General features: G+C 37.5%; 6 protein-coding genes and 1 pseudogene across 14 annotated transcripts; 4 read left to right on the plus strand and 3 right to left on the minus strand.

Moving 5' to 3' along the window:
• Positions 1-1,128: 1,128 nt before the first annotated feature.
• On the plus strand, positions 1,129-6,074 carry LOC135649657 (probable protein phosphatase 2C 33). The gene is made up of 5 exons (XM_065168260.1): positions 1,129-2,056; positions 2,656-3,042; positions 3,181-3,298; positions 4,879-5,102; positions 5,265-6,074. Exons 1-5 carry the CDS (start codon positions 1,817-1,819, stop codon positions 5,589-5,591), a joined length of 1,296 nt encoding a protein of 431 aa, XP_065024332.1. The 5' UTR covers positions 1,129-1,816; the 3' UTR covers positions 5,592-6,074.
• A 721-nt stretch (positions 6,075-6,795) lies between these two features.
• On the minus strand, positions 6,796-12,835 carry LOC135649930 (serine carboxypeptidase 1-like). Its single transcript, XM_065168906.1, has 14 exons — positions 12,631-12,835; positions 12,397-12,542; positions 12,103-12,179; positions 11,894-12,016; positions 11,581-11,683; positions 11,448-11,485; positions 11,267-11,368; positions 10,955-11,035; positions 10,641-10,877; positions 9,791-9,856; positions 9,566-9,687; positions 7,677-7,790; positions 7,313-7,358; positions 6,796-7,083 (listed from the first exon to the last, which is right to left on the minus strand). The coding sequence occupies exons 1-14, from the start codon at positions 12,780-12,782 to the stop codon at positions 7,000-7,002; spliced, it is 1,491 nt and encodes a 496-aa protein (XP_065024978.1). The 5' UTR covers positions 12,783-12,835; the 3' UTR covers positions 6,796-6,999.
• Positions 12,836-16,011: 3,176 nt separating this feature from the next.
• Positions 16,012-94,210, plus strand: LOC135649688 (uncharacterized). Of its 2 annotated transcripts, XM_065168329.1 has the most exons (65): positions 16,012-16,384; positions 18,665-18,746; positions 20,537-20,640; positions 23,089-23,184; positions 23,298-23,345; positions 27,050-27,100; positions 28,184-28,287; positions 28,405-28,522; positions 30,203-30,304; positions 30,398-30,592; positions 30,680-30,837; positions 31,045-31,203; positions 31,282-31,374; positions 31,542-31,893; positions 31,992-32,105; positions 35,294-35,389; positions 35,510-35,577; positions 36,368-36,488; positions 36,564-36,776; positions 38,046-38,273; positions 38,370-38,479; positions 38,580-38,676; positions 39,809-39,907; positions 40,014-40,157; positions 40,278-40,340; positions 43,212-43,700; positions 43,801-44,124; positions 44,319-44,450; positions 45,221-45,334; positions 45,592-45,776; positions 46,820-46,928; positions 47,014-47,157; positions 49,902-50,177; positions 50,392-51,072; positions 53,304-53,522; positions 55,902-56,002; positions 56,117-56,412; positions 56,542-56,626; positions 60,910-61,218; positions 61,298-61,669; positions 61,763-62,081; positions 62,218-62,376; positions 62,482-62,645; positions 62,780-62,954; positions 63,048-63,323; positions 63,402-63,605; positions 66,715-66,769; positions 68,310-68,440; positions 68,579-69,085; positions 69,183-70,004; positions 70,085-70,161; positions 71,254-71,707; positions 71,823-71,909; positions 87,175-87,330; positions 87,427-87,611; positions 87,692-88,222; positions 88,395-88,572; positions 88,692-88,831; positions 88,974-89,100; positions 89,203-89,424; positions 89,531-89,887; positions 90,408-90,566; positions 90,649-90,933; positions 91,034-91,346; positions 94,011-94,210. In XM_065168329.1, the coding sequence occupies exons 1-64, from the start codon at positions 16,370-16,372 to the stop codon at positions 91,217-91,219; spliced, it is 12,822 nt and encodes a 4,273-aa protein (XP_065024401.1). In that variant the 5' UTR covers positions 16,012-16,369; the 3' UTR covers positions 91,220-91,346; positions 94,011-94,210. The 2 variants fall into 2 exon arrangements, with proteins under 2 accessions (XP_065024401.1, XP_065024402.1); XM_065168330.1 differs by lacking the exons at positions 87,175-87,330; positions 87,427-87,611; positions 87,692-88,222; ... (7 more) ...; positions 91,034-91,346; positions 94,011-94,210 and adding an exon at positions 86,381-86,640.
• Positions 94,211-97,121: 2,911 nt separating this feature from the next.
• On the minus strand, positions 97,122-102,478 carry LOC103997177 (F-box protein At1g70590). Its single transcript, XM_009418339.3, has 4 exons — positions 101,912-102,478; positions 100,830-100,963; positions 98,196-98,378; positions 97,122-97,761 (listed from the first exon to the last, which is right to left on the minus strand). Exons 1-4 carry the CDS (start codon positions 102,396-102,398, stop codon positions 97,606-97,608), a joined length of 960 nt encoding a protein of 319 aa, XP_009416614.2. The 5' UTR covers positions 102,399-102,478; the 3' UTR covers positions 97,122-97,605.
• A 19,581-nt stretch (positions 102,479-122,059) lies between these two features.
• LOC103997178 (uncharacterized) lies at positions 122,060-124,255 on the plus strand. The gene is made up of 2 exons (XM_009418341.3): positions 122,060-122,567; positions 122,730-124,255. Exons 1-2 carry the CDS (start codon positions 122,499-122,501, stop codon positions 123,828-123,830), a joined length of 1,170 nt encoding a protein of 389 aa, XP_009416616.1. The 5' UTR covers positions 122,060-122,498; the 3' UTR covers positions 123,831-124,255.
• Positions 124,256-124,686: 431 nt separating this feature from the next.
• On the minus strand, positions 124,687-130,561 carry LOC103997302 (uncharacterized). Of its 8 annotated transcripts, none has more exons than XM_065168683.1 (15): positions 130,352-130,560; positions 129,031-129,090; positions 128,758-128,869; positions 128,508-128,675; positions 127,302-127,406; positions 127,031-127,114; positions 126,449-126,564; positions 126,273-126,374; positions 126,083-126,196; positions 125,941-125,997; positions 125,786-125,852; positions 125,651-125,704; positions 125,496-125,570; positions 125,094-125,129; positions 124,687-124,999 (listed from the first exon to the last, which is right to left on the minus strand). In XM_065168683.1, exons 3-15 carry the CDS (start codon positions 128,839-128,841, stop codon positions 124,880-124,882), a joined length of 1,182 nt encoding a protein of 393 aa, XP_065024755.1. In that variant the 5' UTR covers positions 128,842-128,869; positions 129,031-129,090; positions 130,352-130,560; the 3' UTR covers positions 124,687-124,879. The 8 variants fall into 8 exon arrangements, with proteins under 8 accessions (XP_065024755.1, XP_065024751.1, XP_065024753.1 ...); XM_065168679.1 differs by having other exon boundaries at positions 129,005-129,090; XM_065168681.1 differs by having other exon boundaries at positions 129,031-129,154.
• Positions 130,562-131,229: 668 nt separating this feature from the next.
• On the plus strand, positions 131,230-134,978 carry LOC103975107 (isocitrate dehydrogenase [NAD] regulatory subunit 1, mitochondrial-like; annotated as a pseudogene).
• Positions 134,979-135,852: the final 874 nt, after the last annotated feature.

Here is a 135,852-nt window from a genome sequence, read left to right on the forward strand (position 1 = left end):
TTAACTCCCATCAAACTTGCTTTTACCTCTACGCCTCTTCATTTTTTGTGTGAGGATCATAATATAGTATGAATGATAGATTCGAAAAGGAGGAGGTAGTTGTCTAAGGTGAAGACAATAGAGTCGCAATTAATATGATCTTTTTATACGAGATGTATTTTATATAAAATTTTCAAGGTGGAAGCGATTAATTTTTTTAAAATTCGCATATAACTTGACTTTGAGTTGAAATCACACCTCCCAAAACATTGAATTATCTCTAAGAGAGAAGGCTTGACGTCTTGATAAGTCGATCATTGTTCTAAACTGCTTAAACTTAAATTAATAGTAGGTTATCTATTTAACCATGTAAATCAAATCTCCTTCCGCATTTAGCCAAATCACCAATGACTCGTCTCTTACCTCCGTCGTGCAGTGGATCGTGGCGCGCACCACTTTCCCATCTTTTGTGGCCGAGGAAGCAAGTGGATCTCGTGATGAGTCGTTTCCTTTATCGTCTTCACATCAACAGGCCGCCATCATCACATTTCACGAGTCCAGTGATTAAGGGAGTGCGTAACACTGTCGATGCTTTATCGTTCACGGAGGTTTAATTTGCATGGTTGGTTTCCACACCAACCTGTTTATAATAGGCAAAATCTTATATATTCGTATTCATCATTATCCACGACAATGCAAATTAGTCAGGTGATAAATGAGATCGAGTCGTCGAGGATAATCCACGATTAGTGGATAGGATCACCGTCGGATCTCCACATACCCATTAACCACTCAGGCCTCCGGCACGTGCCCTTGGCAACCACGGTAATACATGGGCTACCAGGCGAGACCGAATCACCCCTGGAAAGTATCGGGAGTGTATCAATCCCTCCGTTGTGGACCCCACACGTCAGAGGTGGCGTCATCCCTGAAACTTTTCGGGGTGATTCGGTCATATTGGAAAGGAACAGGAGCGGCCATAACTTCATATGCCCGAATTAGGATAACCCGTAGAAAACAAGGAAACAACTTTTTGCCTCGCCCGGGGACAAAGAAGATAAACCAGGGTGGATAATAACAAGAAGTATCAACCAAGAGAGAGAGAGAGAGAGAGGGGAAGAGAAGAACGGGAATAAGGGGAAGCATTAGAGCCACGGAATTGGACGAAGTTGGAAGACGAAGACGAAGACGATGAAGAGGAAAAGGTTAGGAGGGAAGGAGTAAACAGGAAGGAACGGGATGGAATCTGCCTTTGCCTTCTACCCTCAACCCCTTTAAAAGCCGATACTTTGAGAATAGATCCTTCTTCCCACCTCCACCTCCTCCTCGTTCTGTTCCTGCTTTGCATATCATAACTTTCTTCACTTCCTTCTTTTCAGGAAAATTCTTCTTCTTTTTTTCCCCAAGAACGAATCCTGCGCACGAATTTATTGCTTGTTTCTGTGTTGTTGTTGTTGTGATGTTCCGTTCAAGATTTAGATTTTGATTGTTGTTGTGTGTCTTGCAATCCGCCCCTATCCTTCTCGAATAAAAATCCTTCCTTTTACGTGATCATATAGGCGCATTCGTCTTTTTCATATGTTGTTGTTGTTGACGATGATGTTCTCGTTTGCTGTCTGTCAATCTCAAGCCTTCACGTATTCGATCGATTTTTCCAAGAAAAAAATTCCAGAAAAGGGACAAAGTTGAGCGGGGGAAGAAATTGGATCGATCGGATCGAGGAGCGTCAGCGGGGCGTAACTTTCGTGGGGTCTCCACGGATTCGCCAATCCGAAACGCTTTGTTTCGCTGCCTGGCTGCTCTGGAGTGCATACTGGATGTGATCAGGGCCCTTCCGATGGGTTCCTGTCTGTCGTCGGATGGCCGGAGCAGCGACTCTCGACCGTCGTCCCCGGCGACAGGGGCCAGGCGGCATCGGAGGGGCCCAAGGAAGCGGCCGCGTGGCTTGTCGGAGGAGGAGCAGCAACTCCATGGGATTCCCGGGAGGATGTTCCTCAATGGCGCATCCAGTGCCGCGTCTCTGTTCACCCAGCAGGGCAAGAAGGGGACCAATCAGGACGCCATGATCGTGTGGGAGGTTAGTTCAGATTCCTTCCGCTGTTATTTGGATTTATACATTTGAGTCGCTGTTATTGCATGTTAGGTGATGCTTTGTCTCTACGTTTGCCATGTAATGCTCCTATTGGCTTTTGTAGGTATCCCTTTTTGCTTAATTTGCTCTTCAGATGCATTCTGGAAATAAATCTCATAAAATACTGATTCAGCCTATTAAATAGCTTCTTTGTTATGATCGAATGCTTGTGTTCTTTGCTTCTGTTCAATCGATATTGGTTGTGTAAACTTTCCCTTTTGATAACTGAATGATTGTGGTATGCATTCAGTTGATGTAAATGGATTTAAGAGCTCTTTTGGATGTCAATGACTGCAATTTATTGTACAGAATATGTAATCAAGTTTTGAACACAAGTACTTTGGTTCTAAACCGTTTATAACATAAATCCATGGGCTGCATCATTTTTTTTCCTACTTTATCATTTGTTAGGTATTGCATTTTAGCATATGGTACATGTCGAATACCATTTGCTTCCTGCTCTTCAATGGTTTGGAATTATCTTTTTTTTTTTGTACAATGGCATTATCTTATATTCTCTGGACAATTTGATCTTTTGCATGCAGAATTTTGGCAATAGAAGTGACACTGTTTTTTGTGGAGTTTTTGATGGTCATGGTCCAAACGGCCACATGGTGGCAAGGAAAGTGAGAGATATTCTCCCTCTAAAGCTGTGTGCCAGTTGGGAAGCAAATACAGGAAATGATGAGGTCATAGAGAACAATATCGGCAATCCTGGTAGCGTGATTTCAGAGGAAACATCATCTGTGTTCCTCGATGAAGAATCCAGAGCTCTCACTGGTTTTGAAGAAACGGACAAGGATTCAGAAACCTTGACAACATTGGAAGACTCGTTCTTAAAAGCTTTTAGGGTAGTGGATAAAGAATTGAGATTGCATCCTGATATTGAGTGCATTTATAGTGGGACAACAGCAGTCACTTTGGTCAAGCAGGTTAACTATAAGCTATTAGCTATTAGCTTCCATCTTAGTTTTTAATGAATGATGAAGTATCAATGTATTATGTTTAGTTCTGAACAAATGCTAGATTTTTTTTTTGTGTGTGATAATATTTGTTTCATCCATCTTTAGGGCCAAGATCTTGTCATTGGAAATGTTGGAGACTCAAGAGCAGTACTGGGCACTAGAGATCATAATAACTCCTTGATTCCAGTTCAGTTGACTGTGGACCTCAAACCAAATCTTCCCAGTGTGTTCCTCTCCTCCTTTGTTTTTTGACTCTTCATAATTCAAATAATGCTTATGCATGTTTTATATAAACGCACTCCCTCATATTGGCATGTGTATTTATGTAGTCCATTTTGGACAGCTATCAACAGAGATGGCTGTTATACTTTCTGTGATGTTTGAATCTATAAGATGACTATATTTAATAATTTGTGACTACGAGGATGCCTGTCATTTGAACTATTTATTTTAATAATAGGATGACTATATGAATACTTATTACAAATGTAGGTAAATGCTGTTGATCATCTCTCTTGTTCTACCTGTCGTGAGATTCCCTTGGAGCGACTGTTAGACAATGATTGCTTCGGTGATTGATGATTTCTTGAATTCTATCATATTTTAGGTGCATTTTCAACCCATTTATGGATAATTAGAAAGGAGCCTCATCCAATTTTTTATTTACATTGTTTTAATAAGATACTTTGCAAAGTGAACAGACAGTGATGGATTAATGGTTATATCTTCATAAGTAGTGTTATACGGTATACCTACATCCTGAATGGGGTGTGTGTGTGTGTGTGTGTGTATCCTCCTGCAAATTTGACAAATTACATAATTGCTCCTCCAAAAATATCTTGCATAGATACCTTAATAACACAATTTATGTGCACCAATACCTTATTCGCATTCCGTCCATATGTACCAAACTAAGTCTAATTAAATGTCAGTTACTGCAAACCTAAGCTGCAAAATGTCTTGAATTTCCACTTAGTACTCTTCATGTTTACCCTTACAGAAGTAAATTTTAGCATAGGTGCCTTCTAGAAGTTTCTATACATCTTCAGAAGTTCTAGTCTCGACATTATGACAGTTGAGAGTCATCTGGTGTGATTGATGGCTCTTTCTGTTGCTATAATGTCTATCGATCACAAGGATATTTGTATTAATAATTTCAATTTATAAGGGTATTTATGCAAGTAGGTACATAGAGGGGCAAATGCATAATTTGACAAATCTACATGGGTATATTTTTAAAGAAATTTCTTCTGTTTCGGTGAGGGTTCAACGGATGACTTCATTCCTCATCTTTTCCTTATAAAATTTTATGACATTTATAAATGGCGGAAAGTGACAAGTCATTCGTTCTGTGGCACAATTTTTATGGTGGGTTGTTTTTTCAAATGGGACAATCTTGTAAAACTATTTGATCAAATATCATCCATGTGATTGTCATTGGCAGATGGAAAAGAAATCATATTTTTAGAAATACGATTACATTGAGCACCAGATTTGATATAAGATACTTTGTTTGAGAGTACTTCGTTGTTGTTCTCTAAATATTACATAATTTTGTTTAAAACCTCAAAAAAGCTAATTTTGATGCATAAGATAACTGCTAACTATATGTATTTGGATGGACCTAGCCGTTGGTCTTGCTCTTTTTCCTCTTCTATTTTGGTATTTCCTCTCATTTGAGCAACTTCTTAGATGGATGAGGATTGCCATTTGTTTTTTTATCACCAGTTTGCTACTTGTTTAATTTGTTCATTTGTTCTCCTATGGATATTTCAATGCAAACATTGTGCTTTTCTTTTACAGGGGAAGCGGAAAGAATTAGGCGTTGTAGGGGCCGTGTCTTTGCTCTCCGGGATGAGCCGGAGGTGGCTCGGGTTTGGCTCCCTAATATCGATTCCCCAGGCTTAGCCATGGCACGAGCTCTCGGTGATTTTTGTTTGAAAAAATTTGGCCTGATTTCTGTGCCTGAGATTACATATAGACGTGTCACTGAAAAAGATGAGTTTATCGTCTTGGCCACCGATGGGGTGAGATGTATTATGATTTCCCATGACCCTATTTCCATGTATCCAGCAAAATTCCTGAACTTAGTGTTAAATGCTTTCTCTATGATTATCAAATTAACATGACTAAGATGCCATCATGTTTTTGAAGAATTAACCTTACATGTTTATAGCTGATTTCGTCAGGTCTGGGATGTATTATCCAATCAAGAGGTGGTAGAGATTGTTGATACTGCTCCTACAAGGTCCTCTGCAGCTCGATATCTTGTTGAAACAGCAGTCAGAGCCTGGAGGATCAAGTATCCTACGTCAAAGATAGATGACTGTGCTGTGGTCTGCCTCTTCCTTGATGTAGAATCATCTAATGGTTCCTCCATTGAACGGACAAATGAAGGCGATGGGCCACTGGATGGCATGGAACTTGCAGGGTCAACTTCTTTGGACCAATCTAGCACACTCGGAGCTTGCACCGAGATTCAGCAGTATAAGGAAGATCAAGAAAAAGACAACTAGATCTCAATCATATCAACAACGCTCCTGTGATGATGGCACCCAAACGCAGGTTGGCGACTGTTTGTGCTGTACAGAGGTGTCCCAAATGCATACCTTATTTATACTGCCAAAATTACTGCTGCTTAGAAGCTGACAACCACCACCAAAAGTTAGCAACTAGCTTGGCAGTGGCTTAAGTGGTCTCGTGGACTAATTAAAGAAATCTACAGCTGGAATTCCTTTTTTTCACGAGAAGAGCAGCCTGACTGTATTCAAACGTCTAGGTGATCTCTCCGTGAGCTCCAAATGTCAAATGTCAAATGTCAGTGTGTAGGATTGCATTTGTTTTTGTACAATTCCAACTTGTTTATGTGGTTTGTTATAATTGTCATGTCCTTAATTAATTTGAGGAATCAATGCTTTACTTGATCATTGTTTTACTCTGATCATTGTTCTGTATTCTGTAAACTGTACTATGTTATTTATTTATTTATTTATTTATTATATCTCTTGCTCTTTATATGAATTGTGAAAGCTATTGTTTTGCCTTCCCACAAGCACATCATTATGTATCATTTCGACTTTAGTGAGTTGGGATCATTCCACTTCATGTCTATGCAGGTTCAGAAAGGATATGACAAGAGGACAGCAAGGAAGAATCTTTTAGTAAGTATTGAGGATGAGATCCAGCAAGATGGTCCTGACAGATCTTGTACGAAGAAGACTACAGCTTTGGATGAGGTTGCCAGCATGGATAAATGTGATTTGATCAGCTGGCAAGTGGATCGAGTGACGTGTAAATATACCCTTTTGTTCTCCCTTTTTTGTCTGGATCACAAATTGCGTCAAGTTGTTCGTATATGGCAGATGTTGATCCAGAAAGTTGCAGAAGAGATATAGCCTGATGTGGGACAACTCATCCTTGTAGCTGAAGCGAGTGACTGCTGAGAGTGAGCAGAGTGGCAGGGAGAGAGTGAATAGACAGTATTGATGTCTTAAAAACATATCAAAGTATTGAAAAAGGGAAGTTCTTCATCAAAGGAATACACTTCTCCTTTGAAACTTAGTATCATGAATTTAGATGTTGCATAACCCTACTAAATTAAGTTCCATTTCCCATAGCTTTGGCATGGAAACTCATGTTATACCACTGTTATGAATAAGCTCCATGAAGATTATATAGCATCAGCATCATTCTGCAAAGAAATTATGGCTGGAAGGAATGTAGTACAAAAGTTAGTGCATTCTGACATAATATAATTGTCTCCTTGGAGTTTGACATTGCAGGATTGTAAGAGATTAACTATAATTCAAACATATCGAAATTAGCTGCAACAATTTCCTCATGGTGCACCGAATTTTGTGGGTCACATTTAACCAAACACATGATTCCATGAAGGAATGCAATGGAATTTGAACATTTTCTGTTTCAAATACTTCCGCCTGCCAACCAACGTGCGTAGAAGGCCAATGCCTCTCTCGGCTTGTATTCAGGAACAGTATGACCAGAACCCTGCAACAAGATCACAAAAAATGTATTAGCGAAAGATACTGCAAGAAAATTATGCTGATCAAAAGACAATGAATATCTATACTGTAAGGAGCAATTCCTGATCATCACATTTAGAGGAACTTATGATTGCCAGCATATTACAAATGACTGAAGAAACAGATCTTAGTTGACAGCAGTATCATTCTAATGACGGTTTACTTGAGGATATAAAACAAGTTGACATGCCTACCTTTATGGTAAGAAAGGTAAGATTATGCTCGTAGCCTTGGGTGTATCTGTAGGAAAAATCGACCAAAGGAATGAGTGTAACAATTTACAATCAATTAAATATGCAATGGATATTTCTTTCCCTAGGTTCATTTTTGGTGGTATATATTTGGGAGTCGCAAGATGGATCTTGTTATAGAAGACAAAGAGAATGTTGTACCCTCAAACATGCTATGGAAAATATTTCCATGTCATTTACAATATAAATCATGATACAAGAATTGAAAGCTAATCAACTCTGATGCACCAAGAATTTTTCCATAAGCATATACTTTAATGTGTCTAAGCATGTAAGAGAGTGACTGACAAGAGGTTAAAACACATACCCAGCAACTTGTTTATCGAAATACCAAGGTCTCCACTCATCTAGGACTTGATATCCCAGTGACCGAGTCCATGCTTGGCTACCAGTGTAAGGTACACACATATCATGGTCGCCACTGCCACAGAGGAACAAAATTGCATCATCTCACCAAAGGCCAATCCAAACAGTTGGAAATTTTAACCTAGAAAATGGCCATCATTTTTAAATTTGAAGGTGAAACAATTTATTTGAAATGTTGAACCGACAACTGAAGTAAAAGAAACAGTAAATATTCATCAAAAGAAGCAATGATCTAGCAAACATTTTTGGGAAGGTATAGGAGGACCATAACATTATGGCTTTCTGCAGATAATTTGAATCAGATAGGAAGTTTTAATGATAGCATTAAAAGATAGTAAAGGCCCTTTGGTTCAGGGATATTAGCAAGTGATAATTTCCAGGTCTTATCAGACTCAGGTTTAGCAGATCTGAGATGATCAATCTTTAGCCTAGTTGGTTGGGGTTAGGTAGCCAGGGCTAGACAAGATGATCATACTTAAGTTGGCTATCCTAGATGTTCCCTGATCAATATAGAATTGATTTACTATAAGCCCAAGTTTAATTGGATTGGGTAAGAGGAATCCTGAACTAAACATGTGAGTGCTAAGAACATGTATAATAGGTCTGTAAGCATTGCCAAGAAATCCCAAGCCAATACCATCTATTATTTTGGTACATGCATTGCTCACAGATGCACTGGGCATGATATCTCTAAAGATTGACAATCATCAAGACTGAAAAGCACATGTAATGAAATATGGGTGAATCCTTGTAAAAAGTTGCAATTTTGGTGGGAAATTGTAAAATTTGACAAAGGGGTCTATGAGAAAGAAGCTTGAAAAACCAAATAAAAGTTAGGAAAAAATTATCTGCCGGTATCATCAACAACATGCAATAAGTCAGCCATCAAAGGCCGGCATCACACAATTAACCAAACTGATTGTTCTTTTGGTTAACACGACTTTTAGACCAAAATAATGAAAATTTTTAACAGAAGCTGGTTTTAAAGTAAATCAAAGTTTGAGCCAGGATCTATAGTTCAAGCTTTCACTGATATGATTGAGGCAGGATCCAGAGTTAACACCTATTTTACTGAGAAATCAAATGATAATAATTAAAAAAAAAACTAATTATATAAAGAAATAACAAAGTTTGAGAAAGAAAATAAGAAATTAAGAAGCTCAACCTAAGCAAATAATTCAGCAATGATACAAAGAAATGACACATAGTACATGATTTCTACCAAAAGGCCACGACTTTGGAGTCATGCACAAGATATGACTTTGGAGCCATGGACAAGACATCTCACATGCAGGTTATTGGCTGAATATCGGTGCCCCAGACCCCAGTAGCCAGAGAGTTAGTGGGGTTTGCATGTGGCTTTCTATCGGAAAAAAAAAAAGCATAACAGCAATAGCTTTAAAATTAACTGGTAATATCAAAGGTGTCACTACTGATCATGGAAGTTGAGGCGTGGGGATTATGTTTGGACCATATTGCCAACTATAGAAAAACATTTGCAGGGAGAAGGCTTCCCTAGAAGTGGAGGGATGAAGTGCATACCAAATTTAAGTGCAAGATGCATGAACCAGGCACTTCTGAAGTTGCAAAGTAGATTGTTATTCTTACCATGATCTCACCAAGATGACATAAATAAACAAAAACAATTGAATGCAAAGCATAATCAAACTAGAAACTATTTCAACTTTGTGGAAACTTAAACATGGTCTGAATGGGAAAAATATCACTGCTTCTGCGGCTCTGCCACCACCAGAACAATATAAGTTGCCTTTGTAGTTCTAATTGAAACATATCAAAAGAATACCACAGATTTCTGCAAGGATAAGTTACCTGAATATGAGTGCACGGTAACCACCATATGTAAGGTTCTTGTGATACTTGATCATACTTCCAGCATCATGCTGGAAGGAAATATTATCTGTACACAACTCCCATGGACCCACTACACTTACCTGAATTGTTTCATATGAGAGGCAAAAGAATATAAGACAAACAATTTAGTACTTAAGTAATTAATTGCCTTATAACTTCTTATCTATACTCTGGATCATATACCGGTTGAGCATGTATTGCAGATCTCACTGCTTCATTGTTCAGCCATGAAGTTGCAACTTCATCATCCTACAAAATAGTCAAGATTAGGAATCGCAAATGATGCAAGATAACCAATATGATCTAAAGATAAGTGTAGATGTTGATCTCTCCAAAGCCAGTACTTTCAGCATCATCTTTCATCTGGGGTATCAAATTTTGCTAATTATGAGTATAATTCCTAATCAATGAATTTACAACATAGGATAATTATACAGACATGGCTATGAAACAATATTTGTATTGAATAATGACCCACAACTAAGAAGATAATGATGATTTATGCCCAGCCATCATGATGGGTTGGGTACAAAAGTTATAATACACAGTCAAGCATGTTCTAAGACATTTACACACATAAGAGTAAATCAGTGAATATAATTGGACTATTAATAGTCAGAAACCAAATGAAAGGTTGTGCCAGTACTAACCGTGCAACAACAGATAGACCAATATATAGAGCAAGAAGGTATGAGAACTCATTCAACCAAATACTTTGAAAAACATGGGACAAAGAGAAAAGGTCAAAAAACAATAACATTATGAACAAAAATAGCGTCTAAATAACTAGAAATATACAACCAATCTAATAAATTTTAAAAATAACATAGACTATATAGATTAATGGTATTTGTGTTTATATTCTGTTGAAGAATTACGAAAAGGATCGGACTTTGGAATTGGGTCAGATTTGGGGAAAAAATCCATGTCAATTATTGGACAGATCTGAATAACAGGCTCATAACCTAAACCTCAAGATTATTTAGCAGCCAAATGACAAATTCGTCAAATTCACATATGCCATAGTACTTACCATACAAGGAACTGAACTACCAAGTTCTGGCCATGTCGGGACATGTCCTTCTCTTACTGGAGCTCTCAGAGGCCAAGAACGACCAAAAATTCTTTTTCGAACAGGCAGTGGTCGATTGGTCTCCCCCAATCTTCTGAAACTTGATGGCAACTTGTTATGACGAACGGTAACTTTCCTGATTTCAGGCCTATGGTAGCATGGTTCAAGGATATCATAAATGTTGAGGTCCTCAAGTGCCTGGATATGAAGGATGAAAAGCTCTATGTATCATTAGGAAAAAATAATTGATTGAGAATAAAAAAAAAAATTATAACCTTATCAACTTTTGCTAGCTTGGTTTCACAGATTTCATTTTCTGGATTCCAGTAGCTTCCCTTACAAGCAGTATTAACCTCCTGAATAGCAGCACACAATCTTATAACTGGGTTAAAAAGCAAATGAAATTGCATGATGAACAAGCAGATAAGAATATCCACCTAAGCGATAGCTATGTTAACCTAAAAGTTAAGATTAAAATCAAGTTCAGCATTATAAGAAATTAAGAATTAAGAATTAAGAAACTCCTATTGTGAATCTTAGTAGCTTCAGAAAATGCATTCAGTGACTTGGCATGGTGAAAACAATACCTGAAACAAGTTGGTTGATATAAGACCCATTCCATATGCAAATGGTACAAGAGCATCACCATCAAATGCCTCATCAGTGACACCGTTTCCAACCATATAGCCCTGTATGGAGAATAAGGGTGTTAAAGGTATATCTTCGTGTATGGTGAGAAAGAGAACAAAGTGCTCAACATATTCCGACCTTGAAATTCAGAGTAGGCGTCATGCCAGATTTAATTCCTGTAAGAGACTTTGATTAATAAACAAAGACAGAGAAGAAGAAACTAATCATATCCTCTAAAATAGTGTACATCCTCTAAAATAGTGTACCATACCTTGAACAACTTCAGAAGCAAGAGTTGGAACGTAAACTCCAGCATACGACTCTCCAGAAATGTAAAATGGATTTTCAAGGAACTCTGGATATTCCCTAAACCACTGCATGGACAATCAAATTATGTGGGAAGGAAAAGAATTAGGCTCCTGCTAGATAAAGCATACAAAACAACTGATGTAGATAGAATCAAATTTCAGATATAGTTTTGTTATATTTCAGAAGTCTGAAAGGAAAATTATTTATGTTATCTGGACCAAAGTACTACTTTTTTTTATTTTCTAAAAGTACTACTTGAATATGTTAATTCACACCTTCAAAAGGAAGGTGTGTGAATCAGAAGCTGTCTTCAGATCCCCAGTATTGTAGTCCGACTGATCCGTCGAGTATGACATTCCTACTCCAGCCGGAGAGTCCAAATAGATGATGTTAGAGACCTGAGATCCAAAATTCATCAGAATGATCAGGAAGCAGGGAAACCATAAAAATTGCCAAGCTCCCAATCCAAATCAAAATGGCGGACCTTCGACCAACTATAAGGATTAAGATGCAGCTGTGGAAGGCTCCCACTCGCCACCCCCGATTGAAAATTGAATGGACCTGTTATGCAGACTAAAACTAAGGATCCACGATACTGAAAAAGCTGGTGTTTTTCCCGTGCTAACTACAGTTTCAGAGTAAATTGGCTTCTCATTTATTCAAAGACTTTTGATACTAGAGAGTGATACATCACGTCAAGAGTTTAAATTAGAAGAGAATATAACAGAAGATTCTGTAAGGATTAGTCTGGAGAATAGCATTCACGTAACCATTGTACCATGCTCATAAACGAAGCCGTCGAAGCTGGAGCATCCCGGTCCGCCATTAAGCCAGAGCACCACCGGATCCTTGGAGGGGCTTCTCTCGGAGACCACAAAGTAGTAGAAGAGCTTCCTCCCATGGTCCTCATCTACAGTCACAAATCTATTCCCCGCATAGAAAAGGGGAAAAAAGATCAAAGAACGAGAATATACGAATACCAAGAAGGCCTTATTCTATCAGTACTCGATACCCGGCATAGTGAGCCGATGGGAACGTTCCATTGAATCCTGGCAAGTAAGTGACGCGAGCATCCTCGGGGGCCGACGAGGACAAGTAGAAGCCACCGCTGAGGAGCAGCAGCCCCAGCTGGAGAACACATCGGCGAGAGGTAGAATTGGCCATGCGTTGCCGCAGGGAGATATCGCCGCCGTGGAATTTAAGAACAGGAAAAGCTTCGGATCCAAAACGTTTCCATTACATTGGGGACTGGTGGGGCCCGCGACGGATGATGGGTTGGTCGACCCATACGGGGCCGCTGTCAGTAATTGATTTCGCAGCACGCGTGCGAATTGATTCTTTTGTTTGGATTGGGTACAAAACAGATTTATGTATGGGTTATTTAAACCGTCCATCCCACTCTCTCTTATCTTAACCGTCCTTTTAAATAAATATGGTTCTGCTGGCCTTTTTCGTATAAGGTCAGTAGACGGTTGAGATTAAAACAAGTAAGATGGACGGTAATACATGCTCTTTTATGAATCAAATTGCAACAAGTTTGCATGCGTTTTTGTTCGTGACGCGTGCTTTATTGTCCCCCACTCGTCTCGTACCATCACATTGGCGAAGCGTCCGAGCTAACGACAAAAGACAGAAGCAATGAGAACAGACGTTTTTTTTCCCCTTATCCTAAAAAAAAAATCATTTACTGAAAAAGGATTACATTTTTTATTATAGTATTTCATTTCAAAATATTTATATTTCAAGAATTTTTATTAATTATTTATTATATTTAAAGATTTTTCTCAATATTTGGATAATGATTCTTTGCAAGTAAGTCATGAAGATAACTCTTTTATTTGCAATATATATATATATGTATACAATATATATTGCTTTTATTTATGTTAAGTTTTTTTTATCAAGTGAGATTTTTTTTATCCTTCTCTATTTAGTCGATCTTTTTCATAATACATAAACCTTTTTGTGCTATTTCTTATCTTCCACTTAATATTTTCCCTTTTATATTTCGTTTATTGTTTTATTTTAATACTTTTAAAATTTTACTCTCCTCCAGTTTTATATTATTTTATATTTTATATTTTTATATGAAGATCTATTCTATTAATTTATCATCTTGAATTCCTTTTATGAGTACATGTTCTATGCTTGCCTTTTATTTTCTTTTATCTTTAGTTCTACTATCTCCTTTCTCTTGAATCTTTATATTTAATTTTTTTATTAATTAATCGACAAGGGTTTTAATTCTGGTTGTTTTAATCAACCCTGCTTGCCATCTGGTGTTATTATCTAATCATATGTAGTTAGATATTTTGTAATTTTTGTTTAGTATATTTGTTTTATAAAACAAATATCAAATTTATTCATGCATATCAAGATGACGAGTTAACAATGATTTTACTCATAATACTTCGATGATACGCTAATAATATTTCTTGACATTTTTAATACATAATTGATATTTTTAATTATTTTTTACCGTAAATATTACATTTGATTGCAGACAATATCCTGACTCGGTCGTCATATTGATGTGCCAAAATATATTCTTTTGTGCGCATTACTTGTGTATGTTTTCGAACATCATAATTAAAATCCTCGAAGGTTTCACATCATCAAATTATTTGATGGGACATTGAGCAATTCCAACCAAAAGTTCCATGCACCAAACAAATGGTAAGTTATTGATCTCAGTTTTGGTTGTTTAAACATTTTATTTCGTTGTTATATAGCCAAATTATACCATTCATGTTAGTAATCGAACCAAACCTTCTTATACACATATTAAGCCTTTCATTGAAGCTTCATTACATCAAAATTAAATGCATGACATTTTCTAAAAATATACCTTAAGAAAATGTTACACTTATCAATTGGAATATTGGGTGAAAAAAATTTGTAATGTTTATTCCTAAATGTTGATCATAAAAATATTCGATCGATAAGATTAATTATCGTGTGATCGTTTTGAATATTTCAATTAGGGATCGAATAAATAAATATTCTTTCTTATGGGAAAGATATGCTCCTGAGTCTCGTAAATATAATGTCGATATAATTCAATCATCATTTTTTTAATATTATTACGTGAAGATAAATAATCATGTGTTTTATTTTTAAAATTTTTCTTTATTATAAAATATTTAAAGGATGATATAACTATTCATTTTGGGTTTTTTCCCCCATGGTATCATTCATCTTTGGTTCTATCTAGCGGTGCCCTTATTCCCTTGGTTCCAAAAATATACTAGATTGCACATTCCAAAACATCATATTATTTTGTGAATATATTAGAAATAAGTATATACAAAATATACTATAATTGAAATAAAGACACATAATATAGTATAAACTAACTTATGATTGTTTTCAAATAGACAAATATATTGGTTGATATTTTAGAATATGCAAAAAAATTTATATCATATGATATATTTGAATATTGTTATATCATTTTTTATCTCATCATTCATAATATTATGTAATTGGAACTTAGGAATTTGTTGTTATTGTTATTGTATTTATAACATTGTAAACTTAAACAAAAGATAATATAATTAATAAATATTAACTTAAGATACAATACAAAGTACTTTCTTACTCTCGGTGCAATTTCAAAAATATATTTTTATTTATTTATAAAAATATAAAAGACTTGACTTTTATATTAGTCACATATTTTTTTAATGTGACTATAGTATTTTCATCAATGTATCAACAATACTATAAATATAAATAAAAACATTGCAATTAAATCTGTTCACTTAATCGATCGCTCCAATGTGCAAATGACCAAAGCTATTTTATTTAGGATGTTGTGGGCATTTGGGTAAGAGAAAAAAAATAAAAAATAAGAATTTACTGATGATATATCGCTACATCTTAATTTAAGCCTTTATAATCAAAATTTCAGATATATATTTTAATAAAAAAGATAATTCGAACATGGCCAAATCCGACTGTATGATGCAGAAATATTACCCTAATTGGGCCATCAAGACGTATAGGATTGATCACGATGATCGAGACCGAGTCCCGTTTGGTGATGATCGGGCTTTAGAATTATATAAAAATAAAAATATTAAATTTAATTTCGGTTTCAATTCCCAAAAATTAAATTTTATGTGAAATAGCATGCTATTATCCTTCACATTTAAGGACTGACGCACAGGATGAGAAAAATGTGAGCAACAGAAATTTCCAGACTAACTTGCCGTTGGGTTCAAGCACCAGCGACGCTTACCTTCTTACCACGTGACGCCAATTACTCTTTTCCAACGCCACCAAACCTCGATTTACGTGGCCCATCAGATCGGACGGTCACGAATCACTCATCCGTAACGATTGCGGGATCCCTTACGGTCGGCTATAAAACGGTGCCGGCCTGCCTCCTCTCATTTCCGTTCCGTTTTCTCGACTCTCTCTCCAACGCCCCACCCCCACCCTTCCTTATACGAGACGCTCGTCGCCCTCACTTCGGTTGTTTCTCGACTTGTCTCCTCCTCCTCCTCCGCCTCATTCTCCACCCCACGAGGCCCGAGCTCCGCGTCTCGTCGATTGCCGGTCTCTTAGATTCCCATAGATCGACGCCGATCCGCGACTACGGTCGCGAGGCTAGGGCATGGAGCCTGTCTTCATCGGGGCTTAGCAAGTCGCCGTGATCCGTTTTCTCGGGCGGCAAGGCTAGGGCATGGAGCCGGTCTTCGTCGGGGCTTAGCAAATCGCGGTGATCCGTTTTCTCGGGCGGCACTATGTTGGAGGCGCACGTAAGATTCTTCTCGTTCGTTTATTGTTGATTTAGATGGCAAAATATGAGCCGATAGGAAGACCCAATGGGTCGTGCGCATATCAATGTTTGATCGATGGTGTTGCTGATAATTGGGTCGTTGGCACCTCTGATATCCTTGGTTCCACCTGTGATCTCGCTAGAGTAGCATTTCTTCTAATTATACTTGTTAGAGGCAACGGAACTTCACATGCCGTAACCCTATCCATCATTACCTAAGACGTAGGTTACCGTCAGCGAACTATTATATTGGAAGTAATCGTTCAGAATAGCTAAAGCATCATAATCAAAGATGGAGAATTCATCTTATGGGGGCCCTATGGTTTTACATAAATTAAATCAGTCACCTAATTCTAAAAATTGTATACAGTTTGTTAATCTAAACATCATTATTAAAGTTAACGGAGATACCAATTAATAAGTTGAGATTTGAGATGTAATTGATTCTGTTTCATTTAGAAAAACATGCACTACAGAATCCACCAGAAAGTATCTAGTTGGTTCTACTATCAGAATATTGGACTTGTGAAGAGCCTTATGTTCAACATCAGTCAATCCGGTCTAATGGAATCATTGTATATTTCGTGAAGAAACTAAACAACCAAAATTTATGAAAATCCGAACAAATGCATTACTCGAAGTGGATAGGAATTTAGTTGATCGAACCATTGAAGAAATTTAATGTTCTTTAATAGTCCCCTATCAAGCGTCAAAACTTATCCTACATAATCTTCTTGGACCAATATTTAGAGAAAGTTGAAAAACCATGAGCAATAAAGAAAAATGTCACATAGATATGAACATTGGCTGTGAAACTAAAATCTAGGCATTAACAAAGACTAAGAGAGGCATTAACAAAGACAGCGAGAGAAGTGAGTCCAAGCATACCCGGAGGCTTTGAAAGCCGATCAGATGAAATGCAAAACAAGGAACAATTTCACATTGGGCCTTTCATTTTGAAAATGATATTTTTTCCAATTTGCTCTTTATCATTAAAGAATGGTGTTATCACACATTGATTCATAGTGAAAAGGTTACCCAGAAAAAAAAAAGGGAAAGAGAAAGGGGTCAGTTTGGGATTTTGGAATCTTAATATTTGAAGTACAATAACATACGCCCCCTCCCCTAAAGGATCATAGTGGTTATCTACAATCATTATTCATTTTTAATCTGATTTAAATCAATTGTTGAACGAGAAAAGTGATCTTTAAATAGTCATGACTACTGCATGCAGTAGAACCAGACACGGTCAAGAGAGGGTTCCGCTACAACAGTTGTGCTTTTGTTGTGTGAGGTTGTCTTACATGTTCAGGGTGAAAGGTAGAAAAACAAGGGTGGAGGAGGTGATAGGTCAGTGATAGTTGATGCTAAGGAAGGAAGGAAGTGCAATGTAGTGGAATATGAGAGAAGAAGGTGATGTGTTGTCATGGGCATAACATTCTATTTTAGATGCTGTGATGCCTTGTGCTTGAGTCTATGTGCACTAGTGCTTCACAATTATGACAAAAAAATAAAAAATAAAGCAAGATAATAATCAAAGTAATGATAAGATAAACTATAGCAAAAGATATCTGGATTACTATATCATAAAAAATCAATGCTTAGTGGTATCTTAAATGGGCATCAGGATTATCATAAGATGCAAAACTTGTGTGAAGGTATAGTATGCTAGTCAATATAATCTATCTGAAATGATTAAAAGAACTACAAACATATCATATACATAAATCTCAAGTGTACCAAGGAATATCCATAATCTCCAACTTTTACAAAATTTTAAATAATAATACTTTATATGATGCTACTAATTAAAACCTTGATTGTCTTTCAGTGCCCTTCCTTTTGCTTGAGGGGATTTTCAATTTTTCTTGGGAAAAAGATCCAACTTAACACCCTAGCTTCAATGAGTGGTTTATTACTAGTGCGATATGCTTTAGTAATCTGAAATCGTGACATTGTAAGAACTTATATGTATTATTTATGACACTACTGATCACAAGGGAGAAGCACAAATGAATTCTTTAATGCCTAAAAAAGCATTGTACTTTTAAATGTTGAAATACTGTAAAAACAGCATGCATATCAAAGTCGTGTTAAACATTAGCCTGAAGAATAATTTTTTTGTTTATTTAATTGTTTGTTGTATTATTGATGGTTGACTTATTTTGTTCTCTTTCAATGATCCATGTACTGTCATATTAATGCAAGATGATATGGAAATGCTAGTCCTAATGAGCTTTGCTTTGTGTCACTATAATAGGTTCTCTATCTGCTTCGGAAATATTTGGGAGAATATGTTGAGGGGCTTTCTGTTGAAGCTCTTAGAATAAGTGTTTGGAAAGGTTCGTACATCTTACATGAGTTTTGCAAAGTTTGTTATGATCATTGCAAGCTTCACTTTCTTTCTTTCTTCCTATTGCTATAGAATATAGATACTCTCTGTATTTGAAAGCATGCTTAAATTATATAATATCGCCAGAGTTTTTGATATCTTTGTTTGTTTTTTTAGCTGCTAATGAAATTCGTTTGGAAATAGGATTTACTTGACCAATTTACCACTAGGTTTGCCATTCTTAGATGACACTTTGGGTTTTGAGTGAGAATTATTTACCAAGAAGGCAATCCCTCTTCTCTTGCTCTAATTATTATCGTCATCTCTTCCATCATTTACCAGTCCTTAATACTGTCTTGATTGCAATAATAGTGTCTCTTATCCCTTTCTTTGCCTTTCTTGCTCTAGTCCTCCTTAAAAGGAAAGTTTCCTTTTCTATGTCTACTATGTCTAGTGGAAGTACTCTTACTCAGATTGTCTCTACCTGATCTGGATCAAATTAGACCCCAATATAGAACTGTGTTCATATGTATAGGGTATGGGTTGAAGTTATTATTCACTGTAAGTTTGGGTCTGGGTCTATTTTCTGTATGGATGGATCTGGGCCTGTTTAAATTACCAGTGAATATGTGAAATATATTTATCATTTGCATTATGCTATGGAAGATAAAATATAAGCTGTACATAAAATAAAAAGTAAGCTTCAAATAGGATTTGGTACTAGATCATGGTTCTTAACTTCTTATGTTCATTATTTAGCAGAATTTGATTGCTAATTTGAATTTTTTATTTATTTGCCTTCTACAGTTTGTTTGTTTTAACTCTCATATCCCTTCATATGCTCTTTCCATATTATCTTTAATCCATTGGAGCTTAGGTATTAAACAATTTTGAATTTAATAGTTAATTAATTCTTTTAGGATGAAGTAAATTTGAGCCACAACTTGGTTTTTAAGTATTTTCACTTTACAATTAATGTTGTTTTTGTTTTATCAATTAGTTTCTTGTTCTTGATCGGTCTTTGGACCTGAATCCTGCATTTACCAAATCATTTCTGCCTGACCTGGACCGTGATCTGAATCTGACAATAAAGTTCAGCTGATTGGTTGGGGCTTCATTTCACTACCTGTATCCGTTCCATTTGGTGTTACATGTTGCAGATTAAATTTATTTATATCAATCGTCACAATTGTTGTGATACTGATGCTGTCTCAATGTCTTCCTTCTTTGAAAATTGAGTGGTTCTCTCCTACATTGTTACAAAAACATTATGGATACTATTGTTGCACATGGAAGTAATTGTAGAAACATATTGGAAGTAACATGTCAGGCTGTTTTTCTGTTAAAAATTATTACTGACAAGATTCTGTATGGGTATCAGAAGTTGTTTCATCATGCAATTCTAACTGTTCCCTGCCAAATTTAGTTTATTTTAAAAAAATTGTTAGTTGGCTTCTGTAATTTTTCTCGAATGGCTTCATATGCTATTTCTTTCTTTGGTTGAATGAAAACTTAACTACTTATAGACTGGATTGACTTTTGCATATTTTTCTCTAGTGCTTTTCATTAAAAATGTTATCTGTTTTTTTTTTTAAAACAACATTGTGTAACTTATTGTTGCCAGTCTGTATATCATTAGTTTGCATCCAATTCTGCTGGTTTTTGTCTCTAATTTTCAACTCCTTGCATAGTGATTCTATGATTGTCATCTTTGCTAATTACATACATAGAATCGATCTTATCTGGCTTTATTTCTCCACATTGCAATTTTCTTATCAATTGTTCTATTTTTTATTAAAGGTGATGTTGTTCTTAAGGATTTGAAACTGAAGGCCGAGGCATTGAATTCTTTGAGGCTTCCTGTAATTGTCAAAGCTGGATTTGTTGGAACAATAACATTAAGGGTAGGTTTGCAGTGTAGTTGCTTCTTTTTCATCCGTGCACCTGCATAAATTTGCCTAAGTAGGTATTAAGAATAGAGGTCAATTTCTTATCCTTATTGAAGTTTGACAAAACTTGCCTCTTTTTTCATGATATTGTGCGTTGTGATAGAATTGTAGGAGTATATTTAGAACATTTATCACCAAAAAAGATATTAGTTATATTTATAATTGTTCAATGAAATCTATGCTACTTATTTGCATAAACATCTTTGTTCATGTACCAGGTTAAGTTGTAATTTTGATAATATAAGGAATATCATGTTGCTTAAAAAGTGATTGGTGGTCGTCCTGACGTAGGTTTAATTGTTGTTTTAACTTTTAGTGATACCATATTAAGTTTTGCTATCTTTTAAGTTTTAAATATAGTTGTACTTCTTTTAAATTTTAATATATCTTAGTTACCGCTGCAAACAATTATTTATCTGTCTATTTGAGTTTCAGTAAGGGTCCAACTGATTAAGAATTGTTACTTTGTTTTTTACTTGTTTTCTTTATTGGCTTAAGGAGTCTCAATTCTTAAAGGTTCCAGGAGTTGTATAACATAGCAGTAAGATGATATGGGCACATATATAGAAAGAATCAGTTTAGGATTTTCTGCATTGTGATTAATTCATCAATGATTCTATTCTTTTGCAGCTGGCAGGCTCTCCATTTATTTTCTTCTATCATTTCTTGTTTTTCTTGATTCTACCAGTAATATCTCTCCTTTGTACCCTTTCATCTACCATTAACTTATTTTTGAGAACTTTCATTGTTGCAATATACTGACATGCTGTTATCTGCATATACAGGTGCCAAAAAAATGATTAGCCATTTTCTAAGTCTACCAAGTAACCTGCTCTTTACCAGTATGTACATGCATGGGGTTATCTTCTGTTGGCTTACTACATATTATAGGATCATAAATGATCCTTGCTCCTTGTTTTCTTAAGGGAGGATGCATGAGAGGGAGAGATGAGAGGAAGAGGGGGTGGGAGGCAGGGGTTTGTTTAACACAGCCCAAAGGAGTGCCTGATGATTCTTTTTGGCCTACCACTCACCAAGGGTGAGGTCACTGTACTGTACAGAGTGGTAATGGTCAAATACTGGGTTGTAAGCCTAGTACAATAGGATTACCAAGTGGTAAGCAGGGTTCTCAAATTTGATGTGTACCATACGGTAAGGGCGATACGTGCCGGTCCGAGAGAATATCAGTACGCGGACCGTCCTTTATTGAGCAGTACCAGTGTTTTGACCGGTACCGAGGCGTACTTCGATCGTTACCAAGGCATACCGATTGGTATGCCTTGGCGTGGTAGGTGAAGGTATTTCTAAGGTTTTATGGTTATCATCGGTATGCCGTAGTGTATCGACGGTACATACCAGTACGTACTGTATTGAGCAGAGCTCGATATGCCGATACGGACCGGTACTTAGAACCCTGGTGGTAAGCCTTGTACCTGGATTGAACCATCTGGTTTTGATTGTTGTGGCCCGATCAGCAGTAGGGCTGGTAAATATCTGCTTGACCATACTGAACTGAGTGAAATTCAATTCCTTAATATAGGAAGGGTCAGAGATCTATGGTTTTATATGTGGCAGAATTTATTGCGGCTAAAGCCAGGTATCGTTGATAAAAAAAAGTTGTGGCCACATAAGTCAAGTATTAGGGCTACAGATTATAATCTGGTCCCCTTTGAAGCAAAACTAGTGTAAATGGTAAAGCTAGAAACCATATACAAGGTGGGAACTCATGTGCTTTATTTATTGTAGAAGTTCTCTTCTGTTATTTGCTCCTTTATCCATGTGATGTTTGTACCTACCAGGCTACCTCATCTAAACCCAGGTATTATTGATCAAAAGAAAAACTTTAGGGCTGGAGATAATCATCTGGCTCCTTTTGAAGCATAACTTGTAGAAATGGGAGAGCTAGAAACGTACAAATGGCAAGAACTCATGTGCTTTTGCAGTATAAGTTATCTTCTGTTATTTGCACCTTTAGCACCTGCTACATCTTTTCTTATCATGTTTACTTGATTGTTGGTTTCTGATTTAATTAGTTTCTTCCATATTATTATTTGTCCACAGTGTTTTTTTTTTTGGTTCCAATTTTTACTGTAAGTTCCTCCTTTAAATTTATTATCATGGACATGGATGTTTTTATTATTTAATTCTTAAGTCATCCTAATTAAAATATGTTCATGTTCCCCATACTTGTGTATATTTTATTAAGTGGGATATTGTTTTGATGACAGCTAGTATATTTTTCTAAGATCATGAATTCATATATGCACATATGCCTTAGGCTTGTATCAGGTTATCAGCTGTTTGTTTCTGAATTTAGAAATATACTGGCAATGACATCATGTATGCCTAACAGTCTAAGTGCATTAAATCAATCATCTTATAGTATTTACTTTTTTCGTGTAGGTACCTTGGAAAAGCCTTGGAAAGGAACCTGTCATTGTTCTTATTGATCGTGTTTTTCTTCTTGCTCATCCTGTTCCTGATGGGCAAACTCTCAGGGTAAGATGTTTTATCTTTTTTCTTTGGTAAGAATGGTCTTGTCATATTACTTGATGTTAAAGTATTTTTGTCATAGTGTTCAAGCTTAGATTGTCTTTATTTGGATATTTCAGGATGAAGATAGAGAAAAGCTTTTCCAAGCTAAACTGCAGCAAATCGAGGTGCACATGTATATATTTTGTGGAAATGGTTGTCTACTTTTGTGTTTGATCCTTAGCGCATGCCTGTTGATCTTGGCAATGAAAGTTTTTTTTTTCATTTTTCTGCTCATTCTATTACTTTTGTTAGGTTGTCATTAGTTACTCTTACAAGAGATATGCCCACCAGTGGGAAATTTACGTTAAAGGGTTTCTCTATTATGTTTTCCTTGGTTTGCCTCTTATATTTTGTCCTACATGTCGTTGCTCCTTTCATGTGAAGTATCTCAAGATTGTTGTGGTTGATGTTATATTTTATCTCTGGGTTTAGGAGAGAAGGTGTTGCATATTGATTCTTGATGCTTTACATGTTAGTTGGCAATGGTCAGACAGAGGGATGGATACATGCTATCAAGGAATCAATTTTTTGTTGTAATTAATCGGTATGGACTAGTGTTCACTGGTTCAACTAAGGATCATACTGAACCATATAGGTTGGTATTGGTATGGACGGTATTCAATTCATTATTGTTTTTTTTTCTTGTGAAGCTGGACAGTACAGGTTGATATACTGCCGATATACTAGTGCCATTCTAGCTTGATCAGTTGCTGAAATTGGTATTGTACTGATATTATTTGTCGTGGCAGTTATCTGTATTTATTTTCTATTATTTCTTTCTATTGATACCCAGTGGTATGGACCAGTATGTAGGCTGTATATGGTATTATATAAGGTATGTAATACTGTACCATACCGATGTTTCGAGGTTGGTTCAGTACGGTACGGTACCGGCGTACCGAGCGGTACACCAGGGCATACCGAGCGATACACCAGGGCATACCGAGCGGTACCCCAAGGTGTACCGAATAGTTTTATATATTTTCTTTTTTATTGTAGCACTGTAGCACTGCTACAGTGTAATACTATAGCACTGCTGCACGTTCCGTCCGGTACCGAGCGGTCCGCGTACCGGTATGCCATCGGACCGGTACATACCGCCTGTACCGGGCGGTACCATTCGGTACTGCATACCATGACTATTATGCTTATCCAATCAGTTATTGAAACTGGTATCAGGTCTAGATTTAAATTCTTGCGTTGCATCAGCTGTGCCACATATGGTAGCTGATTTATAAATTATACTAGACTCTTGGAAACATTTTTCTATTTAAATCTGTTGACGGGTTCTGTAAATGGTTCATTTTATCTTTTATATAAAGATTTTTTGTTGAAATACCTGTTGTCTAGAATGTTCTTTCATGTGATTTTCATGATTGCCTATGGTTATTGGCCCTGCTAGAGATGTCGAGTCTTCTAATTATTTGTAGAAAAAGTTTGCTGAGGATGTTGAACCCATACTTTAGGATTCATCTCTGTATCATCCATAAAGTGATAGTCAAACCAAAGTGGTCAGTAGAAACGCATAGAATCTTCTTAGGTGTCTAGTGGGTGATCATGCATAACCTTTGGATGAATTTGCATGTTACAATTTGGTCAGTAAGGCCTCAAATTTCCATTTTCTTCTTGAGTAAAGGGTTATAGTCCATTTGTGATCGTAATACGATACATCCATAATATTTACTATTGTTGCTTAAATTTTGCTGATATCTCAGCTTTCATATTAGGTTCTTCTTACGTTGTATATATTTTTGGATTGTGCTTTCGAAATGTATCTTTTTGGATTAGTTATTAGTTTAGCTTTTACACAATGTATCTTTGGTTATTAGGTTCATCTCAGCTTTCATAATGTATCTTTATGTGTTGTGTTTCCTTTTGCTGCTCTGCTTATATTTTTATCTTACTGGTACTTCTTGATGAATGATTCCCTTGGGATTTCTATCGCTTGTTCCAGTGCAGTATCATCCACGTATATGCATTTTTCTAAGTAGTTCTGATGATAATTATCACATGTTCTCTTGTATAACATGCTACTTTTACTTTTACTTCCTCCTTTATAAGTAAATTCTTCAATGTGAAATATATATGTTTGCAATGTCTTTGACTTTATATCAATTGCATTTTTAGTCCTTGGTGCCATGGAATATGCCATAAGTTTTGCCTTGTTTTGCTGGGATTTTGAGTCTTCCTGGTTGGTCCTTAAAAGTGAATGATGCATCTATACATTTTGAAAGGAATATATTCTAATAGCTTGTGCCAATATGTTTGGTGTTTGTGATCAGCTAATTCTTTCTTTCTTGTGTAACTTTTGCTTGAGGTTACTATGCTTCTGGAAGAAAAATACTTGTGGGCCCTCCAAAGTATGAAAGAAATAATTTATTTCTTTTTTGTTCATGTTCGGTCTTGGCCGTTTGGCTTAGAACAAAACTTTCAATAGCTTGCCTTCTGCAGTTATTTTGAACTTCTTTTCTTGTTTGATACTAAGATACTATCATGTTGATGTTTTGTGTCATCATGAGATTATTTTACTGGTTTCATTATTGTTTCACTTTTTATTTCTAACTTCACCAATTTGAAAGTTAGATAACATGATAGGTTTTATGTTCATCTATTCCCTTTTTCATGAAAGGGTTCCACATTTTGTTTTTGTTTTTCTTGTATTATCTTATTATCGTTTCTCTTTTACATAAGTGTAAATTCATTTAACTAGATTAACTCAAACATCTGAGCTGACACTTCTATCTTATTGGAAGCATGTGAGTGAGCCTTGGTTTGGTAATGTTGCTCTATTGTGTAATAGGTGTCAAGTGCTTGAGTCATGAGTGTGATTCCAAACATTTAACCTACCTAAACTCCAGAAGGGATGCACAGACTGTTTGATTTTAATTGTTTATAAGAATTTTTTTCAAGCTGAAGTGAACTTGTTCAATTTTGAGAATTTGGAATCATATAGGAAAAACATACTAAATTAAAACAAAATTTGGTTGTTCTTTTTTCCTATTCATTTCGTAATAATTTTAACGATATATTGTTGTATATAATCATAAATATACATAAACCATATGATTATATTCATGAGCATAATATAACGACATGTTATATTTATTTAATATATTTGTTGTGATTGAATAAATATAGCTTATTATTTTTTTAAAAAATAATGCAGGTATACACAGTTATTATGTATAGTCAGATTGGTTCAGCTTGGGCCTCTAGGCCCCTTCCCCACAACCGGGCTAATTGGTTTAAGAGAACATAACAAAATCAATCTGAATGTCTTGGTTCAGTTTAGTTTAACCAGTTCATCTGCATACTCCTAATGGCTGGCACATTGTGCATTGAACTGTCTTTGTGTGCCCTGAAAACAAAATTGTAGAGCTCTATTAATATCAATTTTGAAGCTTACCGATCCATTTCCATTTAATGTGTTGTTGTGTCCGTGTATATATCTGTCTGCCAATTGCCCAACCACTGTTTAGTCGATGAAAATAGAACTGCCACAAGCATGTCTGTATTCTGAGTACTGTTACGGTGTTTACCACCCTGGAGACTGCTTAACTAGTAATTTGTATCAGGTCTATTTGAACTTGTTCTTGTGTATAGTGTGTGGTGGTGGGTGGCAACTTCTTCCTACCTATTTTTGGATGGATTCTCCTATTCTTTTTTCCTTTTTTTTTTTGATGAATGCTCAAAGCCTCAAACAATTGCACTGTGTTTCTTCTGGCATTTAGGAAGTTTTCTGCAGCGTTGCTGTATGCCTTTTTTATATAGACTGGATCAAGTGCTACTCTTAACTGTTTTAATGGTTATTGCTGTTTTATATGCACAGGAGATGGAATTGGCAACCATTGAAGCAACCAGGAGATCGAGAACAGGAAGTGTAAGGCTTTCATCATTGATTATCTTTCCTTTATTTATTAGTTCATTACAGTTCTATAGTTTTTAGATCCTTGGTCAACATTTAGTTGCACCTGTTTCCTTTATGCTTCTTTCTGGGTCCTGAGAATGATTTCAGAAGCAACTCAGTAGTTTTTTAGATGTTGGAATTTGTTCTTTGCAAGGATTGAAATATCGGATCGTACCGGAGTTTCGACATTCGCTCGGTACGGTATGATATTGTATATCGAGCGGTATATTTCGGTATACCGTTCTGTATATATATATATATATATATATATATATATATATATATATATATATATATATATATATATATATATATATATATATATATATATATAAGTGAAATAAATTTCAAAAATCCGTGACCTCTCTTCTCCCCACGCGGGGCGACGTCGCAGAAAAATGAGGCGACGTCGCCTTTATATATATATAAGTAAAAAAAAAACCGTCCGGTAGTGGGCGGTCCGTGTACTGGTCTGCTGGTGGACCGGTACGTACCGCCCAGTATGGGCGGTATTATTCGAAATTGAAAACCTTGGTTCTTTGCATGATTTCATAAACTGAGAAAAAACAGTAGACTATTACATCCTGTATAAAGATTGTCGTGTTTATAGTGTTAAGTAATTCTAATAAATGCTAGGTTTATAATGTTATTTTTGTAGTTTACCAAAAAAAGGGCGGTGCTTATGTGTATGACCTGGAAAATTTCAACCGTCAATCTATGAAGTTTGATGTGGGCTTTAGAATCTACAAACAGTTCAAGTATAACATTATTGGTTTCTCTGAATTACTAATGTTGATTGCAAAAATTGAAGTTTGCATATTTATGCTCGTTAATTGGTTTATAAGTCACAGAAAAGGATACAGAAAATATCTTAAAAGTAATTTGCTACGGCTGGTGTTTTCATTGTCCCTATGCTGATCTTTTATGATTTAGTTTCCTTAATAGCATATTTGAAGGTCTTTCGTTTACTGAAACAACATGTTTTACATGTGAAAATGATTGGTTATTAAGTGAGCTAGGTCATTATTGTGTAAATGCTTACTGATATCATTTCAGGCACCTGGTGGGAACTCATGGCTGGGATCTCTTATAGCAACTATAATTGGCAATCTTAAAGTTACTATCAGCAATGTTCATATCAGATATGAGGACACTATCAGGTTTGTAGGAAGTCATCATTTGATATTATTAATATTAGTATATTACATGCCTTTTGCTTTTTTTGTCTTTGTGCCCATGTTCTTAATCTGACTTGTTATTTAAAATTATTATTTCAGTAACCCAGGGCATCCATTTTGTACTGGGTTTACGTTATCAAAGCTTGCTGCTTTTACAATGGATGAACAGGGTAATGAAACATTTGATACTAGTGGTGCTCTTGATAAACTGCGGAAGGTATGTGTTATATTCATGTTCTTTGTATCTGAGTTTTGATAGATGCTGTTAACCATATTATAATTTATATAATCAACCTCTTTGTTTGTATCTTATTTGCGAAATCTTGGTTCTCAATCAAAACGTCCAAAAATACTTGGAGGTAACGGTCCAAAAATATTGGGGTGTACTGATTGGTACGCCTCAGTAATGGTCGAAATCTAGGGTGTACCGACCGGTACACCTCGGTAATGATCAAAATCCGAGGCGTTCTAACCTGTATGCCTCGGTAACGGTCGAATTTCGACCGTTACCGCCCGGTACAGTCCCCGTATCGCCCGATATGGGGTCAAAACATCGGTATCACCCGGTAGAGGGCAGTCTGCATACCGGTATTCTCTCGGACCAGTACATACCGCCCATATCGGATGGTACACATTGAAATTGAGAATCTTGGATGAACAACCCTTTTAGAACTTTATATTGTTGTTTAAGAAGATAAATTAGTAATATTAAAGAATCATATATTTACTTGCTGGAACAAGCCCCAGTGATGTTTGGTAATTGGCACTGCATGTTGTTAGTACATGGCATGCTGATGTTGTGTCAAAATCATGGTTTGCCGTACCGGTCTACTGTAGCAGTACTGCTACAGTGCTCGGCACGCCTGAATATACCGCTCGGTACACCTGGGTGTACCAAGCGGTATACCATACCGTACCGGTACCGAGCCCTGGTCGAAACTCCGGTACGGTACGGTATTGCGAACCTTGGTCAAAACAATATGCTGGATGCATGGAATAATAAAGAAAAAAAGTAAAAGAACAACGAGCAAGAGAGAAAAATTTTAGAGGAAGTTACCTAGAGTGTGTTTCATGTTGAGTACCATTTGCTGTTGGGTATTTGAATCCCTAGAGCATGTTTGGATCTGGGTTCTGTATTGACTCCAAACCTACCTTCCACGCTCCTTTGGAAGTAAATAACCAATAGAGTTAAGGCTTATTTGGAAGCAGCCACTTATCGTTGTTATATTAAGACAGAGATCGTGATATTGTTTCCGTATGATAGACCATGGACCTTGATAACATATAAAGGTTGCAGAGCCCTTTTTTCCCACTTATATGATCAACGTTCAATTTATGAGAAAAGCCTCTTTGCGTGCAGGGGTAAGGCTGCATACATTGACTCTCTAAACACTTGATTTGCTGGAGCCTTGTTTGTTGTGTTTCCCTTTTTTGCGTTGCTATGATATTTGTTGCCCGTCACATGGTAGCATGCTCGACATTTAACTAGTGTTACTTGCACTATTATGCAAGTTTTGTTGAGTTGAGCCCTGTAACTTTAGTATGGGGATCCTGCTGGGTTGGCTTAGTTTGGACTTTGACACTGCCATGTGGTCCATGGTGAGCACATATTTTTGTTGCAGGATACCAATTGCATTCAAGTGATGCTATAATTGTATATCTATCTGCAGTATAATGATCATCCATGTACTATTTTAATGAATGAATTTACTCGTGTTTCTTTGATTTCTATTTCAGTGGTTATTTGGTTTACTTTACTCTTTGTGGCTCAATTATTGACTTTAAATTCTATTCGACTGTTCCTAACTTCCTATGAAGTATGAAGCATGCACATCCTGATATTTTGAATTTTTGAGCATTCTAATTGTAAATAATGAAAACTTGCTGTATGTATCAGTCATTACAACTTGAGAGGCTGGCCATATATCATGATTCTGACAGCTTTCCATGGAACCTCAATAAGAGATGGGAGGATTTGACCCCTAAGGAATGGACCGAGGTTTGTCATTCACTCTATCATCTTATGTTCTCTTACTTAGGTGCTTTCTGCACAGAAGAAAAGAACAGTTAAGCTTTTCGTTATCATTGGCAGATATTCCAAGAAGGGATTAATGAACATTCTAGAGATGAAGTTGCCATCCGGGCATTGAATCGTAGGTACCTAGTATCACCTATTAATGGAGTCCTTAAATATCATCGTCTTGGAAAGCAAGAAAGACAAGATCCTGAGATCCCTTTTGAGAAATCTTCGCTTGTTCTGAGTGATGTTTATTTAACTGTTTCTGAGGTACTAGACATTTGATTGCTTGAGTCATCTTATTCATGCCCATATTGCAGTAACATTATTTTTTATAAATTCTTTTGCTTCTTGTAGTCTCAGTATTATGATGGCATAAAGCTCCTTGAAACATTTTCAAGATATAAGACACGCGTTGATGTATCCCATCTGAGACCTGTAGTGCCAATTTCACAGGATCCTCATGCATGGTGGCAGTTTGCTATGCTGGCTGGCTTACAGCAGAAAAAACTGTGGTGTGTGGTGTATATTCCTTCTGTCATTTGTTGAAAATTTATTAAAGTGAAACTCATTAATAAAGCTTATGTAACTTAACTATATTTTTTATTGATGAAAGTTATAGATGATATAAAATTGCCTGAATTGTAATATCCCCTTTTGGATCAGTTTTATATGTTCTTTCTAGTTTTCCTAGTCTAATCCAGATGTTTTCTTGCTTTAAGCTACTGGTTCTCGTGGGATAAAATTAGACATCTTTGCCAGCTCCGTCGACGTTATGTACAATTGTATGTAAATGTTTTGCAACAATCACCCGATGTTGATATTTCTGAAATTCGGCAGATTGAGAGAATTCTTGATTCCAAAGTGATTGTACTCTGGAGGTGGGTTCTGAACAAGTGAACTTTGCTTGATCATTAGTACATTTAATATTGTCCTTTATCTTGCTTTGTTTTATTTAGGTTGCTGGCACATGCTAAGTTTGGATATGTGAAGTCAAAAGAAGCATCAGAACAGAAAGAATCTTTCAAGAGAGGCTGGTGGTCATTCCGATGGTATGTTCAATGTATTGACAACCTTTTCCTATCCATTATGTATCTTTGTGGTATTATTGTTTATCATTAAGCTTTTCCACAGAAGATACGTACTGAAGCTTATTATTAATATATTATCATTATTACTGTCTTCTAAATGTATTTACTTATCTCTCAATAAATCATAGGCGCACTTCTGGAGAGTCTTCTGTAGCAAGTAAATCGAATGAATCACAGTTGGCCGAAGAGGAAAAGTTGACCAAGGAGGAATGGCAAGCGATAAATGAAATGTTGAGCTACCAGCCTGATGAGGACACAAGCTCCATTTTAGGAAAGGATGTCCAGAGTATGATACAGTACCTCGTGGAAGTATCCATTGGGAAGGCTGCTGCTCGAATCATCAATATCAATGAGACAGAGATTGTTTGTGGTAGATTTGAACAACTTTATGTCACCACCAAGCTGTATCCTAAAAGCATTCACTGTAATGTGTCCTTGAAGTGTTGTGGCTTATCGTCTCCTGAAGGGTCACTTGCGGAGGTTTGTTTAATTCATTGTCAGAATTTTGTGCTTTTGATATCATGTCATGCTTTTACTCTTCGTTGATTGATTATGATATGATAGAGTGTTATCTGCAGAGCATGATCAGTGAAAGGAAGGCTAATGCTCTTGATGCTAGTTTTATACATGCACCTGTTGGTGAGGATGTAGAGTGGCGGCTTACAGCAACTATTGCTCCATGCCATGTAACGGTAATTTTCATCTGCTCACATATACGTGGAATTCTTCCTTTGTACAAATGATAGAAAGCTTATTATTGGTCTTATTGGAGATATGCTGATTGCTGAAGACAAGTGGGCATAATACTATTGTAGATGCTTAAATTCTAAGATATTGATGGGTTCTAGAGGAAATATGTTAGGTCCTATTGTCCCTTGGACACATCCTTGGCTAAGGAATTCGTGTGGAAGTCTAGTTTGTCCATTACCCTTTCTTCTTCCATGCCTTTACCGGTTATCATGTTCTTAGCACCTAAATCTATCTAGTCTCGATAGATTTATGTAGATTCTACTGGAAGTGTCCTAATTGATAGTTTTGTTTGCTTGTGATTACAAACAAAATTTAATTTGTCATCATGTTGCCTTTTCTTATCATGGAATCTTGTCTTTCTTCACCTCTTTCGTTTCCTTCACTTTCCTTCCTATATCTGTGCTACCTATTGTAGCCGTCGAACTCCTTTTGCTTCTTCTCTTGTTGTTTTGGGAGTTGACAAATTAGCTGGAGTTGCATTATTTAGGACCTTGTTTGCATTTGATTCTTAGAGACATTCTCAAGGTTATAACTGACAACTTTTGGTCAAGCATCAAGCCCATTCGATTGACTGGGTTCAAATTGAAAAGGATCACCTCCAAGTATATATTTACAGATGCCTAGGTTTGGGCAATTATTTTCTCTATAGATAAGTCTGGATTTTAGGCATATTGGTAAGGGTTTGGACTTTGGACAACCTGGTCTTCGTTATCAATTAAATCAAGTCATCTTGTTTGAGCTACTTGTTATTCTTAGGTTAGTTTTGGTGAGACCTTATCATTACTACATTAGAAAATTATGATCGATTCATTTGTAGATTATGCTACCACGTTTCATTAAGTGAAAAGTCTGGATCAAACAAGGCTAGCCCTAGATTGGTGAAAAATTTCAGGTCTGCTTCCACCTGACAGCTTCTAATGCTTTAAGATCCAGGTGCCGGGTGAGGGTATTTCTAATTTTCTACACTATACCAAACTAGCTGTTCATGTGTGCTCGGAGGATGCTTTGTAGTTAATCTTAGAGTTGGTGAACAAATTTATGGAAGATCCTCATCAAATTATTTTGAAAAAATAAGTTAATAATTTCTTAGAGAATGAATACATGCTACAGTTTGAACAGCAATGAAAATTGCACTATATGAATGCCTTGTTTTGACTCCCCATGTGGAAACAAAAGGGGGAAAATAGAAAAGTTTCAAATTGAAGTTATGGATGTTGCTTTCCTAGATGAAATCATGAAACACTTGGAACTAAAAATAAACTGTCAACTAAATTTTACAAAACTGTAGCCATGTTATTTTGAAGCCTAATTACATTATACAAGACTATAAGCTTTAATATAGGTGCTTGATTTTTATTTCAAGTAACTCAACTTTTTATGTTTGTTATCTTATTGGATAGATGATTGCATTGCATGGAAACACTTATGTAGTTCTTTCATAGTTTCATTGGCTTGAATCTCACATCCAAAGCTTTTAGGATTTTGTTGTTAAAATGAAAATATCTTGTAAATTTGTCTTTGCTTACATTTTTGTATGATATCTTGGCAGGAGTTGTTTTTTGAAAATATACCAAATAAGAATATATGACAACAAAATATATGTAACAAATACAAAATTAAGAATTTGATATAGAAGAGGATTGTGATTTGAAGGATCCTACATGACTTCTCCAATCAATGCAATAGAAGGAAAAGAGAACAGAAGAGATCATGTAATAGGACTCTACCTTAGTCTCCAAATATTTCTTTCTTATTATCAAATACTCTTTATTTGTTGCACTTCCTCAGGAGATACGTGAAACAAGAACTGCATGTTGGAAATATGAGGGCTTGGAAGGTTAGAAGGTCTTTTGGTTGGATGGTTTCAGAAAAGAATAAGGAAACCAAAGAGAAATAGGGGACAAAAATTTCTATAATCCACAGTCTATCCTTTGTTACAACCTCCCATCCACATCATTGTAAATTGTTCAACTCAATCATAGTTACTGAATCAGCCCTGAGTTGAAATCGGTTATAAAAGATGAGGCTGATGAGCAGTCAATTAGAAAATTGTCCAGGACTCTGTAGTTGATGTGTAGAAAAGGCATGAGGTATCCTGAATCAAGCCTTTTTTTAAGAACTAATTTTTTTGCACAGCCTCTATTTTAAGTTCCAGTCACTTGAAGTACCATTCAGTTTGTCTTGGGTAATACAATGGATAGGTTCATCAAAGTTGCGGTAGGTAACATAGAGGTCATTGGAGTTGGTTAGTGGTAAGAGTGAGACACTTTGACTGAAGGATAAAGAGAGGTGAGTGAAGAGTTGAGAGCTATCAATAGGCATTTGATAAGGCTCAAATAGCTCATCAGACCTAGCCAGTTCTAAATGAGAGCTAAATTGACTGGGATGCTAGGTGATCAAATACAGCTGGCTATTTAGGGGAGAAATAGCTGTGTATTTAGGGAGAGCTTGATTTGATGAGGAACTATATGACTATCCTTTCAAAACCTTGTGGAAAACATCTCCCTCAGGCAAGAACGAAGAGCCTCATGCTGATTCACTTAGTGTGCCTCTCTTGACAGATGAAGAGCTTCTAATACAACCCCATGACAACCACCTATTGCTGAAGTACTTGTAGGCACTCCTTCCAATGGGGCTTGGATTCCGACTTGTTAGACACCTTTTTCCTTCAGTGGAATTCAGGATAAAGGTTTCATCAACAAATTTAATGGAGATAATTTTGTGCTTCATTTTTGTTGTCGAATGTCTATTTTAAATCTTTCAAGCAATGAGACATGTGGATGCAGACAAGATTCTTGATACAATATCTCTCTCACTATTCCGATAGATTGATTCGTTGACATCAAGTTCTCTATGTTCATGTACATGAGGTGCACATGTAGATCTTGCTAATTCAGAGAAGATCCCATATATACGGATTTCAGAATGGATTTTTTTGTGGTTGAATATCCAGTGCGGTTTGATTTTAGTTAACATATAGGGTTCTGCATATTCTCCCATGAATATATTGTTAATAAGTTGATTTTGTTTATTACATCATTATCATAAAATCTCTAGATGTTCTACATCATATTGTTGATATAGGATTCTGCATTGTCTCTCATATTTAGTGTTTTGTTTGGGCTGGTAGATCTTGATGGAGAGCTATGAGCGGTTTTTGGAATTTGTGAACAGGAGTAACGCTATTAGCCCCACAGTTGCTATGGAGACTGCTACTGCTTTACAGGTATGATGTGCTTTTGTCATTCACCTTTGCAGGCTTCATTATGTGTCAATTATTTTGGCTGATGGAATAGGATCTTGAAGAAATCTCACTTTTTCTCAAATGTATATTTTCTGTGATCAGATGAAGCTAGAACAGGTGACTCGAAGAGCCCAAGAACAATTTCACATGGTACTGGAAGAGCGAAGCAGGTTTATAGCACTATTATATTTTTCATTGTTTATAACACTCTGGTAACAAAGTTCAAATAATTATCTACATGTTTATCGTAAGAAATTGCTGATATGGAAACTGTTGGTCATGAGCAACGAAAGCCATTTTGAGGATCAATATGATACCTTGCATATTTTCAGCATCACTTCATTACAATGGATTTTGCAAGGTACTACATTTTTAAATGGTATCTAATATCGAGTTATAGTTGGCTAACAAATCAATACTATATGTTGGAATTGGATCTGAGTTCGAGTATGTTGACCCAACCAGCCATTTGGAAAGAGGAACCAGAGGAAAAGAAAAAAAAATAAAGTAGGTATCCAGATGGTAATAGCATTCCTGAATTCTTATTCCTCAGCATTAAGACCTTAAGCTCTCAAGGTTCCCAGTGAAGCCTAGTTATAAAATTCTGGGCTTAATTGGCCTCAGAGCCAGATGAAACACTTTTCTGGGAAACACTTGACGAGGATGTTTGACAGTTTAGCCACCATTTGGTACATAGCTACTGATGCTGAAATATTTGGTCCTCATACTAGTTATACTTGGTGGTCATAGCTCCCAATGTAATTGAGACTTCTAGCAATTAAAATATTTGGTTATTATACTGGTTATACTCAGTTACCAGTTTGTGAGGCATACCTTATTTATTATCATTATAGAACACAAGCTTGGTTTATGATATATATGATATTATGGTAAATTTATTTTATGGTGTAAAAATATTATATCTGCAGTGCATTTATTTGTCTTTTTATTTTTTGTCAGATTTGCACTTGATATTGATTTTGATGCTCCAAAAGTTAGGGTTCCTCTGAATCATAGTGCGTCTATAGTGAAAGGTAGCTTGTTTCTGCTGGATTTTGGGCATTTTACATTGCGTACCCGGGTAAGTTGTTGGAACTGAGTTCTTTTTGCAAGCTTTAATTTTCTGTTTGACTCATATTTTTGTATGTAACTGCAGGACGCGTTACGTGGTGAAAGGCAGGGTTTATACTCTCGCTTTTATATATCAGGAAGAGACATGGCTGCTTTTTTTATAGATGACTTTTCCAAAGAGAAGGATCTCACTACTATGAATGATATGAGTCAAACTTCGACATCACCTACTTCGGAGGACATCTATCCGTTTTATTCTATTCTTGATCGTTGTGGCATGTCAGTTGTTGTTGATCAGGTATGTCAGTGTACTGATTACATTAGTTGTCGTTTACCAGTCACATGTTTTATGAGTTAGCTTATTGGGCATTGTTTTAGATTATCTCTGTTACTGAAATTTCTTATATTTCATATGTTTATGCACTAAAAGTAGATGCCCCCATTCAAAGACATGAAACATGCACAGCACAATGAGCGGATACATAAGCTTTTGTTTGAGTTTAATTATATGCTTGACATTATTTGTGGGTTGGTTGTGGAAAGTTAAGATTCTTTATTGAAGATTTCACAATGATGATAAGTCATAATAAATAAATTTTATTTAAAATGCTTTTGGATCATGGTTTAGATGAAAGATTAAAAAAATCTTAGTACAATACCAATACCAGTTACAGCTGGATCTATAGTGGTACCTAGTGCTGGTATAGGCAGTATGCATTTGTACCAGTCAGATTACTAAAAGCACAGAGAGCTGCAAATGGAGTGGTGGCGGCAGTGGGGAGGAGGTGGTGGGGTGGTGGTCATGGAGGCGGGGTGGCGAGAGGAAGCAGAGGAGTGGTACCAGCAGAGGAAGATGTGAAAGAAATTGTTATATAAGGTACCTTGAAAACCTGCTCCAAAATTGGCAAATTTGTCATCAGTGGATCTGAAATGACGTAGTTTCAGAACCCGAGGAATTATGAAAGCTAGTATGTGGTACTGCACTGCATAAATTGCATCATATGACATATATGTTGTGACACAAAAACTTATAACATGGTGCATAGCTTTAGAGGTTATGTACCAGTTTGATTTGCTTTCCAATATGCGGTGACATCATGGTTCCTTTTTCTTTGTGCCTCTAATACTTGGAGATATGATGGCATGACATTGGATTGGTGTGTATAAACCCTTAAGTGAATTAAAGCCATAAGATTTATATTTAAATTGAAGCCTAGTACAAATACACGTATACATGTTATCAAGGATTGTTGTACCGTCTGAGTCGGTATGGTATGTGGCGGTATGTACCGGTTTGATCTGTCACTGAGACGCGGCTCGCTTGAGTCCCCGTCGGCATGCCCTGACGTATTGTTGTGTTGGTACACCTATATAGACCTGTACATACTGTATTGACAAATTTCTGAGATGGGTCTGGTATCTGAAATGACAAACCCTGCATGCTAGTGTATAAAATAGTTGAATATGCTTGTTAAGATGGTTGTCTGCTTGTGCTGACATGTTTAATTCTATGTTGGATCTTTGGCTAACATCTTTTGTATGTTTCCCCTTCAATGTGCTTTTGAAGATCAAAGTACCCCATCCAAACTATCCATCAACCAGGGTTTCTATTCAAGTTCCCAACCTTGGTATTCATTTTTCTCCAGAAAGATATTGCAGAATAACGGAACTCTTAGACATATTCTATGGCTTGAGTAAAAGCAATGAGCAGAACCTTAGTGGACAGCTGCAAACTGGTCATTCACCTTGGCATCCTGTTGATCTAGCAACTGATGCTAGAACTCTAGTTTGGCGGGTATAATCCTTGAATGGTTGATATATATATCACATTACACATATCTTAGGTTTCTATGCAACTAATTCTTTTATCTTTCTGTTCTCTGTTTTAAAGGGGCTTGGAAATTCTTTGGCTGAGTGGCATCCTTGTTATATTGTTTTATCTGGTTTGTATCTTTATGTTTTAGAATCTGAAGTTTCTCACAACTATCAAAAATGTTTCCGGTAGGTTCAAGATTCTTGTTTTTCACTTTCATTAAGATTAGATGTAGATTCATTGCAATTATTTTTCGTGTATAATCTGTTATGTTGGTGAACTTTGCAGCATGGCTGGCCGACAGGTACTTGAAGTTCCACCAGCAAGTGTTGGGGGGTCAGCTTATGCTGTTGCTGTTAGCTTCAGGGGAGTTGATACTCAGAAGGTAACAGTTCAATGAAAAGAAATGAACTCTATATGTGCAGTCTATGACTTCTTTTGTCAAGAGGTTAATAGTAATTTATCTACACTAAAAGAAATTTTAATACCAGCAAAATCTTTTGCTATCTTCTTGTATCTAGTACAAACTACAAAGTACTTGGTCTTAATCAAGGATTGCAGTTCTGGTCCGATCTGAGTTTTGATGGTTATTGATCAATATGGTTCATTGATGTGGATGGGAAGTTTGGTGTGCCAACACTGGTGGCTTTTGGTAGGGACAGTAAGACCAGTATTGTCCTTGCACCTTGTTGAGGTCTTGGTAGTGGAAAACTCAAAAGCCTTGAAGCTTCAGATAATAAAACTGACTTTAATTAAACCATTGTGCAAGTTGAAAGGCAAACATCAAACTTTCGGATGCCAAAATAAATAGGATTTTGGTGCTTAAATATTGGTGGAATCCATTCCATGTAAGTGGGTCTGGGCCAACCAATATGTACAACTCAGTGACAGTTATACTTTTTGCAGCATGGAAAAAGTTTTGTGCTAGTTGCAAATGTTGGTTATTCCAAGTCTATCTTGCATGTGATGATTACTTGGGCTTTGATTGGAAATCACCTATTGCTGTCAAGTTAATTATGCCGGGAACTTTAACGAGGAACATATTTGACAAGCTAGCAAGTTTGATGAGATACGTATCTTGTCATTACTTCTTCAACGATGCTGGTGCAAAATATAATTGGATTTTAATCAAGGGAAAAGTCACACGTTATCTGGAGTCTGGACCATGCTTCGTCTTACTGGTTTGTATCGGTTTATTGATTAGTTGTTGGTATAGTACATACTGAGCTGTATCGACATATGATACATAGGAGTATACCATTGTACCACTCGTACCAATCCCTTCTTGGACCGGTATGTAGCACCCATACCGAGCGGCTTGCCATGGTATGGCGAACCTTGATCAGGACAACAATTAAGTGCGTATCAGAGCTATCAATTAACTAGAAAGTCAAATATTCATTCCTGTTCTTTCAATGCCCAACTTTTCTTTTTCTGCATCATCAATTTATTATTTCCATAATTGCATCTCATAGTTTGGTCATTTCATAGTGCATGTCCAACATTTCATTGTGCAGGCACTGGAATCAACTAATACTCTGATTATTGAATTTCATGATGAAGAATCAAAGGCTACCTGGCTGAAAGAACTTGTTCAAGCAACCTATCGTGCTTCTGTATCACTTTTAACTTATAATTCTTTTTTTGTGTTCTACCTTCAAGTTATACGTGAAATTTTGATTTTTTTTTGTTTTCGACAATAATTATGTCATGTTTTTCTAGGCTCCTCTTGCAATGGACATATTTGGAGAATCAGTCAATAATAGTTCATCACAATCTAGTGAAGATCTTTTTAGTATTCCAGGGTCATCAGATCTTATTATCAATGGCACATTGATTGAAACTAAGTTGTCTATATATGGAAAAGTAAGATGTACTTTTAGTGTCCTTTTAATGATTTTCAATGTGCTGTTACTATTTCTTACTGTATTTGGTGATAGCCTACTTTTTGTTATTAAGCTCTCACTTGTTATGTTTTTCTTGCAGTTGGATAGAAATTCTAATACTGCAGAGGGTCCAATCATAGAATTGATTGCTAGTGGAGGAAAGGTCAGCATTTTTGTTGAGAATAGTTTTAGGTTTTCTCCCCTTTTCCTTCCATTTGGACTTGGATAGTTCTGCATTGGCTGAAATGCACTTACAATGGTACATATTTGCTATATCATAGGCTTAGTCTATTGTTATGATCTACACATGGCTTTGCATCTGATAGAAGACCATCCACCAATCCCTGCAACATTGTCACATCGAAGGAAATCCATGACAGTTACAAGGCTAATCTTCAGTGTGGAGGATTTACTTGGTAGTATTTACTTTGTAGTAATCCTGTTTTTTGAGGGTTAGTCACATGAAGAATTGAAGATCAAGATCTTGGTAAAGCAAGGCTTTTGTGAGTTGTGGAGAATAGTAGCAACTTGTGTTACAAGGCTAACCTTCAGTGTGGAGGATTTACTTTGTAGTAATCCTGTGTTTTGAGGGTTAGTCACATGAAGAATTGAAGATCAATATCTTGGTAAAGCAAGGCTTTTGTGAGTTGTGGAGAATAGTAGCAACTTGTGTTGGGAAATTTTGGGGGCAACATCACATGCGCAGCGGAAGAACATTAAAAACAAAATCTTCAATTTTTCAAAGATGTGTTCGTCGTCGTGCTAAGATTGGTGTGCAAAATCTGCGAAACTTAAAACTGCGTATATGAAAGATTGTGTTACCTAGGGAGATCGTATATCCCTGAATCCCTACCGATCTCTAAGAGAGGGTGAAGGAGGTCAGGAGTTCTCCTCTCTAGTGGTGATCCATATAGCAGGGCTGCGACGATGCTCCTTGAATCTCCAGGCTTGCTATCTGAGGAGGAGAAAAGGAGGAGAATAGGAGAGGCAACCCAAAAAGCTCTAGCCTATGAACCATTGGTTCCCTCCTATTTATAGAGGTTTCCTGTCAACATAACCATAATGGATCCTGCTCTATTGGGTATTAGATCTCCATCCAACTACCCAAGCCTCTTATATTAGTGGATCTCTATTTAATAATCTCTCATTGGCTCTTATTGGATTTCATCCATAGGATCCAATAATTCAGGGGCTTATTGGATATCCAATAAGATAGGAGCTCCGACGGATAACTCATATCCGAACCTCTACTCATCGCAACGCTTACCATATGTGTGTGACCCTATACGCCCAATATCGAGTTGGCCGTGACTCATACATATCAGAAATAGCTGACATTGGACGTACTAGACCACTACGCTGCAGTCCCCAAACGATACAAGTGAATCAAATCCATTGGATCTGTCTGTCCTTAGTTATCATATACCTATAGTCCCTCATCCATCTAATATCCCAAAGACTATATACCAGGTATGGTGCTATTAGACGTATACGATTTTTGCTCGAGTCTCGCTCTAATCGGATTCTCCCGGAGAACTCTTTCTCTCTCAATCCGAATGACCCTGGTCAGGAATTTTGTTTGAGCAAGAACATATGAGACATTCCTCTCATGACACCGAGAGTAGATGATCCTCTATCGACACTCAATAGTCCTCGTAAGGTTGACTACCACTCCCGATGACCGATTGTACTAGATTTGGAACCTCCAGACCTATAAGTCCGGTATCAAAGAGTGGAGTACTCATTCAGGACATCCTTAGTGTCTCAAGTCTAAGGATCAGATACACCACTAGGACTACGGAATCGCTATTTGACAATAAGACATCATCAACTATCTTGCATTCCGTAAACGGAACAATCAGTGAACTCATTCTCCAATAAGCACCTGTACTGTATCCTTAGTGTCTCCACACGAGCAACGATGAGACCAACTGCATCCATCATATGGACGGGTATACAGCACACCAATGTATCCGGTTATCTCGATGTCCCTCTCGAGTAACGTATGACCGGGATTATTTAGGATCCGTGTTTGAAGTCGAATCGGTCTCATTATCGTGATCTCATCACGATCCGATTCCCATTGCACAGATCCATGGACATCACAGTATATTTATGTATATATGCAACAATCAATATAAAGTGATAAAATAACAAAATATAATAAGCAAAAAGACTGCGTGTCATGTCACACATGCCATCACTCATATAATTGGTTTGCAGGGCACCTATGACTAGCAACTTGTTCCTTCTAACTATTGAGATGATAGTGTGGATGTACTACTTATGGCATATCCGATCACCCAAGGGTGAGGAGTTGATGATTGTTGATTAAAGCAACAACTTTTGAATCAATTCTCTTCATCCAGTTAAGAATTGAGGGTTTTAGCATGTTATGAAAAATGGTTATAAGTAAAACAAGGTTAACAATTCGTAGTAATTATTGAAAAATTTGTTTTCTTCTAGTTTATAGTCATGATTTAATGTGCATAAAGTTTTAGTCCTTAACATCAAAGCTTTTGAGCATTTTTACATATTGGAATGTTTGTCTACAGAGTATCATAGAAAGATACCATAAAAATATAAATTTTCCACACCGTTATGTGGAAGTTCTGTAACAGCTGGATGCATATGCTTTTGGAGTCCTTAAATGTTGATAGTTGATACAATACCCCATATTTGCAGGTAGATGCCATTATGGTTGCTATACTGCATCCTAGGATGGAGTGTGACCAATTTTATACAGAACAGTGTCAGCTGTTATTTGGAACCTTGCTGTGAGATATTATTAAAAAAACCTTGATATCCTGTCTTTCTTGAGCAACTAGATGAAGTGGCACTGAAATAATTAGGTCCATAATTGTTTGCATATATTATATCATTTGGTAATCAATGTCTTGGTGGGCAAATATTATTCAGTACTTCTGACTAAATTTCTTTTTGCTCAATATATCCATTTTCTGTGTTTACTTTGTAAGCCACAGTTGATATTGGAAAGTTCTGCCTTTAAGTTTCAAGTTTGTTTTTGAAATAGGTGAACTTTACTCGATCTGCAAGTGACCTGATCGTGAAAATGAAGCTGCATTCTTTGAAGATTAAAGATGAACTTCAAGGTTGTCTGTCAAATTTTCCAGAATATCTAGTGTGTTCTGTGATGAGCGATAAATTAAAAGCTCGGAAATCTGATACATTAGATGTCAGTGAAACAATTTTTGAACCTTTTTCCCTGGAAGAAGATGATTGCTTTACAGATGCATTGCCTGATTTCCTTTCTACTCCTGATCAGAGCTCTTGTTCAAACTACATTGACCTGGCAAGCAATTTAGGGCCTGGTGCTGATCATTTTGAGAATCATGCTGGAGTCAACCATAATGATCCTTCAGATCATGATAAAGACCACGTGAATGGGAAGGCTGCTGAGATATTTTATGAAGCACAAGACAGTAATATATCTGATTTTGTGGCCATTACATTTTTGACTAGGTATCCCGATTCACGTCTGTATGTTGGTATTGACACTCAGGTAGATAATTGTATTCTCTTGAATTATCTTATATGAGCCAATTTCGATCAGATCCACTGTGTAACATAATCTGGTGATAATTTTATTTCATGTCTTACAGATGATTATCCGAATGTCTGCTTTAGAATTTTTCTGCAACAGGCCGACACTTGTTGCTTTGATCGAATTTGGCTTTGACCTGAGCATGGTTAATTATAGAGAAAGCTCCGAAAATTGTACTGATGTTGCAACACCCAACACAAAATGCACTGAGAAGAAGGAAGAAAACTGTCGGACTCTAGTTAAAGGATTGCTTGGTCATGGAAAGAGTCGGGTAGTTTTCAATCTGATTATGGATGTTGACAGTTTCTGTGTGTTTCTTAACAAGGAGGATGGTTCTCAACTTGCAATGTTCATACAAGAAAGTTTTCTGCTGGATCTGAAGGTAACAACAATATATTGCAGGCGCAATGAACTGTGTACAGTATGTGAATGCCATTTTTTGTTATAGTTAATTTGGCTACATGGATTGATATCATAATAAGAACAATCTCATTTTTCTGATTCCTTGTTATCTTTTTATGCAGTTTAGAACTCGTCGTGACATGTTGTACAACTTTTTGCCCTCATGTAATTCAGGTACATCCAGGTTCTATCTCCATTGATGGTACACTTGGAAATACGAGGCTTCGCGATATGTCACTTGGCCCAGATAGTCAATGGAGCTGGCTTTGTGATATTCGTCACCAAGGGATTGAGTCTCTTATCAAGGTATTTTATTTTTCATTTTCACCATTGTATTTCTCTTGGTTACGTTGATCTGGATCTTGCTGTTAGGAAACTAACAGTTTAATGCTTCCGTAGATTCTCAAAGAACAATAAAGGTTCTGAGGAGCAAATTTGTGTTTGGCATTACCCTATGAGATTTGTGACTGATTTAGTTTGCATGACCTTTTCATAGCAAATACAAGTAGTTGACAGTTTTGTTCAAAGGAGATTTTGTTTATTGGCCATTATATCTATCCAGCAAGCTATTGCTTATAAAACGGAAGTGGGACAATCAGAATATGGTGGATCATCTGAAGTCACACATCACTGAATGTCTCTTGGATAAAAAAATCTTTATATAGCAATCATAAGATTGCATATGCATTGAGTTTGCATGGTTGAGACTTGAGAGTTACTAAATGACATGCAATAGTTGCTATATAAGAAGTGATAATGTTGATGGAACATGTTATAATCCATTGTCAGACAGATATGGTACTTAAGCACAACACTGTGTTCCATTGTAGAGCACTGGGAAAATAATATAAGAGATATATCATGTGTTGGTATTATGTTGGTTTTGTTGATGTTTGTGGTTGGACTGGTAAATGCTAGTTGATAGTGTTTGATATTTGAATCCTTGACGGCTATTATTGCCCTCTTTCTTGGTCAATCTGCAGAATATTTGGGTATGCTATTGTTGATTAGAAATGTATTTTGTTGTGTGTAATTCAGTGGCTAACAAATTGTTCTCTATCTTCTCTTTTGTCCAGTTCACATTCCACTCTTACAGTACTGAAGATGACGATTACCAAGGGCATGATTACAGCTTGAGTGGACGTCTTTCAGCAGTACGCATTGTTTTTCTGTACCGTTTTGTTCAGGAGGTATGTGATTGCTTAAGTGACCAGCATTACATGCTTTTACTCTGTGAATCCTCAAATTCTTGGAAGCCTCATGCCCAATCTTGCATGCTTCACTGTCATGGTCAATCGTGTGCATGAAGCAATTGTGAGGCTTACACTTAGATAGCTTCATAGCATACTTCATTTCAGGGCTTTATTGAGTTTAATTCTCTTTTGTGATTGGCTAATCTCCTTTCAGAGTCTGTGCTGATATTCAATGTCCACCCAAAAACATGCAGATAACTTCATATTTTATGGAGCTTGCTTCTCCGCACACTGAAGAAGCAATTAAGCTTGTGGACAAGGTTGGGGGTTTTGAATGGCTTATTCAGAAATATGAGATCGATGGTGCAACTGCTGTTAAACTGGACCTATCCTTGGACACTCCAATAATTATTGTGCCCATGAATTCCATGAGTAATGAGTTCGTATCTGTGATCCTATTACCAAAAACACTGTTGGATTCTGCTTAACATACCTTGCTAGCTAAATTTTCCCTTGGCATGCATCTTTGTATCATGCAATGATATGCTAGTGCATGCTGATGCATGTCACTCTGTCATGTAATGCTGTTGCATCATATTCACTGACATGCAACAAAAGACCTGCTACATGCTTTCTCTGGAGGGTATGCACCATTTGGAGAGCTGGCTAGTCTGGGCTTGGCACGTGACAATTTAACCTTTGCTCAACCAACATTGTGTTTCATTAGTGTGCTCTTTTTTAAATAATTGATAGCTGTATACAAAAGGAGTGAGCTTTTGTATTACTTAAATCATAAAACTTATCAGTGAATCCTGCCTTTTCTTTTTATACTTTTGTAAAAGTTAGGTCCCTTTTGTTTTTTATTATAGAAGAATGTTATTACGTTGCTTGAATCAATGAAAACTTTTTGGTGGATTCCCATTTTCTTTTAATTTTTTCACGAAAGTCCTCAAAACTTTGAAATTTTCTTATGGATTCTTAGTTGTTTTTGGGACCCTAATACACAAATAATTACAAATTTGGTCATGAAATGACCAGGTGGAAAAATATTGTTCTCTCTTTTTGTTTTCTGGGTTTGCTGTTGTGGCTATAGGCCCTTCAAAGTCCAAATAAATAATTGCTTTTTTTTATGTACAACCTCGTGGTGCTTTGTTTGTTCTTTCTATAAGAAATATTATGTTTCTTGGTATCTATAACGTTAGACTTCTTTAGTATAAATTTTATATCTATTCGTAGTATAGAACTATAGATGACCTATGAACGTGAGAAGACTAGTTCTGTGATACTCTGGTTTCTGCATTGGACCATGAACTGTTATGGAAGTTCAATGTGGTGGATGAATATTGCTTTTCATCCACCCAAAATTATTTAGAATATCTAGTTATTTTGTGAGCTGTTTATATTAGCTGTTTGATGATGCAGTGCTTACTATTCACTGCTTTCTAATTAGTGGAAGTCTACATACAACTCTATTTGGTGCAGTTATATGCAACTAGATCTTGGACAACTCCAAGTGAAGAACAGTTTTAGTTGGCATGGTTGCAAGGAAAACAATCCCTCAGCTATACATCTTGATATTCTTCATGCTGAGGTATTTCTGTAATGTGGAACAACTTTCACATTCTATGGTGTCTTAAAGTGAGCAGCACCAGACTGTATAATATTTAAACTTGCAGATTCATGGAATTAACATGGCAGTTGGAGTTGGTGGAGTTTTAGGGAAACCTTTGATACGAGAAGGTCATGGTATTCATATTGAGGTGCGACGAAGCTTGAGAGATGTCTTCCGTAAAGTTCCAAACCTTTCTCTGAAAGTACAGGTGATTATTCTATTTATTATAATCTTGTCTATTTATATATAATCTCTCTATTCATAAAATGATGTCTCATTTGTTCAGTTGGTAATTCTTTGTTTCATAATTTGGTTGGATTGTTAGTATATTTCATGAAATGAACGTTTTGGATAAACAATCTTCATGTTCATAGTTGTTTATTTGCTATTTGTAATTTTGCATACTGTTTAAGTTGCAGAAAGTGAGATAATTCGTTTCTCCTCGAGTACAATTGAGTGTTCGTTTGGAGATGTTTTGTATGTTAGGCTGAAATCTATTTCATAATTGTTTTGACTGGTTATTGTACACAGATTCTATGCTACAGCAAATCCTTGTTGGACTGTTTCAGTTTTAAATGTGTTTAGTAGTGGATTGTGGGCAACTGGACACTGCTATGTTTTGCTAGTTCTAAGTCAAACCATGCAGTTGGAGGAACCACTCACTATATTTGTCAGTTTTTGTTTGTTATCTTTGTCTGTGTTAATTAAGTTGTAAATACAGATTGTTATCATCCTTTGTGCGACTTTAATTTATGAGTTGTCTGTGTCCTGCATTATTTTATCTATCTTGGTGGAATCATTTTCTTAATTGTTGTGCTGGTACATATGAGTATGTTATACTTATACTGAACATGTTGAAGTGACAGACAAGGTACTCCACATTTTCAATTTAACATGATATAACATCTTTCACAGGTTTAAGCACATCAAACTAAAGTGTCAAATAGCTGAAAGATGATTAAATCTATAAATTAGTGAGAAAATGAGAAAGATAGGAGATTATGAGTTGGAAGATGAAGATTAGAAGCTGAAAGAAATATCCATCATGTCACAAGGTCACTGGGCCTTAAATAATACTCTTCTTCCATCCAAAACTTAAGGTCATGCATATTCCCATCTAAGACAAACAACGCACTGCTTTTAAAACTATGTAAGACATGGACTTCATCTCCTCATTACCGAACTTTTCTAAAATCTCTAAAAATGAGATTTCTACCTTATGTTATCATCTTTTCCAAGTAAACAAAGGTAAAAACAAATTAATCATGAGATCAAACTTATCCTACACAAATACAACTTTTAAAAATTAATGCAAAAATATCACACTAAAACTAAATACGTAACAATAATTAATTGTTCCTACACTCAACGAAGCTAAAAAATCCTTTGACTTCTTGAATCGAATGAATTAATTTGTTTTCCATGTCATGGAGCTCATCCTTGATATATCATGGTGGAGTCTTACTGGTTTTGAACAGCAAAATTTTCTTGGACTAACTCACTGTTGAATCATATGAAACCATAGTATTTTTGTAACTTGAGAATAGGAAATCCACAAGCAAAATTAAAAGGTAAACGACCAAGAATGGAATTCAAGCTGGAAAGAAATAGATACAAGATAGTGTTCTCTTTCTTGAAATTCTCCGCATTCTTGCTCTAGTATCAAAAATGATGTAAGAACTAACAGATAAGAACTGAAACAACAAATGACTTTTAAGTCTATGAAATAAGAGTGGCAAAGTGAGGGCTATGAGATTATGGATTGAAAAATATAAGAATATGGAAGAAATACTCATCCTAGAGAGGAAGCAGATAAGAATGCCACAAGGCCTATAGAAACACTGTTTCCTTCATCCAAAAAATTATCGTCATAAATATTTCAGCCACCTAAGGACTTTATTTTTATTTTAGTACAACAGTTCTGCTATTTTCGAGATTGGTTAAGATAGAAATTTTATCTTTTTCCTTTTTCCTAAATAAACAAAATAATAAGGTAAGACACCAAACCCAAAATCTAAAATTACATATTGAAAACTTAAAAGTTCTCTGAATGATATCGAAAGTTAAAAACTCAAAAGTTCTCTGAAAGGTAACAAATGTCTAATCCAGATTCAATCAAACTAAAATAACTTCTGATTGAGATACATCATAACACTTAGTGGACCTTTTTAGTTTTGAATATTGGTTAGAGAATGCTCATTCTTTTTTATTATGGTTTTAGGACCAAGTTTAGGACATTCTTTATTGAACATTGGTTCCTAACTCATGTAGATTGACATATATTGGTATTCCTTCAGGTTTATACCATATCAACATAGTTTAAGCACTCATGGGTTAAAATTGCGTGGAAGTTTTTTGATGTTGTCTCAGACTTTAATTTCTAAACTGAATCTTTTGGTATCTTTGTTGTTTTGTTGCACTAGTCTGTGTTAATACCTTCTGGTGTGGTATGATCCAGTGCCATGTTAAACAACATTTGCCTTTGTGGGACTAAAACAACTGGAAAGTTGGCCTAGTATGTATTGGCACCTTTAACATAGTTATTACATGTCAGACTTGGTTGTCATCTCCAAGTTTAAAGCCTAGTGGTGGAAAATTGGTGTGATGCACAAAATTAAAACTCTTGATTCACACTTCATACTTTCTAATGGCAGCATGTTTTAATTGCTTAGGAATTTGGGCTGTATGCAGATGTTTGGTCAAGGAAAGTACTTATGTATCTTCACCCTTTCTTTTTCTTCAGAATCTTACTCTCTTGTACTCATTATTTATTGTCCTTTATGATTTTTGGTGATAGACTCTATCTTTTTCCTCAAAAAAAAAAAAAAAATGGAAACCACATAGTTTAATATGTGATAATTCTTTTTCTTGTAAGTAGTGCAACTTCTGAAATTGCTTCCAAACATATTTGTGTTGAATAATTTTGATATAATTTTGACTTCTATTTTGCAGATTGGCTTACTGCATGGTATCATGTCTGATAAGGAATACGCTATCATAATAAACTGTATTTACATGAACATTTCAGAAGTGCCTAAACTTCCCCCAAGTTTTCGTGACAATTTAACTGGAATGAAGGAGTCTATTCGTATGATTGCTGATAAAGTCAATTTGAACAGTCAAATCTTACTCTCTCGTACTGTGATTATTCTAGCTGTTGAGGTTCATGATGCTTTGTTGGAGCTACGCAATGACCACGAAGAGGAATCTCCTTTAGCTCGGATAGCTGTAATCTTCTCTGAGCCCTCAAAAACTTCTATATTATTTTTTTTTGTATTATGCTTGTGTTTTTTTTTATGTTTGTACGTTTTAGAATAGTATTTTTTTTCTTATTGGAAAAAAATATTCTAGTTACTACAGAACTCTTTACACTTGTATGGTGACCAGTGACCTTCTGCACTTTTGTAGAGTTTGTTTCCTGAAATGCTTCTTATGTTGGCAGTTAGAAGGTCTTTGGGTTTCATATAGGTCAACATCCTTTTCTGAAGCGGACCTCTATGTGACAATTCCCAAATTATCTGTGCTGGATATACGTCCTGATACAAAACCTGAAATGCGACTGATGCTTGGCTCTCACACGAATATATATAAGCCCGGTTTGCTTAATCTTGGACCTGGTGGAACTGATTTGATAATCCCAAAAGATGGTGTGCCTGCCAAGAATCTGGAAAGTGCAACTGATACTGGTGCTTCATACTTGACAATGCTGATATTGGATTATCGATGGCGTGCATCTTTTCAATCCATTGTGATCAGAATTCAGCAACCACGTGTTCTTGTTGTTATAGATTTTCTTCTTGCAGTTGCTGAATTTTTTGTGCCTAGTTTGGGTTCCATTACAGGCAGGGAGGAGACTATGAATCCAAAGAACGACGCGCTGATCAATTCAGATGACATAATACTTTCAGGATCTCTTTACATGCAGAGAGATGAGGTTGTACACCTCTCGCCTAGAAGACAGTTAATAGTAGATGGTTGTGCTTCTAGTGAGTTCATTTATGATGGTGGTGGAGGTACACTATCTTTGAGTGAGGAATATGACATAAAAGGACAGTCATATACTGGACCTATTATAATAATTGGACGTGGAAAGAGATTGAGATTCAGGAATGTAAAGATTGAGGTATCTGTTTTCCTTTTATAATCTTGCAATATCACTGCAGTAGCTGGCTCCCATGGATAGCATGATTTCCCTCTTGCAATGCAATATACTTATAATTTTGCTAGGTTAATTTGATGGGAATTCTGAGCTGTCACTTGATACAGAGCATGGTTTGAAATACCATTGCTGGAAGCCTGGAACAATTTGGTTGCATCATATTCTCTTATAGTTTTTTAATATATGGCCTAGGAAGAGACTGCAATTTTTTGTCTCATATCTGCTGCATGTTGAATGATTTCTTTTTAGATTATCCAGCTTGCTCTATTATGTTATGGTTATTTGTCATGAAGTTAGTTACATATTACTGCTTCAATGTTTCAATATAAGAAGCTTGCATATTACTTGTTTGAAAAACCTTTTTTTTGTAAGATGTATCAGCCAAACAGATCTATTCTCTTGTTACTCATCAGCTTGCCTATTGTCTACTATCATATATGTTTACTTCCCTGTGTTGATCATTAGATCCCCTTAAATTTCAACTTAGTATGAAAATTCTGGATATGATTTGCTTGTTAAGTTGACCACATTTTTTGTCTCATTTTTGGATGGTGATGTAATGGCTAACATGAGGGCTTTTTGGGATCATCCTTCTTCAAAAGAGTATTTGAACTTCAGGAAGTGGGTTCTATCCTCTAGCTTTTAATTCTCTCTCAAGTTGCGATATGGACCGAGCATGGGCAGAAATTGACCATGATATTAGTTGCTACATTATGTTCATCCCCTCATCAGGCCTATGGTTATTAAGAGACCAAAGCAAGGAACACAATCTCGAGGGCTGGACCCATACTGGTGCAGGCCTAGATCCGTACACATCACGGCCATACCAGTGTACTATGTGTAGGTGCATTGGTACGTACTGTGTATAAAAAAAAAATATGAAAAGAAGTCTGAAAAATAAAAAAGCAAGTATCAGGCATACTGCTCGATTTACCCTGGTGTGCATGCTTGTAAGTTATCAGACCACACCAATCTGTACCATATGGTATTGCAAATCATGGACCAAACCATATAGCTTGTTCAGCTCTTTGAAAGCTGTATACTCATTTTAGAGGTGATGGGACAGGTAGCATTATGGAAGCACATTTTGGGATGTCCAGCTAACATGCTACAGGATCAGTCAAGGAGTGGTTAACCTCTATCTATAGGGGCAGTTAATATGAATCTTTTCTTATGTAGCCTAAGTATTTGTTTGTCATATTCTTTAGGGTGACAAATGTTGTTATTGTAGATCCATGATGATGATGCAAAATCCCTTTTTTGCCTAAAGTAAAATCGTATCAGTACTAAATAGAGAATCTCTAAGGGCTCCCATACTATACAAAGCCTCCTATTCTAGTTATAGATGCAAGACTCAAGAGGGTAGTCAAAAGAACCTACAGTGTTTCTCTTGTAGGCTTTTATTAATGATGAACGCAAAGGGTCCCATTAAACTTATCGTACCAGATAAAGTTGAAGTAGTTTGTGTCTTTTTAGGCTTTCTTTTGTGATGAGTGCAGAGGGACTCATCTAAATTTTTGTCCCTACTAAAGATGAGATATAGTGTCTGTTGGCTCCTATGTTGTCAATTTTTAGTGGGGAGCTGCTGATGGTTTTCCCATTTAGAGAGATGTGATATCTCATCATTGGCCAATCTACTTGCAGGAGCTATTCTATCACATTTTCCATGTTATGACTTTGGCAAAGTATGAACAGTGTAGAATTGTCTCAGATTCATTGTTAAGTGGCATATGCAGAACTTTTTGAATATCTGCTTCTACTAGTTAGCTAACCAGAAAGGATGGATGATTCATTGTGTAATTACATATACTGGATGTAAAATTATCTTTTCAATTTAGGGTTCCCTCCTGGTGGACATTCTAGATTTATATCCATCAATAGTTCTCAATGTTGGAGCTAAAATGAGTTCTAGAACTTTATTGGAGTTGCTGAATATTTTTCAGTCTGTATTATGTTGACCATTTTGGATGACATATCATATTTTTCCTTGTTTGCTGTTGTTTAATTAATGCTGATGTCTTATCATTTGCCTCCTGTGTTTTTTCTAATAGAACTTGTCTTTTTACGGTTAAATTTGGTTATCAACTTATATCTTGGTTATAGACTCTGTCCTGCTGTGGTTGTTGTTATTATCACGACATGTGGCAAGCTTTTTTCCCTCTAGGTGACTTGTTTTTATTTTGTGTATTCATCAGAATGGTGCATTGTTGAGAAAGTGTACGTACCTGAATAATGGTAGCAGCTATTCAGTGTCTGCAGATGATGGGGTTGAGATTTCTTTATTGGATAGTTTGACATCTGATATAGCCAAGCTGGGTTCTGCTGAAACTCAACAAGGCCAACAGACAAATGATCCAATTGCTGATATAAGTGCTACTTCAAGTCAAATACTTAGTTTTACGTTTGAAGCTCAGGTACACAGTATTTGTGCATGCTTGTATTAGTTTCTCAAGCCATATCATTGACTTTTGTAATTTGCCTTCTCTAGCTTTTTCATGACTACTTGCTAGCAATATGTGTAAATGAGATTATCAGGTTTAACAGCACAAGGGGATTTGACTGACCATTATACATGCAAATGCGATTGATTGATGTGCTTCTGGAATAAAGAAACAAAAAAAAAAGGAAAAGAAGAAAAAAAGAGCTCAATTTGACCCAACGGTACACATTAAGTGGTGTAGCTGGCATAGCACAACAGTTTAGAAAACCATATTGAGTGATGAACTCCTAGCTTTTTTTTTTCCTGAGTCCTCTAATTGTGCCCCTAATTTATGTATTTAGCAAGGAACGATGTTTTTATCAAGAAACATTGTCTCGTGTCTTGTTGGTAGGCCTGATTCATACCAATATGTACCAGTGTACCATATCTTAGTACACTGGTGCATAATGGTATACCATGTGTTGGTATATCAGAACATATTGGTGTACGTTGGTACATTGGTACATCAGTACCATGTGTTAGTACATACCAGTGTTTTGTAGAGGGTCAAAAAATGGTCCAAAATTGAGAAATAAATTTTTGGTTTTTTCTCCTAATTTCTTAGTATGTAAGCTATTTAGATAAGAATAAAATGTATCTAAGCCATTAATTAATATAAATTCTAGGTTAATACGATGAAAAAATAAATGAGAGTAAGTGAGCGAGCGGAGTGAGAATAAGAGTGAGCAAAATAGGGGAGAGGGAGGAGGATTTAAAGTGTCAAAACAGGTCCAATGATCAATTTAACTGTTGGGAGCTGGATTGATTTGAGAGGAGACTGGTATGATCAAAATCCGATCATTGCTATATTATACCATTACCAATCCGTATTGGTCAGTAACAGTCAAATTTGAATTGTCTCGAACGATACAAGAGGCATACCACGTGGTACATAACAGTGTACTTCTGAGCGGGCTGGTCCGTGTACCGATTAGTTGATGGACTGGTACATACCATCTGATACAGTATGGGTTCTACATAAAACCATTCGTTGCTGCACACTCCTGTATTCATTTATGGCATTGCTGTTATTGTTTAGGAAGGAAATGAGTTGACTACTGCCTAACCTTTGCCTAAAGGAAACAAGACACAATGGCATCTGAGTTTCTTTCCTGCTCCATCCATTTTTCCTCAATTTCTCTATCTTTGTGGTGACCCTGATTCTCTATCATTGTCCCTGACGCTGTATAGCTTCAGCTTAGTCCTTTATTTTATATCTTTGATTCATGCTGGATGAGTTGATTAGGTCTATTGGCCACTTTTGTCTAATTTGAGCCAGTGAGACAAGCTGAGCTGTTGGACCCACAGGACCAAGTTGACTTGCATGACACATTACTTTGCCTTGTTGAAAAGGTGTTAGCAATTGCCCTTACTATGAAATTTGCTAAATACATTGTTCAAAAAGTATTAAGAACTAATAAAATCTTTTATGAACTAACAAAAATCTTGGATATACAATGGCTAAGTAGCTGTTGGGCATAAATCATTAGGTCAAGGGGCTATAGCTATCATATAAATGTTAGAAAAGTAGACTAGACGGAAAAGATTGTGAGTTGCTACTTGATGGAGACATGCAAGGAGAGCAGTGTAAGAACTTCTTGAATGGAACATTAATATTCTAAGGAAGAAATTTGTTTGTTTTGGATCTTTCTGCTTGAAAGTTGATCCCATGTTAAACATGTAGGAGTAGAATCCTTGTTTTATCCCCCATTTGTGTATTTTCTCTATCTCTTCTCCTTCTCATCCATGTACTTCTAAAATCTTGGTGAAATAAAATGATCGGTTTTTATATCAAGAAAAGAGACTGGAAGTAGAAGTGGAAAAACAATATGCTTTGCTTTCCTTGCCTCAAAAAGCTGAGAGCAGTATACCTAAAGTGGATAAGTGCATTTATTTTGTCTTTTCTGTCCACTTTGTTCCTCTGAACTAAATGATAAATGACAGTTAGAAGAACCAAGTTGCCCTATGAGTTGCAGTTTTGTTTGTTTAAGTTACAATATATCTGAAAGTTAGCTTGTCTCAGGAGATGGTTTTGGGATTAAAATGATTAGAAGAAAATCTGAACTATGTATCTTTCATAATGTGATGGAGGAGAATTAACTTCTTATTATGGAATCTTGTTTTTCCCCTCTCATGCTTTGCTTTAGGATATCTATTGCCTAGACGAGTTCTTTGTAGTCATGTTGGATACTTGCTGTTTTAATATCTACTGGTATTTGATGATTGACTTTACTAAGTGAGATTATTGAGCTGTATTCTTATAGATACATCATGAAACCTGACAGGAGGGATTGTGTTTCCTTGTCTATTGCAGATTATCTCTTCAGAATTTACCTTCTATGATAGTTCAAAACTGTATAATGATTCCTTGCATGTTGAGAAGTTACTCCGTGCAAAGATGGACTTAAGTTTCATGTAAGTGTTCACATTCACTAAATTGATTATAGGGTAATTTTCTTTTATCATTTTCCAGAAATAGCCGATCCTATTATATTCGTTTCACATTTTGTTCAAAATTTTTCTTGACAGGTATGCTTCAAAAGAAAATGACACATGGGTTCGGTCCCTCGTGAAAGATCTCGCTGTTGAAGCCGGTTCAGGTCTTGTTGTTCTAGCACCAGTTGATATTTCAGGAGGATATACCTCTGTCAAGGAGAAGACAAATATATCCATCACATCTACAGATATATGCATCCACCTGTCTCTTAGTGTTGCTTCTCTCTTACTTAAATTGCAAAACGAGGCTCTTGCTGCATTGCAATTTGGTAATGTTAATCCTTTGGCTTCTTGTACCAACTTCAAACAAATATGGGCATCACCAAAAGGTTATGATTGTTTTATTACTTGTTTTCATGTCTTTCAGTTTAGAAAATTCAGATTTACACTTAGGTGTTATTATATTTGTATAATCTTTGGTTGTCATGCTCTTATCCTTCATTAGTCAATTATTGCAGGAGACCTTCCTGGATACAATCTCACATTTTGGAGGCCCCAAGCTCCTCCTAATTATTCTATTCTGGGTGATTGTGTAACATCAAGGTATGTAGACTTCAGTGAGATAAGAAAATTGCTAAGGGTTACCCTTCTATATTTTGGTGCTATTTAAGAATTTTTCTGAAGAGCAATTATCTCATGTTCACCATCACTTAGTGTGCAAGTATTATGCTAGTCTAATACAACTCTGGAATCTCACTAACACAAACCTGCTGCCTAGCATTGGGAGTGTGGTAGCAAATTAAGTGAATTGGATCCGATTTGATACATATTCAGGTATCCAGTTAGAACTAATACAATCTGATATTTAAATAGTTACTCAATCTGTAGTATTATAGCATGTGGATTGAGGTTGATCTGTTTTGATGACAATCCGAATAGGTTTCTTGTATTATGTATATCGTATATATTGAAATCTAACTGTTGACATCACACATGGAACCCTAACATGAAGTCTTCCTATCTGGCTTCTATCACCTTCTACTTTAATTGGGTCTATGCTGAATCCAACTTGACTTGATCAATTCTAGTGACTAAATAAGCAACCCAATCCAATGATCTGATCCAATTATATTTTCTTTGGTTTGATCTATGGGTCGTCTTACCGGTCCATACCGGTATATCAACCAGCTGTTGGTACGGTATGTACCAAACTGTATCGACTATCGAGTATACCAACACATAGTACATGGGGGCGTAATGATGTACTACTCATTCCAATCCCCTATTGGATCGATATGAACTGCCTGTACCGAGTGGTATGTCGTGGTACGATGAGCCTTTGTTTGATCTATGTCCAACAGTTTATAGACCTATGTACAAACACATATGGTTTTTAACTATACTATTATTATATTGGCATGATTAGCCTACTTGACACATCGATCCTTTGTTATTATATCGATATATCTAGAATGTAAATCCTAATTGTCAAAGGAATCATGAAATCAGTTATTACTCATTAATAACTGATGTGTCAAGTATAAATCCTAATTAACATAATTAATTACTCATTAATTATTTCTCTTTCATCACTATAAACATATTAAACACTCTAATAGACATTAAAGACATTTGATTGACCCAATATGGATCAAATTTCTATCATCATAATTAAATACACTAATCACAGTATTAAATAGTTAATTAATCCCTAATTAGTCATCTTTCACCATTATAAACATGTCAAATACCCTAATAGGTATTAAAGGCATTGAATTGAGCCAATATTGATTAAATTTCGATTGAATTATTGTTAAAATAACTAATCACAACATTAAAAAACTTAATTAACACCTAATTAAACTTATTATACCATCACAAACATATAAATCATCTTAATATGCATGAAATATAAAAATTTGAAGTGTTTAATTTTGAAAATTTTAATATTAAACATACTAATCACAACATTAAAGATTGTAATTACTTCTTAATTAATATTATTCTACCATAGAAAACATGTCAGATAATATATCAGACATTAAGTCATACAGGTCGGCACTAGGAGAGGGTTGTTTGCGTATCGTATCCTATCGAACCGGTACGTACTACCTCTATCGAGCGGTACAGGTCGGCACGGCAAACCCTGATAAAAAGATCTGGTTCATTTATAAAACTGATTGCAATGAGTTTAAGTGTGGTCTTGCCAAACTTTTTGAGTGCTCTTATTCCTAGAAAGACCATTATAAAAAGCACGGATTTTAATTTCGAATGATACCGCTTGTATCGGGTGGTACGTACTGGTTCGTCAGCAGAGCGGTACGCGGGCTGCCTGCTATCAGATGATACCATTGATCTAGCCCCGTATCGGACGATACCATTGATCTAGCCCCGTATCGAACGATACATGGCTGTATCGGGCAGTACAATCGATAGTTCGATCGTCACTGCCCGAAACAGGTCGGTAACGGTCGATTTCGACCGTCATTGCCAGTTACCGGGCGGTATTAGTCTGGCTACGACGAGGAAAGAAGAAGCATCGAGGGAGAAGAAGTGGGAGAATCAGGAGAACCTCGATGCTTCCTGATCTGACGCCACCCTCCCCCGACGATCCCGATCTAGGAGGTAACGGAGAGGCGGTGGCTCAACTTCTTCTTCGTCGCGTTCTTCGCCGAAGGCCGGAGACGTTTGCGGCCTTCGACGTCTTCACCGAACGCGTAGATGAGGAGAAGATGGTGTTCTTCTCCTCTTCTGATGCGACGAGGAGAAGAGGAGGTGATGTTGCCGAGGTAGCGTATGCCTCCTTTTTAAAAAAAATTAATACTATTTTTTATTTTGATTATATATATATATATATATATATATATATATATATATATATATATATATATATATATATATATATATATCGAGCAATACACCCTAGCGTACCACTTGGTACACCTGTACCGTACCGAGCAGAGCAGAGCTTGATACGTTGGTCTGATACAAAATTATGAACCTTGCTAAAAAGTGAAATGAAACATTTTTCCTACTTGACAAGGCATTATTTATGAATTACCTTTTATTAAAAGGAAAGAACTAGTTATACTTGGCATATATATTGGATATCTGTCCTGCCAGCGAAAAAAAATTGCTGTTGTGAACTTGTGATAGTTTGCAGGTTTTATTTGGCCAAGCATCGTTTCATGGTGCAAAATTTTGCATCTTTATCTTATGTAGCAAGTAAAAATGTAAATTGAAATGTTTGCACTTTCTTGAATTAAATTTTTGATGTTCTAATTCCTATGATAGTCGAGAAATGGTGCTCGTTTTTTATTCTGATTGAACTTCCAATCAATCATGCCCGTACAGCATGTATCAGTAAGCAAATTTCTTGCCTCAAGGATCAGAAAATGTTCTGTCAGTAGAGTTGTATGCAGTGTTCATAGGTTTTCACACGGTCTTTCCTCCACTTCTGTCTGCACATGATATATAACAACCAGAAATAGCAATCAGCAGTAAATTCAATATTATATCTTGCTGTGGGCTAGTATCTTATAATTCTTTTTTATAACCAGAGTTATTGGCCATAAATATAACAAAGTATGTTTCAGCCAAACCCGCTTACGGATACCAACGCAGAAGAAAGGAAGAAACAAGAAAGGAAGGAAGTATTTTACTTGGTGTATGTATTGGATAACGAGTCCTAGCTTACAAAAAAATGTAGTTGTGAACTTGTGATACTTTGTCAGTTTCGTTTGGCTAAACATCGTTTCATGGTGCATAATTTTGCTCTTTGTCTTTGTCTTTATGTAGACAAGATGTGAATTGAGATGTTTGTTCATTCTTGAAATATATTTCTGGTGTTCAAATTCCTGCTGGTAGTCAAGAAATTGTGCTCCTTGATTTTATTCTGCATCAATAAACATACTTCGGGCCTCACAGATCAGAAAATGTTCTGTTATTAGAATTTTATGTGGCCTTCATAGGTTTTCAGGCAATTTTACCTTCACTGCTATGTTCATGATATATGTCAACCAGAAATAGCTATTAGATGTTATGGGCCAGTGTCTCATTGTTCTTTGCCTTGTAACCAAAGTTATTGGCCATACATATCACAGAGCATGTTTCAGTAGCACGTTCCAGTCCAAACAGTGCAGAAGCATGGTCTGTTATTGAAAATTATGGATGTGATTGCCGAATTACTGTTTCACATGAGCATCAACCTAAGTTGTATGGTATATGGCAGTCATTTAGCCTTTTTTTTTTTCTTTTTAACCTTGTTTAATGGTCTGAATAACATGCTCTATTAGTTGTCATTTTCTCTTGTAACTTGCAGCGTCAATACATGCTGAAAAAGGAAATAATGGAGCAATATGAACGAGTTGCTTTGTTAGTTCATTTTCTCTCTTAAAAAGGTGGTGATGTAGCCATCTAGGCTTAGGGAATAGTAGACCCCTTTATGCCTCAATCCATTCAAATTCTCATTTCCCGTTGATATTTAACCTTCTGTAACAAGGATTTAGTTTTGTGATATTATGCAAAACTACAAAAGGCTTATTGGCATACTGTACGCATGCATGAACTTGCATACAACTGCTAGTACAGCATCTCATGACTGGAACACCCTTAACCAAGACCAGATTTGGTACTTCCAGGTCAGAAATTGTTGCTAATTACAATGTGTTAGAGGTTCTGTTTGTATTACATGTCAAAAATTCGACTCCACGGTTGAGCTATATGACTATCATTTCTTGATTTCCTTTTCTGCTTACCTATGTTATCTTTTGGCCCTATGGTGGTTGTGCAAATTTTTTGGACAGTTGCCTGTATAATTATTATGATCAGAGGAAATTTCTGCCCTTAAATCTTGTGAACAGCTATGCTTTGCAATGCATCCACAGGTCCATTCCTCCGTCGCAAGTTGTACTTGCAGTGAGCAATACCTACGGTCGGGTCCGGAAACCACTTGGCTTCAAGTTCATTGGCTTGATCTCTAATATTCTGGCATTGGGAGATGTAACCAAGCTGAATAATGATTCTGACTGCTCAATCTGGATGCCAATTCCACCTCCAGGCTATTCAGCAGTAGGATGTGTAGCACATCCTGGGAGCCAGCCTCCTCCAAACCACATTGTACACTGCCTTCGTGCTGATCTTTTGACATCTACCAACTTTTGTGGCTGCATGTGCTTTATTCCGCCAAATTCTGGGTACCATGTTCATTTCCCTATAATATGTTTTACATGTGTGGCAAGGTGATGTACTAACTTGTCTTTGGCATGTTCTTAGGGTTCCTTCTGGATTTAGCATCTGGCGTGTTGATAATGTTGTTGGTTCATTTTATGCACATAATTCAGTGGACAGTCCTCCTCAGGTAGAAAGTTTCAATTTGCACCAGATTCTTCTGCGGAATCCTGATGATATCAGCTCAAAGGAAACAACAGAAAACAAGCTACACTATGAACAAGGTGGTAGCAGTAATAGTTCTTCTGGATGGGATATTTTGAGATCTTTATCTGGAGCTGCTGCTTATTGTTTATCTACTCCACACTTTGAAAGAATTTGGTGGGATAAAGGATGTGATACAAGAAGGCCAATTTCAATATGGCGGCCAGTAAGACGTCCAGGTTTCAGTGCACTTGGTGATTGTGTGACAGAAGGGTTGGACATTGACTTTATTGTCTTTCTTTCCTAGTACATACACATGTATTTTTCTGGTATGATAATTGACAAGTTGCTTATTTCCTTTATCAGTTTAGAACCACCAGCGTTGGGGTTAGTTTTCAAGTGTGATTATCCAGCAATATCTGCAAGGCCTGTGCAATTCACTAAAGTTGCACATGTTATTGGAAAAGGACTTGATGAAGCATTTTTCTGGTATCCAACTCCTCCTCCTGGTTATGCTTCATTTGGATGCATAGTGACAACAACTGATGAATCGCCAAAGAAGGATCTTGTCTGCTGTCCCAGATTGGACCTTGTTAGCCAAGCAAATGTTGCTGTTGAACCCATTTCTAGGTCATCCACTTCGAAGGGCTCAAACTGCTGGAGTATCTGGAAAGTTGAAAATCAGGTCCTTGATGTTATTTCCTTAGGCATTTATTTTATGTAGTATTGCTGTCAATGTGATAGGTTCTTATTTTTCACTCTTGTTCCTTATTCAGATCCCTTCTAATTTTCTCCCCTTGTTTGTACCTCCTTTGTAACAGGCCTGCACTTTTCTTGCACGTTCTGATCTCAAAACACCATCAACCCGCTTGGCATACAAAATTAGTGATTATGTCAAACCTAAAGCTCGTGAAAATGTTGCTGCTGAGTTGAAGTTGGGACTTCTTTCAGTTAGTGTTTCGGACAACTTTTGTGGAACAGTGAGTAGCCTTGTTAATACAGCTCTAGTGTATTAGATGAGAAAGAAGAATGCCTCACCCTATCCATGATAGCAATGCTTATCACACCCTGTTGGTTCTCTTCAGATGACGCCACTTGTTGATGCGACAGTGACCAACATGAATCTTGCTACGCATGGGCGTCTCGAGGCAATGAATGCTGTACTGATTTGTTCAATTGCTGCATCCACATTCAATAGGCAAATAGAAGCATGGGAACCTCTAATTGAACCATTTGATGCAATATTGAAGTACTATATCCTATTGCTTTTTGGTCTTTTATTCTACATACTTTTGTTAAATTCCAAGGCTTGCCTGGTCATTGTTCAAGTCAAATAATTGAGGTGTCAAGCTTCTCATTTTGGTCCATTTACATGCTCTTTAGGTTGGAAACATATTATACAAGCAAAAACTCTCAATCAAAGGTTGGCAAGCAGATTCGATTTTCTGCAACAACTTCTCTAAATCTTAATGTTAGTGCTGCAAATCTCGAAACCCTGACAGAAACTATTGTGTCATGGGGTAGGCAAAATGATGTGGAGCACAAATCATCAAAAAAGGTCGAGGTCCTATGTGCCTTAAATTTGACTGCATATGGAAATATAATATGTTTTTGTATATTTGAATTAATACTGTTATATTTTTTGTTCTAGGAAGATGATGAAAATTTTGCTCAATATGATGAGTTAATCTCCTCTGCGTTGGATGATGATGATGTTCAGAAAGTGATTCTTGAAAACCAACTTGGATGTGATGTTTATCTGAGAGTTTTTGAGCAGAACTCAAACTCAGAGATTACCAAGTTCTTACAGCATGACAAGGAAGTGTCAATGTCCTTGCCACCTCCAAGGTTTTTAGATAAGCTAAATGTAGTAACCAAATCCAGAGAATCACGCTACTATGTTGCCATACAAATTCTTGATTCTAAGGTCATACTACTTTATTTATAATAAGAGTTGACTCAAAATCCATGGTTTTGGATATTAATCTTTTCTAATCATTTGCAGGGGCTTATTATTGTGGATGATGGCAATAGCCATGAATACTTTTGTGCTTTACGATTGTTGATTGAGGGTAAGGTTTCGGAACAGTATAAGCTTTTTCCACAGAGTGCAAGGACAAGATGTGTAAGCCCATTGATTTCGGGAAATGGCTTAGCTGAGGGATCTGCCAAGTGGAATGAACTTTTTATATTTGAAGTTCCAGAGAAGGCAAGTTTTGTTTAGCTTCCAACTTGCATTTAGCTGGCCATTTGCAAATGATATGCACTTGGGGGAATTGTCATTCAAAACTGTCTTGTCGCTTAGAACAGAAACAATTTTGACTTTTGAGCAAGGTTTGACTTCTCGTGCCGATCGGCCAATGGTATGGTACGAACTGCTCCGTACTAGCATACCAACACATGGTATGCCGGGGCGTGCCGACATGGACTCGAGCGATCATTATCTTGTTCACCTGTTGGATCGGCATGTACCGCCCATACCATACCGACTTAGGCGAGCAAAACTTGCTTTTGAGGATACCCATCTAAAATTAATCTTTTTTTTTTTTTTTTGAAAATTAATAGATTATCTTTATTTTCAGAGTGTTTGATTTTTACTTTTATGTATTCTGTTTTGCATCTTCGTCAATGTTGATGGCAGTTAAATTTGTTACTTCGGTTGTGTTGTTACAATTGTCCTCTTATATTCAAGGAGTCAAGCAAATTATTCCAAACATTCATTAGCTGTACTTCAAGCTTATTAACTATTACAAGCTGTGTAAGTTTATGATTTCTATGGTTCCTAATATGGTGGCATACTATTTGTACTAACCATGCTTGTCGACATACCATTGGCATACTAATTGTACCAATCATACTTATCGACATACCAATCTTTTCAACATATCATATGATTTTTTTTAGTATTGTTCATATATGTCAGATTTGATTATGGTAAGGTTACCAGTGTAAAAAGGAAAATCAGCGGATGAGGCTTCTGTTGATACAAGATCTAGAGAGTGTCAATGGGTCAATGTCTGATATACTAACCCTATAGAAGTCAGTAGTTGTTTCTGTAGCTCAAGTTTGGTTGCCTGAGTTATGAAGTAGCAACTTTAAAGGCCCTAGGACTTCTCATGTGATAAAGGAACCAACTTTAGCAAAGTAGTAGCCTATATATGGAACCAACTTTACAAAGTAACTGCTTTAAAGGCAACTTTAAAAGTATTGATACTGATACAGTTGATACATTAGGACATTGATATATTTCAATTGGTATATTATGGTTTAAAAACCATCTTCATTTATAAATGGTTGACCTTCTATCTTATCAGAACAACACTTCTTTTTATAGTTCTGTACTTTTATATTCTTGCTCTTTTGTTCAAGATTCTCAGCGTCATCAAAAACTTCATCAATTTCTCATTAGATGGAGTTTTCATCACTATGCACTTTTTTTCGTTTAAACGAAACTGATTTAAAGAACCGATTGAGAAGGTTTGCAATACCTCAATATGGTATGATACGGGTGATATTTACAGTTCCTACAGCTTACTGGTTCATATGTTAGACAAGACCTTGCAGTAGGCTCGGTATAGGGCTTATATGGTTCGGTACAGGCCCTGTACTAGGCAGTCATCTTTTTGGTTTTCTTTTTTTGAAAACTTGGTATGCACTGACACTCTTCTTACATTGATGCAGACCATTATGGTACAGTATGTGTACACGAAATTGTGAACCTTGCCGATTGGTACTTTTTTATTTTCTATGATACAGTATTGTACCGGTTGGTATATTGCTGATATATTAGTATAATTCTATATACTAATATATTGTACCAGTTGGTAATAATTGCAACTTGATATCAAACCGATATTTAAAACCTTGGTCCCATATATATATATATATATATATATATATATATAGGTCTGTATTGCTCATTTAGGATAGTCTGCAGTTGCTTCAAAATGATTTCTCAATATTGGTAATGTCAGGTTAGAGCAAGGATTGAAATACCGTACCGAGCGGTACACCTAATTTAGGTGTAATGGAGTTTAGGAGAGCACAAATTTGAGAAAAAAAGAGTTTGAGATAGTTTAAGAAAGTATGAGAATGAAATGGAGTGAAATAGGGGAGAAAGTTTTAAAAACATATGAAAAAGGGCTCCAACGGTCAATTTGACCGTTGGAGAACTGTTACTAAGCTGTAACGGTCGATTTCGACCGTTACCGAGCTATGCCATGACCGTTGCCCCTGATATAACCCCGTATCGTCCGATACAGGGTGTTTTTAAGCGTTCCGCTCGGTAACGGGTAGTCCGCATACCGGTAACCTGTCGGACCGGTACATACCGCCCGTACCGGGTAGTACCATTCGAAATTGCATACCTTGGGCTAGAGTACTAGGAATTTTATAGAAAAATTCCTGTGCCTTGTGTGTTGCTGTTTCCTTGTTCTCTGTTTTCAAAAGAGGATCCTTATTTTATAGTTGTGGCATACTACCTTGCTTGAAATCAGGTGACATTTTTACTTATATGTTGTATAATTGATACGTAAAGTAAAATGGGTAACTGAAAAAGAAAAGCGACGGGAAAGAGGAATAACCTATTCTCATGAGTATGGTTGCTTTTTTTATATCCACTTGATCGATTTTGAAGAAGAGTACGTGGTGACATGGGGCTGGAAGATCGGAAGGAAGATGGATCAGGGGGTCTGCTTAATGGTCAGAAAGTAACAATTTATATATAAATAAATATTTTGTATTGTGCTCAGTTTGGCTCATCAGGTTTGAAAGTGATTATGAGTGATTTGTTGTCTTGGTGCAAGGTGCTAGTGTGCATGAAACAAATATAGTACCAATATAAAAGTTTTGAGCATTGGCATGCAACATTGGGTGTTACATGAGCATTTCATGCCACCAGATCCATTTTGCATGGTCAAATGAAAAATCCTTGCATGTGATTACATACTGCTACTAAGATGAAGCTGGTAGAGCTTGTCCTGCTTTAAATATAACATATGCATGCACTTTTAGATCACATAGTTAAAGGCCTGGTGACTTCGAGGACTAGAATTTAAATTCTTTAGCCCTAATATATGCACACAAATGCCATAAAATCTGTGTTTTTGGCTGTTTGATGAGCCTTGCCAATTTGTATTTTTCGTATGCCATTATTTTTTAAAAATTTTGTATGATAAAACCAAATGTTCCACTTCCATCCTCTTAGAATTTACCATTCTTGTCATAAAACTTTTGACTGTTCAGTTCACTTTTAGACTCACCTCCAGTATGAGGATTTCATACCTGAGTTGCATAAGCAATTTCTTCATTATGTTCAGGGAATGGCTAATCTTGAAGTTGAGGTTACAAATCTTGCTTCGAAAGCTGGGAAAGGTACTAATATGTAGACACCAACTTGGTCCTGTATACTTTTATCTGGAGCATTTAGGAATCAGGAAACCTGTTTGTTTTGTTAAGTGAATGGCAAATAGTAAAACTGTTTACAAGCCTCCATTCCCCTTCTTTTAACATCTTCTCGTTTTTGTTCTTTTGTTACTCCATTTACTTAATGATGAGAGTTTGAATGGGCTTACGGCTATTTGCCTTGAAGAAAAAGAAAATAGATATTGTTCATTTTTGTCTGCAATATTTATGCTTGCAGTTGTTTACTCGTGACCGATGTGAAAGTCGTCTAATATATATAGATCCCATTACCAATATGGTATTCTGTCAAGACGATGAATGAAAATTTTGGAAACTTTGTGATACTTTTATTTGGTGTGAGAACTGATTACTGCAGAAAGGTAGTTGGATATGAATATCTGCTTTCCTTGGTATCTTTTTTTAACTAATTATAATGCATCATCAACATTGTTTCTTTGAATTTTGCATACATAATGGCATGATTACCATTTAGGCCACTTCCAATTGTTATTTTCTTAAAAGTGACTGATATATTGAAAAACTAAATATATCAGTTGACTAAGAATTAGAGGACATTGAGACTCCAAACTTCAATTGGACTAGATCCATACAAGTGAAAGCTTATCTGTGGGTCTACAATTTCAAATACAACAGTATCACAATGAAACAAACCTTGATGCCAGTTTGATGCGATACTACTTTGTCTTGCCAGTATTGACATATCAAACATTGTTATAGACTTATAGTACTTATTTTATTGTAATACATGGGCAGTATGCTGGTGTGGACCAATATTCATATTTTAAACCTTGTTCAGATCAATAAAGATAACTGTCTTGGGCTCTAAATACCTCGAAGACTCCTATCGAACTTTAACACTACTATGAAGAACACAAATATATTAGAGATGAAATGCATTTTGATGGGATAATTTTACAAAGATTCCTAGAAGCTTCTCTCTTGGAATGATTACATTCTGAAGGCAATGTAGTTAACAACCTATCAATTTGTTCCATTAAGATGATGTTTTAAAGATAAAGAGCACAAATTGAAATGGATGGATGTCACTAGAAAGATCATATGCATATCAGTAGTGGATTATTATAACTCATGCTCCTCCCGAATATGAACTTCTAACATGCATGTGTGATAACTTCCTGTGTTATGTGTGCATATTTGTCTACATGTAGGAAGTAATATTTCCTTTGCTTTTAGCTGCCATTGTTATTAAAAACTCATTCATAAAATCCTACATAATGTAATATTTATATAATATTCAGTTGATTAATTTCTGTTTAATCTTCTTTTATTATCTTCATAACCTTTCATAAATTCTTGCTGTTCATTCACTTTGGATCACAGTTGTTCCCAGTTTCCTAATTACCTTTTCTTCAGTTCTGACATAAGATGTTTCTGTTTTTTTCCCCCAAACTCTTATTTGAGTTTGAATGGTTTTTTATGCTTTGGCTGTATGGACTTATATGATGTTGACCAATGCTGAGGTGTGCAGGTGAAGTCATAGGGGCACTTTGTATTCCAGTCAGTAGCAGTGCAAGCATGCTGAAACGTGCTGCTTCAATAAAAATGCTACAGCAAGCAGCTAAGTTTCAAGAGTTCTCATCCTATCCTCTTAGGTGCAAGGTACTTATGTTGCATCTCTGGCATTGTTCTGCAAGTCCAGGATCTTATACAAAATGGTTGAGGACATTTATATTCTGAATATTTTTACTCCTACCTTGTCGTTTTAACCAACACAAAATCTTTTATTTTTGGACACAGGGACCGATAGTCAGAAATGAGGAAAGCAAAGACTGTGGTGCTCTTGTAATTTCCATTTCATATATTGATCAAAATACTGAAAAGAACTTTGAAATTACTGACAGAACAGTACCTGCCAATAGAGATGTTGGTTTTTGGGTTGGCCTTGGCCCTGATGGCCCGTGGGAGAACTTCAGTTCGGTTCTTCCACTATCAGCTGTTGTTCCAAAATTACTTAATAAACAAGCTATGGCCTTTGAAGTTATCATGAGGAATAGCAAGAAGCATGCTATTCTTAGATCTCTTGCTCTTCTTGTCAATGATGCTGATATCAAGCTTGAAGTGTCTTTATTCTCTTCTATATCACTTATCAGTCCTGTCTTGAACACAGGAACTAGCAGTTCTGTCACTGTGACAGAAGAGGTCTTTGAAAATCAGAGATATCAACCAATTTCTGGCAAGTCATCCAGTACTTGTGCTAATGATCCTGCACGCTGGAGTACCAGGGACTATTCATATTCATCTAAGGTGAGGGATAAAGAACTGTTCATTTTCAGCATAGTTTAGGTGAATGCCCTTTTTTAATGTAATATGTTTACAAAAATATATATATATATTTCTGAAGGACTTCTTTGAGCCTGCTCTTCCCACTGGTTGGAGGTGGACTTCGGCTTGGAAAATTGATAAGTCTCAGTTTTTGGACTCTGATGGGTGGGCATATGGAACTGACTTTCAGGGTTTTAACTGGCCTCCAAATTCTTCTAAACCATCTTCTAGGTCAGCTTTTGACTTTGTGCGAAGAAGGCGATGGACACGTACAAGGGAACAGTTGCCTGTGGAAAACGTAGATAATAGGAGGAATGTAATTGCTGTTCTTAGTCCAGGATCATCCACTTATTTACCATGGACAAGTATGACTAAGGATAGGGACTTGTGCTTGCAAGTTCGTCCTTTTTCAGAAAGTTCTCATGAATCTTACACCTGGAGCCAGATGTTCACCCTTGGTTCCAGAAAGGAGCAGCCTGTCAACGTCCAACCTCAACTTTCTAGGCAAAGTACCTCTAAATGTTTAGATTTTACGTCACAGAATTATGTTCTTAGATTGAATCAGCTTGAGAAGAAGGACCTTCTTTCATATTGTACTCCAAGCAATAGTGCTCAGCGGTGTTTCTGGCTTAGTGTTGGGACTGATGCCACAGTTCTTCACACACAATTGAATGCTCCTGTTTATGATTGGAAAATATCTCTTAATTCAGCTCTCAGATTGGAAAATAAGCTTCCGAGCGAAACTGAATATGCTGTTTGGGAGAAAACATTTGATGGGAAAATGATTGAACGGCAGCATGGTGTTATCTTACCAGGTGAAAGTGCTTCTGTCTATTCAGCAGATATTCGGAAACCTATTTACTTCACAATGTTTGTTCAAGGTGGCTGGGTTTTGGAAAAGGTAACAGCAACTTTAGCTATGATATTCATAATATCTACAAGGAATGTTTCTACCTGACACTATTTTGCCTTCTGTCTCAGGATGCTGTTCTAATTTTGGATTTACTAGGCCTTGATCATGCTTCTTCGTTTTGGATGCTCCAGCAACAAACTAACAGGTCTGTCATATGTGTAACTGTCCCTACAAGCTAAATGGAAGAATTTAATTCCCTCTCATACACAGAATGTATAAAGTTAGTGATGTGCATATTGGAACAGCTAGGCAGTTGGCAGTCCGAAGAACTTGTCTCGATTGAACATGAGAAATAATAATAGTAAAAAATTTGAGAAAGGAATTTTGCCTGATACCACAGGAAAAAGAATATGTTTTTAGTTACTTTTAGTAAGACTTGTACATGTTTTGGTTGACCTGACCTGATGTTCAACTAACCTGGTCCATTTGTTCAAACATGATAAAAAATCATGTCTGCCTAGTATGTTGGTTGGATCGAATTGATACCTTTTGTTATGATATATAAACAAAGTGCCACCCAATAAATAGGCCCACAAATAATAACTTGGGCCTAATGACTTTGTATTATGTTGGATTAATTGGTAATGCTTGATTGGTTACAAATAATAACTTGGGCCTGATCACCTTCGATAACATGGTTTAACGTCCATTTATCTAAGTAATTGTGGCAGTAGGTTCATCGGATTTTGTCATAGCAAAAATACACATGGTCTCAATTAAAATAAGCATAATTGAATAAGCAAACCTTTTCATCTAAAAGTATCTTTTACCACTTGCATATGTATGTAGCACTTAATGTGTGTTTATCTGTATGCACAAAGCACATTTTGGTTAGTACATATTGGTTTGTCACATCACCAACATGCTTCCTCGGTGTAAATTTTGGAACTTCTCTCTGGTTTGACTAGAGAAAAAAAGTGAATATCTTGATTCTTGTTTGCATAGAATAATCTTTATTTAAGCAATTTCAATCAGAAATTCAATAATGATGTTAAAAATTAAATCAACATATGTAATGTACTTGTAGGGTCAGAATTTGTACATTTGGTTACAAAAAGATTAGTCATCTCCCTTCTCATATATATATTTTTTGAGTTACTTTATCAATTATTAACAAGGAAAAAGCACATGGTTGTTATGTTAAATTTGCTTCTTTAATGTTGAAACAATTGGTTTTTATTTCTTTTATATCACTAAGTTTTAAGATCTCTTATTCATCATGGAGTGGTGTCTTCAGGAGGTTGCGGGTGAGTGTTGAGCATGATCTGGGGGGAACTGATGCTTCTCCAAAAACAATAAGATTTTTCGTACCTTACTGGATTCAGAATGATTCATCAGTGCCACTTTCATATCGCATTGTAGAGGTGGAACCAGTGGACAGCTCCGATGCTGATTCTCTATTAATTTCTAGAGCAGTTAAATCTGCAAAGTTTTCCATGAGAAGCTCCTCAAAGTCTTTTGATAGAAGAAATTCTAATACAAGGAGAAACATTCAGATATATGATGTTATCGAGGATATTAGTTCAAAATTCGTTATGTTCTCTCCACAGGATTTTATGAACCGTAGTGGCAGTATGTCGTTTCAGTCTCGTGGCAGCAGTACTTGTACCTCACGAGTAGGAATATCTATTGCTGTCAGCCACTGTGATAAGTACAGTCTTGGAATCTCTCTTCTTGAGCTTGAAAGCAAGGTTATAATGATCTCTATACATGTGTTTTTAATCTGTGATTTTAGAGAAGTTGATATTGTTATTGCTTATACTTTGTCTTAAGCTTTGATGATTAATGACATGAAATCTTTTACAGGAGCGGGTTGATTTTAATGCATTTGCTTCTGATGGATCATATTACAGGTTATCAGCACAACTTAAGATGGCTTCTGACAGAACCAAGGTTCTTTCTCATTCTTTTTATATATTTGGCATATTATACAGGATCATCTGGGACTGACAAACCCATCTGAACTGACTAGTTCCTGGTTATCATGAATCTTTTTGTATCTGGAACAACCAAAGCAATCAATGTCAAACCTCAGTTGATTTAGGTTGTAAAATCAGGCCTTGTTGATCAATGTAATTCTATTAATAAGAAAAGAAAAGCTAAAGAACCATTCTCTTTCTTTTCCTTCATGTTAGAGGGCGATGATGTGAAGCATATGTGAAGTTTATAGTTTATTAGTCTAAGACCAGTTTCCTTTGGACAGGTACAATATTGTTATACTATTTGGTATCATTTAATAAATTAATAAAATAATAAAAATGAATAGTATATGCATAGGTATCCAGTTATGTTCTAATACGAATAGTTGGTCATGTCGGTAAATACTGGTCAATAATATTAATCTTGACTTTTTTAAAAACTTTGTCTATGTGATTTTGTGACTTCTCCTATGTGATAATAATAACTAGCGGCAACTTAGTTTAATGTTTCAAAATCCAAACAATATCCATTCCAATTATTAAACCATAAATAACACTGATTTGATCACTATGATATCAATTGATGGAAGTAACCATATTGATAGTTAATCCTACTTTTCTTGACAAGTACTTATTAATCAGATTATTCTAAATTGGCTCTAATGGTTCCCAACTTGAATTTATAGTTTTGTATGTGTACTCTCACTTTAACATCTAGGTCCTTCCAATACAACATGATATATTTGATAACTAACAGCAGCTCATTTTTGAATTGAGACAATCAAGATTTACACCACTTTTATATGGGCTTCTCCATTTATAAAATTCTTGCATTGTCAAATCGACTTTAGTTTGCCATTTCTTGGATAAGGTTTGCGGATTAGTAAACAAATGTGGAATAACACCAATGAAGAAGTAGTTGTTGAACAAAAGCATGAGTTTCTAAATTGACACTTCTATAATCCATAATTCAGGCTATTTTTAACTCTTGATAAAATTATTTTTATTATTTTATTCTATAATCCATAAAATTATTTTTATTAATTTGAACAAAAGCACGACCTGTTTCGGTGATCTATTGAATCTGTACATACTAGTCAATACTAGCACACCGTCTTGTCACGGATAAATCTATACATAGGGTGTTCGATGTAATGTTTATGTATATCTGTGTTTTTCGATTTTATTCATGTCTTTCACAGCATGTAGTGAGCTTGTAGTACGCTTGATAGTCTTATTTTGATTAACTTTTGTAATCGTTTGAGTCCTGTAAACACAGGTTATGTGTAGGCATCGCGTGGAGGCAAAACTATCCAAAAATAGGTCATCTAGGTAGTTATTTTAGGGGTTTTTCTAGCTCCGTAGAGTAGTGCAAAGTGTCAGCCAGTACATCGTTCTGGAGCTACCAGGGTGGCACATGACTAGATGGGCATTTGGGGTATTGTTTAGTTCGCTGCCTTATTTTGTAGCAGTGTCTTGTGGGCACTTGTGAAAACTTTTTGTTATGACGAATCATCTTATTCCCTTTGCCGTTCAACCATTCAAAACTTTCGAAGTCTATGTTTGTAATTTGCATTGCCTATTAAGTGTTTGTTGAAATGTCTGCTTGTGATACCCCGAGTTAAATTCTTTCTCTAACCCATTTTATCTTTTGTAAGTCCTTATGGGACCATAAGAGGTTTTGGGGAGGCTAAACTTTTGCGGGTGGGCACACAAGGGTGCCACACGACTTATGCAAGGGCTTGTATATGAAAGGTGGACTGTTTGTGGCCATCCCAAGTCAACTGAAACTTAATATTATGGAGCATGAAAACTTTCTCTATGGCATGGGAGGGATACGTTTGTAGGAGGCTGAAGTGTGTAGTAGGTTCGGCATATTACTAGTCCTCGAGAGGTGCAACTGGGCTATATTAGCAATGAGTCATAATCTAATAAGTGCGTTCGCGGTGGCAGAACAGTGCACGATTTGTTCAGCAACGCAAAGTAGTCCAAGGGGATAGTGGCTTCCAAAACTTCTAAAGGAAAGGACGTGAAGAGGAAAGTTGCTCTAACTGGATAGATATCCAGGAGAGAAGTCTTGGTTCTCTAGAAGGAGAATCATGTACAACAGACCGCACATATTGAGGGGTACCTCAAGACAACTCCATAAAGCTCAATGGACCGAACGAGCGGTAAGGAGTCGTTGAATGATCTCGTACGAGGTAAAGTGTTGGACACATTATGAGATCAAGTGGGGGAGCGACCCTAGGCAACACCAAACAAATGCACACTTAAAGTCATCAAACTCAATAGAGGATTAACTCATAAAATGGTGGGCGCGAGGGCCACTAGTCAACTCAATGGAAATCAAGGAGTGGAGTAACTTGGGTGAAGTGCCCAAGTCGCTTGAAGGGAGTCCACATAGAACATAGAGCATGAAGCGGAGACACGAAGCTTTCCTTGGATAAAGGTCAAGGATATGAACTCTTGTAGAGGTAAGAGCGAGATCATGTCATTCCATGGGTCTCTCGTTTTGATAAAGTAGACTCATCTTACATGGTGGCAAAGTCGAAGGAAGCTTCAAGGCACATGCACCTTATCTCGACAAAGCAATTGATAGAGGGATTAAGGCTACTCAACTTGCCGAGACGAAGTTTGGGTCAAAAGGCCTTGGCACGTGGGAAGATAACATAAAGGTGGGTACTCTTGAAGAATATGCTGCAGTGCTGTCATTCGAGTTGTCGCAAAAGAAGCTATGTGCAGTGGAGATTATGCTAGGGGCAAGGGTCCAAGATTCAAACATTGACGCACCAATTTCAACGAAGCCAGTGGATTTCGAGAGTTCCTGGGCGATGGACTATCCTAGAGTTGCACTTCATTTGTGTGTGACCCAAGAGTTGGTGGACAAAGATCGATTACTAAAAGAGCGAACACAATCGAATGTGTTGGAGATCTTGCGTTGTGCTAGCAGAGGCCACACATGGAGAGATCACAGTCAAAGTTCATCCCACAAAGATCAGAATACAATGAAGATGTCACCAAGAGGCGACATGGTGTAGCGAATTGTGGTGGAATAGTTTAAGGCAATGCGACACACAAGTCCCATGAGGGACTTGATCATACAGAGGTATAATCAAGAGATATTGTCACGCCCCCAAAAATATCCATTATATTTAAAATCTTTCGTCACAACTAACCCAGGATCCAAACACACATTTGAGGTCACTAAGAAAACATTCAGATCAAAAATTTCACTTCTATAATCTACCAATTCATAACCCTATACAATTCATAAACATAGCACACATCACTCGATAATTCATACAATCTAAACTCGACTCATCAAAATAAAAACCACAATATAAATCCACAAGTGGGGAAATCCATGCAGTCACCACAATCATCGATTTACCATAAGTTCATATCATTACACAATTTTAATTTAACATTCCAAAACCCTATACATGAGGGATCCTTCAACTTACACAAAATCCACAGGTTTAGATTTATAGTCACATTTCATTAGATGCAAGGTAGCTTATACACAACTACATATATGCTAACAAAAGTTCTGCCCAACGTCTTCTAAACTTTCCACTGCCCCAGCCCATTCTTAACATTTAAGCAAGCGATACGCTATCCTGAAAAATTTATCAACAAACGGGGTGAGCATAAAGAGCTCAGCAAGTGACTAACATATCCATAACAAAATAGTACAATTTCCAAGAGATACAGTATCAAAACACAAAAGCAGAATATACGATTTCGTATACATAATATCATTAAGAGCAGAATCATAATTGTCCTTTTTAATCATACATATTTGGTTCCAGACAGATGGGGCATAGAGTAATTGGAGCATATCAGAAACAAAGGAAACATATCGGAGCTTATCAATGGCATATAAAATGTTCCAGAACACATCAACGATCTATGGAACATTACGAAGCAAACTCAATAGTGAATGAAGCATTTCAGAGCATATCAAACTCATATGTCGTACAGAAGCTCAAACGTCGTCCTTGACGTTGCAATCATATCATACTTATCCAGAGCACGAACAAAAATAACTCACCAAAACTCTGGATGTCATATCAAACATATAGAGGGTGTAGTGGGATCTCAGTCAGAATGTGATTCATCCATTTCTGAATGACCACCTGACAAAAGTCTCCCACGTCTGGGAGCTCCATCCACCCACGTCTAGGTGAAGTCAGAGGGGGCCGGCAGAGCATCGCAGGCTCTATGCATAACTCCCTTTACCATTTCTGGCAAAGGTTCACAACTCCCTTTACCATTTCTGGCAAAGGTTCACAACTCCCTTTACCATTTCTGGCAAAGGTTCACAACTCCCTTTACCATTTCTGGCAAAGGTTCACAACTCCCTTTACCATTTCTGGCAAAGGTTCACATTATCCCACACACCAGAGTACAAGAAGGCAGTTTCAACAATAAGCAGCATATAACGGAAGCACACGCGGAACAACCAAACGTACATGTGCCTTTTCAAAAACAATGATGCAAGGAACAAATCTCTCACAAAAGTATTCATTTTAGGAAAGAATTGAAAGCAAGAGTGTACAGGGATTCCAAGCAATCATAATCAGCTCAATTCCAATAAGAAGGTTAGACAAATTCAGATATCCAAAGGAATGGAACCAAATACGCGAAATCAACCAAAGCTCGATTTCGGACAGAATTCCAGTGGCACATCAAACAAATATTTTAGAATAACAATTATGCTCCAATACCCATAATAAGGCTACGGTCGAATCATATATCAATCTATATTAAGATGGAACAGATTTCATATGAAACAGGGCTCCCAACACTGAGTTACCTCTGATTTGGTAACACAAGGTCAAAATCACAATCACTGTGTTACAGAATTTATAGGGTCGGAATCAACAGACGATAGGGTGGGCAATTAAACTCCAAAATTTTCAAACTATATGTCAAAAGAGAGAATTTCAAGTCTACTTTCAAATAAAATCAGTTTGATACAAATCAGAATTTTCAACAGGGAGTTATAGGCGTTTTAGTATCGAAAGGTCAGAAATCAGAACTCTGTTTTACAGCGTCTATAGGCTCTTTTGAAACAAATTTTTGGGTAAGTATTCGGTGTCCAAAATCTACAAAATCGGTGTCAAAAGAAACACATACGAGTCTAATTCCAAACAAAATAGTTCCTGCCTGAATTCTCATTCTATATTAAAACTTATAGCCGAAACAGTGCTTAGGGGTCAGTTTACCGAAAGACTTTCAGAATCCATGGTTTAAGTCCAAAGAGAGATATATCAGTTTCTAAATAGAAATCTTCCAATTTATTTTGAATCAACATAAAAACAGAGTCAAATACTTATGTAGGATGGGGTTAGAACACTTGCCTTTGCAAATTTTGACCCGAAGATCCAAAGAAGGTGCCAACCCAAATCCTTCTACTTTTCCTCCGTGTCCTCTCTCTGTTTCGTTTTGTGCTCCCGTTTTCTTCCTTTCTTCGCAACTACACCACGTGTCGAACATCGAGGCACAGTCACCTGCTCTCTCTTACTCTCATTCCTTCTTTTTCTTTCCCAAACGCAGCTGTCACAGCCGCCGTCGCTGCCGCTGCCACAATCGCAGCCACGACCGCAACTGCGGTCACAACCGCAGCCCCCTTCCACTGCACTATTTCCTTCTTCCCTTCTCTCGTTCCTACTCTTTCTCTTTCCCAAAAGCAGCTACTGCAGCTACTGCAGCCACCACACTCGCAGCCTCTTCTTCCTCCCCTGCTCATCTTCCTCTCCTTCTTCTCTTCCAACTGCAGCTGCCATCGCCGCAGCCGTAGCCCCTTCTCTTCTTCCTCTCCTTCCCTTCTTCCTTTCTCTTCTTCTTCCTTTCCTTCTCTTCTTTCCCAGCTGCATGCTGCAGTCGCAGCCTCAGCCACGGCCACAGCCTTTTCTTCCTCCCCTGCTCATCTTCCTCTCCTTCTTCTCTTCCAACTGCAGCTGCCATCGCCGCAGCCGCAGCCCCTTCTCTTCTTCCTCTCCTTCCCTTCTTCCTTTCTCTTCTTCTTTCCCTGCCACAGCTGCAGCTGCCACAACCGCAGCCGCAGCTACTTTCTTCCCTTCTCCTCTTCCTTTTCCTTCCTTTCTTCTTCTTCTCTTCTTCTCCTTCCTCCCCTTCTTCTCCCCGACGTCACCCACACCCTCTCCTCTGTTTCGTCTGCAGGAAACAGAGGTATCACAACCTCTTCCCCTGCTTCCTCTTCCTCTTCTCTTCCTCTTCTTCTTCTTCTCCTCTTCGAACGCCCCACAGCTTCTCGCTGCAGCCCTCGCTGCAGCCACCTCCTCTTCTTCTTCTTCTCCTTCTTCTTCTTCTCTTCTCCCTCTTCTTCCTCTCTTCTTCCTCCTCTCTTCTTTTCCCTCTTCTTCTTCTTCTTCTTCTTCTTCTCTTCTCCCTCTTCTTCCTCTCTTCTTCTACCACTCTCCTTCTTGTCCTCACGCCCCACCGCTCTCTCTGTTTCTGGAAGAAACAGAGTGCGTGGGAGGCGGTGGGATAATACCGAATTTTCGGTTTTCCCTTTTTTTTTCTTTTTTGCAACTTAGCAGTTTAGTCCTTGTAATTTCTATATTTACATATAGGTCCTCCAATTTACATATAAATCTTTATTAATAGTTTTTAAAAGCGAGGGATATTACACTCTCCCCCCCTTAAAAGAAAATTTAGTCCTCTAAATTGATCATAGCTCAATCGATGAAAAGATGAGGATTATGATATCTCTATTTCCTCCTCCTACTCTTAAATAGTTTCATCAATACAATACAATTACATAATTATCCACGAACGACCGAAATATTCTCCTCCTTGATCCTCAATAGACGGTAACCCGACATTCAAGCAATTTTTCTAAAAATACTTGCGCACCCTACAGTTAATCAAGCAAGTCGTTACTTCAGGAAATACTCATTTTTGATTGTCACCTGATTCAATTGTCTATAATCATTACAAAGCCTCAATGTTCCATACATCTTTTTAACTGACACCGGAGCACCCCATGATGAAATATTAAGCCAAATAAAATCCTCATTTAATAATCCTTGTAGTTGCTTTTCCAATTCCACTTACTCAAATGATATCTTTCTGTAGAGAGGCTTAGATATTGGGATTGTCCCAAGGACCAAATCAAAAGCAAGATCACATTTGGAGATAATCCAAACAAGTCATCCTGGGATACATTAGGCAAGGAGATAAATAATGTCCAATACTCTCAAAATAAAAGATCGGCTGATCAAATATGCAAAAAGTGATCATTGGTTATATACCAATCCATACTGGTATGATAAGAAGATAGCCAATCCATACCAAGTATAATATCATAACTCCAAATCTCTAGGAGAACTAAATCAGCAAAGTTCAAGTTCTCCAACAAAAATCAGACAAGAGGACCAGATTCAAGTTCGTTATCAAAGAATCTCCAATGATTGTACTTACATATAGCACATAATGTAGTGGTCTAGGTTGAATACCCAAGTGATAGGCAAAATATTCCGAATCAAATCATAGATGGGACCCATGGTCAAACAAATATTTGCATTCTTTCATAAACATATATAATACCTTTGACCACTAATTCATAAGTTTCAGAATCATATTCAGTAATAGCATACACTCTGACATGGGCTGATGATTTATGAGGCAGTGACTCTTTCTTATTGTTCAAAGGGCAGTCTTTTATTTTATGATCCAACTTTCTACAAGCAAAATAGACTCCAATCACCCGAAACACAAATTTGTTTCATAATTTAACTTATAATTCACACATGATTAAGTCTTTTATGGTGACTTCCCATTTCAAATCCAAATGCCTTGACCCTCTTGTTATTATTTTCTGATTCATTTCCAATCATATTTTTATTGGTAACTTGTCCTTATCATCTTGCCACTGATCTCCAAAAATTCTTTTCATTTTTCCCATTAATGATCAGCCTCTACATCCAATATAAGGTGGCAAAAGAAATCGTTTGATTATCAGAACAATTTTGTACATCGAATATCTTCTCTATTCGCATCATCCATTTTTCTGCCACCAATGAAATTAGGTCCACTATGCTTCTGCTGCGCCACTCTGATTCAATATCCCAAATCAATCCTTTCATTCCTCTTAATTAATCAGAAACAAATGAAATAGGAGGACCAAATGTCCTCGTCATCCCAGATTCCTAAATCATCAAAAGAACATTTTCTTTGATCAATCTCTAAATGATAGTCAATAAACCTCAAAAAAACATAATATTCTTAGTGATTCTCAAATCATGCTCTGATACCACCTCTGTCACGCCCCCAAAAATATCCATTATATTTAAAATCTTTCGTCACAACTAACCCAGGATCCAAACACACATTTGAGGTCACTAAGAAAACATTCAGATCAAAAATTTCACTTCTATAATCTACCAATTCATAACCCTGTACAATTCATAAACATAGCACACATCACTCGATAATTCATACAATCTAAACTCGACTCATCAAAATAAAAACCACAATATAAATCCACAAGTGGGGAAATCCATGCAGTCACCACAATCATCGATTTACCATAAGTTCATATCATTACACAATTTTAATTTAACATTCCAAAACCCTATACATGAGGGATCCTTCAACTTACACAAAATCCACAGGTTTAGATTTATAGTCACATTTCATTAGATGCAAGGTAGCTTATACACAACTACATATATGCTAACAAAAGTTCTGCCCAACGTCTTCTAAACTTTCCACTGCCCCAGCCCATTCTTAACATTTAAGCAAGCGATACGCTATCCTGAAAAATTTATCAACAAACGGGGTGAGCATAAAGAGCTCAGCAAGTGACTAACATATCCATAACAAAATAGTACAATTTCCAAGAGATACAGTATCAAAACACAAAAGCAGAATATACGATTTCGTATACATAATATCATTAAGAGCAGAATCATAATTGTCCTTTTTAATCATACATATTTGGTTCCAGACAGATGGGGCATAGAGTAATTGGAGCATATCAGAAACAAAGGAAACATATCGGAGCTTATCAATGGCATATAAAATGTTCCAGAACACATCAACGATCTATGGAACATTACGAAGCAAACTCAATAGTGAATGAAGCATTTCAGAGCATATCAAACTCATATGTCGTACAGAAGCTCAAACGTCGTCCTTGACGTTGCAATCATATCATACTTATCCAGAGCACGAACAAAAATAACTCACCAAAACTCTGGATGTCATATCAAACATATAGAGGGTGTAGTGGGATCTCAGTCAGAATGTGATTCATCCATTTCTGAATGACCACCTGACAAAAGTCTCCCACGTCTGGGAGCTCCATCCACCCACGTCTAGGTGAAGTCAGAGGGGGCCGGCAGAGCATCGCAGGCTCTATGCATAACTCCCTTTACCATTTCTGGCAAAGGTTCACAACTCCCTTTACCATTTCTGGCAAAGGTTCACAACTCCCTTTACCATTTCTGGCAAAGGTTCACAACTCCCTTTACCATTTCTGGCAAAGGTTCACAACTCCCTTTACCATTTCTGGCAAAGGTTCACATTATCCCACACACCAGAGTACAAGAAGGCAGTTTCAACAATAAGCAGCATATAACGGAAGCACACGCGGAACAACCAAACGTACATGTGCCTTTTCAAAAACAATGATGCAAGGAACAAATCTCTCACAAAAGTATTCATTTTAGGAAAGAATTGAAAGCAAGAGTGTACAGGGATTCCAAGCAATCATAATCAGCTCAATTCCAATAAGAAGGTTAGACAAATTCAGATATCCAAAGGAATGGAACCAAATACGCGAAATCAACCAAAGCTCGATTTCGGACAGAATTCCAGTGGCACATCAAACAAATATTTTAGAATAACAATTATGCTCCAATACCCATAATAAGGCTACGGTCGAATCATATATCAATCTATATTAAGATGGAACAGATTTCATATGAAACAGGGCTCCCAACACTGAGTTACCTCTGATTTGGTAACACAAGGTCAAAATCACAATCACTGTGTTACAGAATTTATAGGGTCGGAATCAACAGACGATAGGGTGGGCAATTAAACTCCAAAATTTTCAAACTATATGTCAAAAGAGAGAATTTCAAGTCTACTTTCAAATAAAATCAGTTTGATACAAATCAGAATTTTCAACAGGGAGTTATAGGCGTTTTAGTATCGAAAGGTCAGAAATCAGAACTCTGTTTTACAGCGTCTATAGGCTCTTTTGAAACAAATTTTTGGGTAAGTATTCGGTGTCCAAAATCTACAAAATCGGTGTCAAAAGAAACACATACGAGTCTAATTCCAAACAAAATAGTTCCTGCCTGAATTCTCATTCTATATTAAAACTTATAGCCGAAACAGTGCTTAGGGGTCAGTTTACCGAAAGACTTTCAGAATCCATGGTTTAAGTCCAAAGAGAGATATATCAGTTTCTAAATAGAAATCTTCCAATTTATTTTGAATCAACATAAAAACAGAGTCAAATACTTATGTAGGATGGGGTTAGAACACTTGCCTTTGCAAATTTTGACCCGAAGATCCAAAGAAGGTGCCAACCCAAATCCTTCTACTTTTCCTCCGTGTCCTCTCTCTGTTTCGTTTTGTGCTCCCGTTTTCTTCCTTTCTTCGCAACTACACCACGTGTCGAACATCGAGGCACAGTCACCTGCTCTCTCTTACTCTCATTCCTTCTTTTTCTTTCCCAAACGCAGCTGTCACAGCCGCCGTCGCTGCCGCTGCCACAATCGCAGCCACGACCGCAACTGCGGTCACAACCGCAGCCCCCTTCCACTGCACTATTTCCTTCTTCCCTTCTCTCGTTCCTACTCTTTCTCTTTCCCAAAAGCAGCTACTGCAGCTACTGCAGCCACCACACTCGCAGCCTCTTCTTCCTCCCCTGCTCATCTTCCTCTCCTTCTTCTCTTCCAACTGCAGCTGCCATCGCCGCAGCCGTAGCCCCTTCTCTTCTTCCTCTCCTTCCCTTCTTCCTTTCTCTTCTTCTTCCTTTCCTTCTCTTCTTTCCCAGCTGCATGCTGCAGTCGCAGCCTCAGCCACGGCCACAGCCTTTTCTTCCTCCCCTGCTCATCTTCCTCTCCTTCTTCTCTTCCAACTGCAGCTGCCATCGCCGCAGCCGCAGCCCCTTCTCTTCTTCCTCTCCTTCCCTTCTTCCTTTCTCTTCTTCTTTCCCTGCCACAGCTGCAGCTGCCACAACCGCAGCCGCAGCTACTTTCTTCCCTTCTCCTCTTCCTTTTCCTTCCTTTCTTCTTCTTCTCTTCTTCTCCTTCCTCCCCTTCTTCTCCCCGACGTCACCCACACCCTCTCCTCTGTTTCGTCTGCAGGAAACAGAGGTATCACAACCTCTTCCCCTGCTTCCTCTTCCTCTTCTCTTCCTCTTCTTCTTCTTCTCCTCTTCGAACGCCCCACAGCTTCTCGCTGCAGCCCTCGCTGCAGCCACCTCCTCTTCTTCTTCTTCTCCTTCTTCTTCTTCTCTTCTCCCTCTTCTTCCTCTCTTCTTCCTCCTCTCTTCTTTTCCCTCTTCTTCTTCTTCTTCTTCTTCTTCTCTTCTCCCTCTTCTTCCTCTCTTCTTCTACCACTCTCCTTCTTGTCCTCACGCCCCACCGCTCTCTCTGTTTCTGGAAGAAACAGAGTGCGTGGGAGGCGGTGGGATAATACCGAATTTTCGGTTTTCCCTTTTTTTTTCTTTTTTGCAACTTAGCAGTTTAGTCCTTGTAATTTCTATATTTACATATAGGTCCTCCAATTTACATATAAATCTTTATTAATAGTTTTTAAAAGCGAGGGATATTACAGATATTAGGAGCTCCACTTCGGGGAGCAACATGATGACAAGAAGAGCTATGTTTTCAAGTAGTGAATGTCATGGTACCGTAGAGGCGAGTCTTCCATGAGTGTACCAAATTTGCTTTAGATAAAAGCCTTGGTCATCAGCATATGATGGGCTATGTACCATCGAGGGGGATTCGAAGTGCAAGTACTAGGGAGTCCTATAGGGGAGATGATCATGCAGAGGTATAACTGAAGCGACTATAGAGTTAGAATGCTCTAGAGCTTATATTCGCTTGAGGGAGTCCGGCAAGTCAGATGACAAGGTTGAGCGAGCGAACGTTGCTATCAAAGATACAAAGGAGAATAAAATTGACGCGAGCCCTGCAACATGATGGCGGAGGTCATGCATGAGAGTTGCAGTTTATCTTTCCATCGACCAAGGGGAACTGCTCGAAGAATATAGACGTATTGAAGCAAGTGGTCAAAAGGGACGAGGAAGTGACGACGAGTCCAGAGGAACTTAGCTACCTAAAACCAACGTTGGTTAGAATGGAGGTAAACTCGAAGAAGTGCCAAATGCTGTAGAGGCGGATCTACTAATCGCAAAGAAAGGAACGCAGATGTGAGACAATGAATAGTTAGGGTCATGGGCATGGCAACACCATGGTATTACAAAGGTAAGACTTCTGTTGAGTCATCGATTCCTTACTCTTATGGAGGGAGAGCGTATGATCGTGAAAGGGGACCGTGGAGATAGAGAATGCAGAGGCAAACACCAAGTACTGAGACAAAGCAGAAGGGCGGAGGCTAGGGAACTTCGTAAGATCGGTGTTGATGAGCTTCTTATCAACACCATGGTATTACAAAGGTAAGACTTCTGTTGAGTCATCGATTCCTTACTCTTATGGAGGGAGAGCGTATGATCGTGAAAGGGGACCGTGGAGATAGAGAATGCAGAGGCAAACACCAAGTACTGAGACAAAGCAGAAGGGCGGAGGCTAGGGAACTTCGTAAGATCGGTGTTGATGAGCTTCTTATCAAGATAACCGAAAATAGGGGACTTCGGGTTGATGCAAGAGTGCTCTACCAAGGAACATAGTAGGTCATACGTAAAACTGTACCTTTTCTACTTAAAGGAGTAGACGGTGGAAATGATGGAGAAGACGATATAATCCTAGAGGCGACCAAAATTATTGAAGACATGCTTCAAGTCGAATCGAAATTTTGTTCTTTTCGGGCAAAACTTCTTGCATTCTGGAAGTTCAATAGCAATGAAGAGGCGAATTGTAGAAGCTAACTCAACGCAAGAAGTGCAAACGCTTTAGGTGCTTCAGAACTATGACCAAAGAGCAAGAGAAGGCTGGTAACTAGCTTGACGCATGAACTATAACTCTCGAGGAGGCAAGCGAAGTTAAGTAACATTTGCCTTCTCAACTCTTAAGAGAATAGGTGAATTCGAATACCCCAATTCTTTTATTTATCCAACAAATAAGCTCCGCACATCTTCAAATTTTCTTTGAAAAGACTCGATGGAAAAAACATTTGGCAAATTCTTACCAATGGTGATTGGTTCCACCGAGAGTAGGACGTTCGCTTCATTTCCCAATAGAATACCAATCAAAAGCAGAAATGATACAAGCCTTCTTGAAGGTGACAACTAAGCGAAAGAGGAATCAATGGACAAATTTTACGAAGGAAAACTTCAAAGTCTTTACAGCGATACTTATTAAAGCTCCAACAAGCATGCACCCAATTCAAGCGATGTGAGACGTTTGAGGGGCTGACCCGTAATAAGGTATTTTCTTTCATCTGAGGAATCTGTAGAAACTACCAAAGATCAATGCAACTTGATCGACCTCGCACCAGAACCAGAAGAGTTACTGGCGAGTTAAAGCAGCGTTGGTGGATTAAAGATCAACGCAACTTGATCGACCCCACACCAGAAGAGTCACTGGTGAGTTAAAGCAGCGTTGGCGGATTAAAGTTTGACTACTCAATAACAACAGCAGAGAGCAACTAGAAGGCGAGGGAGGAGCACTGCAACTAAAGCAGAAGATTGAAGATCTTCAAAAGCGAGGAGATACAACGTACGCAAAGGCTTTGACGTGGATGTCAAAAGAATGAGGGAGAATGTCACAGACAAATCTGTACACAGGGTTTTTGATGTAATGTTTGTGTTTGTCCGTACCTTTCGGTTTTGTTTATGCTTTACACAACATGTAGAGGGCTTGTAGTAGGCTTGGCTGCCCCATTTTGGTTAGCTTTGGTAACCGCTTTAGTCTTGTAAATGTAAGTTGTGTGCAGTCATCGTATAGAGATATAGCTACCTAAGAATAGGCCATCCAGGAATCATTTTGGGGGTTTTATAGCACCTTGGAGTTAGCTGAGTGGCACATGGCTGGCTTGGCCTTTGGGGTATTATTAAGGGTTGGTTCGTTGCCTTGTTCCAGGGCAATGTCATGTGGGCACTTGTGGGGAATTTTGGCTATAGTGGACCCGCTTGAACCCTTTGTTGTGCGATTGTGTAGAGCTTGGGAAGTATATATTTGTAATTTACGTTGTCTATCAAGTATTTGCTGAAATGTTCGCTTGTTGGATCTCAAGTTAAATGCTTCTTCTAGCCTATCTTCTCTTTTGCAGGTTTTTGTGGGACCATAAGAAGTTTCGATGAGACTGACCCTTTGCGGATGGACGCACAAGGTTACCACACGACTTAGGCAAATCCGACTAACTCTATAACAGTTTGTTGGTACATAGTTATGCATCGATGTTTTGGAAAGGAAGAAAAAGAGGGAGAAGAGGAAGGGGCGATGAAGGAAGGAGAAGGAAAAAGGAAGAAGAGGTGCGAGTGTACCTGGGAAGAAAGAATGTGGTGGCAACAACATTGGTAGCGGTGTAGTGAAGCAACAACAATGGCGTTGGCAATGGTAGCGGCAAAGCAGCAGCATTGAACGCGGAAAGAGAGCTCGTGTTCATGAGCCCTAATTTTTATTTTAGGATTTTTTTTTCTTTTCTTAATGCCGAGTTCGACAAGCCCACCACTATTTTCGATTCTTTTATTATTTTTAGAACTGGACCGGGCTACCCAGAACGGGGGTGCTCAATGTACCAGTCCACGTCCAGACCGGTATGTACTGCCTGTTTCATACCGTTTTGGGTGGTACAACAATCCTTGCTTAAATGTATGAAATGATTTGGTGATTGAAGTGTATGGTATAAATTTTGGCTTACTCTGATTTATACCATGATGTGAAAGAGTGAAGAACATTCTAATTTTACATGTCATTATTTTATAAGCTGTGAAAACTGAAAACTTCATCACATCATTACTTCTTAAGATTTTTGTTTATTGGTTTCAAAACCCAAACTGGTATTCGACCTTCATCTGTGGTTAATTGTAACCTTGCACTTAATAAATTGTAATTCATGTGTAGGTTGTCCATATCCTGCCACGGACTCTATTTATCAACAGGATCGGACACAGCATATGTTTGTCTCAGTGTAACTCTGAAAGAGAAAATTGGGTTCATCCAACTGATCCTCCAAAGCTATTTAAATGGGATTCGAATGCTAGAAATGAGTTGTTGAGGGTGAGGATTCTCGATCAATTTTAATTGTTTTGCCTTTGTTTCTATGTTATCCTTTATATTGGAAAAATTATGTTTTTGATTATCTTCTATTGACAGATACGACTTGATGAATACAAGTGGAGTACGCCGTTTAGCATTGAAAATGATGGTATGATGTGTGTTTTCCTAAAGGATGATCTGGGAAATGATCTGATTTTTCTGAGAGTAGAAGTAAGAGGGGGAACAAAAAGTTCTCGCTATGAAGTTGTTTTCCATCTTGCCACTTTAACAAGCCCTTACAGGTATATTTTCTGCCTCTACTCTATATTTAGTTTTTCCTTGTGGGCTTCTAATATTCATGGATATTTCTCACTTTTAACAGGATTGAAAACCGCTCAATGTTCTTACCTGTGCGTGTTCGCCAAGCGGATGGTACTGATGATTCCTGGCAAAGTCTTCCTCCTAATTCTGCTGCTTCATTTTTCTGGCAAGATCTTGGTAGACTACGGCTATTAGAGGTCTTAGTTGACGGAATGGACCCCTTGAGATCTGCTAGATATAACATTGATGAGGTTATGGAGAGTCATCCTATGCTGGAATCTAGTGGACCTATTAAAGCTTTGCAAGTTACCGTTCATAAAGAGGGGAAGATGCACATTACTCGAATCAGTGATTGGATGCCAGAAAATGAAACCCAGGAATATGTACATGAGAGAGATCAATTACATGCACCTTCACCGCAGATTGACTACAAGGAACCATCTTCTACCTTGGATAGTGAATTCCATGTTACTTTTGAACTAACAGAGCTGGGGCTGTCCTTAATAGACCATATGCCTGAGGAGGTTCTGTATCTATCTGTGCAGAATCTTCTCATTTGTTATTCGTCTGGGCTGGGTTCTGGAGTCAGCAGGTGAGTCCTTTTTTATAGCAAAGCAGGAAAGATGCAACTTTATTTCATCAAGAGAATACAATCTATACAAGAGGAAAGTACGGTGACGAGGAACAGAAATTACACAAGATTATGCATTCTCTGGCTATTTAAACTTTTCATCTTCTTGTTTTTTGTGTTTTTGTTTGTGCAGATTCAAATTACGAATGGATGAGATTCAAGTGGATAATCAATTGCCTTTGAGCCCAATGCCAGTTCTGTTCAGATTACAGAGAGTTGGTGAACAGACAGACTTTGTTCTGAAGTTCTCTATGACCATGCAAACTAATAATTCCTTAGACTTTTGCGTATACCCATATATCGGTCTGCAGGTGCATATGTTGATTGTTCCTGCTTGAGTCACTATTTTAATTTAAACAACATTATTCTGAATCTTTTGATGTTCTTTCTGGTGGATTAATGACTTATAGCAACATTCACTTTCTTATAGGTTCCTGATAATTCTGCATTTTTGGTTAATATTCATGAACCAATTATTTGGCGCCTTCATGAGATGTTCCAACAAGTGAAGATTGACAGGATATCAAGCTCTTCAACTGCTGTGTCAGTTGATCCAATAATAAAAATTGGGTATGTGAATACTTCACTGAATTTTACTATTGGCCAGACCTGTGCATGGCTTTGATCAATGCACTGCATTTTGGTATGAAGTATGAACTGTTCCAATCTCTTCACTTACGTAGATACTAATGAAGTATTATTTTGCTATTAGGCTTCTTAACATATCTGAAATCCGATTTAAAGTATCAATGGCTATGTCACCCGCTCAACGACCAAGAGGTGTTCTTGGGTTTTGGTCATCTTTGATGACTGCACTTGGTAACATGGAACACATGCCGGTAGGTCTAATATTCTCCAGTAAATGGTATCAAGTATTTCTGATATAGTTGTTTCGCTGCAAAAAAAAAAATTGAGTCCTTTATGGTTTTTAATGTTTTTAGGTGCGCATCCCTCATAGATACCGTGAAGAAGTTTGCATGCGTCAAAGTGCTCTTACGAGTACTGCAGTAACTAATATACAAAAAGATCTTCTTACTCAACCTCTTCAGTTGCTTTCTGGGGTTGATATTCTTGGAAACGCCAGTAGTGCACTTAGTAATATGAGTAAAGGTGTTGCTGCTTTATCCATGGACAAGAAATTTATTCAAAGCCGACAAAAACAGGTGTGGAAAATTTCAATCAAATTAAATGAGATTTTGGATACTCTATGATGCATCATTTAAGCCATTAAATGAATGTAATGAGATACTATTGTACTGTTTCTTTTAGGATAGCAAAGGTGTTGAAGATATTGGTGATGTAATTAGAGAAGGAGGTGGAGCTCTTGCAAAGGGCCTCTTTAGAGGTGTGACAGGCATATTAACAAAGCCTCTAGAAGGTGCAAAAACTTCAGGTGTTGAAGGCTTTGTTCAGGGTGTAGGTAAAGGTTTAATTGGTGCTGCAACTCAACCTGTGAGTGGTGTCCTTGATCTTTTATCGAAAACTACAGAAGGTGCCAATGCTGTAAGAATGAAGATTTCATCAGCTATCATGTCAGAAGAGCAATTGCTCCGAAAACGTCTACCCCGAGCAATTGGGGGAGATAATTTGCTCCGCCCTTATGATGAATATAAAGCACAAGGACAGGTAATCGAGCCTTCACTTGGTGGAATCGCGGTCAAGATATTGAACTGCCATTTTTTATATGTTTTTCACCATCTCTTTCTAGATTCTTTATTCATTTTCATATTATAGACTTAATTTGGGATTCAGACTTAAATTTTTTGTAAGTTTAGCCATCTCTATTTTCCTTTGGTTTTATGTTATTTGTCCCCTTTTATGTGTGCCACCAAAATTTCAAACAACTAGTAACATATCTGATGTTGGTTAAAGATACAGTGTAAGAACACTTGCTGATCTGTTTTTTTTGGGTGAAATTATCATTAGAAATTATCATCATCAGGCCATGCATTGGCGGGAGCCTGATGCACTGGGCCATCCTTTGTTTATTTATATGTTCATGTTTAAATACAACATGTCGGAAGTTGTTCCTTTTTCCCTATTTATTGTTGTATTTGCAGAGTGACAATTCGTGTAAATTGATCAATCCATTCTTGAAACATAGTTTTAAGGAGCAATCTGACTGGTGTTCATACTTCTTATGAAGGCTATCTTGCAATTTGCTGAATGTGGTACATTTTTTGGCCAAGTTGATCTCTTTAAAGTCAGAGGGAAATTTGCATTATCTGATGCTTATGAAGACCATTTTATGCTTCCAAAAGGAAAGATTCTTTTAGTCACTCATCGGAGAGTATTGTTACTTCAGGTCAGTAGACATCACTGTCAATAGGTTTTTTTTTACTTAAATATCTCTCTTTGTATCCACTTAAGCATCATTTTTAAATCAGCAACCAACAAATATCATGGGGCAAAGGAAATTCAATCCAGCAAGAGATGCTTGTACAGTATTGTGGGATGTCCTGTGGGATGATTTGGTGACAATGGAGCTGACACGTGGAAAGAAAGATCAACAAGGATCACTACCTTCACGTCTCATCTTATATCTGCATATGAGGTCGGCTGAGTCAAATACCATTCGTGTGATTAAGTGTTGCCGTGGATCTGAACAAGCTAGTGATATTTATTCATCCATTCAACAAGCATTAAACACATACGGTCCTTATGCGTCAAAGGTATATATATATATATATTATATTGTATCATATTCTGGATAAATTTAAATAACAACTGTTGTAACCTTTAAACTTGTACATCACAAACTTTATGGTACAGGACGGACAGAGAAGAAAGGTGCCACAACCATATAGCCCACGCAAAACAGTTTTTCCGGCTGAAGTATTTGCTAAAGAAACTTTTCAGAGTTCAGTAATGGATGATGATGAAGTGTCTGTTACTGTGCATTCTGATTTTGGTGCTATATTTGCTCAAGCACAATCTGAGCAAGAACACCTTCTTTGAGACCATATAGAGTGAGTATAAGCAACATTCTCATACTGAGTCTGGTGGAAGTTCATAGCTTGACTTCATGATTAGCCCAAAACTCGGTGCTGAAGTTGCTCTAGCCATCTTCTGCTCCTGCTAAAAGGTTTGACACATTACCTACCACAAGGATGATCTTTCACATGTGATACTTTTCTCCTTTATGTTTGACTTTTTTTAGTAATGCACATCTTCTGGAAGAGCTGTTTGCAATCCTGGAACTTTATTTTCTGTTGCAGTTATCAAAAGTTGAGAAAAAAATTACAACACTGGATAAAGCTTCTATTATTCTAAAGTGCATTTCACAATCATATAGAACTCTTAATGTCCTTTTGTTCAAAATCTACCCAACTAATCCAAAATTGGTTGGAATTATTTTGAATAAATTGAATTCAGCCAAACTTAGTTGATTTTGAAAATTCTACTCAGTTTCATTGCCATAAGAAATGGAGGTGAAGGAGAAAAGAGAAGATGAGATAGAGGAAAGGTTAAAGAAGAAAAATGTAATTGTGATCATGCAATAGATGAAAAAGTACTGCAACTTTTGCCTTTGCTATTAAGTGCTAACTGCTCATCATGGCAGAAGAAAAACTACAGGGGGAGGAAAGGTGCAGATAGAGAGAAGCTCATAACCTTATAAAGAATGGTATTATGAAGAGGAAGATGGCACGGAATTAAAAATTAACGTTATATTCCATGAGTGCTCTTTCCAAAATATTCTTTTTTGGTATTAGTGTTCTCTTCTATAACCATAGGAATATTCTTGTATGATTAGATTAGTTCTATTTTCATTAAATAAATTTTGTCAGTATGTAGTAAATAAATGTATATTAATGTTTTTATCTTTTATAATTTAGTTTCATAGTGTTTTTAAAGTAAAATGTTTCATGAAAGATGGTGGTAAAATAACCTTATGGAATATATTTTTTTATTTTTACAAAAAAATTAGATTATTAAATTATTTTCACAACTGATTATTAAGTTCTTTTCACAAGTGATCCTGATCGTCCCCATCTGATCCAACTAAATTTTCAATCACTATGTTATTTTCCCTGGCCAATTCCAATTCTGATGTTGATTTTAAGAATTATGAATTTAATCCTATTTCATGTGCACTATTATTTGTAACATTTAATCTCTGTTCTCTTATCACAAAGTTCTATAATAGATTTCTATTGCCAATTATTTTTGTTACTTCTGCAACATATTTCTTAATGTACTTGTCTGCAAGAATCCATACTCCAATTTTATGTTTTATCTTCTCTTATACATCAAAGTTTATATATTACTAACCATTTCCCTGTATTGTTCAGCCACCCGGAGTACTTTATAAACAAATTTTATTAATTTTAATCTTCATTATTATGGATATTAATGTGGTTCCTATATTTCATGTTAGTTGTCTGTTCCATGAGATGGAATTAAGGACTTCAAAGACAAAAAATCTTGTAAATAAAACGGCTTAGTCCTACATGTGATGTGAGAGCACAATTGAGTTGGTTTATGGAGCTAAATGAGTGTACTTCCATTAACTTTGGCTTAAGCAGTTTTGGACCATGTGGTTCTGGGCTTATCAAGTTAGTAGATTTGTTAGTTATTCCATTAGATAGGGTCATGACATCACAAGTATGTCTAGTATCCTTGTACTTAGTACATTGAATGTTGTTTGATGAATTTATCATGGATTAACATTCTGGTTAATGTTCCATCATTCAGCTTGAAAGTCTAGTTCTAATGAAGTAGTTTGCATGAAATTTGATTAAATTCCTTTCAAAATATCTGTTATAGTTCACACAATTGAGCAAATAGAATGATCTTTTGCCTGAGCTTTTACCAAATTTTAGCATAATGAACTCAATGCAGGAATTCTCTAAAATAGGCTTAGTTCCACCGAAACGTTTCTATTTGTGCAATTCAAAATTTTCTTTTGAAAGTTTGATATGAATTGATGATCCACAAGATGTCCACTGAAAAACTGGAAATGAACTAGTTGGCTCATAGGTCTTTAAGATGTGCCATATATTTGTTGATTAGAAATAAGCGCCCTGCTATCTGTCTAATATTTGTCCATCAGCCAAATTGGATATGTAATTGTTCTAGAAGTAGGCTACATTTCTATTGGAAAATAGGAGGTCTGCAGATCCCCTTGCTTTATGGTCCAAATTTTACCAAATATTGACAGAATAGGAGAAGGTGCCAAACCAATGCAAATATGATAAAACAATGTGAAAAGGCACACTGTATCAGCTTTGTTCACCAATGCAAGTAACATGTCTAGGCCATAGCTTAATATTTGAACTGGCATGAATTGTACAGAATATAAAAGTTCTAAACATGATCGCAAGTTGCTCCTTTTCAGTTACTATCATCCAATTGAGATTGTAGATAATATTCTTCCATTAATGGATTTTGTCACAGACACATACACAATGCAGATGAAACATTTTCTGAATATTAAGAAATATCATGCGAGGCCTGTGGCATTCTGGTTAAAATAAAGTAGATTGCTTTAGCAAATTGTATACCTTGTTTTTTTTTTTTTACCTATGCTTTATACAATCTCGCTTCCTTGATGCATTAGCAAGAAGCTAAGTTAAATGTAGCTGCAAAATTACAAGTGAAAGGTTAGGGGGGAACATATCAAAAGTATATGCAAATACCTGATGCTGGGTGTGAACTACTTTTCTAGTTGTTTTCACTTTGAATTTGTTTAGATAGTACATTATTTATCATTTACATATCATGACGTTCCATATATGGTTGCCTACAGATGGTCTCAAAGTTGCATCAGCCGATGACTTGGTAATATCACTGCATCTCGATCATGGATGTATCCAAAATTTTGTGATACTGTATATTTAGCGATAGTTTTCGCATTCTTTTTCTGTATATATGCACAGTTCTTCTACAGTTTATTTGAATATCGTAATTAATTGTGTTCTGAGCAAAGATTCACACATTCCATGTTTATTCGGGTTTACTCCAAAACCGCCATGTGTTGCACAAGTTGATTCGATCTGCTGTCATTTAAAAGTTCAACCGTTGATATGATGTGGCAAAGTTGATTCGATCTGCTCTTTTCAAATTAGTCAATTCAAGCTCGTCAAGTTTACTCTTTGATTCTGCATCGTGACTCTTTAAGTTCTGAACTATAGTGAATGCCGTCATGCCATCTTCTCTATCCTTTGAAACATAGTCTTCGGCTGCAAAGATGATGGGCGGCATAGTAGTTTGCAGCGAATGGAGTGAAGGAAGCTTCATCCAGACGACGGCCGTGGCAGGTGTTGTGTTTTGGCGGCATGCGGGCATATTTGGAGTCCATCGAGGCGCTACAGGTGGTGATGCACACGAATGGAAAAGGCTAGGATGCCGTGCATGCACTAATTACGGCTGATGACTGGAACTCAGCCGTATCTTTCTTCTCTGCAGATACGGACTGCACGCATTGACCGATCCTTGAATTGCATCAGTTAGTCCAACATCTACTCACCCTCTACCCATTCCCCAATTCCCTCTTCCCCATCCTACTTCTCTCCCTTAGCGAGGATGATTAAATTAAATTAAGGCCACTTATAATATGAACATTATTATAACACCCTAATCAAAAAGACAAGAATTTCCAATAAAGAGATACAAGTCACCAATCCTATTACCCCTATGCTCAGCATGCAGGTTCTAGTTTATAATCAAAATATCCCTGAATATAGTCATTTATAGCATTGGGCCGGTTCCTGTTTCGACTCGATTCTATCCTATGAATCACAATAGATTTGCTGTTTTCTTTGTATCTTTACAAAACAGGATGGAAAGGGAATAAAAAGTAATTATGTCATGTACACAACCAGCCGAAATATAAATCTTGCTTTCAACACTATAAAAACTAACCAAAATTTTCTTATTAACAATTAGAACAAATTACCAAACATCCATAATATCATGAGCGTCAAAGATTACAAATCAAAATATTTATTTTACCTTCATCAGCAACTACCCACAGGTGCATAGCTAAAATCAAAGAAAACTAATAGAATACCAAATACTCCTTCTAATGATAAAAATTTCATGGTAGCCACTACCCAAAAACCAAGTATCATGCTGTTTGTTTAGTAAAAGTGTCACGAACACAGTGGAGTACACAACCCCGTCAGTGAGACAATCTACACTTGATAACCACAATTTGCAAGCCTGAACTTACATAGGTCATGAGAAGCAAACAGATTACTTTTAATTTGAAGTTCAAGACTTTCTAATCAAACAGTAGCCACATAAGAATAAATCAAAGATACAAGGAAATAGTCCACTAAGCAAGATCAATTTGGGAAGATAACATCATGATCCTCTTAAATTAATGACCTGAGGAATCACTTCTTTGCACTGCCTTTGTTTTTGGAGTCCGTGGTGCCTCCACCAGCTGCTGCTTGTGCAGCCTTCTTGGCTGCCTTCTCTTGGAGTGCTTTTGCATCCCTTTACACAATCAAGATAACTTCAGTTTTTCCCCGTCAATTACCAAAATAATCTAACAAAAAATCGAATTTTGCATCCCTTTACACAATCAAGATAACTTCAGTTTTTCCCCGTCAATTACCAAAATAATCTAACAAAAAATCGTTTTTCCATTTAAATTTAATCGAATAAGGTCGAAATTGTTAAAGATAATAATAAATCCAAACAAAACCCTAAGAACAGGAAAAAAGGGAAGAGTACACCTCTCGCGGCGCTGCTCGGGGGTCAGGCCGTCTTCCCTCTGCTTCACCTGACCTTTTCGGGCCTGAGCCCTCTGCCGGTCGGTTTCTCTCTGGCTTCCCCGTGAATTGGAGTTAAGTAAAACATATCAGTTCTTACATCATCAAGAAGAAGCAGAGGAAAAGCAAACCCTAGAATTCCATCGACATCAACCGATGGACAAAAGAAACAGAATAAAACCCGAGAACTAATCCAAATCTACTGTAGATAAAGGATATTAGTCATCCGATCCCCTGTCGGGAGAACCACGCGGAGGCACGGAAGAATAAATAGAGCGAAGCAAAGAGGCGGAGGCGAATCGGCGACGCGTGTGTGGCTCTCGAAAGTTCTCGAATACGTGCCTCCGGAATCCACCGTCTTAGATATACCCTCTCGTATCCGGCCTTTACACGTCTGCAATGCCCTGTGGGCTCCGGTAATTCCCGTCATTTGCCTTAATCATGTAAGGGTAAAAGAGATGGGTTCACGTCGCAACGGTCCTGCCTGCTTTGTCATTGGATGAAATAATGCGGGACCAAAGACTGTACATTCTTTTCTTACCCATTTTTATCGCATGCAGTAGTGGGCTCCGGTGATTCAGTAATTTCATCCAGTAAAAAGAAGGTATCTTGTGAGTAGCGTGACCGAGTAGGAAAGTCGCTTCTCTTATTGTTTCACCCCGGTAGATTACTTACCCTTGCCGCCGCACTCGTTTGTTATACCTGCTTTTTCATTGGATAGCATAGAGTGGGTCCACAAAATTATCTCCCTTTGCCTCGGGGCTTACTCCCGTAATTCGTGTAGCGTAAGCGAGTTGCTTACCCCTCGAGGTTTACTCAATCGACCTACCTGCTTTGTCATTCATCCAGATGAAATGGTTGGATGATGACTGGCCCAAATGTCATTCTTTCTGATTATATTGCTGGGTTGGATGAAATATATGATTGATATTAAAGTCCTTGTCGGGAACTAAATTGCTAAATTGATAAAAAGAAATAAAAGAAATTAGCGATCATCTTCCATATAAGTCTTCTGATGAAAATGATCTGTTGTCTGCCATGTTATCATGCAACATTTTGCTTCTGATCTTGTAGGATATCGTAAATGAGATGTCCAACAAGTCACAAGTGAAGGAAAGAAATGGGCGATAGAACAGTGCTACAAAACATTCTCGACACTGTTCATTTGGAACAAAATTTGTACATCATTATGAGAGTATTCATCCCGTTTGGTATAAGTCATAAACAGATAATAATCTCTGGCATGTTCAATGTCTAATAAGAAAAAGGAAAATACAGTGACATTATCGAACAACTTGCACATATTATTACACATAAATGCAGTACAATAAATATGTCGACCGCTGCATCAAGAGTTTTTGAACCAAACAAATCAAGATTCATGGCCGATTTATGTATTCTGCAACCACGAGTTCTCTCCAGATGATCCCGACTGGCACGGGAAACTGATTCTGCCAAAAAAATAATCCCCAGCTGTTACTGTAAACTGTTTACTTAATGCAGCAGCCCTAAAACCTTGATCAATGAAGGATGCAAGAGGTAGCAGCTGAAAAGTGCCATCGATCCGGATAATCTCCAAGGGTGGTGTAAGGGCCGCATATAGTCCTAATGCACAGGATGCAATCACAATGGTTGCCATCTCTCCACACGCAACATCACATGATCTCGTGAAGCTTGGCAGAGCGATTGCAGAACCCTGTTTCTTATACCTACTGCATCAGCCACTCCAGCACGTGTAGACAGTTCAAGGTAGACAAGAGCCTCCGTCATGTCCCCTGACTAAGAACAACATAAAAATAAGAACCTACATTGGTTCCTAGCAAGTTAGCTAATGCATTAGATGCCACTATATACTATGATACCAGAACATGAATTCAAGAGATGAAGAAATTGTGATAACTTTCATGTTTCACGCTATTTATAGGCACAAAAGGGGGACTTACCACTGACAATGTCCAGATAAAGATTTTGCAAAAGAAAGAGAGACAGCATCCAACAGAAATTTTCATAATCTCTATCATACACACTCGCTAGTACAAAAAGTGATATTAGAATTTTTTGCAGATATCATGAAACCTGTTTGCATCTTTTACCCTTTGAAAACTAAGTATTGTTTAATGAAATAAGATTTCATAGCTATAATTTGCTTCATCAAACTTCGAGGTAACAAGCCATTTTCAGTAGATAGTAAACAATATGCTGAGAAGACATACAGAATAAAGCTGAAGACCATGCTCAAACTGTGCTTTACTGTGGCCACCTTTTGCAGCACGCTTCATCCATACTCTTGCATGCCCAATATTTTGGACCAATCCTTCTCCCGTGGAATAACACAAGGAAGTGTTATACATTGCACGCACGTTCCCCCCTTGTGCAGCTCTCAGGTACCATTTAGCCTGTACCAACCAATAAATATCTTATCATTTAGAACACAATTTGATGGCAAAAGTTCATTGATTTAGCGAACTGATTCACGGACATTAATATGAAAAAAATGTACCAATCGATGAACAGGAATCTTATCATAAATTGCATAACTTCTGAAGGCCAAGTGAGGAATCAAGCAAAGTGGATTCTCCAAATAGAAGATTTAAGATTGACGATTTCCACCAATATCATCTCCCCCCATGCTCATGATATTCCATCCAACCGCCCATCATAATCTACACGGTGGCCTTACTGTCCATGGGTCATAATGATGATATGTTGTGCTGGCTGGGCGGGTGGTGCATTATGTCAACCCAAACTTCAAGCACTGTTTACTTATTATCAAAATGATGAATCGGACATTAGAAGGTTACTAGATCTTAAGGTCACCTAATGCCCCCACTTTATGCACTTGGGGTTTCTACTTAAATCCAATAAAAAAAAAGCAAGGAAATGTCATTCTTAAAAAGATTAAAGAACGATGTACAAAGATCTTGTAACAGGAACGGATCACCAATGCTCAAGTACTAAAAAAATATATTGATTCAGTTAAACAATCATATAAAAATGAGCAAAATGTGATTGGTTCATAATGAACCAAATATCTTCTATACAACAACAATAACAACAAAACCATAAGTCCTAATTATTTGGGGTCGGCTATATAGATCTTTTGTCGTTATTGAGATATGTAAAAAGTCATATATTTAATTAAGTTCAGAGTACTAAAATCTTTATTTATAGTTTATATTAAAGTTTTTTTAGGTCTTCCTCTATCTCTCATACTACTAACATTAATCATTTCACCTCTTTTGACTATCGTATTCGGAGGTCTCCTAAGCATATGCTCATATCATCTTAAACGATTTTCTCTCATCTTATCCTCTATCAAACCAGGTATCTTTTATAAGGTAAACATTTTAGAAAGGTATTCTAAGGTCTGCAATCTTATTTATAGGCCTAACCAAATTTCAACACTTAAGAGGATTCAAAGCCACCGTTGTTAACCAACAAAGAATCAAATGTGATTTATATATGTTCTTTAGAAAGTAGATTATCCCTTGGAATTTTAACCCTTTTAGGAATCATTTGCTTGGCCCACGAACTCAAATATTGGTTTGGGCTTTTCTTTCCCAGCATAATCATAGAAATTTTCCTGTCAACAATATCATTCAAGTTTTTGGATCTTGCCCAAAAGCTAAAATTTAAACAAATGAAAAGGTTAAAGGACACAAGTTGAGCAACATCTTTTGGTAAAAAAATTGAAAATATTTAACCATCATCATAGATAAATTACAGTGCTAACTGTGCATTAGGCATTAAAATGTTGAACAACTAGTAAACAACATATTGAAAAGCTAGCATTGATGTTTTGGATGGATAAATGGTTTTATCAAAAAAAATTATTAAAAACTTATGCCCTTGAAAATTTAGGTTAGTACCAATAGGAAATTACATGGAAGAAATCACTAATAATGTTTTGGACATGTTGAAAGATCTAAAAGTGTGTTGCTAGGAAATAATCCAGAGTAATGGTATCCAGGAGAGATTGTGGAGGGCCAAAAAATATTTTAAGAGGCAATAAGAATGGTTTCATGGCCTGTCATTGCTGTCATCATCATCATTATTGTGTTTTGGGTGAACTTTGAGCAAAAACACTGATGTCTAATAGTGACGTCAAACTTGTCCTGCCCTACTATGATTCTGACCCTCATGTTTGTGCCGTGACAATGGTGTGGCAAGACACACTTCTTGGAAGTTTTGACATTTTGCCAATATGCTACTGTGCCAGCACATATACCAGCATGTACCAGGCTGGTAAATATTATAACCAATCAACTCTAGATACAAACAGGTTCAACATGATCTAAGGGCTATCATGCTCTTATTACTCCCAACAAAACCACCAATCTGTGCTGTGTGAAATTTCTAACTTGAATGCACTATTCTTCAGGAATTCCAGAACAGCCATAGGGTATGATCTTAAAATCAGACCACCAACTGCATAAGTTGCAGGAACAACATTTTGGCCAAAAGTTCATTTAAAATTTTAAAAAATAGAAAATAAGATAAACAAAATTGTATTAAAAAACTCATGTAACAAAAAAGTTCAGCCTCAAGATTTATAAATTTAATGTTGAACAAAACATTAGTGTCAATAGATTTCATCCAACAAATAATGATCATAAAAACAAAAAAAACATGAACTCTGCACATTTCAACAGCAACAATTGTACCAAATTATCATATGTCTGAATGTAACAAAGCAACATGAGCAGAAAAAAGATCCATTTCCTATATAAATTACATATTAGTAAGGATGGATATCAGCATATGGAAAAAGGCATATATCTTGTCCAGAGTCCATTGTGTAAGCATGAAGACAAGTCTAAAGGGCTTAAAGTTAATAGATAACATACAGCATTTGCTAAGTCATTCTTCACTCCACGGCCTTTATGAAGACAAAGTGCCAAGTTATATTGAGCACTCGCATAACCTGATTCAGCTGCTCGATAGAACCACTTCACAGCCTCTTCTGATTTGGGTTGATCAGCTGCAACAGAAATATTTTTAACACAGGTTAGAAGGGTCCTCCCAAACCTATTCGTTCAAAACGAGAAAGAAAGTAAGACACTTGTAATACTAATAACAAGTAATTCAGCTATCACTCTCCAGCAGCCTTTGAGGATTAGCAAACAAAATGGCCTACTATTCTTTATCCTGTATTATAATTTCAGCTATGCAAGAGAGAGCAAGTAAGAAGAAAATGTGACTAAAACATCATGAGGCTATATCTTTACTCAAAGATGAACAGTAACAAGTAGAAATATATGCATGTGAAGTAGCTATATGTGAATCTAATTGCAATTGAAAAAGAACCTAAGACAGCTAAACTAATTCAGCAACATTCTAGAATGAAAGACAGCAAGCACCCAAGGTTGAAAACACTCCAAAAAAAAAAAGATGAACCAGGTGTATAACAAGACTTGATATCCCAACTATTTGGGGTTGACTATATGAATCTTTTTCCACCATTGACTATAGATAAACCAAACCAGCTGCAGACCCTGAAGTGACGATAACTTTTTCTTTTCTTGCAAAGAGTCCCAAAACCACCAAAGGCCGATAACTTGAATTCCATGGATGCGGGAAAAAAATGAAATGGCAGTGAAGTTAGGACTCTAATTCAACCAAATAATATATCAGTTCATTCAGGAACCATAGGAATTACTTTAGAAGTAATCATGTTTGGTGACTTGCATAGTTGCAGATGGATGCAAACAGCATAGGTTCATTTTACACGATAAATCACCCTGAAAACTGATCATGCTGAATGACATATAGCTAATTTAGGTTTTGCGGAACTTAAGAATGGCAAATTTTACAGGCAGCAAGCGATGGGCACAGGATCGACCTATGAAACCACAAGATCACCAAGAGGATCATTGTGGAGTAGCATCCAAATTGTAAATCGGAACTCAATTATCTATAAAACAGTTACCTTCCAAGTAGCAGACGCCGAGATTGCACTGCCCAGCCGGATAGCCAAGCTCAGCTGCCCTCCGATACAAGGCCTCCGCCTCCTCCTTCTTCCCCATCTCCCAGTACATGAGCCCGGCGTCGACCATGGCGGGTGCCGAACCCCGGTCGACGCCCTTGAGGAAGTACTCGAGAGCCCGGTGAGGGTTGGGGCGGCCGATCCCGGGGCCGCGACCGCGCTTGTAACCCTTTCCCACACGTAGTAGCACCATAGCCTCCCGAAGCGGCCGGAGGGCCTCCCGCCAGGACTGGCACACCGTGCTTGCGGCCCAGAGGGTGGGCACGTCGAAGGGCGCCGCCAGCCGTGCGAGCACGTCGAACGGGAGGTCCGCAAAGCTAGCCGCCGCGGTAGGAGGCGCGGGGAGGGGCGATGGAGGGCTCCATCTCCGTCGGCGGGACCTGCCGCGGACAAACGAGGAGACGGCGGTCCGCTTCCTTTGCTCGTCCATGTCGGCAGAGAAGAATTCCGTCGTCGCCACCGGTTCGATCGGATGCGGGACGTGTTTATTTTCTCCCGAGTTGGGCTTGCGACTCGTCACGGTCCTGAGTTAACACGGTAGGAAATACGTCATGGGTCCGGTTAAATTAGAGTTAATTCTCGAAAACAATTGATTTTTTTCTCTTTTTTTCGAAAGGTGTCTCTAATTTTCAGAATTCTCTAATATTTTTTTTAATTTAATATCTGAAATATTCTCTATTTTTAATTATAAATAGATCGAATCTATCTTATTATAATATTTTTATACTACCTTATAGTATTTTTAATAATACTAAAAAATACTATAGTAAAATAGAAAAAATACTATAGTGTTTTTCTGGTGTCAGTAAAAAACATATATTAAATTAGATTTTGAAAATATATTTTAAGTTTTTGGGCTAAAATTTTAGCTTCATTACTTATCTTTTACTATATATATACATATATATATATATACATATATATATATATATACATATATATATACATATATATATATATATATATATCCTTATTATCTTAACATTGGCCATAGAAATATTTGATCTAACAGTATTTTGTTTGCCCTTATTATGTGATATAACGATATTTTTTTTTTTATGCTCTTAAGAGAGGGAAAGATAACATATGGAAAACAAAATTTAAAGGGAGAATATATATTCATAATAGATTTGATAGATATTCACATTTTTAGTTGACTAAGTTTTCGTATAAATTAGATTATTTTTATATGATTATATAATAAACATTAAACCTTTGTCCAATATTAATTTTGATAATTTATTAAATCAATAGAGAATAGAGCGATAGAAATCAACTGGCATGAGAATATCCCCAAAAAATAATAAAAATTATGATGTAATGGTACATGTTAGGACTAAGTCAGCACTAAGAGCGGAGTGAATTAGTGCTTATGTTAAAAACGTCAATTTAAAAATTTTTGTTCGATAAAGCCCGTATCGAGAAGATGAGTTTAACTTGAAAGCAATTGTAAACGTAGTGAATAAGTAAATTAGTTTCAATATGAATGAAAAACGTAAAGTAAATGTAAACCAAATTTGTAATGGTCCGATCGTCGTGACCTACATTAACTCTTGATTCCTTTTCACTTGAAACTACTAGATTTCACTATCGATCTTGATTAACTATCCTTTTATATTTTTTTTTCTCCTTTTCAAGGGTTTAGGAGATAATCTTTACAACTACTCACCCCTCTTTTAAACTTCACCTAATACTTAGAGCTTGAAAAGAGTTCTCATAATGTTGCAACATAGTTTTCCTTTCTTTTTTGCTTTCAGTTGATGATGTTCATCGAGTAAGGATGAGTGAGGTTTTAATACACCTCAAATAGATTTAAATTTGGAACCAAAACGATCTCATCCCAGGTTTTCGGGATATTGGCAGTACCTTGCCAGTACTGGGCGGTACTACCACCTGGCACTTTGACACTGGGCGGTACTATCGCCTGATAGAGCCTCGGAGATTAGGCTCTGGCAATGCCACTGCCTAGCAGCATTAACTGTCGACAGTATCATCGCCTAGTCCTCTTGAGAAGCTAAGCCTCAAGCGGTTCAACCACCCACTCTAGGCGATGCCACCGCCTGCCTGGCATGGCTCCAAGTGGCCAAGTGGGCCATCCATTCGGCCCAACTCAGCCCTAACTTAGGCCCAATGGCCCCCTAATTGAGTTGGCCTAATTCCAACACAATTACAACTTAAAACTATTTCGATCTAAACAATTATTTTAAAGCATTAATCACATATTGTCTCACATGTTATTGGTTCATCGGAGCTTCGTCCAATCCTCCGATGCATCATCTTTTTTTGTGGCCTTTTGTCTAATTTGTATGTTGACATCTGCAACTCTGATTTTCTTGCGCAATGCCCTCTCTTCTAGGCCTAGTGCTCGAACTCATAGCACGAAGTCTTCTGTCGACACGTTAACGATCCTCCACCTCGATTCTTCCTGCTTTAATTATCTTTTCATGATCAAAACTAGTCCTGCATCCCTCAAAACACAAATTAGATCATTAACTCTATCAATTGGTTTCATCGTCAAAATTCGAGATGCAACTATACCAAGTTAGTTATATGGTTTGATCGGACCAGTAAATACTTTTATGTATTTATTGACATTTTTCAATCAATAGATTTTTAATAAAACTTTTATTAGGAATAAAAAAGTGCATTTTAGATGATATTGGAGATCTAAATTGAGTTACATTGCATCTATTAATTTTATTTTCATGTTTTAACGTTTTTATTCCTTTTTCTTTCTTAATGTTCTCAAAGTAGGCAATAATGCATTAAAAAAATAATACCGGAAATTTAATATATATATACATATAATATAATTAAAATTCATAATAATTATAAAAGGCGTTCGAACTCAATCTGTTTTTCTTTCTTCTCTCCTCTCGCCTGCGCTCTTTTCACCGCCATGGACCCGAGAAGAGTACCTTCCTACGCTTCCTTCACCATCCGTCGCGTATCTTACTCTTTTCGGCGCGTCCAAGCGACCGAACAGCACGACATCCGCGACGGCAGCAGTGGAGTCTTCTCTCCCGCCGAGAACGTGCCCTCGTATCGCACTCCCGCCTTCCAACCGACCGAACAGCACGGCATCCGCGACGGCAGCAGTGGAGTCTTCATGGCCTCGTATCCCACTCCCGCCTCCCAACCGACCGAACAGCACGACATCCGATACGGCAGCAGTGGAGTCTTCTCTCCCGCCGAGAACATGCCCTCGTATCGCACTCCCGCCTTCCAACCGACCGAACAGCACGGCATCCGCGACGGCAGCAGTGGAGTCTTCATGGCCTCGTATCCCACTCCCACCTCCCAACCGACCGAACAGCACGACATCCGATACGGCAGCAGTGGAGTCTTCTCTCCCGCCGAGAACGTCCCCTCGAATCCCACTCCCGTCTCCCTTGCTTCTACCCCCTCCGTTGATCCCGGGGCCTCCGCTTCCCAGGTCACGCTCCACCCCGGGTCCGTCCGGAGAAAGCGGGGGCGACCCAGGATTCACCCTCGCCGGGTCGTCGACCAAAGGACGACCTCGTCTCCTCTGCCCGGGCCATCGTCCTCCCTCTCCCCCGACGCGCCGCTCCCCGACCAGCCTGTCCGGAGGAAGCGTGGGCGACCAAGAGGCCGGTCTCGAAAGGCGCTAGGTCAGTCTACTGCTTCCGGATTCGTTCTAATTGCCTTTCTTGGTCTCTCTTTTTCGATGTCCGCCCGCAGTTTCTTGGTAATTGATGCTGGTATTACTGTTTCTTGTTTTATAAAGCTCAAGAAAGATTCTGGGCCATGGCATTTCTTGATATGATTCTTCTTCGTTTGATGAAGAGGGTCTCTAGTTGTGGTTCATTGTTCATGCCCTTTCTTCAGGGTACGCATTACATCAATCTTTAGGAAGTCTTGGTGCTTGTGGATGGCTTCCTATAGAAATAGAGCTTTGTAGGGTCTCATATTCTCTGTTCCTATTGTGGTGTTCTTGAGAAAAATTTGATAAAGCTTGCTTAAGCGATAGTAGAAAACACTTTAGAAATTTTAGGTGCATGTGGGTGGCTTCCACTGAAAGTAAAATCTTGTGGGCTCATGGTGTTTCCTAGAAAATTATTCTTTGGCTTTTTCATGATAATAGAAACCGAACACAAGAATGATTTCTTTTCCTTTCCTTTGCTATATTTATGTATTTGTTTGTCTTTGGAAAGAGGTTGAAATTAATATGGTAGGAAGGTCAACCGTTTTAATTAAAAGGTGAAAATTAAGATTGTCTATTATACAGTAATGCTACAATGCCTTTATTTGTAAGCTTCAAGATCTTAACAATTACTGCATGTGCAAGAACCAGCTATTATAGTTCAAAGCAAAATAAATGGGCACACATGAGACGAAATAAGAGGAGACCAAAGGAGTATTCATTTTACCTTTGGTGTTCACCAGGGGCCGGTGATTTTGGTCAATTTGGTACGAGTATGTTGTTGCCTCGTGACTGTTCCATGCTTCTTCTGTCTTTGAACTCACCCTTCACTCGAATTTGACTAAAGTGTCCCAAGATAGAGAGTAAACTTTAAAGTTATTACGATGAGTATCACCCTTCAAAATCCAACTTAAACTTGTTGGATTCTTTTTGTGCCACAACCAATATTGTCTTTGAGTTATTGTTGAACATCTTCATTTTTGTACATTGTAGAAAGGCCCCAATAAAAGTAGATATTGCCCAACCTCAAAGTGTAAGAGTGATGTGGTTAAATTAGAGAGGTACATTTGGCATATCTTTTGACTGTGGAATGAGAATCACCAGTCGTCGCACACTATGTGGCACATCTTCATTTTTGTACATTGTAGTAAGGGTCCAATAAAAGTAGATATTGCTCAATCTCAAAGTGTAAAAGTCATAGCTTTTACTGGCACACCATACACTTGCTTGCACAGTCATGAATAATTAACTTTTAATTAGAAAACCAATAAGAATCATTAAGTATGAACATTTGTTGGAATATTGTGTTATTTATCCAAATTTCTTCTAGAAAACATAGTCCTCATATTCAAAAATATATAGTTTCTCTTGTTGTTTGCCTATGTGAAGTCAATAACGATCTAGAAATGAAATTAAATGGTCTGCAAGCTTTCGGCCCTGGGATTATGTTTGCCTATTGTTCAAACTATGGCAATGAGTGATTTTGTGAATCATTCGTTGATTTGACTAATTAGATAGTAGTGCCAATTTTCTATAGTTCTGAATAGCAGAATGAGGATATTAATGGCCTGACACATATGAAGAATGCAGGCACATATGTGAACACACGAGGGATCTATCTGTGAGAATACGAAAATATTGAGTTTTACAATAAATATAGAAAACTATGTAAAGAGTTAGTTATCTGTCAATGTAGTTCAGGGAAAAAGAGCAAACATATAGGTGGACATATTTAAACTAGATGACTAGGTCCATCTTTTATAGACATTTGTGGATTAAATCAATCATATTTGACAACTTAATTGAAATAATACAATGAAGCGAAAACAAGCTATCAGAATGCTTGAGGATTAATGGAATAATATACTAGTCATTTTTGGTATATTAGAAGAGAAAAAGTAGTGTAGATGAAAACATGAAAGAAAATGCAAAAGAAGAGGCAATAGGTTAATATTCAGCAGACGGCTAGGAAGGAGAGAGGAGAGAGTGGAACTGGAAGAGACAATCGAAGTGGATCATGTGACCAAGAGGAGTGAGGGAAGCCATGGATAGAAGAAGAGAAAAGAGAGTGGATTTGTATATGCTATAGCCTTGACCAGAAGCAATGCGTGAATTTCCCTTGTGTTAACTCGGATAATTAGTATACTTCTCTTCTTCAAGGTGTTAAAGAGGCTTTTAAGAATTATTTACAGGCTAATAAGCATTAATATCACCTTAATCCCTAATTATTTGTCTTTTTGATCTATCATGTAGCACCCATTGTCTCTCTTTTTCACATGCCGATCTGTAGCACATATTCTTGTTGTCTTTGCTTGCTAGCAAGGCACACAAGACAGTTGCATGGCCCTACACAAACTGGGATGTTGGTCAGAAATATGTAAGCTAAAAGAAAGGGCAACCAAACATGAAGCTCTTGTCCATATGGATTTTGATGAGGGTCAACGTATGTAGCCTTTTCCTTGCAATCAGAGGCTATGTGTATACTTTAATAGCTTGTGACCCAGGCTACAAATGAGCAACCTCACTATAATGCTAAGGTCAAAAATACATATGCCAAACATATTCTTAGTAGTTAGCAAATTATTTCTTTCATTTATTTTTATAACACCAATATTTTGTGCATCCAGTATTCAATACCATGTTTTAAAGTTTCCACAAGCTTAACTCCGTGGTGCTTGTGTTGGCATAGGCCCATGCTTTGGTGAGAATGGCCATTTGCATATTGTTGTCTCGTGCTGGTCAGCATATAAAATGTAGCATGTTACTGGCACAAAGTTTAAATGGCAACATATTCTTTGTTTGCAGCAAGATGGAATCTGTACAAAAATAGAAGTTTCTGCATCCCATTTGTGAAATTAAAGATGAAAAGATGCAATTTTTCATTGCCTATGTGTTCTTTTGCAGGGAATGCAGGGCGTAACTTCATGACACATGTCCTTATAATTGAAAGTGGAGAGGTCCATTACTTTCTGATTCAAATGTTTTCTACTTTTAAAATCAGAAGTTTGCAAATTATATCATCTTTTTAATAAATTTTAACACAGAATGCATGAGCATGGAAGTCACTTATGTTTTTTTTTTTTTTTGCTTCTAAACATATTATCCGTGGGCCTTAACATGTGCATAAAAACAGATAATTGCTTGTTTTTTAATAACATAGTGAAAATTCATATACTTTCTACTGGACATAAATTTATGTGACCAGTGTTTTAAGATTGCAGATCATCACAGACCAAACCTGTTCAGGTTTGACCGCTTTTTAAACCAACCAAACCAAACTAATGTTGTGGCTGATAATTCTTTTGATTCATGTACTTTGTGACCTTCTGAAAACTCCTGGTTAGTATTCCTCGCTCCTCCAACCTATATTCTAAAACATTCATCATCTACTAAAAGTGCAATACTTTTAAAACACCAAACCCAAGAAAAAACTTGTGCAATCATTCAAAATCAAGCAAAATCTCTTAGTGATGTAAGGTTAGAAACATACTGTACCACTTTCCAATAAAACAACTACCAAGGCTTTCCCACAATTGCTCTACTATCCAACATCTCTCACACTCTCCCTAAAACCCTCTACGTTGCTTGTATGTGATACTTCATCAGGCGAGAAAATTGATTGTATTCCTTTTTCATCTTTTAGATCTTGTGGATTGATATAATATTCTTTTGTTTCACCTGGGAGTGGTAATTGTTAGGCAACCTCCTACTGTCCATTGGAATTGAAATCAACCTTGCCAGAAGTTTTGCTTTGTTTTACTCATGTAGTTCTAAACTTCTAATCAATAACAACAATAACAAGAAGTAATGTCTCAACTATTTGGAGTTGTCTACTTTTCTTGTTTGTATATCTAATTTTTGTCCTTGGATCTTAAAGCAATTTAAAGGATGAAAGACTATAAATTTGGAGGTTGGTACTATTGAACACATTTTCATCTGACTCTGTAGATCTATCCAGCGTTTGCAATATTAGAAAGCAATGAAATGTAGTATAGGAAAGGAGGTCTCCAAGAATGGATACATAAGGTTATGACCAAGCAAATCATTTGATCAATGGCATCAGAGATCAGGTTGGGTTGCCCCAGCAGTAAGTGTGACCTACCATAATAATATTAAAGATGGACCTTTTATTCTTCAGGCTTGTTGTGAATTTTTCAATATCTTATATTGACATGGAAACTTCAGTACCATAAATGGGTCAACTAGAACTGTTTTTCCTCCTTTGTTTACCCAAGTGTTGTTTTTCATCTGTTACTTACTGTACCTTAAATTTGGATATGCAACTCAATTTCTCCCATTTCTGTATCTATGCATTATTTCTTGTAGCAAAAATGATATTGCATTCTATTTACTCAGCTTAAATCTTTAGACAGCTAAATCATCAAACTAGTATTAATTCTATTGATGGCCTGGGAACTGGTTGCACTCCATATATTTGTTTATTTTTTTATTGAGATAGTGTACACAAATATATTCAGTAGTACTGTTTTCTTCTATCAGTGACCTAGTAACAGTATGAAGGTTTTACTTTTGGAAAGGATGTGGTTCAGAAAATTATGTCATTCGTGGAAATTGCCAAGAATGTATGTATTCTCTCAGTAACTGGAACGGTTAATGGGGTATCTCTTTTTCATCTGGACAATGCTGGAGGAAGTGTATCCTATGAGGCAAGCATCCCTGAAACTTTCTTGTCCCTTCTTTTGGCTTTTTCTGGTATTTGAATATATATACACACATATGTATGTATAATTGTATCTACACATGGCTACATGTAAATGTAGATTTTTTTAATAAAGCATTTGAATATTTAAGACAATTTAAAAAAGAGAAACACTATGTCAAAACTTTGAGTTGTGCTGGAGTACTTGTTTATAGCTTTTGTCTTTATTTTCTGCTGTCATTGTTTAAAAGTATTTTCCGATGCACTTTGCGAGTCCTTTTTTTATAATCATTTTAGCATTTTTGCTACTGTAACTGTATTCTTCTGTTTCTTATTTTGTTTTTTGTTTATCTTCTAAAAATATTTTTTTTACTTGGTGATAGAAGATCAGTTATAATGACGTTATGCACCATTTGCATGTCTTACACTATCAGATAAACATTCTGCCCAAGGACCGTTATTGCTTTTGTAAATTTGATCTTATTCATTACAAACTCACTTTTGCCGTTTCCTCAATTGTGTGTGCAATTTATGAGTCTATTGCAAAGCATGCAAATATGAGTTAAACTGCCATCAGTTTGTGAAGCTTTTGTACCTACGTGCTGTCTGTTTGTTTAAAATTAGAATACCTGTGTTTGCATATACTTCGTTTTTGGGTTTCATACATCCTAACCACAGTTTGCATATACTTTTGTTTGGTATGGCAATTTATTCATCTAGTGGGCTGGAGGGGCTGCAGTGGCCTAGAGATACAATGGGGGGGATGATAGCAGTTGGGAATCAGCTGTGGAAGGGATGGCAGTGGCCAAAGGGAATAATGGTAGTGGCATTTGGAGTTGCAACCAGATTAAAACGTTATGTTGACACAGTAGTTGCATGTAGAAATGCAGTCTCGACAGCTAATTTGCAACCATTTGCGGTTTGTAGACAGAATGTGTAGGCAATCGAATGTTTGGGCACAACGAATGCATGCAACATTTGTGGATTGATGCAAGTGCATGTACATGAAACCTTTATACTTAAGACTGCAACGGAAAAATCAATTTTTTGCTTGAATTATATTAATCCATTAATTTTTAAACCTACGACTACATTTTGGTGGTGATTATATTCAAATGTTTGTCCATATTAATAAAAAAATATTTTAAAGCTAAATTAATTATTCTATATAAAGTCCTATAATAATTGGAGATATGGTAATGCTCTTAAAAGAGCTAAATGGAGGGACAGGATCCTAGCCAATCCCAAATAACTGGGAATATTATGACTTCTCATCATTGTTGTTGCAATATTTTGGAACATTTGTGAGTGTTACCAGAGGTAGTGTTCTGTTGGCGCATAGGATTCTTTCTGCTTCGTTAAATTGCTCATGTATCTAGTGGGTTGCCTTTGGCGTTCTGTTTAACTTGGATGGGAAGATCAATTAAATTTAATGGCTGAAAGCTGTCAGGGTCGATGATCATGTGTTTGGTAGAATACACAAGTCATGGTGGTTTAAATCTTGATGGAAGTCTCACTAGAAAGTCCCTTGGAGTAGTAGTCATATATTTTGCCTTAAATTCTGTTGTCTAAAGGATAGAAACAGGCTGAAGTTGTAACTTTTACATGAAAATCTTGTGTATAAAGAAGATATTTATACCATTTGAGTCTACATTTCATACATGGTTTAGATTTACAGTTGCTTACGTTTGGTATGATTAATTGTTCTATGTTACTGATGATAATAAAGTTAACATACAATATGTTTTATGCTCGAGTTTTGAGGTATAGAGTTGCAGTGGAAACTATTGGCTTAGGAGAAAAAGTTATAGTTGACTCGTATCTTATAAAGTTAGGTCTAGTTGTTATCAGGGTACTTGTTCTCTTTGTGCTTCAATTTTTAGATATATGTCCTCTAATTTTCTTTTCTTTCTCAAAATTTAGTTGTTCTGCTTATTGTTCATTGAGTGTTTTGTTTGAAGCAATCACTGTAACTAATAGATTTGTGTTAAAAGGGATAGCATAGTGCAAAATGCTTTCGACAATTTGGGTTCGGGAAGGATCAATATATTCTATACAACCTTACCTTTGCTAGCAGATACACATTTTTTTTTTTGTTACTTTTTACCCTTGTTATCAGTCACAGAAGAGTAACACTACCATGATGAAAAGAAAAAGGACTTGGTTTTTTAGTCCGATATTAGATTTAACTATTTAGGTCAATTTTACTTGTTTACTGTATATTAGTGGCCTAATTAAACCAAGTCAAAACTATCATCTTAGCTTACTCTAATTTGTCATGTACTACTATCTAATGTTTGAAAAACCAGTCGGACCATTATGTACCACTTGGTATTGACCAGTATGACAATTGGGTCAGGCAATTTCACCTAGTCCAGTCCGAAACTTTTCAAGAAACATTTTTTAATTTTAAAAAGCTTATCAGCAACCCTCTTCTCCTCTTCCCTTGCATCCCTCTTTCTTTTTTGTCTTTGTTGATTGGTATGTCGGTATACCATATGAAGGTACATTAATATACTCTGGACTTGTAGTGATCTGATTAGGGACCACTACAGGTCTTCGACTGAAACTTAAAACCTTGCTACTATCAATCAATATTTGCTTCTATTTTGTTATCATTTCTTTGCCAATTCCTATTATGATATTTACAGAATAAGACAGATCTCGACTCTAAAGATTAAATATAGACCTGTATTATTCTACTTTACCTTTTTGTATATTATCTGATTATGCTAATAATCTGTCCTTTGTTGTTTTCTTTTTCCTCAGATGAGTTCTCTACTGCCTTTTTTCATTTTCTTTGTTACTAATACAGCAGTTTAGTTTATCACTTATATTTCTTGTTATTTCTCTCATAGAACTTTCCTAGTTTAAGTCACTTAGAGATTGATCGTGCAAGGCAAATTTAGCATGATTTACTTCTATTTTGCTATCTAAGTTCTTCAAAAAGCTACATTTTCCACGTTTGTTAATACTTCCTATATGACTTTTCTCCAGGGATGTTATGAGATTATATCACTTTCTGGAACTTTTGTGGACAAAACACCTGTTGGAGCATCGGTCACTGGAGGGTTGCCAATATGCCTCTCCAGTAGCTCTGGTCATCTCGTGGGGGGGCTACTCGGTGGTCCTTTAACTGCTACAAATCGTGTTCAGGTGAATTATAAATGTGGTAGTACCAAGTACCTTTTTTTATATACCTGCGTGGTACTAGCATTGATGAGAGTTCTTTACTGATGTTATGCAGGTAACTCTTGGATCTTTCTGATGTGACAGTGATGCAGACTTCAATGCCCCCACTAAAACAGCTACTGCTTCTGCTGTCCAATCATCCACTTCATTGCAAGCTGGCTCAGCATTATATTCTCCAGGCTCACATCCTCAATAGAATATACTGGGAAATTTATGAGTGAAACAAATGCTATTTACCCAAGTTGTGGTGCAAGTGACATCAGTCATGTGATCCAAGAATCCCCGACCGACTGGACAGGTTTCTGCACTTAATCTATTAAAAGTTTGGTAAAGTTGCATTCCTATTTTTTTTTTAGCATAATGCTTTGCTTTTAAATGGTTTTTTATTTCTTTGAACAAAATTGATCATACCAAATGCTCAAAATTACACTTCCGAAGCAAGAATTGCATGTTGCGCCTGTTTGAGGTGCACTACAGATAAATATGTATGTTACTTGCTATTTTGATCTTTCTGGAATCTGTTAAACCTTGTTATTACTATAGCATGCAAAAATGGCCTCAAGTCATAATGTTAGAAACTTATTGGTCTACCATATGTTGATACATCAGTATCGACTCCTACTTATCAATAAATCGATGAGTCTAGTACATAAAATGATAATCCTTTTACACCATACAATTCAAAGGTAGAATTATCTTTTCCACATCTGTTGTGCTGAAGCTTGCTCTATCTATATCATATCCCTTTAGTCAAGACCAAATTTAGTTGGCATCAGTATTAATTTGCAAATAATAATGTTATGTCGACCTGCTCTTTTAAATTAATTATGTTCACTAGTCGGATAATGATTATGGAATGATTAAAGCTCTATCACTTGTCTATCTCATTGATGCAAAGATACATGAAGTGGCACTGATTTGGTGTGCTCATTCATTTGGCTAGAACTTTTATATCATGTGTCGTTTTGAAGTTCCATAACCTCTCTTGGTTCCTGATGACTAAAGGGCAATTCGCCTCTTGTATTTGCAGGAAGGTGAGATGGTGGACATGGTGGGGCATCTCGGTTCCTAGATGATCAAAATGATGAAAAATTATAGTATACAGAAATTTTTTCTTGATTGTAAAAGTGTTCACCATCTTCCTTGTTGGCTACATCCTCAGTGAGGAATTCATGCACAGCCCTCCAAATTTTCGTGCGCTATTCTTCATCTTAGTTTGATATGTAACGCTGATATTTGTATTGATGGAATGCTTTCAAAGTGGAGATGCTCGTCGAGTAGATTTTCCGATCTCTGGGAATTCTCGTGTTCTTTGGTAGCAATTGCTGAATTGATGTAAAAACTTTAAAAAAAAAAATTTTTTTTTTTACATTGATCATATCATATCGTGTCTATCAAAATCATATTTTTAATGTTTACATGAGATCGTGTCTATCAAAATCATCCTTTTAATGTTTATATGTGATGAATAATATTCTTTATGCTTTCACCTAATTTGATCTTCATCGAGTGTTTGACGAACCTTCATACTTATTTTAGTTTGTTTAGAGCTCTATGCTCTGGTCGTGGTCATTGTCCAAAGAAACTATGCTAACCTCCACCTTGATCTCTCTGCATAAGCTAAAAGTGATCTCCATCGAGAAGTCGAATAAGGTGACGAGATCCTCTTTCTAAGTGTATGGTAGTGGATAAATTCTCATAGGTGTCTATGTCGTAGAGAATAGGAAGGATATTTATGAAATTATTAAAAATAAAAATACTATTTGAAAAAATAAAAATAAGGCACCTAATGGAAAACTAAAAAATAAAAAAAAGATTTTTTTATCAGAAAAATCGTCGTAAATCATAAAATATATTTTTTTTGAAAAAGTTTAGTATTAAACATTACTTATTATTATATTTTACTTTTTCCCACTACGTCAAAATATACACTGTTCCCTTCCAAAAACAAAACTTGAAAACCCCAGCCGTCGTCCCCTCTCCTTGGGATCCTCTTCGTGTGTCGATCCTTTTCCGCGTGTAAAGGCCATCGGCGGTGCACCTCCTCCCTTCTGGCCGCGGTGCGTCTCTCTCTCTCTCCGTGCGTCCATCAGCGATTCTCCTCCGCGTGCAAAGGCGGTCGGCGGTGCGTCTCTCTCTACCCCTGTCGAGCCTCCCCAACAGGCCACCTCCCCTCCGCCCACACCCCATTGCCTCTCCTTGGTTCTTCCCAACAGAGACCCCTTCCCCTCCTCCTCCGTTCCTCCCTGTCTCTCTCTGCTTCTTCCTCCAACAGCCCTGTTTCTTCAACAACAGGCCCCAACTTTCTCTCCCAGCAGCCACCCCTTCTTTCCTTCTTTCTCTCCCCGACAGCCCCATTCTTCTGCGCCTGACTTCTTTCTCTTCCCGGCATCCTCCATCCAACTTCCTCCTGAATTTAATAGAAACGTTAATTATTAATAATAATAGTTAACTTTTGTTAATTATTCTTGGACCCTTGGTGTTCATCTTCTTTTTCTTTATTATTCCTGTTGTTTAATGTGAACAATGTAGTATTTTGATGCCTTGTAGATGGTTAAACAAATGTAATCCGAGTTCTTAGTGGTGCTATTTTGAATATAAAATTATATGAAGCTCATATATCGTTTAATTTTCTTTCTCCTTGCTTTTTTTTTATGTATAATTTTTGTATTGACCAACGCCTAGCACCTTTAACAAGACTGAATATAGCATATATGTTCCTTAAAATTATTGAAGGTGACGACTAATAATCATGATTACTATAGCTAATTTGATTTTTTTTAAAAACAAATATATCTATAAAAAATTAAAATATTCTTGGTATGTTGATTATTCATGTACAATGTATACAATTGTGATATATATGAAATTCTTCTGATATATAAGAATAGTATTTGACATTAAGTTAAAAAGAAAAGACAATCTTAAAGCTAATTATCTTTAATGAAGTACATTTTATAATTAATAATATTATGTGTTATGGCTGACCTACAATGACAATGGATATACTGAGGGAATTAAATTTTTTTCCCATCTTGCTTATTGGATGTCAAACTTTTTTCTCAGCAATTAACAAGAACATACAAGTATTTAGGACTGCTTTAAAATCTAAATATATATTTTATTTCAAAATTTTAGTATTATATATTATTTAAATATTTTTTCCTTCACTAGAAAGCAAGCCAAAACAATCCACACACATAAAAGATAACAAAATACCTATGATACTCATCATGTATATACACATAGAAAATCCAGCTAAAATAAATAATTTGTATTTTTATTTTAAATTTAAGTTTATCTTCATCAATTAACTATTATTTAAATGTTTATTGAAATTCTGAAGAATTATTATTGTTCTTTTAAAATTCATTATGGTTATAAGATAATTAAAGATATTTTTTAAGTAGTTAAATATCTTTACAATTCTGTAAAACTCCTTTTTAAGTTGTAGTTAATTATGATACATTGTTTGGCTCTATGTTTTGTATAACTTTCTTTACCTTCTCCTTAGGGACTGGTATCTTAAAAAAAAAATTTCTTTTTTTTTTCTTGGCTCTTCCCAATTCTTGGCTCGTCGTTCTTCCCTGCCTCAATGATGATCAATTTCCTCTACTGTCTACAGATTTCTTGTTCTCTTTCGATCACTTCAGTCGCGAAGAGTCGTTTCACTACTACTTTTTTTCTATTCTTCTCTTCTCAAATTCTCGAAGCTGTTATAGGGATGTATCTATTTGGTGGATTGTTCTTCTGCATGAGTGCAGCGGTGCTGTCTGCTATTGGGCGGGATAGGAAATGACAGTGATTTCAATAGGCGCTCGCCTAGGTGCTCGGGCGAGGCGAGGCGAGGCCCGAGTGCCTCGCTTCACTTCCAGGCGGCGAGCTTCAAAGAGGCGCCGCCTGGGCACTCGTCCGAGCCCAGGCGTCGGGCGCTTCGGGAGAGCGCCTGGGTTAAACCAGGCGACCGATATCAACTATCGCTGCCCAACCCTAACCCTGCTCGCGTTCACGCTACCGCTGCTGCTGCTCGCTATCGTCACTCCTGTTGCCGCTATCGCCGCTCCCACTGTCACCGCTCACTGCTCCCGCTGCCGCTGTCATCGCTCGCTGCTCCCGTTGCCGCTGCTCGCCGATGTCGCTATCGCCACTCGCCGTTGCCGCTGCCGTTGCCGTTGTCGTCGCTCCCGCTCCCATTGCCGCTATCGTTGCCACTGTCGCCGCTCGCCGCTCTCGTCACCGCTGCTCACTTTTACCGATGTCGCTGCACCCTCGGTCTTCCCTTACACTCCTCTTCCTTCTCCTCTTTCGAAAGTATACTGTTAACAGTATACTGTATACTAGTAATAGTAATGTATTTGTATTTATTAGATTAATGATATATTATTTTGATTTTAATACTGTTACATAATTATATTTATTAATTATATTATATATTTTAATATTTTAGCGTCTCGCTTCGCTCGGGCGAGTGCTTGGGCGAGCACCTAGCGCCTCGGGCGTTTTTGGACCTCGACGCCTAATGCTTTTTAAATCACTGGGAAATGGTATGTGCTCTCTCTGGTTGCTTCTTTATCTTGTTGATCTCTTGGGACATGGCGTTGATTTCGGATGAGATTCTTGAGCAATCATGCGGAAAACCTCAGATCGGTCACCAGAGGTAACCAATTGAACGATTTGGGTGAGTGTGTGCCCCTGTCTGAAATTCTTGTTGTAATCATCTTTGTAGACATAGGGTTATCTGAGTGGGATATGATTTTGGGACTTTATTGCTGTCTGATTGAAGCATATGAAGCTTACTTTTTTAAGAAAATCTTACCCTACTTTGTTTTGCATTGGATTGTTTTAACATTTCATACCAAGAATTGTTGTAGTACCTAGGGGTAAGGGAAAATGATTATGTTTGAGATATCTATAACACCACATGAATGCCCTTATTTTAGCTACTTGACTATTTGGGTGGATATTTGTATTGAATAATGGAGGTTTGTATTTTGGAATAATCTATCTGTGTTGACCTTATCATCGAGATTCGTCAAGCTATTTACATGGCTTAAACTTTGGTCACCTAGGTTATATAGGAACTACATTGTACACACTATAACTAATACAAGTAGATTTTGACCCTTTTTTTCTGGTCTATGCTGCTTGAGACATTGACTCATTGAATTTCATTGGAATCCTTGATGTAACGATGTTAATTAGCAAGATGCATATTATTTATTTTATAGTACCATAATTTAAATTTTGATTAGAAATTTTTGTGCAAAAAGTACCTTCTGTTGTCTTCTTGTTCTAGATTCAAATTTGCATTTTAAGACAGAGCAATTTGTGGAATTAATATTAAAATATTTGACCATGGTTATTTTTCTCTTATGAAATATTAATCGTTAGATCTTGGATTATCTTACCTGCTGGTTTAATTCATTTGTTTCTTTATCTTTTACATTGTGCTATCTTGTTTCGTCATTCTTTAAGATGCTTCTTGCAAGGTCCTTGTTGTTAGTGTAACGGGACGAGTTGGCTCAGAAACACCAATCAACTGTGAGCAAAGTGGTCTGAAAAGTGTTGTAGTTACAGAAACAGTAATTCTTTATTCACAAGTTTTTTGACTGCTCTAAAGGTTTCAATATTTCTAAGTTGGCAATTATGTATGTTCTGTCTAATGTGATCCCCTCATCTGATACTTCTTCAGTACGAATGAATATTCATGATCCGTAATCCTGCTGGAGGCTGGGAAAAGAATTCTGCTCTGATGCATTCCAGGAGCAAGGAGGTCCCTTGGTACTTAGTAAGTGTTGGTTTTGATTATTCTTATCCAGGCACTAGTGTTTTTATTTGTATTACTATAAATGAACTAATTGCTAAAATTAAATCATATTTATAATATATTTTATCTGATTAAACATGATCATATAATCTAACGTGATGCAGTGTCATTTTTAGTTATTTAAAGTTGCAGGAACGTGTAGTACAGTAGCAGATCAAATGACAATAAAAAACAAAAGCAACTCTATGTTGCTGTTGCAGAATCAATCAACGGCAGGTAGAAGATTCCACAGAAAAACAAATCAACGGGAATTCCGGGAAAATGTAGCATGGTGGCACATCAGAACAACAGTACTTCTCGATGCAAAGTTCAATCATCTACAGATACTTTATGCTGCTGCTGCAGCAACAACAGCAGGTAAAAGAGTCCACAGTGCAGTCTACCGAACATGTAGCACAGTGGCAGATCAATACAATAAGACTTTAGATGCAGTGTCATCGTCAATCATCTAAAGCAACTTCATGTTGGCTGCTGCAAGAACAACGGCAGATAGAAATGTCCACAGTGAAGTCAGCAGGGATTACCCGAACATGGAGGGAGCGGATTAGCGGATCAAAATGACAGCACTTTCTGATGCAGTACAATTTTGAACTATCCAAGGCAACTTTATACTGCTATTGCAAGAATAAAGAAGACAGAAGAACATGTTGCAGGGTAGCAGATCAGATACTTTTTGGTGTTGGCAGCATCGTCTTTAACTATCTAAAGCAACTTTTGCTGGACAGTAGGAGCTGCTGTAATTATTAATCAAGTGCAGAGCATAAGTCGAGATAGAGTAGCAGATCAAATACTTTTGGTGCAGCAGCATCATCTTCTTTAACTATCAAAAGCAACTTTTGCAGGACAGTAGGGGCTGCTGTGACTACTGATCAAGTGCGGAGAATGAGTTCAAACAGAGTTGGCTGTACAATCTTTTCTTGATGGCTACTTTTGACACCATGCAGTGGTGAGATGCTTGTCCACCAGGAGAGCTTGGTGTTACAAGTGGTCCAGTTCGGTCACCAGCCATGGTGAGGACAAAGAAGCCAACGAGCAAGTGAGGCTTGATGCAGTCGGTGAACATTTCATATCATCGCGAGTGCGAGTGACCTCCACAAGCATGTGTTGTGGGGTGTGATGAGACACTTGAGCTTACTTGGGGATTCCTTTGTATATATGTATGCATGAAGGCATGTGATTATGTTGTTTTCTTAACCTCTCCCTCCTAATAATTTTCTATAATGCAATGACTTTGTGGGCCCTTAGGTTCACATTTATCCTTGAGAAAAAAAATCATCTTTCACTGGTCGGTCATTCTCTTCGATCATGATTTTTTTGGTGTAATTTTTTTTTTTTAACTTGGACATTACAGTGACGTTAATTCTTTGTGAAACTAAACCAACATCCAAACTACGATAAAAAATGATGAGTTAGATGATGATTTATATTTATATTCAGACACATTACTTGTAGAATAATACAATAATTAACTTAGATATCTCAATGAAAACATGATCATATATATATATATATTCTTCTTAGATATAGAAACTTGTTAGTATATCATGGTAGTTAATCTCTGTTAATTACCATAAGTCAAATGTAGTTGAAGCTTTAATTTTGTGATGATGATGATGATGATGATGATGAAGCTGCAAACATATCATTTCAGATCAAATCCTTTTCAGTTGTGTTTTGACTCTGACCAAGTCCAAGCATTCATGATCTTGCACCGTGTAAGCACACAAGTCTGCCGATCGAAGCTACAGAAAGAGTCAAAATGTGTGTTGAGGTTTTGTCACGATAAGTGACTCATCTGCATGTTCAAAAGACATGAACCCTTTCCGATGCTCCACTCTTCGTATATTGAATCATCAACGTACAAGAAATATTCCTCTCACATCCCTTTGAGATAGGAGGACTCCCAATGCACGCAAAACCTCAAGATCTTTTCTACCTACGCAAGCCAACGTGCCCACTCGAGCAATTAGGATGCAACACCAAGTCGCGGAGGTCAACGACTCGGAACAAGTTTAGGCAGTGTGATCGTCAACCGTGACCGGGCCAAGTCGTCGAAGACTCGATTGGCAAAGACTTCGTCTATCACACGTTTTGATGTTGTTATCTAATTTACTGCTTTGCTTTGATAAATTGCTTAGCCTATAAGATTTAGTTCACGAGATTTCTGCCGACGCAATACACGAAAACGATTCTTAGCTAACATTTTGTATTTGCGATGGAGCATTCAAAAGATTTGAACATTGCCACTTCTCTGTCCCTTTCATAATATGCATGTATTATTTATTTTCCAAGTCAATACTCTCTCTCTCTCTCTCTCCTTTTGACCTATTCATATGGCTCGAACATGAAATGATTAATGTACTTCGTATTAAAAATAATTCTCTCAACTCCAATCCAACTCACTTACACATATGATTAAGCATGTCAACCTGTTGATGACACAAACCCACTTATTAGGCATAATCAACACCAATTAATTTTATCTAATTGGGATTCATTTAAGAATATTTTGAATGTAATTTAATATAATAAATAATAATAATAATAAGATTAACAACGGGAAGGAGTTAACGGAGTTATGACGGGAGATTAACATGGTGACGATAACAGGCCGGCCGGAGTACGTTACGACGTGGTGACTAAACGACGCGGCCCATTAAATGCCGCAACGCATACCCTGTCTTTGGAACCGACGAGGAAGCCTTCGATCGACGCGGCTCCCAAAGAGCCCTTTCTCCGTCTCCTTCTCCGTGTTGTATTCGCGCTATATGAGAGCCCGACGCGCCCCACTTCCCTACCTCATCTTCTCGTCTCCTCATCTGCTCTGCTCTTGTTCATCGAATGCTCATTAGCTTCGAGATTTGAGTGGTAGGCCGTTCGCCGGTAACAAGAGGGAAAAAAGATAGAGCTTTGGGGCAGACGTAGTGGGGAAGAGGTTTGAGGTGTTTGTTCGGTGTTATTTCTGGTATAGAGAGAGAGAGAGACAGGATACTCCTACAGTAATCAGAGAGGGGGAGGGAGAGAGAGAGAGGGCGGGCGGAGATCGGATTGATCGGGCGCATCGTTTTGTGGCTGCGGGATCCGATCGGCTCCGGGAAGTATCGGTGTGGAGGAATTTGGCAGAAAGGCGGATCTTTTTCGAGAAAAGGTCGATCCTTTTTGTTGCTGGAGAAGTGCTTTCTTCAGAATGACGGAAGCGGGGTGCCCTTATTGCTCCAAGAAGACGGATGATATCTGTGAGAACGTCTGCGGCGGGGTAATCTTCCTCTTTCTGTTTCTGTAACTCTTGTGAAAAGATCTGAAAAGCTGTGTCTTTGTTCAAAATATAATCTTTATTTTGTGCGATTCGTGGCGTATGATCCCTTGTTCATGTTTTGCTGTTATTGTAGCCTTACGCTGTGTTCGGACTCTGTTGCAGGCTTCAAGGGCAGCTCTGAGCATGTCCCGGCGGCTCCGGTGCGCCCTCCGGTGCTTCGATCTCAAGGCATTACTGTTGCTCTTCGTCGGTATCCCCATCCTTGTCTTCGTCATCTACGTCCACGGCCAAAAGTTCACCTACTTCCTCCGGCCGCTGTGGGAATCCCCCCCTAAACCCTTCAGGACCATACCGCACTACTACCACGAGAACGTCTCCATGGAGCACCTGTGCAAGCTCCATGGCTGGGGCGTCCGGGAAACGCCAAGGCGCGTCTTCGACGCCGTCCTCTTCAACAATGAGCTCGACATCCTCCAAGTGCGGTGGAACGAGCTCAGCCCCTTCGTCTCCGAGTTCATTCTGCTCGAGTCCAACTCGACCTTCACCGCCTTGAAGAAGCCCCTCCTCTTCGCGAGCAATCGCCGCCGCTTCAAGTTCGTAGAGTCGCGGTTGACCTACGGGACCGTCGGGGGGAGGTTCGTCAAAGGGGAGAATCCGTTCGTCGAGGAGTCGTACCAGCGAGTGGCATTGGATCAGCTCATCAGGATCGCCGGCATCAGCGACGATGACCTGCTGATCATGTCGGATGTTGATGAGATCCCCAGTGGCCACACGATCAACCTGCTCAGATGGTGTGATGAGATCCCGGAGAAGCTTCATCTCCAGCTTAGGAACTACCTCTACTCCTTTGAGTTCCACCTTGATGATGACAGTTGGAGGGCTTCGGTCCACCGATACCGAGCTGGGAAGACCAGATACGCCCATTTCCGGCAGTCCGATGACCTGTTAGCTGATTCTGGGTGGCACTGCAGCTTCTGCTTCCGGCACATCAGTGAATTTACCTTCAAAATGAGAGCATACAGCCATGTCGATCGTATCAGATTTGCCTATTACCTTAATCCCAAGAGAATTCAGGATGTCATATGTCGAGGAGCAGACCTTTTCGACATGTTTCCTGAGGAGTACACATTCCAAAAGATTATTGCCAAGTTGGGGCCAATTCCCAGTTCATACTCTGCATTAAACCTTCCGGGTTTCCTAATTCAGAATGCTGACCGATACAGATACCTCCTTCCTGGGAACTGCAAAAGAGAAAGTGGCTGAGTGAATCAATGGCATTGTAGATCGATGGCAATGGTATGAGAAAATGATAGTCTTATATTGGATTTGAGCATCTGGCACAGGTGGATGAATTCTTGGGAAGGAGAGGGCAAGCATGGAGTTTTGTCATGTACATATGCGCAATAATATTTAGTAGAGCTGATAGTTGTTTCCATGTTTGTGCACACAGGTCACTAAATGAGCTACAGTTGATTGTAGGTACTGTGGTGGATTTATTTATGTCTTCTTCCTTCTTGGTAGGTGATATAACACACAACCACTGCAGTTGGCTCGAAATCAAGTGGCTTTCCAATTATTTATTTTGTTTTTGGGATTCATTTTCATTAATCGATTCATGTACTCTTCTACCGACTGACCTAGATTATCATAGACTCTTTGATTGTAATATATGATATGGTTGAGATCTCCGATGGCTTGTTTCGATGATATGTGAGGATATGTATCTTTGTATGTTTTTTTTTTGTATTGGCATATGCATAATCATCAGGAAGAAGATACATGAAGTTACTTCAAAGGGAATTTATCTGTTCATTGTAGTAATTCCAATTCATGGCATCCTTCAAAGGAGGTATCACAAGTAGTAAGGCATCTCCAAACATCAGAAGAATTCTCTAAAGGAGTATGAAGGAGTCCAGCATCTCAGATCCACATACTTAATTCTTAATAGCAAACTATGTCTCTGTCCTTAGTTGTTCAGGTACTTCCTTTATGTATTGAAGGGAATAATTACCTGGTTATGCTTTCTAAGAATCGAGTGTATGATATGATGATGTAGGATAAATATTGTTATTACTAGGCAGTTGTGTATTCCTTCATCAAGATCATCACATTAAAGAAATGTTCTGAACTCCCTTTTCTTAACCTCAACCGTAATAACTCTTCACAAAGATAATTATGTTAAATTTAATCATCCAGAAACAAAAATAAAAAAGGGAGTTAACGTTGGGGTTGTCCATACAGAGAATATGTGATTGCTTCTACCGCTGCAAGCTGCAAGCTGCTTCACTGCACCATCTAAAGAGTTGATCATGTTATGGTCCACATGGCTGTCGCTTCAGGGGGAGCATCCCCATCTCCCTGTAGTATGCCTTCTCTGCATCTGCCATTCGAGTTCCGAACGTCTTCGCCTCTTCGTAGCATCGTTGCCTCACCTGGTAGCATCAACAGAACCAGAAACCAATGTCAAGTCGTCATGGCATGAGAAGGAGGATGCAAATAAGAGAGAAGACATGTAATCTATTATACCCCTTGCTTTGCTGCCTTTTCATTCTTTCCTTTGCCCTGTAGAACATGAAAGGCTCATGATACAAACCAGAAAGATAGAGATCTTTCTATCAACCGTAAGGCCTATTTACAATCATGATCTTTACCGATTAGACTAGTTAATATCTTCAAAAAATTTTAGAGGGATTTGTGAATCCTCAACTATAAATGAGTCTGATTTATTATCTATCACTAGGCCAATATTCAGGTAAAAAAATATCAAATAAAATTTTGAACCTTCAATCTTCGATGAGTGAGTTTGATATATCATCACTGGATCAATACTAATACTTTTGAAGTGTAAGAATACTAATGATATTACATTAGGTCTGTTTTTTTTTTAATGCTGGTAAAAGATAGGGGAATGGAGCAGTCGTCTCCTACCTGGTTTCCAAGTGAAGGGATGTTTCGATGAGCAATCCATTGAGAATCCACAACGCCAATTGTCTTATGGGCAGACTACAATAAACGATCAAGATCAGGCAAAACAGTAAGGTTTATTGCAGAAGAAGCTCGACTTCAAAATGTACACCGAGTACCTCCACACATCTCCTAAAAGCAAAGTCAAGACCCCATCCATGAACCAAGTCATTCTGCGACAGCAACCAGTAGTTGCAATTAAGCTGAGATAGAGACCAGGAGCTACGCAAAGTGATTGATATAGATTGGCGTACCTGAATCATATGCCATACACAGCGCCACGCATCTCTGGAGAACACAGGTGCCATTATCTCTACGAATCTATTCATGGCATGACAAGGAAGAGTCAGTCCTGGTAAGCACAAAATTCTGAGGCAGAAAGGGTGAGAAAGAGTAGAATGGTTCCTACGAGGAGCATGGCGGACGACAAGGGTCAGAGCACCTGCCGGGTTTCTCCTCCGTCTCTCTGTTGAAAACCCATCCACCCATTAGTATTATATTTCATTTGGCAAGAATGCAAAAGTATCAGGCCTGCTGATAATAGCGCTCACCGGTGGACTTCATGGTCTCTTCTCCTCTTAGTCATTTGCCATGTTAATCCAGTGCTCGGATCTACTCCCGGTTGTGATATCTCCAGCCTATGCTTCTTCACAATCTTAATATACCTGAAAGTAGAAAGTTGTGTCTGAAAGGATGTGTTCACAAGGCGTAATGCACACATGAACTATGGCAAACGCTCACTCTTCTGCATCGAAATGTTCAACTCCTAGATCTTCATCCCATATAAATATGTAATCATATGGAGCGACAATGTCAGGTTGCAAGAATCGCTTGGCATACCACCTTGAGATACACAGATGAGTGTTAAATATGTATATCAACAACATTGATATCAGAAAAATGCTTCCTTCACTCACCATTTAGTTTGTTTCCTAGCACTAATATGAATAGCCCGTTTGGACCACTCGAATTCATCCCACTCACTTGTTTGACCATCATAATGGAACAGCAAGATGGTAAAATTTTCAGAGAACTGTAATATCATGAGACTCTAGTCAGGCTATGATCTATCGAAAAATAAATATCAGTGTCAAAAGCTATCGAAGATGGTTCATCTGCCGTCAAACAAGTAGTATCGTGCACAATTAATAGGTTACTAAAATTGATGTATCATTTTTTTTTAACATGGCTTTTACATTAATTGAGAACTCATTATTTTGGCACAAAATAAACTATGGATGCTCAGTAACTGAGATCCTAATTATCTGATGCACATTCATGTACATGAATGAGAACTTAAGAATGACTAGAAACTGGATAGGAAATGAGTTTCTGCAGTCAAGTCTTACACTACTCAGATTAAGTAGAAGAAGAACTATATGTATCTAACATACACAGTCGAATATGGCATCTCCAGTTTCCTCTTCAAGCCAGCCAAACAAATTGTCCTAATGACTGGAAAGATGGCTAACAATTCAAGTTTGCCCCCCTTCACTAACCTTTTTGACTGCCGCGTCAACAATCTTCTTTTGGCCAAGTCCAACAGTGAATGAAACCAAGTATTTCTGGAGGATGTGTAAATCCTGCAATTCACCAAACAATGCGTCACTATGTCATGAAACTGAAAGTGGAGATGAAAACAAGAAGAGACCATTAGCTATTGGCATACCAGTGGCAATAGCACATGCATTTTTATTCAGATACACTGGCAGCATCATGATCCATGAATTATTTTTGGCATGAAAGCAACATACAACCATATCAACATACCTCACTTGGCTTCCCCCACAGCCTGCGTTGGTAAAGATCTGATTCAGATACCACCATGCCCGGTGGTAGTCTTTCTGCACCTCGGGGATTTGTTGAAACATATATCTATACCAAATAGGCAGAAAATAAATTCACCAGACATAACATGATGAAAATAACTTGAGTATGTAGTCTAATGCAAAAAGCAAGAAGCTAAGATGTTTAGAGAAGAGTGTAAAGATAAAATAAGAGGGACCATACTGAAAATTCTGCCATTAAGGTAACATATTATGTACTTGCAACTTAACAGATGGAGGAATAGTCAAAGATCACAGATTCAAATTATGAGCATTTAATTACATAATGGTCCTCAAATTATGGCCATGAACATGAGAAGTCTGAACATAACTGCAGTCATTGCACGTCCATAGAATTGACCTCGACAAGCAATCATTTGGAAGGTTTGCACAATCTGAATGAACAAATACTTTTTCTATGAGTCATTTATCATTTCGATACATGAACTTTGATTCTTAAAAGAATAACCAATCAGATCACTGCTACTAATTCACACAAACTCCATTACTACCTAAAAAGTTTGGGTGGACAAAGTAAAAAAAGATTAATTCGGCTAATATTGGCAGAGGCATGAACATTAGAAAAAGGGTTTCAGTTGAGCCTCCTGGATGCTCAAGAAACAAAAATCTACCAAGTACTATTCATATATAGCATAACCTGAATTATAACAATAATGATCGGAGACAACGAAATTCTGTAATATGATGGTCCATGATCACCGTGCAGCTTGACTTTTCCATAAGATAGCAGCCGATCTGGTCCCTGTTTCATGACACTTGAATGGAAGCATCTTGCTATTATTCCCTTCTATAATCTGATTAAAAAAACCTTAACAGTATATTAGACTAGGAGTTTAAAATCTGCTCAATATGTTCATTTACATTCTACTGTTGCAGTGTAAATCCAATCTTTCAAACCTAGTCTATTCCAGCGATGGATGTTCCTCATGTGAACTATCTCCAATATCTACTCCGTAGAAGCTCAGTATCATTAAAGCTCATAAACTCTATTTTAATGTGAACCATAAGTGCAAGAGTCATACATGAAACAAGATAAGAAGAACAATTGGATTCTATAACAAGAAAATGGTTCCATAAAAGACCTCATGATAGATCTCGCAGTTAATTTAACATAGAAATATAAAAGTACCTCCAGATTATTGTTAGAATGCAGTCTTGTATTGTTACTGCTGTGACTGAGACTATAGTTAGAATGTAGTCTTCTATTGTTGCTGCTGTGATTGTGTCCAGAAGTCGAAGTGTCGAGACTTGGGCTATCTTCCTCCGTGCATACAATGTTGCTACGGGGCAAGTGGAGCTGACGAGTTAAGCAGAAGAATTTTCAGGTCTAATTTTGGAAATAAACAAAGTTAATCATTCAGAATAATTTGACAATGTACCTTTGTTATGTTGACTGCGGGAAGTGAGATTCCAATGAAGTAGCCCAAAACAACTCCGATAGAAACTGCTATGATCAACTTCATGCTCTCGTTGGGTTGTGAAACAGGTCCACTGCAAGCCATGATAAACAGAATAGGATAGTGGTCATATGATGACGAGATGCCATTCAATAGAAAGAAATGTCATCTCTAATTTGCAATATATATTTGATAGCTCTCAGAGAAAGTAACCAGATAATCTACAAACCAGGGTGCAGGGTTTCCAAATCTTGCCATAATTATGACCCAGGTCACAAAGACAGACTGATTCTTGCCACTGGGAGCTGCTCTACACTGCTCAAAAATTTCATGATCACAAGCTCCTCAAAGAGAGAGGTAGGCCTTCATCACGACCTAACTGCTACAGAACATGGATAAAAGTGGTATATATATATGATGTAAATTGATAAGGCTAAAAGAAATAAATTTGTTAAACATGCATCCAAAGACTAGTGAAAACTTCAAGGCGGCAGCATGTCTGTTCTGATGAACCTGTGTGCTAAACAATCATTGAGATCTCAGTCGAGCATTGGCAGAAGAAGAAGAAGAATCTCGGACCCAAAAAGGATCCGGTCTTTGGTGAGTTATGTAGACGGACATAGGAAGGGCCTGCAAAACATTTATATTATAATTTCTATCTTGGATACAATCCGGTCTATGTTCGGTGTAAAGGTAGCTGATAGTGTCAACCTCAAAGAATTGAGTCATATACATCAAAATGGTAGCCGAATTGAAGAACTAATTAGGAAAGCTAGAAGACAACAAAATCGAAGGTTCTGTTCCTGCACCATGGTTTCTTTTGCAGTTTGACTTAAATGTCTGTTGACACAGTGGTGCTCATTCAACACCTCGAGTACATATTCAAGATGCATCATGAACTTTTCCTGAAGAAGAGTGAGAAGGTTCTCACAATGATATGATTCATGCAGAGCCGTTGCCTTTGCTTGATATCTATTAAACTGCCAGTCAACCTGCTACTTCGATAAAGTGTTTAACAAAGGATTTCTCTTGAAATGAGTATGTTTGGTATTCGGTATGAACTTCGTGACGCTAATTTCTTTAACATTAACAAAGGAATCCTATACAAGTTATCTTTACTCGAGTAGATTAACTCTTTCAGCTCACATATCCCCTTCTGTTCCTGCTCTTACAAGGAATAAGCGGATCGATGACTTGACTGCAATTTCTCAAATCAATGGCAAGTAAATTGCATCCGAAGCTTGGCATGTAAAAGAAGGAAGCTTCCAAGTCAAAAAAATCCCTTTTGTTTACTCGCTTTTCAGCGGTTACAACTAGCTTAAGTTGAATAACGCACCACTTACCGTTTCTTTCTTCGATCAGTATAAAAATGCGCTCGAAGTCCATTTCTAATAGTATGGTAATAGAAGACCCACACATGATAGAAAACAAAAACACAAAAACTTTCTGCCGAAAGATCTCCTTTTGTCACCAAATCCCTAGTAATCGCGGAAGAAGGACCAAGAGAGATACTCGAGCGTTAACTCCGATTCGAAGCAAAGCAAGTCAAGAACAAAGCAGAGATTCGCTGGCGCACCTGGGAACCGGGGCCGTCCGACCTCCCACGAGACGAACGTTAGAAGCGGAATTTGCCCCTCGGTGCGCCGTCACCTCCGAGGAGAAGTGTGAGAAGCCTACGCGGGAGGGATTGGAGCACTCGCGCCGTCGACCCCCCTAGGAACTCGTGAGCCGTTTCTTGCGGGCAAGAGGAAAACCGACTGGAGGGAGCGAGAATAAATGACGAGGAAAACGAAACGCAATGAACGTAATATGGGTGAATGAGAATGGTCGTTGAGAGCCGTGGAATTCAGTTACGGAACGGCCACTCGTGTCCGAAGACCGACTTCACTCCGCAATTATTGTGGTCCAATGCGGGTCGGATCTTTTCGGATAAAAATATGCCATCCAATATGTTGCGTATACAAAAGTAAGCATATGTGACGGAAATGTTACCACTTCATAAACGGTTTAGAAGATCTGACCCGACCCGACCAAAGCTCACGTTTGACTAACAAATCGGTCCAACGCACGCGTTCGATGTGCGTAGCATGACCATGATGAGATGATCAAGAAGACTTGATCGTTCAAGGACGGCTCAAGATCACTTCCGATGCTTCGAGCCAAGCTACAGAGAGAGAGGCTTGCCCGTGGGTCCCCACATGGGGCAGCTCGAGGGTCTTCGATGACGTCGATGGATTTTCCTGAATCGTGCGGGACCGAGACAGCGTTATATATAATCATAACGTCGATGCCATTGTTAAGTCGATCACCTCACGATATAGCTGTTATACAATCATACCGTTGACCTCCGGTTAAATACAGGCGTCTCTATGGCTCCATTAATTGCTCAATAAAATGACTATAAAACCCCTTTATTGAGGTCAGTTGCTCTTTCTCTCTCCTTGAACCCTAACCTCTCGAATCGACGGCCCAAAGGCCAATATCGCGAGGCGAGCACCTTCGCTTCTTCGCCACCTTCTTCGTGATGCGGCCGGCATCGTCTCTCCGCGGTCGCGGCGGGCCCCTCCCGAGGCCTGGTGTTCCGTGACCTACATTCCCCGCATCGTCTACTTCGAGACCTATGAGGTCCACGGCGACATGACCACGGTGCCCGGAGGAGGTTATCGAGTCGATCCGGATGAACAAGGTCTGCCTCAAGGGCGGCCTCAGGACGCCGGTGGGCGGAGGGGTCAGCTCCCTCAACGTGTAGCTAAGAAAGGAACTCGATCTTTACGCGTTGATCAGAGAGAATACCGAGGGGGATTACTCCGGTCTGGAGCACGAGGTCGTTCCTGGCGTCGTGAAGAGTCTCAACGTATGTGGCTTTCCATTTCTGCCAAAGCTTTGTGAGTTGGAAACTTGGAAAAGGAAATTTTCCTAATACTTATTATTACAATTCCCCAACTTTATAATCTTTTTCTGTGACCTGTATGGTTCTCGTACAAGAAATGGAATTCGAATTGTCACTCTAATTGCTAATATATGATGTTCTTTTCATTATTGTTTGCATACGACTTTCTTGTTCTTGTGGATCATTAGTTGATGTAGATAAAAATGTGTTTGACTGGTCACAAGTACCAAGAGAGCGTGTTGAGGCAAGTAAGTGCATGATCATTTTCGTAACAGTAATCAGTAGGTAGTGGCAAAGAGGAGGTGGTACTGATGGTGGAGAATGCCTAAATGTGGTGGAGATGAAGGATGATGGTGAAGGGGATTGAGCAAATTGACTGAATGTAAAGTTACTTCTTCTTTTTTTTATATTTTGGGACTTGATTCATGTTTTTCTTGTAGTATTACAAATTAAATAAGCAGAGTTGACATGGATGGCTATAGATACTGTTTTCTCAATCAAGCTAGCTGACTCCTATGGATGATTTTCTATTCGGTGTGGTGGTCACCCTTGCATACAATTATCACTGTTTTTCTATTTGGTGTGGCAGACACCAGTCTTTATGTGTGTGTTGGCTTCCTTTTTTACTTTAAGTAATAATATCACAGTACATTAAAATTTTACTTGTTAACCATCTTTGTAGTATTCCTTCCATCTAATTGCTACCTTTTGTAACACGGTGATTCTGTTGAACATAACCTTCGTTGTTGGGTTCTCACTCTAGAGTCTAGACACCTATATCCAAATCCTTGCAGAGTCCTGTTACGCCTGGTACTTCATAAGTTCAATATTAGAGCCCACGACTCTTAAACGATGGATTGCATCAACAATTGATTCAAAGAATTGATGTGAAGGATTTTGATGACAGAAGTTGGATGGCAAATTTGATACAGTTGTGGGGTTGCTGTGGGCTAACTTTATGCAATTTGTGGTATCTAATGCATGTAGAAGATCTGAAAGGCTACACTATAATAACCACAGCAAGTTGTCAGTTCAACTAGGCTAAGAGGTCATACCAGATGAACCATTCCATGAGCATATTGAAGAAGAGTGATTTGTTTATCAACTTCTCTTCGAAGAGCCACTGAAAGTGCAACAACAAGTACAAAAGTTGGTTTTGTATATTTGGTGATCCTTATGGTGACATTCGGTGCAAAAGGAAGATCAAACTAATAATGGTAGCCATTGATGCTGAGGAAAAAAGAAATATTAGCATGAGATTTGACAATTATGCACCAATTTTTATGCAGGGTTGTATGAAAGTGTTTCATGAAGCTTTGAACTTTGCTTAGAGCATAAACATATGATGTTTTGAGTGCCTGACTGTTGCAGGCATCAAGCTGATGCAATTCACAATAAGTAAGGTTTAGATGGACCTAAGATCTAGTTTGATCATATCATATATAGAGCTCTAGAGCTTTTCCACCTTTTTTTTTGGCGGATTTTTATGGATTTTCTTTACTGCTAAAGAGGTCCAATATGTTTTGTTTTGAACTTGTTTGAATTCAGTAGGAACCATTTATATTATGTAATAGTTAGTTGATATTCATTTTGGGTCTCTTTTAAAGAGTTAAAAGATGCCTTCATGTCAGTTTGCCTGGCACAGCTCTTTCTCGAATTATGAAACACAAGTATGCACTAGTTTGTTTTCTGTATCTCTGGTTTTGTTCACATGAGAAATAAGAGTTGCTGACCACTTTTCCTTCATTTGGGTGTTTGGGTTATCTTCGCTTCTCTTTCTCTATAGTTTTTTATGTTTCTTTCTAAACTTTTTGTATTTTTTTTCCTTTCTATTTGCTGTTTTTTTTAACCAAGATTTCTAAAAAGGGTATGATTCCTGTTGGGTTTTTCTATTTACCCCTCAAATAAAATCCTGGTGGTCGTCATCCCTGATATTGCATAACTACTGGCTTCCAATTGTTCTAATATGCCTCAAAACATTATGTAGGATACCCTATTACCCTAATTAGGAACACTAGGCATCTTACTGCATTTCATCTTTTTGTGTGTGAAATCCTCTGGTTGCTAACATGAGGAAATGCAGAATTTCCACCATAAAGAAAGTCAGATGAATAATTTATCAGTTTAGTTGATTTGTACATGGGGATAGTTTATATCACAGTATAGAAAACCTTATGACACTTAAGATCCTTTGTAAAAAGCTCCCGATAACTTGCACACCTGAAGCAAAACTTGAACCACTGATATAGAGATATTCGGTATCTTGGTAATCGACCAGTCAAATCCCTGGCCAAACTGGGACTGTCCTTTTTTATCTCTTGCAGTCCAATGCTCTTAGAATGACTATAAAATCTATGAAACTAGATAGTCTCACTTTGTTTTGAAGTCCTCACTCCTTTCATTTTGTGTGATGTAGTTTTGCTTTCTTATTTTGATATCTTGGTTAATGTATCTTCATTCAGCGATTTCTTTGCTTGCACATCATCTGAAGTTATGGCTATTACTTGCACTGTCTTTTTGAATTCTCGGTTGTCCATTTGGAGTTGGATCAGTCGTGTTTTAGTTGATAAATTCAGATGCAATGAGTCATTAAATTGTAGTAAAGCCGTATAGCAAAATCAAATCTTCAGTTAGAGCAGTCTTGTATATTGAACTCCTTTCTTTGGTGATTGATGTCTTTCATTTCTCGCTTGTGTTTAGTCTTTTTTTCCCCTCTTTTTTATTTCTTGGCCTCTTGACATCTTTTTGCTAGGTGATAACAAAAGTTCTGTTCGATCTAATTGCCAAGTATGCTTTCGAGGATGCATGCCAATACTATGAAGCTTGTAGATGGACTGTTGTTAGAATCATGCCGTGAGGTTGCAAAAACATATCCAGGGATAAAAAGTATAATGAGATCATTGTTGATAACTGCTGTATGCAACTAGCTTCAAAGCCTGGGCAGTCTGATGTTATGGTATGCTGCATCATATTTAGTTCACATTTAAAGTCCAGCTTTATTTTCCTTTAATGATATTTGTTTTTGCTTTGCGAGTCCTATGCCTCAGCAGCTATTATCATACCTACTGTCAAATACTGTATACACCACTGTAACAAGTTTAACAATTTATACACTACTGTCATACCTACTACCTCTGTCCCTCCTTTTCAACCTTGGCTTTTTCTTTCGAGTTCCACTTTGATTGATCCTTTGATGGATTTTTCACACTTGCAGTCATGTCGAAGATTAGCGGCTTCTCTGCTTGCTTATTCTCGTGACAGAGAACAGGTTACCGAGAACTTCTCGTTGGAGTCCCCGAGCTTCTGGGAGTAGTCAACGGAGACGGCAAATGGAATTCGAAATCCTAAGTTGATGTTGCCCATCGCTGGTAGAGGTGGAGAATGAGATTTGTTATCCATCGATTACGGAGTTTATAAGGTATATGTACAAGTGTATTTTTGACACGTGGCAAACTTGTTCTGACAAAGGGCTAAGGTTTACCACGTGTCAAAAATACACTTGTACATATACCTTACAAACTCTGCAACCGATGGGTAACAAATCTCATTCTCCACCTTTACCAGCTACCAGCGATGGGCAACATCAACTTAGGATTTCGAATTCCATTTGCCGTCTCCGTTGACTACTCGCAGAAGCTCGGGGACTCCAACCAGAATTTCTCAGTAACCTGTTCTCTGTCACGAGAACAAGCAAGCGGAGAAGCCGCTAATCTTCGACATGACTGCAAGTGTCGATACGTTTGAAAAATCCATCAAAGGATCACTCAAAGTGGATCTTTAAAAACAATATAAAAAAAAAAGCAAGGTTGAAAAGGAGGGACAGGGGTAGGTATGACTATAATGTGTGTAAACTGTTAAACTTGTTATAGTGTTGTGTATATAGTATTTGAATATTGGACTGTGTTAAGTTGTTCATCTTCCTTTAAGGTAGATGCATTTTTTAATATCTGAAGAATTTGTGAAATGCCAAACATAGTTAGTGTTAACAAACTTCTCTAACCATAGCCAAGGTGTCAGTACGGCTCGATCCATTTGTCGATGTTCAAAACTCGGAGTTGGCTCCACGCACGCTTCATCTATCGGTACGTATTCTGTTTCATCGTCGTTAGGCTCCTGCACACAGGCCTGAGTCGAGAGAGGAAGGGTCTCCCGACTTAGCCCCTCCAAATGTTAAGTTAGCACTAGTG

The sequence above is a fragment of the Musa acuminata genome, chromosome BXJ3-9 (assembly GCF_036884655.1).
Source record: "Musa acuminata AAA Group cultivar baxijiao chromosome BXJ3-9, Cavendish_Baxijiao_AAA, whole genome shotgun sequence".
Classification (NCBI taxonomy): domain Eukaryota; kingdom Viridiplantae; phylum Streptophyta; class Magnoliopsida; order Zingiberales; family Musaceae; genus Musa; species Musa acuminata.

Excerpts from the sequence above, each read along its gene's own strand:
- LOC135649657 (XM_065168260.1), top strand. The coding sequence starts at position 1,817 with ATGGGTTCCTGTCTGTCGTCGGATGGCCGGAGCAGCGACTCTCGACCG. Across the intron at positions 2,057-2,655 it reads ACGCCATGATCGTGTGGGAG|AATTTTGGCAATAGAAGTGA; the intron begins GTTAGTTCAGAT and ends TTTTGCATGCAG. Across the intron at positions 3,043-3,180 it reads CAGTCACTTTGGTCAAGCAG|GGCCAAGATCTTGTCATTGG; the intron begins GTTAACTATAAG and ends ATCCATCTTTAG.
- LOC135649930 (XM_065168906.1), bottom strand. The coding sequence starts at position 12,782 with ATGGCCAATTCTACCTCTCGCCGATGTGTTCTCCAGCTGGGGCTGCTG. Across the intron at positions 11,036-11,266 it reads TATCAACCAACTTGTTTCAG|GAGGTTAATACTGCTTGTAA; the intron begins GTATTGTTTTCA and ends GCTGCTATTCAG. Across the intron at positions 7,084-7,312 it reads TTACCTTTCTTACCATAAAG|GGTTCTGGTCATACTGTTCC; the intron begins GTAGGCATGTCA and ends ATCTTGTTGCAG.
- LOC135649688 (XM_065168329.1), top strand. Across the intron at positions 38,677-39,808 it reads GGGGAGTTGATACTCAGAAG|GCACTGGAATCAACTAATAC; the intron begins GTAACAGTTCAA and ends TTCATTGTGCAG. Across the intron at positions 46,929-47,013 it reads TTGATATTCTTCATGCTGAG|ATTCATGGAATTAACATGGC; the intron begins GTATTTCTGTAA and ends TTAAACTTGCAG.
- LOC103997177 (XM_009418339.3), bottom strand. The coding sequence starts at position 102,398 with ATGGACGAGCAAAGGAAGCGGACCGCCGTCTCCTCGTTTGTCCGCGGC. Across the intron at positions 98,379-100,829 it reads AGAATGACTTAGCAAATGCT|GCTAAATGGTACCTGAGAGC; the intron begins GTATGTTATCTA and ends TGGTTGGTACAG. Across the intron at positions 97,762-98,195 it reads ATGGTCTTCAGCTTTATTCT|TCAGGGGACATGACGGAGGC; the intron begins GTATGTCTTCTC and ends TGTTGTTCTTAG.
- LOC103997178 (XM_009418341.3), top strand. The coding sequence starts at position 122,499 with ATGACGGAAGCGGGGTGCCCTTATTGCTCCAAGAAGACGGATGATATC. Across the intron at positions 122,568-122,729 it reads GTGAGAACGTCTGCGGCGGG|GCTTCAAGGGCAGCTCTGAG; the intron begins GTAATCTTCCTC and ends ACTCTGTTGCAG.
- LOC103997302 (XM_065168679.1), bottom strand. The coding sequence starts at position 129,033 with ATGGCAAGATTTGGAAACCCTGCACCCTG. Across the intron at positions 128,676-128,757 it reads CCGCAGTCAACATAACAAAG|CTCCACTTGCCCCGTAGCAA; the intron begins GTACATTGTCAA and ends TTAACTCGTCAG. Across the intron at positions 125,705-125,785 it reads GTGTATGGCATATGATTCAG|AATGACTTGGTTCATGGATG; the intron begins GTACGCCAATCT and ends TTGCTGTCGCAG.